This window comes from Haemaphysalis longicornis, unplaced genomic scaffold, assembly GCF_048455015.1.
Source record: "Haemaphysalis longicornis isolate Haplotype H1 unplaced genomic scaffold, Haemaphysalis longicornis Haplotype H1 scaffold_12, whole genome shotgun sequence".
Lineage (NCBI taxonomy): Eukaryota > Metazoa > Arthropoda > Arachnida > Ixodida > Ixodidae > Haemaphysalis > Haemaphysalis longicornis.
The window spans coordinates 35,023,744-35,144,882 of record NW_027526225.1 but is presented as its reverse complement, the minus strand read 5'-3'; the positions used below and the strand labels follow the sequence as shown (position 1 = coordinate 35,144,882).

The following is a 121,139-nucleotide window of genomic DNA, read 5'->3' as shown; positions in this document are numbered from 1 at the left end:
GAGGCAAACATAATAGGAGCGAAAATTTTGAAGGCATCTGTTCCTAAGCACAATGCAAGAATTGCTTAACTGGAAGTCGCATCTACAGTGCGTGTTCTCTTTGTCCTGAGTGGAATAACGGTGAAACATTACATCACCCCTACCATATAATGTTATCTATAAAGTGAGAAACATCTTTAATAGTGCGTCTAAATAGTTTTCTCAGTTAGATATCCAAGACTTTGCGGAGCTTCTTCATATGCACGTATGTGAACAAAACGGTATGACAAACATGAAATGGAATGCCACCAACCGGGGTATCTCACCCGAACTCGGTTACGTGTGCGTGTAACAAAAACGGAACCATACGGATATTTCTTTTTTTACTTAGGCTACTGGAAGGAGAAATGAATTTGAGACTATGCAGCTAAATGTTTGTTATGGTAATGAAAAAGAATTCTCATCTTGACGACCTTGGAAGAATTGTTACTAGCCAACACGTGGTGCGGTGAGCAATTAACCCTTAAAATATGGCGGAGAAAATATCGAATGGAAGAGGAATCAAAACATGCATTGGGCCACCATGGTAAGCGTTTGAATAGGGCGCCCTGTCTGTTCAACTTGGGCAAAGCCTTTTAAACAAAAACTTTTCCCTCCATCTCTACTACGCCTACATACAGAGATATCATAAAAGTCCTTACGCCTGCGAGTCCCGCCGTATTGAAGGATTGAGCATGGCTTCGTATCGGTAATACACATGCACCAATATTTTCAGAATGAATTTTGTGTAGACTCATGAATAATGGCTGTCACTGCTGAAATTTGGAATTCTGTAGGAACAATTTCGACATAAGAAACATGAACTCATGAGGCGCGGTTGAGGAGGCAAAGCGGAGTCTCTTCTTGCCTCATGCCACGAAAGATAGTTTGTGTTTTGGAGCAACAAAAAACACAGAAGGGGACCCCTTGAAGGAGGAGCGGCAGCTCGACTGCTAGGCAGTGCACAAGTTTAACGTTCCCTTCAGACCTCCCCCAGAAAACTTTCGTGCTTGATATTTGTTTCAAAAAGTATGTAAAGAAGTCTAAAGTCAGCGCTTGTATTCTTGAAGTCCGTTATTGTTTTTCTGCGGTCTGAAAGCATAGCTGTTTACGAAATCGCCCATACTTCCTTTTTTTTCGCCATTGCATAGGAGTATCCTGCGCAAGAAAAGTATTTTTATCGCACTAGAATTATGCTGTCTCAGAAAAGAAACCTATGCCTTGCCTCCTCGCAACAATCATACACAAAATCGCTGCATTCCACTGCGCGCCGTTATCTTTGGCTACCAACGTAGACACCAAACGAAGTTGCCAATTCAGCATTGAGTGAATATTTTCAATGTTAAATCATAAATTTTCCAATCGCGGTGGCCGGTTTTCTGATGGAGGCGAATAAGCAAAAAGGCCCGTATGTTCGAGATTTCGGCGCACGTTAAAGATCCTCGGGTAGTCAAAATTAGACCGGAGCCCTCTGCATTGGCGCGGCCTATCACCCTTGTAGCGCGGGCGCGTTTAACCCCATAATCAATCAACCCAACCCAACCGAAGGCTCCAATAGATCGCCCAGACAGCCTACAAGCATCGCTGCTGTGAAATCATGTGCGGCTATACAAGTCGAAAAACTCGTCGTAGTGGGGCCCGGATTTCGCCACTGACCGCGCCGCTGCTAGCTAGCTCCTAACGAACTTGGCGGTGGCGGGAGTATGTTAAGAAATAAAAATTCGCAGGAAGGCGGTGACAGTAGGGGAGTAGAAGGGGAGGAAGAAGAGGATCGGGGGAGCTCACTGTCTCGCTAATCGACTCTATCACCGCATCGGAAGCCAGATGCTTGTCCTCTTTCGCTACAACTACCAAAGTTGTCCGACAGAAAACGCATAAACAAGAAAATGACGGTGCCCATGAACCTACACAGCGTAAACAAATGTCAAGTGATGCGAAGTGACCAATAATCATGGCGGCAGCACGGAACTATTTGAGAAAAGAGTGCCGATACTTCACAACCTTATCTAGTGACACTAGTGTGAACGACTGCTCGTGATACACGACGAAAGCTTCATCGTTCCTGCACGTGCCATCCAAAATTGCAGAAATGGCCCCATAGTTGTTTTTGAGCCGTGAAGACAACATTTACACCATAGCACGTGACAGATTGTGTACATATAGATGACTGCACTGACGCGTTCTGCTTTTTTGATCTTGTAGGCATGTAGGCACATTCCCGGTTCTTTCGTCTGACTAAAGAATGCATGTCGACGATGAAGTGAGTTGCGATGCTACAAAGCAAGCCTGTGCAAGCTTTATCTCACACTTTAAAACGAGGCTTCGTCATGGGAACACGTCGATTGCTTAGTGCGATATTCAGGAACGAGATACCCATGTCATGCTTATAGGGACTCTGCGACAGTGCAGATAAATGCTTTCCTTTTTTCTTTTGCGCCTGGAGCATTTTCAAAGCTGGAGTGGTCAATAACATGGAGCGGCAATACGCGAGTAGCTCGTCGCAGTAAACGTATCCGTGTTCTGTTTCTGGTCTGCTTCGTGCCTTCTTTAAAAGCTTGAGTGTCCTCACTAATGCCGTTGTATGCCAATACATTCTTCAGGAAAACCAAGTTTCTCTGACGATGATGTTGATTGATCGCGGGTGAAGTGAAAAAAAAACCCTTCGCGTGGCTGGAATCGAACCTGGGTCACCCGTGTTACGAAGCGAGCGTCTATCTGATTGCTCCATTGCGACATTGTCGAAGAGAACGCCAAGCACCAGGTACCGATTCGTGCAGTACATTCCAAACCCAAACGTTGGACCTACGAGGAGCACACCACAAAGCTTCTGGGGTTATTCTAGAAAAGTGGTTCGTACCTCCAGAGTAGCACATACCCGCAGTGTGGGTTTGGTTAACCAAAGAATCCATCACGAGAAAGCGCCGCGTTCAACCACGGTCGTCGTACGATGAAGGAATGGGTGACGGAGGGGTTGATAGGTGCCCAGCGCCTCCAAGGCAAAAGAATGCGCATGGCGCTTTCCACAGCCACGGTTGTCGCTCAACTAGCATCCGTCTGTGGCAGGACATGCCGCCAGGCTCTTTCACTCCCGGAAATGGGGAACGAGGCATGACGGCGGGGGGTCCCGCCAGATGGACAAGGGTCAGGGGCCCCTCGCCAGGGTAAAGGCAGCTTTGCAGCCGTGGATTCTCCTTTCAAGGGTCCACCCTCGACCGGAGACGCCTGTACCCGTTAAAGAAACCAGTGGGTGCCCGGCGGTACCAGGAGTCGAACACAGTACCACCGGCATACCCGGCGAGTACTGTACCTCAGAGCCATCGCTGCGGTTATCGCTACGATATATGAGCTATCGCTGCGAGCACATGCTCGCAGGTGGTGACTGCCCAACCAAAAAATCTATCACGAGAAAGCTTCGCGTTAAACCATCGTCGTCGTTAAACGAAGGGGGTGCATTATTTTGTGAAGTAGCTATGGAATTCCTTTATTACTGCAACAAAAGGAAAGCAGCCAATAGGCGCTCCATCGCGCTAATGACCTAATTCGAGCCCTAAAAGAAGGCGAAGGCTCGGTAAAGAGAGAAATTTGTTTTGAGAAGGTTTACAAGTTAGCTGATGGGCATAAAGCAGTAATATTCGGCTGAGGTACTTTGCGATTCCAATTTAAATACTACATATGTTTGTTTACTACGTTCTGAAAGTATCTAGAATTTAGAAAAAGTTGAAAAAAGCGATGTAAATGATTGAAACTTATGTAAATGCCACCTAGGCAGGTATATTACCACCGCGTGAATGAGGGTTATATACATTGAATATCGGGGTATCGAATGTGTAGGGGAATCAAACGAACCGATGGAGATCAACACCTTCTACTACAACCCCTGCCTCAGCAATACAGCGAAACACTCCAGAAACGTAGAGCTCGAAGACACCAGTACGCGCCGCCCGATCAAGAATTGATCAAGTGGCAAGAATTGATCAAGGTGCCGTATTATGGCGACTAATTAGAGTTGAAGCTTATACTGTTATACATACGTAATAATTAATGCATAAGCAATATGAAGACTTGTTCAAATTGCGGGAGTATACAGACATCACACAATATTGCATGCGAAAATGTTAATTCATGGCCTGGAAGGGCAATTCCAAAGGAAACAACGGCTGTTGGAGCAAGGTCTTGCCAGCTCACGCCTGGACCTCCAGGGGAAACTGATTACGCAGTCTTAAGAGGTAGCAAAATGCAATGGCGTTTTTAAATGAGGACCAACCAGGGCTCGTGCAGGAAATCTGTCTCTATTTTCATGAAAGTTACGAGAAATGATTACGATGATCTATTGGTGAAATTTTAGCTAACGGATTCGAAGTGATGCTCAAAATGACGTCACTGAAGCTCGTAAAAAAGGTGACGCTTGAGAGGTGAACGAGCGAAAAGTTCCTGGTTTTGGCGCCAGCGAGCCCTGACACGCGCGCACTTCAGGCTCCAGCGGAAGCGGAAATCAGGAGGAGCGCCGGGGCTACCTCGATTGCAACGGAACTTGCTCGCCTTTAGGAAATCCCGTGTTGGCGCCAGCGAGCCCTGACACGCGCGCACTTCAGGCTCCAGCGGAAGTGGAAATCAGGAGGAGCGCCGGAGCGACCTCGATTGCGACGGAACTTGCTCGCCTTTATGAAACCCCTCGTGACAGCGTGCGCACCCGTTTTCGATTCGTTGGCTTAGCATTACTTTGCTTTTGCTTGACGTTCGAAGGGACCTTATTGAAGGGTCTGTTGAAGGGTTTGTTACACAGATTACTAAGAAAGTGATCAAAAATATCTTTTTAACGATAAGGGCCTTCTGTATTTCTGTATTTCTCGGTATTTCTGTGGTTTTCTTGAGTTATGAATTGTGGTGTTTAACGCACAGACGCTACTTCCTGAGTATGATAGCCACCATGATGACTGCGGAATATTTTTTAACCACCTGGTGATCTTTACGTGTGCGGAAATCTCGACACGCGCGGGCCGTTCCCACGTTTCGTCTCGATCAAAAAAACACCCACCACGGCGAGTTCCAAACCCGTGTCTCTGGTCTCGGCAGCTCGGTGCCGTAGCCACTGAGCCACCGCGGCGGGTTTTTAGTGCTACATTCCGGAAGGCGTCCTTTAACCGGGCTTTATCACCTCCGTCATGTGTGCTAGCGTTATTGGAGAGCTAACAGCAAAAGTGGCTGCCTTGGTAATGAGGATAAGAAGCCGAAAGTAACCTAACTGGTTTACTGTATGGAGAGAGATGGTCAGCGACGATACAGAAACATCACCCTTCAAGGCGAGCTTACAGCATGGCTCGAACAGAGTGACAGCGAAATCTCTTCCTGTTAAAAGACGGCGTTGTCCGCTCGGAGGAACCTCGTATTGATACCCGAAGCGCTAAGTGTCGAATAACTTTCTTAGTTCGTCTGCACGCCGCGAGAAAACAGTAAACAAGTAAAACCCCTCTTTCCATAGTTTGTTAGGCCTGGCAGTAACGGTGATCGTTGAGTCTGAGAGAGGATGGACAGGAGGATTCGGCTGCGGCGCCACCTTCGCCAGTGCAAGTCTCGGCATGTCGAACAGTTTGTTTTGTGTTTTTCAACTGCGGTGCCTGTCTGAACACGTTTTCGAGGAAGGCGGGCTTTCCGCAAGGCACAAGAGCACTACAGAAAACTTGCACCACGCGTCAACAGGGTGGCGGCGATCTCAATCGTAACAGTGGCTTTCTTTGCTGGTACCTTACCGTGAGATTCTCCCCCTGCAACATCACCCGTAATTGTTTTACAGCGAAGCTGTATTAGGCAACTGTCCATTAGATTTTTCATATACGTGGCCCAAAAGTTCCTAAGAAAAAATAAAAGAAAACACCTTTCCATTACAAGTCACATGAACTGTTACAGATATACAGTCAAACCCGTTTATAGCGAATTGCAATATGCACCGCGATTAGTTCGATATATCCAATAGTTCGATATAGCCGAACCCGCCTATAACGAACTTATTGTTACAAGTTCGCAATCCGTGGCAGCGCCCCTCCTTCTCTCCCTCCCCAACTTCACCATCCCCGCATGCAGAAACGAACATAGTGAAGTAGCCATTACCGTACCCAAAATAATCCATTTATTGCAAATAATAAAGCTACTTTCCACCTGAACTGCCTACTTTGCAAAGAAAAAAGCGGTGATTTTTGTTTTCACTTTCCCTTTGGCGTCTTCAACTAGCATAGCATTCTCTACACTGAACATTGTTTGCACCAGTTCGAGTTAGCGTCCTCCAAAATCTAAGAAGCATTGTCGTAGCACATCGACTGCCGAAAGCGCTTCATTATAAGCGTCGGATAGATTTCACTCGCGACATCATCCGGAACGTGGGGGAGCTCTTTCCACAGTTCGCCTATGCTGCTGTGTTGGTCCGGACTCGCTGACTGCGCAGGTTTCATCGTGAGTCCCGCGCGTCAGAAACAGTTACGGAAAGTCAGCGTCACGTCGGTCCATGCAAGGCGCAATGTCTCTGTCGCAACTCTTGTTCCGTGGTCGCGGCCAATCCACATCTCAATCGCCACTCCGACACCATGCATTTCGGCGGCCATTCTAGGCGCGCAGAGTTCGATATATCGGATGTGAACTTCGTTATAAGGAATATGTTTCCCATGTATTTCCGTAACTGAAATATTTTTGTTCGATATACAGCATAATTCGCTCCATCCGGGTTCGTTATAGCCGGGTTTGACTATAATTAATTGGCAATTAAGCTTCAATCAGCGAACTGTCATTTAACAGCCTTTTTTATGGAAGTAAATTAGTAGTTTCAAGTCCTATCCCATTGCAATGGATTTATTATTCCTGGCCCGTTCCTCAATGTGGGATCGGGACGAAAACACTGAGGGCATCATCATCAACATCATCAATCATTATGCACAAAGAGGTCCCGGAGCAAGAGGCTGGAGATGGACCAAGCATGACAGATGGCACATAAAAAGATGGCAACCCATGACGACGCATAGCAACTCACACCAACCTATAGCGACTCATTAGCTATGGTGTGCAGTGTTCATAAAATTGGTACTATTTTTTTTGGCGTGTGCAACTTCTGCGGTACTCTTTGTGATGTGCTCCACTTTCTCCAAGCAGTTCAATGATTGGCCGACAATTTAGAAATTCAGAGCTTGGTGTGACACTTCGGCGGAATGACCAGAATAGCGCAATGATATTGTTGCATTTGCAGACATTCATGTTAGGAATGCATTTGTGTAACAATTTCATTTGAAACCATTTCCACTCTCGAACATGGCAGCTGAGTGCATGAATAAGGCACTCCGTACGGAGCACGAACTCACGGCTTGATTCTTCGTAAGGGCAGCCTTTTTTCCACCAAATGAAAACAAAACAGCAGAACGACAAACGATCACAAGGAAAACCGTGTATGTATCCTGACATTACCGCACGTTAGGCTTCATAAATTATTCCGTAGCACCTCCTGTATTCCTCCCACGACCGTCCGCAAAGTCCAGTTTTAATTGAATTTTAACACTTTGAAAAAGTTTGATTGCCTGCCTCCAATCCCTTCCCGCCTTCAGCTCATGTACAATAACCATGTACAACACTACAACTGTACGATAATGAATAGCTTTACTTGGAACGACCGGGCGAAAGAGTGACAGGCCTGGCTGCCGATCCTGCTCGAATTCAAATATTTATTCCGCTCCCTCTTGACCTGTTTTTGTCTGTGCGTTGATACCCGTCAAGGCTTTTCCTATCAAGCTTACCTTAAAGCAAGTTTTATTTGCGCGCCGTAAAATTCGATAGTATAGCTGATACATTGTGTTCAAAGAACATGAGAAGTGGAAAAAGTTTCCGTTTCTATCCTGCGGGTAATTGTCAAAATTTGGTGATTTTCTGACGCGAATCTTCACATTTATTAGTGATTTAGTGACGTGACAATAACGAAAGTTCTGTTCCTTGAGCTCTCGTGTTTTTTCGCAAGTTTTCCTCTCTACGAACTGCTTTCTCGATACGATATCTTCAGGGATGGGGGATAATTACCCCCCCTCCGAGTCCTCCCGACCCTGCACAGCGGTCGGCATCGCCTCCGGTACCGGGGACCGGCACCTTGGAATTCCCTAGCAGCCACGAATTCATGGAAGGCTCGAAGACTGTGGAAATGGACTTGGACAGCGAATTTACCGCCGTCAGAGGGTATCGTTTGAAGAGGTAACTCCGCCCCTCCTCAACGACAAGTGAGATGATGGCCGGATTGAACACTGGTCCGAAGGTCTTCACAGTTGGTTTTGTGACCGTCAAGGAGACAGATAACCTAAATACGTTGAACGTCAGAGACTGACAGAATACTTTCGCCGGGTCGCGGCTAACCAGGTTCAAATAATCCGGATTAATGCCCGATTGAACGTACTTGCGCTTGATGTGACGACCTACGGCCTCATAGACACGTTGAAGGCCATCACCGGGTTCACTAACATCCACGTGCGCTCGTTCTGGACCCACAAGAAGGAAACAACGATTCGTGTCATCTCTGATGTAGACCTGGAGATCAACGGCAGTGACCTAGCGCAGCGCTTTCGTCAACGGTCCGAATCCTGGACATTCATCGTTTCGGTCGCTTGCGATGCGTGAAGGCAATGTTTCAGTGCGATTCGCTGCAGTGTCAGTGAAGGTAGACTATATGCGACATCGTGTGCGTCCGTATGTGTCACGTCCCCTTCAGTGTCATAAGTTTTGGAAGCTTGGTCGTGTAAGTGCTGCTTGTAAGAATGCCATAGCATTCAAGCGAAGTGGCGATGCTCATGACCATGTGAACTGCAAAGGCACGCTAAAATGTGCAAAGTGTTCGGGTCCTTACGAGGCAACCTCTATGAATGCCCAAAAATGATGCGTGAGCGTCTAGTTCTGCGCACTATGGTCAGAGATAACTCTGCGCAAAGAGAGGCTGTGTGGCGTCGAAGCTCCAGTCGGATACGTCGACAGTCACGCAGTATATCTCGCCCCAGTGATTTGCAAACCACAGCGACGCCACCGTTGGTGCCACCCCCACAAGTTTTGACACTGGAAGAACCACGACCTCCGCAATTTCGTCCTCGTCGTGCAAATATTTCGTCTGGAACTGTATCCGCCGATGACTGGCCTTCCTTCCCGCAGAGGGGTTCTGGTGCAAACAAGTCAGCATTGAAGTGAAAGGCCCACATGAAAAGCACAGCGACGAAGAGAGGCTCGCCGAGGAGAAGGCCTTACGCATGCTTAAGAAGCTGCTAAACACTATGCGAATATGACTCGGTGGTCTTAAAAGTCAATCTGCGAAATTTGTGGTGCAGTTTCTAGACCCGTTAAGCCGCTCATTGGGGCACTACAGTGATTTATAATGACGCAACAAAACGGCACAACTTCACTGGAAGAGAGACCTCACAATTCATTCGTGATGCAGTGGAACGCAATGGGAATACAAGCGTGAATGTCAGATTTTCTGCAGGGCATGTTTAAGTAGAAGTTCCCAGTAGTGGTTGTATGTGAGCCAAACATAGCTGTCCGGCTGCCTCCATCGGATAACGTTGTCTTGTTGTCACAGAAGGAAGTAATATCCAGCAAGGTATTATTATGCATACGAAAGGACATACCGTACCTCAGAAATACGCTTTCTACTCATGCTTTTAATGAATATATTTGTGTGACGATAACGTACAAGCGTTGAATCATTTTGGTCATCGGGGCTTACATACCTCCACTCGCGGACGTTGACTGCACGTACCTGAGCTCTGTGCTGCACACCTGTCCCGGTCCACAGATTATCTACGGTAATTGTAATGCTCACTACCCCCTGTGGGGCAGTGCGGCTACTACCAGCAAAAGAAATTACCTGGAACACTTTAATCATGACGAAGGCTTCGAGGTTATTAACGACGGTTCCTCTTTCTTTGTTTGTGGGCTGATGTACAGTACTTGCTTGGACCTTGCAATCGTATCAAGGAATCGGCCGCGATCTGCAACTTGGTGCTTTGATGTTGAGTCATACGTGAGTAACCACATTCAAAGCTATGTACAACTGCACTGGTTCCACACGTCGGATGTCCGAAGGATCCGTTCTACTGATTGGCGGAAGTTTACGTTGATGATTTTGGAGTCACGCACAACTATTACGTCGGCGTCCGATGCAGAAAGCGTCATATTCTCTGCTATGGAGTGCACCAAGAAGTACGTTAGCACTCCCAAACCCAAACGCCCATAGATGTAGTGTACGAAGGACTCCGTGCCATACGACGTCGCACATAGAGGAGGTATAGAACGACCCAGGCTGCAGAATATCTAAGGGAATGCCGCCGCGTGCAACGGAAAATACGACGCCATTTAGAAAAGCTTGGAAGGGAGCGCGGGAGGCGATTTTGTTCTTCAGTAATACCGCGTAAGCCCCTTTCAAAAATTTGTCAAGTGGTGCCAAATGTCCAGTACCACCCAAAACAACTGTAGCCTTTCGTGCTTTGGCTCTAGGCACCGGAAAAAGCGAAGTAGAGGTAGCCGAAACACACTGAAAAATGTTTGTTGGTGGATCCCATGCCCTGCTTCCCAGTATACAATGCCGTACACCTCAGACAACAGAAGACCGCCTCATCGTCCGTTCTCGATGCATGAGCTGCATGCCACTCTTTCAGCCTCCTGCCGTTCATCTGCTCGAGGATCTGATGGTGTGCGGTACTGCGTGCTGCGAAACGTTGGCCGCGAAGGTCGGAAAGCTCTTCTATTACGATTCAATGCAATTTGGATCTCTAGATCTCTCCCCAACCACTGGAAATGCAGTGGAGTAGTTGCTCTACTGAAGCCAGGAAAATCCCCTTTGGAGCTTTCCTCATACAGACCCATCGCCTTGGCAAGCTGCATCCGAAAGGTTATGGAGAGAATGGTGCCGGCCCGACTCGAATGGTTTCTTGAGAAAAAAATATTCACTTGGATGTCATGACAGGATTCCGAACATGACGATCCTGTATTGACAGGATCATAGATCTGGTGCCTTCAGTATAGCAAGAAAGAAACCGTCGCCGAATCACTGGCGCATTGTTTTTTGACATCAAAGGCGCCTATGACAACGTGCTCCACAATGCGATTATGGATGCTCTAGATATTGTGGGTGCAGGCGGCCAACTCTATGCGTGGATTTTGAGTTACCTTACTGGTCACACAATCTTCATATCACTGTTTCCCGGTGACACAGGACGCCTCCAGGTTATCACGGTATTCCAAAGGGAGGAGTACTCAGCGCCACCTTGTTTAATATTGCCCTATTAAATCTCGTGAACGAAATGCCTGAAGTCGCCAGAGTCACTATGTACACGGACGATATCTGCATGTGGGCTTCTGGTATAACTCGACTGCAGCTGCGAGCCTGTTTAAAGGGAACCGCAACAACGACGTCTCGGTACCTCTGCGCTCAACGTCTGAGTTAGCGCCAGCAATATGAGCAGTTCTTGCATTCACCAGAAAGTCGATGCTCCGATATCCTATCGTTATTGAGGGTACCCTGATGCCTTACTTAACGCACCATAAATTTTTGGGGTTGACTTGTAGACCGCGGTTTGTCGTAGACGAAACACATCGCCTTGCTGAAGGCTAATCTTGCAAGCCTTGTGGATGTTCTTCGCTTCGTGGCGGGAATGAGATGGGTGCATCTGAGAGCGCTCTTCTCCAGTTGTATCGGAGCCTGCTTTTGGGGTATCTTCGTTACAGCCTGCCAGCAATTTCAAACTTGCGAACTTCTGCCCGGCATACTTTCGAGGGTTTGCAAGCGCAAGCCCTCAGAATATGCTTGTGACTGCAATCATGTACCTCTAATGTGGGCACAATTGCCGAGGCACGTGTGTTTCCAATGGATGCAGTTCTTTTGTGCGAACCCCTTCGAGTCTACCTTAGATGTTTCACAAGGCATGAGCGCCATCCAATATCGTCTCTTTTTATACTTACTCGAGAAGTATATTTGCGGAAGCCATTGTGCGACATCAACATAAAATTCCATGAGGTTTCGCCCCAATTGTGGTTTCACAGAATCATCTGTTGGTAGTGGCAAAACCATCAATCCGCCTTCAAACCATCAAACCATCAATCGCAGCTATTGGGAAGAAGTCCTCTTTGCCATCAGTAGCCCTGAGACCGTTGACTCTAGCGTTCTTGACTGGCAAGTACTGCGGAACTGTAAATGTATGTAGTGATGGCTCTGCAAATGAATTCAAGTCTAACGCGCCTGTGGTAATTCCAAGCATATGCGTTACCCGAGGATTAACACTAGACCACAAAACAATTTCTACTGCTACTGAGTTGGTTGCCATACGGGAGGCGATTCGTTTAGTCTCCCGTGAATTACTTGAAGCTTGGACCCTGTTTTTTACTCAAAGCCAACACTGCAGGTCCTATACGAAGTTATGAGGCAAGGACCTAATTATGCCCTTGCTGCAGAAGTACTCGAAATATGCTTCTTGCCACTGCAACATGGACATGTCCTCCTCGTTCAGTGGGTACCAGGCCATTTCGGGCTAGCTGGTAACGATTGGGCTGACGAAGAGGCAAAGAAGGTTTCTGCAAATTTCAGATGTTGCACGTCTGCCCTTCGCAATGACGGACACGACCGCATTTCTATCTACCATTATCTGCCTGGCTTCTGTCAGTCACTGGTCCCACTCTGAAATCGTGATACAAGACTACACTGTCTTGGAAGCCCGTGTAAACCTATAGAAGACTACTACGGCTTCGCATAGCCTATACCCGTCGCTACAAGCACCGCATCGGCGTTGCCAGTGGCTCTGGTTTTTAAACATGTCATGTACCAGAGACTATTTCGCACGTTCTCTACCACTGTCCACGCTACGCGTGTCCTCCAGAAGATTTAGCGAGAACATTGGCCCGTTTGTACTGTCGTGTAGTGTCGGAGGAAGTACTGCTGGGACATTGGGCAGACGCGCAGCATTCCCACAATGCATTTAAAGCTTTGCTGACATTTCTACGCATCAGCGGCCTCTCAGCGATATTGTAGTTGAGGCCCGTCCGCATAAACGTTAAACACATGCACTGTATAAGTATAGGCATCTTCCGTACATAGCCATTTATTCATTTTTCCGCAATATTCACCTGTTTCGTCCTCTATCCACGCTCTTTCCTCCCATTTCCTACCCACACACAGAATACCTAGCCAGATATACTACCAACAGGCCGACCTTTGTGTTTTTTTATGTCCATAAAATTCCTCGCTCTTAGTGATGTGACCAGGTTTCGCGTGAAGAATACAACGGAATAGTACTTCTTCTTCTTCTTCGTTGCATAGACGGGCTTAAACAGCCATGATTTTCGCCGTTTATGCAGTAACAAACAGAATTTAGGTCATAAAGCCAGAAAGAATAAAAATATCACGCGACGGTTGCGGTGGCGGCAATACCTGCCGCAGTGACGCAAAATGTGACGAACTGATCTTCCGATGCGATGAACTATGATCAATATTTACAAGTTCATGCGTACGCCTCTGTGGTGTAAATTACATATGTTTTGAGAAAAAGTTTTATTCATTTGGCCATAGGTACCAGGGACGGAAGGTAGCTATTGTGGTTAATGTTTGAGAGTTTGAACAAGTTTTGGTTTAGACAAAATGCCGATGTCTTACAGCACCATCGGGGATCGCGCACTGGCCGTAGTTCAGGAATCACCGTGACCAGCCAGTCACATGTTGACTGCAGAAATGCACCGGATGAACCTCCAAGCACCGTCTCTAGCGAGTAAATATTGTTTTAATGAGTAGTATTCTTTGCCGCAGTAGTATTATTAACTTCGTGACAGCGCAGCAGTGTGACATAGGTGGCGAGGCAGTGGAAGTGGTACGCCAATATATCTACTTAGGCCAAGTTGTGACCCCGGATCCCTATCATGAGGCCGAAATAATTAGAAGGATAAGAATGGGGTGGAGTGCATATGGCAGGCATTCACAGATAATGAATGGCTGTCTTTCATTGGCCCTGAAGAAGGAAGTGTATGACAGCTGCATCTTACCGTTACTCACCTACGGGATCTAAAATTATATAGGTCACATCCTCATTAGGCACAAAACTTCTTGGCCAATCCCCCGCGTGCGTATGTGCCATGGTGGGAGGCAACCAACCAACCAACCAACTACGGGACAGACACTTGGGGGCTCACTAAGAGGGTTCAACTTAAATTGAGAACAACGCAGCGGTCAATGAAACGGAAGGTGATAGGTGTAACATTAGGAGACAAGAAGAGAGTGGAGGGGATCAAGGAACAAAGGCGTGCTAGGAACTTATTACCAGAAATTAACCAGAACAAATGAACGTGTGCAGGCCACGTTATGCGAAGGCAAGATAGCCGTTGGCCATTAAGGGTGATAGAGTGGATCCCTATAAAAGGAGAGCGTTGCAGGGGCGGCAAAAAGATAGATGGGCAGATGCGATGAAGATGTTTCCGGGGATAAATTGTTCGCAATTAGCACAGGACCGGGGTAATTGGAGATTTATGAGAAAGGTCTTTGCCCTGCAGTGAGCGTAGTTAGACTGGTAATTGATTGACTGATTGATTCATTTTTACCGAGCCCCCACCCCCCTCCCAAAGTGTAAATCCTGCATTTCCACAAAAATGCAGACTTGGCGAAAGTAACACGTTTAGTCGTTATACTAGTGTAAATGGGGATAATGGGTCCGACAGAATTCTGAAGGACCAAAAAACATGAAACATAGCAAAAATTAATGTGCACAAAAATGCTCAGGCAAAAAAAGTGTGCAGCTCATACATCTCCCCCAAAAAAATGAAGCATCAAAAAAACAAGCCCGAGAAGAAACGACGTTCAAAATGCTACTAAAATAGCGAAATGGGCAAACCGCGTTAAGCCCTGCATTTCCGCAAAAGGCATATTTTAGATGCGGAGCATCTCATGCTTGGGGCTGTGTCCCTACCTCCCTTGTCGTTGTCGTTGTTGTCCGCCGTACGCACCCCCACTATCTGCCAGGCACCACTGAGGATGATTGTGGCAGGATGCCTCTAGGGATTGGCCAATCAAAAAATTCATCACGAGATCACTTCGCGTTCAACCACCGTCTGCAACTTCCCGTAGGGGAACCGCTGAAGAAGAAGGAGGAGAAGACAAAGCTGCGAATAGGAGGGTGTGTACGTTGCTCTCAGCTCATGCTCGAGGCTGTGTCCCTCCCTCCCTTGTCGTTGTCGTTGTTGTCCGCCGTCCGCACCCCCACTGCGATGATCAGCAGCGGCCAGGCACCGCTGATGATGATTGTGACAGTCTGCCCCAAGGGATTGGCCAATCAAAGAATCTATCACAAGATAGCTTCTCGATAAACCAACATCGTCGTGTTCCCGTAGGGGAACCGCTGAAGAAAAAGAAGAAGAAAACAAAGCTGCGCACAGGCGGGCGTGTACGTTGCTCTCAGCAGGTGCACCAACGTCAACAACTTTTACCTCAGCAACGCTGACGGAGACTACGATTCTACCACAGAGAAGACAAAATCGACAAGAACGTGATGAACGAGTTTCGGCACCTCGAGACCCACCGTTTACTCACCGTCCCACAACAGTACTTGCGTGCCTGTGGAACCGGGCGCGGAATTCACCCTGGCGCTACTAAACACCAGATCACTCAACATAACGACAACACAATGGAACCACACGGAACCCCCATGATGCTTCGAATCCTCATCAGGGTTTCCCACGGGAAGATGGTATAATTTTTTTCTTAAAGCAAAACATTTATCGTTATTACATAGAAATGTAAATATTTGAACGGATAGCATAAGAAAAAATAAAAAAATGAAAATAATTTTGTTATATCGATGGTGACAAGATCAATGCTATGCATCTATGCTATACTATGCATTCCAAGGCAAGCAACGGGAGATTTCAGCGTCGATTATAAGTCTGTGACAGTTTGTGGAAATGCATTGTGTGTGAGAATAGAAAAAGCAATGTACCCTTTTAAGAGCGTCGTGGACCTAGAATTGTACAAGGCTAACTTAAAGTCGGATTTTTGTCATATCAGTCAGGCTGTAGCGGTGCTTCATTAGCTGTTTGCAAACTTGTATTACCTTGGGCTCAGGCTCGCGTGTAAAAAAACTTTGGGACGTCCTTGTACTTTTACTTTTCAGATTTACGTGAATTATCCTTTAGGGTTCGTTTTGTTTGTTTTGTAACAGCGCTTGGCCGATTCTGGTTTCTTATCTGGCGTTTTAACTGGAGCGCCCATTTGCTCTTTTTGTCGTAAGTCCCGTCGGGCAATATTGTTTGATATGGAAAGGGCGCCACCTTGTCGCTAACTTGATTTTTTTGTTTCTTCGACAATGTTGTCGATCCTATTTCCATGGATTTGAAAGTAATAGCGTTCCGAGAGTAATGCATGCATAGCCAATGCCGCGCAACATACTTTATAGACGTTCATCTGTGCACGTCACACTGCGGACTGATTCTTCGACGTATGTGTTTCATTCTAGTGTTTTGTAGAGCAGGAGCTCGCTAGCTCACTGCGTTCAGAAAAGCTTTGCGTCGTTCTTGGCTACGTGACAATATTCTGTTTCCTCCGTGGGCTGCACATCGCAGCGCGAAAAAATAAATTGTTGTACGCTGGACCACGCTGTCTCATCTCCCTTCGTAACATTGAAATTTCTTGTTGCGTGTGATAAAATAAGTTTTATTGTTCTTTTTTCGCTTCCTGTTCTTGCAAGGATTGCAAAGCGTGAAAGCGTAAAGACACATGGTGCAACACATATGTCTTCGTGTTTTGATCCTTCGCGTTTGTGCAGTGTTTTTAGATGTTCTCAAGTATGTACCCACTCATCGAAACGACAATACTATGGGGCTGTCTCTTTTAGCGTTCTGGGCATCCCAGAGAATCAACGGATTCATTAGGCGTAGTCTGAACGACGCTTACTTGGTTTATTTCAGTTTTTTTATTGTATTATCGATAGGCCCGCAGCAGTTCGTGACTACGCAGCTAACGTATGTGTGGTATTTACAACTTTTGCTTTAAGGAAAGAAGCAATAGTGATTTAAAAATCCGTAAACACGACGGCGCAGCGCTTGTGCCAGAGCACGCAGAAGCCGTTGCCGTTCGCGGTAATTTACTTCGAAAAATAAAACCCTATTGAAGGCAGGTTTATATCCACAATTTCTGGACTATCCATCGCCAGCTACTACGAACAAAAAACACACTTAATCAGAGCGCAGACACCAAAAGCTGGGAGCGTTTGCACGCCAAGAGCTGGTCAATATGTCGCACGTGCGGCGGCTTGATGCCCTTCGTGCGGCTGTGGCGCCTGTAGTGGCGCGCGCGGTCCCTATATGAAACGAGCGCCGAAGTTTCGTGACCATTAAAGCATTGAAGGACTCTGGTACAACGGAGAAAAGACATATCCGTGAGCTCCAAAAGTGCCGGAGAAACGACGCGTGGTTCACTACCTCAGGTCGTCGCGAGCGCCGGCGTTCAGCCACTGCATTCCCCTCGGATCGACCATCTTTATAGCACGAAAGGGTTCTTCCTAGTTAGAAGTGGCGCTTGGTGGTTTGTCCTTCCTCTTTCTGCAGTCACCAAGATGCGAATAGCGGGTCATGACGATTCCTGAAGTGGGGCTAATGCGCGATCAAAGAAAACGCCGGAAGCCATGGACATGTTGCACGGCTGAACCGAAACCGATAACGAAATCGACATCACAGGTGGTCCGCCTATGTTTATGGTCATCGCTGTTATGTATTGTGAATATTCGTGCCCTCCAAAAAAATCTGTTCTGTGTTCCATCGGGGAGCTTGAAAAATTTGGCGGATATTTAACAACCCTCGGCCAACACCATGGCGAACACATTTCTGAAGGTATCACCGTCCGCTAACTCATCGAATACGTGTTCAGACGTTCCACAGACGACATAAAACATATCGGCAGCACTACCACCACAAATATGTGGCTCCGGCTTTTACCAGTAATGGACAAAATGCATCGCTAAACTTCGTCTTGGAGCAGCGATGAAGAACTAGATAGGCTTTCGTAGAGCCGCCGTACAAACAACGTAATGGTCTGTGGCTGAAAAGTTGAGGCCCGAGAGCAACACGTTTGTCTATCGGTGGCATATTTTGACTGCACTGTCACCTTTAAAGTCAATGTCTTGTCCTTATTTAATATCTGTTCCTTTAAAGACTTGAACAGTCATCGAAGACTCAGAGGCTTTATCCATTCACTGTACGGAGACTGCTTTTCGTTAGCCTTGCGCTGGTTCGAAAGGTGGCTCAGTAAAAGCGGAAGATATCTTATATTCTGTTGCGTGGGTCTGACTCGCACGATCCTCCGCACGCGGCTGCCTTGTATACGGGCCGGCGTGAGAGGCATGCAACCGTCCAACATGAAGCAATGGGGGGGGGGTTTATTATCCAAACCCCCGTCCTCCCTTCTTCGTCTTGGTCCGGCGTGGCAACGGCCGGAACCGTTCGGCTCGGAACGGGCTCGTCGGGGTACGTTTGCCTGCAAAGGGAAGAGGAATTACCTGGCAGCCCTTCTTCTCGCTGTTCCCGAACGGACTCTCCCGGACGCGCGCGGCGTCCTTCCTCCCACCCGGCCGTACGGTTCATGACGTCACCGTGTTCTCCCCCGCGCCCCATTGGTCTGTCTGTACTCACGTGGTGCGTGACGTGGAGGTGACGACCTTGCCTCCGGGCGAAGAGCGATTGCCCCTACTTGCCCCGCTCCGGTGGGTGCGGGTTTCCGCTACTACACTTTCCACACTCCTCCTCGCTTAAGACTGTCACCACCCCGGTTTCAAGAGGGCGTCCGAATCCAAGATGGCTTGGTCCGATTCTAACCACCTTAGGCTAAGCGGTTTAGCCTACCTTTCATTCCGCCTCTAGCTCCTCCAAGAGCCTCTGCAGGCGGGCTGCGTGCTCGTCCGAGTCGTCGGGCTCCCCGCACCCCAGGTCCAGCATGCCGTCGTCCCCGTCGCTGGAGGCGTTTGCCCCCTCATGCTGGGCAGGGGCCGGCCGCAGGACGGCCGCTTCGCAGGACGGCGATCCTTACCACAGCCTAAGCGCCTCGGGGTCGGGCCTGGCGGGCGGGGCTTCCGCCACTGGTGAGCGGCCTGGTCGGGCGGCAGGCACCCCTCCCTTCTGGGTAGGCACACCCGGCCCGACGGCGTTGGTGCTGCCCGCCGGAGGGGCCAAAAATGGCGGCCCGGTACTCGGGGTCCTGCTGCATCCTGGCCCGCACGGTGGCCACGCTGGTAGGGTCGCCTCCGTCCTCCAGGTCCGGCTCATGCCCCGTGAGGGCCCGGGGCTTCGCTTCCGACAACAGCAGTACCCCGCAGTCGGGGCAGAAGGTGGCCTTCGGGTCCAGAGCCACAACGCCGTTGGGGAAGCGGGGAAGGTAGCCGCGCGGCGTGTGACCCCGGAAGTCCCCGGGGACGAGCTCCAGGGCCAGGCTCGGCTGAATGCGCAGCTGCGCCCTGCATGGAGCCGAGCTACAGTAGCCACGTGGCGGGCTATTCTATTCTTGGACCACCCACGTGGCCACGTTGCGCTTCTTTCGGGGCTCCCCGCTGCTACCCGGGGCCGACTGCTGCAAAAGGGTGCGGCGGCGGGCCGCGGGAGTCGCTGTCCCGCAGCGGATCGGCCGATGGTTGTCGCGTGGAGGGTGCTCGGACACCGCGGCTCTCCCAGTTCTGCCGCGGTGCGTACGGTGGCGCCCATGGTCGTACTGCCTCGGCCGCACGTGGCACCACGCCGTCCCATGTGGTTGTTGGGACGCTACACCCCTGCCGGGCTGTTCCGGCCTCTGGAACCACGGCCGGTATCGCGGGTCCCGGAGGTGTTGGTTGACGTTCGGCCGCCTCCACCATGGGCCACGTCCGCCCGTGCTGCCGCTGGTGCTGCTGGGCGGTGGTAGCGGCGGGCAGTTTTCCATGCTTCGGTCCGCTCGGCCGCTGCTGTTAGCCTAATTCCTCGAGTTGCTGGCTGGCTGCGTCTTGCCTTGCATGGGAGGCGTTCGCTGCCAGGGGGTCACTTGGCCCGCGAATGGCTGGTGGCTGTCGTTGAAGGCTCCTCCCTTTCTCCCCAGCCGACCGAGTGCCGCTCAACTGCCGCTGGCGATTTTGCCATCCCCGTCGGGTGTTGTAGCGATGACTGGCCGCTGCGTGCCGGGTCCTGCTCCTGCGATTCCTCGGTGTTGCCTGCCGTTTCTTCCCTTTGGAAGTACGGCTCTAGCTCCCCCACATGATTGGGCCGAGTGATCCGCCCGGTTTTGGCCTCTCGAAGCACGTAGTTAAGCTGCGAGACTTTCTTGGCCACGACGGATGGCCCGACTCATTTGGGCGCGAGACTTGCCGCGAAGCCTGCGCTTGCGTCGCTGAGTGCATGGTTCCGTCTCAATACTGTGTCATCCGTTTGGGACTCCACGCTCCGGTGGGCGCGGTCATAGGTGACCTTTTGCACTGCCCCAGCCTTTTCCCTGTTCTGGTTTGCGGTTGTGAAGGCGGTTACCAATCGTTCCCGCAGGCGCCACGCGTAGTCGGTGACTGCCGTCGGCGCTTTCCTGTTATCGAGTCATTTGGCAACACTGTGTCTGTAGGCATCGGTAGCTCGAGCCCGAAAGTGAGGAAGGCTGATGTGAAGTTGGCCGAGTGGTTCTCGCTTGTGCGTAGCGGTCAAAGAGATGGCGTTGAGATGTTTGTCCCAATCGCGGTGGGTGCGCACGTAGACCCCGAGGAGTGGCTTCACATCCCGAGGAGTGGCTTCACATGCGGCGTTCCGTTACGTTGGCCTGTGGGTGGAGCGTGATGTGGTTTGCTACCTGACCCCATGACGGCGCGCGTGTCCCGAAAGACTTCTGATGGGAAGTACGTGGTGTTGTCGGTAATCAGCCGCTTCGGGAATTCGTACCGACAAAACACCTCGGACAGCTTTTGCAGGATTTCTTGCGGTGTCGCTTTGCGCAGCGGGTAGATTTCTGCGATTCCGCTGAAGTGGCATGTCACCATCAGCACGTACTTAAACCCCCGTTTGCTGCGCGGCGGCGGGCCCATCAGATCGCATGATCGGATTTCCCACGCCTTCGTGCTTACTATGGGGTGCAGCAGGCCCGGCGGTTTGCCTCCCCTCGGCTTGCGCTCCTCGCAAACGTGGCACGTACGTACATACTCGGACACCTGGGCCTCCATGCCCGGCCAGGTAGCGTACCGACAAAGCTTTTGCCATGCCTTTGGTGCGCTACCGTGACCGTCTGCGTCGTGATAGTGCTGTAGCGCGGCCCGTCGGAGTGTGCGAGGAATTACGGTCTTAAAACACTCGTCTGAGTCGTCTTTTCCTGGCAAATATTTCAACAGCAGTTCATCGCTATCCAGCAAGAAACTGTACAGCTCGGCTGCGACCATACCGGGTGCGCTCAGGCTCGTCCAGCTTGCGCTGTGGGGTTCTGAGTCTTTGCTGAGGCTGGCGACTGCTTTCCGGCAAACGTCGTCCGCCCTCTGGGCCCGCAGCAGCTCCGTCCGGCTGAATGCTACCCCTAGGGGGACCCTTTTTCCCACCATGTGCGCATGCTCCCCGCTTTCGGGTCGCGTGTGCTCCCGCGCTTCTCCCTTCTCTCGTCGAGAGGGGTCGCTGACCTTCGGCCTCCCCCGCCGGCTGCTCGTCGTGAACTAGTGCCTGTCACAACGCGTCGGCTACCATGTTTGTGGCCCGTTTGCGGTATCGCACCTCGTGTTCGAAGCGCTATAGGGTCAGAGCTCACCGCGCGAGCCTTCCACTCGGCTCCCGGAGGCGAGAGAGCCACGTCAGTGCCATGTGGTCGGTTTTAACCTTAAATGTGGTCCCCTCTACTTATAAACTTTCGCAGTGTGTAGATGATGGCCAGGCACTCTTTCTCCGTTACTGAGTAGTTTCTCTCGGCTGGCGAGCGCCACCGGTGGCAGCTGCTCTCCCTCCGTTTGGAGGAGCACGGCTCTTATAGCCGATGTCGCTCGCGTCCTTCTGTATCACAAAGGGCTTGTTGACGTCCGGCAGCTTTTAGTGATGCCGTGTCGGCAATGCTTTGTGATAGCCGCCAGAATATGCGCTCCTCCCCACTGCCAGGGAGTGTTCTTCCTGAGTAGTTTTGTGAGGGGCTCTTGCAGACGTACGCAGGCGGAAATAAACTGACGGTAGTACCCTACCATTCCGAGGAATCGGCGTACCCCGCTCACGTCCTTCGGCGCGGGGAATTCCAGGATTGCCTGTAACTTCCCTGGGTCCGGGGACACTTTCCCTCGCTCGACCTTGTACCCGAGCAAACTCAGTTGAGAACTGCAGATTTCGGCCTTGGAGGGGTTCATTGTGATTCCCGCCGTCTTCAGTTTCCCCAAAACGTCCCTCAAGTGCCTGAGGTTCTCCTCGAAGGTGCGTGAGTACACGACGATGTCGTCCAGGTAGGCGAGAGCGTTTTGCAACTTGGCCTCTCCAAGCACCCGATCGATCATACGCTATAATGTTCTCGGACTTCCGCAGAAAGCGAAAGGCATGCGGACGAACTGATACTGCCCCCGGTGGCACTAAATGCAGCCTTGCATTCGTCGCCCGGTCGCATCTTGACATGCAGGTGTGCCTTGCTGGCGTCCAAGATGGAGAAGTAGCTAGCACCCCCAAGGTTTGAGACGATTTCGTCCACGTTCAGGAAGGGTTACGCTTCTTTCTGGGTGACTGCATTCAGCCTCCTGTAGTCCACGTACAAACGCCAGCTACCGTCTTTTTTGCGCACCAGCACCACCAGGAATCCCCACGGGCTCGTTGAGCGGCGAATGATCCCCTCTTTGAGCAACTCATCTAACGCGGTGTCAGTCGCCTGCCGCTTGGCGGGACTTACCGGGCGGGGATTGCATTTCCAAGGCTTGGCCTCACCCGTGTCGATGCCGTGCTGTACCAGATTGGTACAGCCCGGCTGCTTGGTGAACATCTCCTTGAACTCACCCAGCAGTGACAGGACGCGATCTTGCTCGGGAGTGGACAGCTGACAAGCGTTTGCGAGGAGCGCGCGTAATTCCGCGATCCGTTCCTCCCCAGCTGGCGGGGGCTCCGACGCCGCTACGAGCGCCCTGGGCGGCCGCCTCGCGGCTGGTTCTTCTCCGGGCGCATTTGCGGGTGTGCCGCCGGCCCGGTGCTCCGGCGCGGTGCTTGTCGGCTCCGCCACCGCCGGTGGCTGTGCGAACGGCACGAGTGACATAAGAGGGGGTTCCCGATAGCCTCCCATGCCGCAGTTCGACCGCGATGCCGATTTTGGACATAAAGTTTCTGCCAAAGATGACCGGGACCGTGAGCCCCGGTAAGTGCACGAACCGCATTCGTCGCTTCTGCCGATTCCACCGAACGGTGATGCGTACGTCGCTGCCCGACCGTGCTTCCCCGCCCGCGAGCTGGAGGGGCTTTCCTCGGTCGCGTAACCGAATGGCGTTTATTCTGATGTGGTGGACGACTTCGTCCCCTATGAGAGAGGTGCTCGCGCCCGTCTCCAAGAGCGCCCTAAAGTCCTGCGGCGCGATTGCGAAGTCGATAAATGGCGCGGGCGGACCCGACGCGATTCCGACTGGGAAGGCTGTCGGAGCTGTGATGACGCCTGCGTTAGCTGGGGCGGCCGCCGGTGCCTTCACCGGCGGCCGGCTCCGTTTCGCTGACCCGACGGGCAAAGGCGAGCCAGGTGACTCCCGGTTGGCCACAGCCGTAACGTCGTATTTCACGGTATGGTGCCCGATGCTGTTCAAGCGCTCGGCGGCCGTTGGGCCCCGCGCCGTCGTCGTTTGGTGCGGTGGTCGGCGGTGCCGGTAGTTGCTGGAGCGGCCTGTTTGAACCTCCGATCAGCGCTCTCGAGAAGTCCGGGCTTCCCGACTCCGCGCTTAGCAGCCCGGATGGGTACGGATGCAGCGCTCGGTCTGAAAGAGAGCCGCGTTCGCTGCTCCCGGATATCCCGATCCGCCTGCCCGAGGAGCGCGCCTCCGTGCCTGGCGCAACTGCCCTGGTGCGGTGGTGCCCGATACGCGCGAGAAGCCGCGATTGCGGCTTGCACTTTGCCCGCTTCCGTGGACAGCTCGTTGAGACTGCAGCAGCTGAAGCCGTGTAGGTATAAAGCGAAGGTGGGGTGGCTCTGACCGACGACGCGCTCGACCCGCTCCGCATTCGAAGCTTCCGGGTGGGCGTACTCATACAGTTCCTGCATTGCGTAACATACTCGAGCAGCGGCTCATCGAGAGCTTGCGTACGCAGTTCCAGCTCCCGGCGCATCCACGGTTGGTAATCGTACCACAGCTATTCTTCACGGAACGCCACCTGCAACTCATCCCACGTGGCCGCTGTGGAGCCGACGAGTCTGTTCCACCGCGCCGCGTCCTCCACCAAGGCCGCGGGCAGAATTCTGCTCAGGGCGTCGCTGCAGCCGGTCGCCTGTCGTTACCGATTCAGCACCACCAAGAACGCGTTGGCGCTCGTTTGGTCGCTGCAGCCGCTGTACGTAGGAACCGGCATGTTGACGCGGGGGCCGGGCGGCCGTACGGCCTGCAGGGCCTGCAGTATCGCGCTGGCGAGTGCCCTTGCGACACCGGCCGTGTTTACTGGCCCTCCCGTGCGCTCACTTACCGTTTGCGGGGGGACTGGATTAGCATGTCCGGCGCGGCGTCGTTCGTCCAGGCGGTACATGTCCGCGGCACAGTGGGGTCTGTCGAGCGCGCCGCCCGTGCAGCTTGGTAAGCCCCCGTGCCGATTGGCGCGGGGTGCTCGCTGCGTTCGGGGAATGGCGCGCGGGGGAATGCGTTTGCCTTGTACGCGAAGGGCGAGCGCGCGGTGCCGGTTAGCGCCAGTTGCTCGCCGTGCCCGGTAAAATGTGCGGGGGCCAACTGTGCGCGCTCGTGACTTGGCCGTTGGGTGGGTGCTCCCGACTCACGTATGCGTTCGCTGGTGGCGTGAGGAACGTCGGCCGGTGAGGGGTTTCCGCGGCCTCGCCGGCCAGCATCATCAGGTTGCACTTCTCGCTGCCGTTGCCTGCCATATTTCCTGGTCGTTCCCTTCAAACAGCATTTGAAGACTAGGCCCCACGTTAAGGGCGCGAAAATGTTGCGTGCGTCTGACTCGGACGATCCTCCGCACGCGGCTGCCGTGTATACGGGCCGGCGTGAGAGGCAGGCAACAGACAAAGACAACCGTCCAACATAAAGCAATGGCGGGGTTTATTCTCCAAACCCCCCGTCCCCCTTCTTCGTCTTGGTCCGGCGTGGCGGCGGCCAGAGCCGTTCGGCTCGCAACGGGCTCGCCCGCGTACGTTCGCCTGCAAAGGGGAGAGGAATCACGTGGCAGCCGTTCCTCTCGCTGTTCCGAACCGGACCGTCCCCGGCGCGCACGGCGTCCTCATCCCACCAGGACGTACTGCTCGTGACGTCACCGCGCCCCATTGGGCCGTCTGGATACACGCGGTGCTTCACGCGGAGGTGACGACCTTGCCTCCGGGCAAGGAGTGATCGCCCCTACGTGCCCCGCGCCGGTGGGTGCGGGTTTCCGCTACTACCCTGTCCACAATTCGTAAATTGTCACGTTCCCACGTAGACGTGAGAATATCTGAAAGGTATAAAGGTGGGTTGAGCTATCCCGTGGTAGCGCCTAAATTTAATTGAACGTATCATTTTATGTTCCTCTAAGGCCTCTAAATAGGAGTATTATATAAGGGGTGGTGTGAGCACAGGAAAAAGTATTTTGGTGGCCACGAAAAATTAACAGAGAAGATGCGTGTTCGGTTGCGAGTGAAGAGGGGCTTGTGATAGTAGCGATGTGGTGAAAAAGGCTGCTGCAGTATTTAGGAGCGCGAAAAAACGAGATAGCGAAGCTGGTGATCCTAGCGCGTAGACCTTAAACTTGAAGTGCAATAACAGTGCGATGAGATATATACGCTGGTGGGGTGGTGTAAGGTGTGCAGTTGAGTGAAGAATAAAAGAGAAAGGGGGTGATGCGACGGCGAAACGAAAGAGGCTCCCGTCTCGACTGTGCTTTTTAAGTCCTATATTGATGTCGTTGGAGAACGAAGAATACATGAATCTAGTGGCGTGGTTTTGAACACATTCAACAGCGTTGATAAGATATATTGGAGTGGATTCCAAAGGTCACATGCGTATGGAAGTTTAGGAAGAACGAGGGATTTGGAGGCGAGTTCCTCGATATGTGGTGGAGTATGGCGGAGGCGAAATTTGGGAAAATGAAGTGATTTTCATCTGACGCAATATTGTTGGTTACGCGATCCTTACACGACGTATCAGGTGACAAAATAACACCGAGGTTTTTGAGACAGAGAAATACAATAATGGTATTCTGTGGTTTATGTGTGCGTGGCGGCCACCGGTTTAACTCTGCGGCGATGGTAGCAAAACTTGTTAGCAGGAATGTTTGGACTTTTAGTTTCGAGCTGTCCAGTGCACGATCCCGCTGCGCATCACTATTTACACTCGAAAATGGATCTTAGGGGCATGCGCACATGGAGTGGGCCAGTTGGGTGGCCCACAAACGAGGCACTACGATGAGGGATACTGAGCCGGGAAGATGGGATGGAGTACCACTCAGAAAGTGAGGGCATTGGCTTGTAGGAAACACCTGAGGAGTTCCTGATGGTTGGTGAGCTTTAGAAGGGAGGGGTGACCATGGCGGCGGGCGAGGCGGTAATGACGACAATGTCGTGAGAGGTTATGCTTTGATCCCTCGCGGATCGGGCACCATGGTAGTAGGTGCTGAGACTAGCTACAGCACGGATAGTAAGTCTGCCACATTATCGGCCGTCTCATTCCCTCCCTGACCTGCGAGCGGCGTAGTACAAAAGTGTTTGACCGGAGAGGTCTGGGATTTAAAAAAAATTGATTTTTGATGCCACGAGGAAAATGCGTCCGTCGGCTAAGTATTGGATAGCCTTTTTCGCATCTGTGAGTATAATTCTTGGATTAGGCTTTGTTATTAACACAAGGGCTATTGCGGCCTCCTTCACTGCCGCTGGGAAGGTGGTACGCATGGTGAGAGAGGTAGGCGGTGGCTAGCAAAGCTGTTTATTGCCGCGAGCGAACTGAAATCGCGATGGCCCTAACCTACCGCGTCAACAGACATGATTTCTGGTCGGATGGGCAATTTCTTCGCCAGTGTTTTCGCTAGCTGCTCCCTGCGAGCTCTGTGGTGCTCGGGGAGAATGTTCCTTCGGAAAAGATGAACGCGCAGACACGAATGTGTGGCCCTTGGGATTGGGACCATCGGTTTGGAAATCTCTGGAGCGCGGAGACCCAAACGTTTCAGAACGTGCTCACCAGTAAAAATAATGGATAGCCGGGGAGCTGATTGATGTGATGTCATTAAATCAGCTCCTGCGCGGTATTGTGCATCCCTGGGCATTCAAATCTGGCCGTGGGTGCACTCTGGGGAATTCTCAGTAGAGTTTTGTATTGAACCTTTTGGTTCATACTTTGAAGAACTTTGAAAACCCAGCCTTGAAGACACCTACACGAGGAGAGAGTAGGACAACGCACACGCTGGGACTAGCAACATTTTTATGATTAAGCTTTGGAAGGAAAAACAAGGTCAGAGTATTGGCGGTGAAAACTATAGTAAAAACACCGACTGAAGACGCAATTCAATATTTTTTTTTTAATATTCAGCTTCTTTGCCTGATACCGTTGGTGAGGTCATTCTCAAGCACTTATCAAAACCGTGCTTTCGCATTTGATAAGCATCAATAAGCTCCCTCTCCAACTTTTTGGCTCCCTACAATAATTTCTGTTTTAGATGCGACGCATCTCTTGCTCTGGGGTCTCTCCTGCGTCGTCGGCGTGCGTACACCACCTGCGCATGTGCAACTCTCCTCGTTCTTCTCTCCGACAGCTGTGTGCAACACCCTCACACCGTCGCATGAGCATAACAACAACAGCTGCAGGCGCGCTTCGCTCCACTCGCGGCTGCTCCGGTGCGCAAGTGCGCGCATGCGCGACTCTCCTTCGTTGTCTCCTCTCCTTCAGGCGCTGTGAATATAAAGCTTGTAGCGCGCTGCGGCGGTTCAGTCAGCGCTCGCTCTCGTTCGACTCTGCGTGACTTTGCTTGACGACTCCGTGCTTGACTTGATTCTTCCGATGAAGACGTGATGGAAGCGACGGTCCCTTCAGCGAGTGGGCTGTCACAATCCAATACCAGCGTCAGCGCAAACGCTCAAGGCAACGTTACGACCAATTGAACCCCTCGATGCGTCGCATCACATCAGGGTTCCCTCGCGGGAAGATGGGCGTAATGTTTTCTTAGAGGGGAGGGGGATAGAAGCGTAGGTGGCGGCCTAAGTTCCGGCCGCCTTCAGGCACTCGAGCAGCCCGCGCCCGTGAGATCAGGTGCTCCTGATCTTCGAGCTGGAAGCTGGACAGCCCATGAGCCCACTGCTCCATTGTAGCTGATGGAACTAGGTTAGGATGTTTGAAGCACTCCCATATGAAGTGATTAGTGGTGTTTGGTTATTGCATATTGTGAAGCTGTAGGGAAAAGGGTTAGTGAAATGTGATCTAAAAAAGTCATGTTGTAGAAAGTCTGCGTTTGGATTCGGCGCCAGATTTGTGGGTCTTGTGTATTAAGGGTCGGGTGAGGAGGGTGGTAACATTGTACGAGCATTCGTGTCAGGCCGTGCTGTTAAAATTCGATTGGGTCCTATACAAAAGGACGACCCAGAGGGAAAAAATGATTCTGCTGTTGTCGAGATGAAAACTTTCAGAAGCGGTTCGCTGAAACTACTCGTTTCACAAAAACTTCTAGGAGCGGGTATAAAATAATTAAACCCCAAGGGAGGGAACGTTGCGGAGAGAATTTTGATATTAGGCGATCCTTGTTATTGCAGCCTGCAGAAAAGCACACACCTCGAAAACCTATGTTTCTGCTCATATTTCCTACTCGTTTGTAAAAAATCAAGCCGCTCTATGCAAAACACTGTCCGCAATATTACGTCCATTTTTGATAGCGGTAAAAGTTGCGACTAGCTGCATCATGTTGAGCCAGATATCAGACGTGCTATGACTTCCGAGAGTGTCATGTATTCTCTACGGGGGGCTGGCACTGCTGAACCGTCTGATCTTTTCGTGATCTGGCTAGGTATAGCCTCTACCGTCCTTATCATCACGCAGTCTTTCCAGGGAGTGTAACCGTCAACTTCGGCTCATATCAGTAATATCCAGCATCCGTATCACACCACGATGATATGATCATCCCGGAACCGGTGTACCAAGGCAGTGGCGTAGCCAGAAATATGTTTCAATGAGTGTTATACGCCGCCAGTAAAAATAGAGAGAGACAGAGAGAGATCTTGCGCCCCAAAAAATTGGAGTGATTTAGGCGGCGCTCAAAAAATTTTGGGGCTTCTTCTCACATCGAAACACCCCCTTGCCACGCCCCCGTTCCCAGTGTCAAGCTTGCCGGTTTGCTAGACAGCGGAAACGATGACATGGTGAGCGTTTATTGGCCCCGAAGTGGTGCTAAATTCCGGGCAAAAAATTCGTCCAGCTTCACTGAATTTACGTCGCAAACTCTGATGTTAGCCGCTCAGCTGCCTGGCGTTGCGTAATCGCTAGGTAAGCTTCATAGAACTTCTCAGACCCAGCAGATCTATTCTTGTTCGCGTCAATTTATTATGGAACATCTATTAAAACATTTTGTTGCTTTGGAACTTGGAACACTGCCCCGACGGTGCACCGCGAGCGGTTTTTGTGTTTTGACTTCGCATTTTTTAAGTCAAACCTCTTTACCTCTTCCAGCCAACGGTTCTTTCCTTGCGTGCGAGAAAAGAAACTATACTCGGTTACAACTCAAGAACGGCACCACCTCATGGAGTGTATCACTCCGCCAATGCGCCGGAGCCGCGACGTCAGTGCGCGCGCGTTTTGAAAGGGGTTTGCTATGAATGCGTGATATCGTCTGCCTTGTCTCGCGCAGTTTGTTTGTCGTGACTGGAGTGGTTTAAAAGCATATTAATCCAGAAAATCACGAGAATGACTCACGCCATGTTCAAAATAATCCCAGTAACGCCCTACTTGCGCCACGCGGTGAAACATCCGGCTACGGTGATAAGGCACAGGGGCAACTTCCGGTTCTTAACTTGTTCTTAACTTGTTCTTAACTTGCCGTTCTTAACTTGTCACCGAGTATACCAACGCGGCTGCGGACAGGGAGGGCGGTTTTTACTCAGTGAGCACAGTGTAGATGGCACGGCGACTTTACTCAGCGTTTTCCGCGCGCTCACGCCAGCGGGTGCATCGGCGCGATCCGGCTCTGTAGTCTGCTTTAGCGATGGTTGTTTTGGGCTTGTTTTGGCGCAGCTTCGCGTCCATTGCGCGCTTTCTTCAAACGGCTTGATTGAATTGTTCAACAGCACCTTCTGGGTAACCCCGCCCCGACGGAATTCAGTGGTCGTGCGGGAAAGATACCATTAAGGATGGGTTTGGAGGTCGTGAAACAAAACGTACATATCACATACAGACATGTGGCCGCTGGACAAGCACTACCTTCTGCGCACTGCTTTCCACGAATGGGACTCCGTTCTCTAAATTGTTAAATGCCAATTCGTGCGCGTTTAACAGGTATTAGAAAAGGCGAAAGGAGCAACTGAATCTGGAAAATGGCTATTATGAGAGTTCCCTCAGCTCTCGCAATTCTCAAACATAATAAACTAAGCAGTCCAGATTGGTGTAAATGGGAATCAATAAGGTCACATGCCGAATTGTTTCCGTGTCTGCGCTTGTGTCACGTGGTGGTGTAACCTCGAGCTAACTCATAGGGCTGGCTGGATTCCGCTGTCTCACCCTTCCGATTACAGTCCTCACCGTCTTCTTTCTGTCGAAGGACGTCCGGGCTTCAGCGGCGGCATCCGCCACTCTAGCCCGGGTGTGTCCGACGCTCTTGCGTTCAGGACGCCACCCCTGCGAATTGTAGGTAACGGCAGGCAGAATCTCTGGTTTTGCTCTTTGTAGAGCTACGTGTGTGAATTCAAGTGAAGTCGCATGCGCAATTGTTGTGGGTGTCGTTTACAGGTTTGCTTTCCAACCACCTGTGGACTGTGGGTAATTTTTATTTGCTATTGCAAATATTAGGCACAGATATATTTTTTTTTTCAAAAAAGCAATGGAATTATAATTATGTATTTATGGCTTGGCTCAAGTAGGCCCAATCATTCCTTTTTGCTCTTCAATTTTGCCACCACATTTAGTAGTTTCACATTTCGTTCCATAAAAGCCTCGACCATTATAGAAAGCAAGTCAAAAAAGATAACGCAGCGGGAGTACTGCCACTGCCCCTAAGGGCTTTAAGGAAGCAATTTATGGCACATGACCCCAAAAGCCGCCGGCGGGCGTCAGCGTCAGTAGCCAAATAGGTCTTGTAATGGTCCACATCGTAAGGAGAATGTGTTCAAAGATGTTGAGTTGTTAAGAAAATTACAAATTTGTGATTGGAGGAGAGAGAAACTTTGGACCCTTAATACTCCCGCCTCTAGATGAATAAGCTTGAACGTTGGGGGTGCGTTGTGGCCTGTGATTTACAGCGCGTGGGCAAGCGGTACGTGGAGCTCGACGTGCCGTAATGTGTGTGTTGGTTGGCACGTTGCTACGCTCAATACGGTTCAATATAATCCAATATTGTCGTAATGGTTGCATTCTACAAATAATACTTGTACTGTATAGTTGTAATATACGATACAGTTGATATAGTGTCGCTGTCATTGACGGTTTCTCTGTTTAGTGCTGCTGACGCTGCTTCTCCTCTGACGGCGCTGCGGATTAGTCAAGCTGTCATGACTGCCTTTTCAGCAGCTCCTCTCTCTCTCTCTCTCTCTCTCTCTCTCTGTATCTTTGAAGGCAGCAATAAACATTACCTTATTATTATTATTATTATATTAGTTTAGGTTCCACAAGCTCACATGTTTATAAGGAAAGATAAGGGAAAAGTAAGGGAAAAACATTAGCCAACCACCCTTTAATGCTGCATGCGGGCAAAAACTCTCCTACTCAAATGAAATCACCCGAGACGAGGACCACAGACGTAAGAAGGTCGCAGCAGGTTCGAATAATTTATTGATTTATTTATTGATTGTGGGCTTTTAACGCGCCGACGCTACACAGGCGCGTGAGGCACGTGGTGGTGAAGCACACTGGATTATTTTTTCTCACCTTGGAATCTTTACCTGCACACAAAGCTCGAACACACGGGTGTTTTCGCTTTTAGCTTCTATCAGAAAGGGTCACTGCAGGTTCCCCCCTTGCCATCTTGGCGGCTATGTCAACATACCTACCCACAATTCTGACATACCGGGTACATTGAAAGCGATTGGCCAGCTGTGATAGCGGCTGCCTCAACCAGGTAACGGCCCATTTACTACTTATTATTTCCCCGCGACGCCACCATATCCAACCAATATGTCATCCATCCAGTCAGCGGGATTGATCAGTGAATATGGCATCATCTGAAGACGCTCTCGGTTAAGCTGACCTATCTACAAAAAGTAAAGCCCTTCAAGTCAACGTGAAAGCTGTCAGAATTTCAGAGCAGTGATTCGCCATACTGGGCTGTGGCGCCACTATCCCCTCACTGGTAGCACCAGTCACGCTCTTCGCCACACTATCACACTCCTCCCCTGATGAAGTGAAAGGAGGTTTGTCCAACGCATTTTAAATTTCCCGCCTTCGCAGGGCTCCCGCGCACCCTGCCTAAAACAGCGTGAGCTGGAGTTATCTACTTAGGACGTTTATCTCGCTGCGGGCCTGATTTCGACAGTCGCCGGACGTACTTGCTCTTCATTCCGCTTGTGCCGGCGCCGTACAGCGCACTTTGAAACGCACCATTTTTTTCTGGCACTGGCACTTTTCGCTAACTATCGTAAAAACAACACATCAAGCGTTCCTAACTAAATGAACGCGGGCGCTGCCGGTTAATTGCATATATTGTGCCTAAAATGTACCTGCATTTTTTTTGCGCTAAACAACGCGGATATGTAAAACGCCCGCGGTTCACGAGTTTCAATGGTTATGACTATACAAAGCGCATGTGTTTCGAAGACTTTCTGTTACGTACGTCCGCTACTACATCGGGGTTAACTCTCGCTCGTACTCCCTCTCCGCAGCCTAATTCCGGCAGTCGCTCTGACGGCAAGGCGAGTCCCCAAAGTGCTCTGCCCTTAAAATCCCGATGTGCATACAGGTGAACTCTTAGGGACACTGTGCGGAGTGCTTTGGAGACCAAAGCTTTCACATTCCCTACGTCTAAATGCTTTCGGCCCTCGCAATGTTTTGTTCTTCATGAACGCCTTCTTTTTGACGCTGCTTTAATCCAGTTTTTCAATCCGTTTTCTTAAGAACAACCTTATAACTCTTATTTTCGAATAGAAGAAAGCTATAGTTTACTTGGTTATGACGTCAATATTTGCCTCAAACAGGCCTAAGGTTTGGTTTAGGTTGATCAATGTCGAAAGATACGAGCCGTGAAACCAGTGCCGCTTATGCGGAAATTTCTTCCCTGCATATGTTTCTTTTCATGCTCTTTCCCACGGCGGAAATGTTTGCACCCATATAAGGTTCACCTTGAAAGGAAAACCCCTGAAAAAACTATACAAAATTTCCAAATGTGCGTTTTAAAAAAACGTGCTGACGTTTGCTAATATGAACTGCGTGTGTAAAAAAGCGATGAAGAATACCTTGAGGACGTTGCCGGATCATATACAGAACATCATTTTTAAAATCCGGATTACATTCCAACTAGTCAGGTGTTGGTTTAGTATCGTCATGCCCTCACACCTAAGTAGTGTATGAGCGCAGTGACCTTACTTCACGCAGTTTCAAAGTTTACGTGTTTACTAACCGTTCATTTGGGGACTGAATACGCAGCCACTCTACGGCGAGTCTCAAAGGCGATATCTAGTTTTATCGAGTCAAACAGGTAGTTGTATTTCCAATTGACCATGGCATTTGTGTAAGATCTCAGGCATCGATGCAGGGTACTATGCACGATATACGACGCTCTAAAGGCCCGACGCAGAGCGTATACTGCTGGAAGCGGTTCTATGAAACCAAGTTAATGGTAACTTTTTTTAGTTCTGCAGGATATTTGGAAATTGGTTTATGGTCTCATCGAAAAGACGACACTTCTTGCTTTAGAAGGGGCATGAACAGAATATACAGGTTTGGTTCAGTTGAAAGATCACTGCCCCGATAAGAGTGCTACCATGTTTAAAGAAACTTCTAGAAAATATTGGAGATAGTAGCGAAAACAGGTGAGGAAGTGGTGACGGCCCCACCACTTTCCGCTGACTTCTCTGTGACATCGCGGAATTTTGGTGCGATTGACTGCCGCCAACGAAACCCGCCAACAAAAAATACCACTAATCGATTGCAGTGAAGCATCTATATAGTTTCTTTTGGTCGTGTCACTCGAATGCGAGCGTGCCGTTAAAATACGGATTACTGCGTTTTAGTGCTGGCTTCTATTTCGTAAGTCCTGTTCTTATACGTCCTGTATCGTGCAATTTCAAAGTTTGTTTCTCAATTCTTGCGTTCTTTTGGTCTACGAAACGTATTTCTTCGTTGGAACGGAGCTGATTGAGTTACGAAAGGCAAGTTATTTCGAACTGAACGAAGCTTTACGTTCCTTTCAAGGCCCTTTTAAGTTCAGTAGAGCCCCTAGTCACAGAAAGTGCTGCGACTGATGTAGAGAGGACTACCGTTAAGACGATCTCGAATGGAACGTGAAAATGTGTTCGCATTATTCCAAATCCACCTTTAGCGGGTTTTTTTCCATTTTCGATGTTACAAGAGATCAAAAGTGTTGTTAGTCTTTACCATAGAGATCTTGTTAGCCGCGTTCCTCGCAACCGGAGTCTTCTGTACATTTACAACATCTCAAGCCTAACGACGTGTCTCTGACGTAATTCAGCCCACGCTCGCAGGAAGCCTCGGGAAGACGTTGATTTCTTCGATGAGAACTGTGCTCCGATCGGCTACACACACACTTTGCAGCCAGCGGTTCCTCGGGCAGCTGCCTGTATGGCGTCTGGCCGCCATTCGCAATTACTGCACTGCGGCGAAGAACGTTTCCAGAAATAGTTCTAACAGTCCACCCTTTGGGCTTCCTGCTGCGTGTCCAGCGTTGGCGCTCCGTTATGGATCGTTGTCTCCATGGGGATCCGCATATACAAACACAAGAGCAACCACTGTTGAAAATACCACCAGAAAATTGTTGGTCAAATGGCACAACGCATCACATTTCTGATAGGAACCGCTAAACGAGTTACTAATCTTCTCCTTCATATAAAGTGTAAACGTGATAACGCTGCGTTACACTAGTTTTTAGTGCGTAAACGCTTTTTGCGTCAACAACAACAAATTTCGGCCAGCACTGTGTCGCCTTTGGGTGTCATTGCGTTCCCCTTACGATATAGAAATGAAAATACCTGGGTTCCCCGTTACATCAACCGCAGAGAAGCGGTCCCTCGTGCAATGCAAATCAATAATTAAGCACGTTAATAAGCTGCAAACTGCGCCTCAAGCAATCAAAAGCACATCGAACCGGAGTAACGACCTAATAGGTAGAAGTATTGATTTCGCGGTGACACCATCATGATCGTCTTCATCAGCGCCATCGTCATCAGCAGTATTACCTAGTTCGCGCTTAGAACGCACTCGGCGACTTTCTCGAGCGGCACGTCTTCCTTCGCTGCTCGCGCTTGCTATGCAGAGCCGCTGCAACCTCAATAAACATGGGCTCGGCCACGCCACCTCATCGGCCGTCTACAATTTTAAGCATTTCCACCCGAAAATACATCGGCTTGAAAAAACACGTACTACTTTGCGGGCTCGAACCAAGATAACTACGATAGGAACCAAAGAATACCTCGCAGACACATGGATTGACAAACAGGCAGACGACCTATCCCCTGGAACTTCACCAGGGTTTGGTGAGACACGGTGTGAGACATCTACACTTCACCTTAAAAGCTCATTGCTAAAGTTTGTCATACCGTAGTAATTGTGTTGGTGCTCGGGGTCTTAGGCGGTGCCACTAGACGTCACCATGAATTCTGGAGGTGATATATGCCGAAGTGATGTGTTACGGAGGTGTTTCTTCGCTTGTGTAATGCTTTTGAAGCATCAACATCGTTTCTTTTTGTTCTCCATCTACGTCGCCAGCGTCAGAAATATGCTTGAAAGAAGAGCTATGCGAATGGAATGTGCTGTGCGCCACGTCGCAGGAGGAGATGCCCGATACGCATATATTTTGTTGTGGCGCAAAATGTGTGTGGCGAAAGGGAGACATTGGCGAAGAGCTAAATTGTGGAGCCTCCTTTATTTCCAAGTTCTTAGCTTACATGCCCAAAAAGGTTAATGCTCTTTATAGGGAGGTTGCGAGGAGGGCATGCTGTTTCTCGACGGTAGGACTAACGTCACACTCTAAACTTTTTTTCCTCCCATATACTCCCTAGAGGTTCTTTTTCGCCTGTCCTTTAGTGGTCCTCCTTGTAGGAGTTTTTTTAGTACATGGAACAGGGAGGTTTTGTTTACCTCCTCAAAATCGGGCGTTTTTAGGTTATAGAAAGGAGGTATTTAGGAAGTGTTAAGAAATGTTCGGGAGAATTTAAGGAGGTCAAAATGGAGTATTCTTTACTTCCTGAAGGGCGTTTTTAAGTGATGTTTATGGAATTTTTAGGCGGTTGAATAGGAGCCTATTATGGCTCCCTTTGGAAGTACTTATGTTACTTTAGGGGCGTTTTTAGGAGGTTCAAGGGAAGCATTTACTTCTTTTGAATGGAGTTTGACGAAAGCTTGGGGAGTTTTGTAGGCCTTCCGAAAGGAGGTTTTCAAGGCCACAAGGGAGAATTTCTAGTTCCCTGCAGGAGTACTGATTTCACACGGTTTTTCTCGATTTCAGGTTTATTTAAAACTAACTTTCGCAGACAAGTTTACATGGTACATGGTGTACACAAGGAGGTTCCGAAATAAATACTTATGGCGACCTCATATTAGAAATCACAAATGGTACATTGCTAACTAACACGCCAGTTAGGAATTGAAGACAGCAATACGATGCTAGTTGAACAAACCGTACAAACAATATTACTACAATAACTGGAAATACGCGAAAAACAAAGATAGGCATAAACACAACCGCATGGTAAGTGAAATCATTATAGGATACTAGCGGATCGAGAACGCGTCAGTACTTATCAGAACTTATCAGTACGCATCAGCGCTCAGTACACAGTGAAAACAAAATGGCTGCAGTGGTTTACAAAAAAAAATCAGTACGTGGTGAAATGAGCGAGAGCTGTCTGCTAGTTGAACAAATTGTAGAAACAATAATAATACAATAACTAGAAATACTTGAAAAACAGATAGGCACAAACACAACCGCATGGTAAGTGAAATCATTATATAATACTAGAGGATCGAGAACGCGCCAGTATTTATCAGAACTTATCAGTACGCATCAGTACTAAGTACACAAAGTGAAGAAAAAATGGTTGCAGTGGTTTACAGCAACAAAACAATTTTTCAATTTGTGGTAAAATGGGCGAGAGCTGTGCAACGATTTGATATTGAAAGGTAACAAGCATTTTGTAGGTGGTAAAGGCACAAGAGATAAATGATGTAGGAGACAGACTGCAGTGAGATGGCTATGGATGAATGAGTAATATAAAGAACGAAAAATATGCTGCGGAAAATACCAGTGCGTTTTGATAAAGACACAAATGCGCCAAGAAAAGTGACCGAGTCTGACGGGTTAATTGCCATGATATAGAACAGAATGGGTGGTATCGCGACAGCTTCTTTAGAGTCAGTACAAAAAGCCATGAAATTCGTGTTTTTCGGATAATTTTTAGTTGATTCATTTCGCACCAGTTGCCAATATTATTTAGATAATTGTTTCAAGTTAAATTAAATTGTTAATATTATTGCTTCACTGAAAGATAGCTGTATTATCAGCGCCCATCAATAATCCCCTTTTTCAGTAAAAAAAGAAAAAAATAAAAAGTCAGAAATATAATACGGTATTGTTCTCTTTCTTTCAATCCTGTAATCCAATGATTACAGGATTGAAAACAAATATTAGTGAGCGATAGTGATGCGATAAAAGTTAATTAGTTCTAAATCCTTCACACGTGTTTTGGTGCAGGCAAGGTCCAAAATGCCATGTTCCACAAACGTTAGAGCTCTGTGTGCCTTCTTGGGATATTGAATGTTGAAAACCCAGAACGATGCAAACAGACTACACAGTCCTCCCAGTAAAGATGATGCAGTCAAGACATGCTGGCCATCCAGGTGGAGGCTAATTTCCCCGTTCACGGAATGCAGGCAGGGAATCAGAGAAGCATCTGCCTGAAAAAGCAAAAAAAAAAATAAATAAATAATAAAAAAGCCCCACACGTAAAATTCAAAACAGACACTATGGTTAAATGAACCTAATAATTCGGTACAGTAATAAAATTGTATGGCCAGGTTCCCTGCGAATTCCAGTACCTAAATTAGGAATGCAAAGGCTTCATAAAACCAAGTGCCAGTACACAAACCGTCGTGGCTTTTGCAGCAATAAAAAAGATATTACTTCCGCACAATATACTCGAGCACAACTTTAAATGACAGTGAAGATAAAATGCAAGTCTCTGTAGGTTGATAGATTAGTTTTTGTTTTTGACTGAAAAACACTTTGGTATTGCATGATTTTGTTAACTGCTGTTTCTTGCTTTAAGATGCCAGCTTGCATCTATTCAAGTGAGTGGGCACACAGTTAAAGATGCAAACCTTTACACTGCCTCTCCCCTACCATGGTGGCTCACTTTCATAGAAAAAGTGCAGCTTTTGCGAGCTGGACGGCTGCTGCAAGCCGTGGCAATACTCACTTCTGCTGGAGGGGCCAACTTGGTTTCCGAATGCAGCCTTGCCTTGTACAGCACACCTATCCTGCCTTAAGATCTATGAAGTCATTCAACTCGATCATGTATCAGGATCTGCAGAAGAAAATCGTGTCAGCAAATAAGGAATTCATGCCGGACAGGCACCCACTGTTTCAGTTATACTTGCAGATACCTCCACCTATTTCCCTCCTGGTGTTACATCCAAAGCTAATTTGTTACCGCTTGTCTCATCAAGTATGGTCATCTGTCATAACACAGCTAGTCATACAGGAAAGTCCTTCACTGGGTCAGAAAACACTTTCTTTTTTTTACAGTAGTAATAAACTAGGCGACACAGTCATCCGTATTCTGACAACTTAATATTCTGTGTCACCGAGCTGACAAGCATGATTGGTGCATAAGGTCATTTGTAGCCGGAACCGTTACTACAGCCTTGTTAGCTAACGTAAACCTCGTTTATGGCCCCAAATTACTTGTGGTTGCATAGCAAAAAAAAAAAACCAGCTGAAACGGAAACGCTATTCTCGCAAACTTACCAACGCTGCATGCCACACACACCTGCCTTAGTTAATTTACCGGGATTGTAGAAGTTTCCGTCACGCAAAACCACAGTGCACTTTTTGGAGCTGCAAGCTCCGTGTCAAAATCGAGTGTCAGATGAATCGAGTAATTTTTGTGTATGGTCTTACTATTGATTATGACAAAGTTATTACCAACAAAAGAAGAGTGTGTGCATTGTTCTTCTAAAAAAATGATATCCTTTTTATGCCCGGCAGATTTGTGTCATGCTACGGCAAACTCGCTTCTCTTCCATAAGGGCATGAATTTGTGTTTTTAATTACATGGCCTTAGCTGGCGACTGACGGGCCCCGATTGTATACAGACCCCTCATTATCATCCGAAAGGGAATAAAAACATTTCGGTTTCGAACGACGTCGCCGTCGTGGTCCACACTATATGCATTTAATCGTTCGATAGGCTCATAGCATCTTTTACGCATGTCACCGTTTCCTTAATAGGGTACGCTGTTAGATGTGAAGAGTCGACTCAAGCGAGCAAACAACCCCAACGAATCTACAGGGCACAGTTTTCGAAGGGGGTGGCCGTCTGATCTGCGCCTTTCGCCGACCAGAGCGCTAAGAATGAGTCATAGCCTTGAACTAAAACAACACAAAGTCTTATATTTGGACAGACAAGCCATCAGGAGCGTTAACAAATAGATATTACAAAGAAGAGCAGTTAACTAAAAAGAACACGAGCAGTTCGATACATATGAGAGACAGAGTCTCACAATATTCACCGACCGGGTCCGACGATGCACCGCTGTCGGAGGCGATTCGGCTACCTGAGTAACCGTCACGTTGCTTAGAAACGACGCCGCGCGCGACAAACGATTCCATCTCGAATACCCTGTTACAAACCAGCCTACAAAAGAATGCGATTGCATACCCCAAAAGCCACAAACAAGTACAATAAAACAAGTGTGCGCTTTTTTCTTTGCTTGTGCGTGAACGTGCTGTGTGCGGCACGGGTACTTCGCAGTTAACCCTATCCAAACGTTTGACAAACGCATCGACTGATGACAGACCACTTACCAGTGAGCTGTCCACAGCTGTCGCCGTATCCATATGTTGTTAGCGGCGGTTCGTCGTGTGACAGGGGCACATAAAAATCTTTCCACCAAATGGCACTACTAGTCCTTCTCAAATAAGACAAAATGATGGCCCAAGGCGAGGCGCTTGAAGCTCCGGCCGCAACAAGTCACCGGCCGCGCTGCATTGATAGCACGGAGGTTGTTTACATCCGGCAGCAAGTCGTGCCGCCAGGGCAAGTTGAGTCGCTGCAGTCGGGTGCGTTGGCGCGCTGGCACGAGAATTTAAATTGTCTATATATGCGCAAGCAAGCGAAGCAGATGAACATTGCAATTGTTTGCAACGGCGAGAACTGTCTCTTTGTTAGCAGCAGAGTTTGACAACACCTATCGCCAAAATAAACAGATTGAAACAACACGGCCGCGCTGTCTCCTTGTGATCGCGCTGGCTGAAGCATCTATACGGGTACACGTACGGTATCGGTTTTGTAGCTGCATGCAACCGTCGCGTCCTGCTTTCTCGTTCTAATTAGCATTAGTCCACGGTTGAAGTGCTGACACACGGAAACAACACAAGACTAACATGGCGACCGCCCGCTTGAGATCATTACCCCAGATGGGGAGTTTATTGTGGACGTGGTTGTATACAAGGAACCGAACGCCATCTCACAGATGGTGTTAAGTGGTTCTAAATCCTCCCTTTTGCTACACGGCTGGGTAACGGTACTACCGTGGAGGTTCGTCCACTTTTTTAGATTATGCCTAGGGAGTACATTTTTTGCTATAAGTACTTTTCAGGGCACATTACTTGATTAAAACTCCATTTCCGGCTAATTTGCGTTTACAGTGCACGCTCTCTGATCAGCCTCTTCAAGTGGTACCTTCCGCATGACGTACACTGGGCTTGACGTCGCATTGCGAGTTCTGAGGCTCACCTCGACTGGTAGGTAAGATTAAGCACACGCGCGTCATATTGAACCTTATGTCAAACTAGTTCAGCGTAGGACGTGACACAATTCAGTTCAAAAACTATTCGCACGTTGCAGCCTCCATCGCCGAATATTGAACACTTCGTCTTCTTGCTTCCTTTTCATCTCCGTTTTTCATTCTCCATCCCTACTTTTCTGTTTTCATTTATTCTCCCTTCTTCCTTCGCATTTCTTCTTTCTTCACCCTATTTCTTCCGTCTTTCTTCGTTCCTGCTCTGTATTTTTTCCACTGCCTTTGGATTCCGTTGTTCCTCTTTCCGGGTACCTCTTCTTTCTTCGTCCTTTTTCTTTCGTGCAATTAGTTCTCAGTATTGCGTAAAATGAATCGTATTTTTGTTCCTCCCCCTCTTTTTTTCTCTTTTAAATACCTAGAAGAACGGTCCGAATTACTTCTTCTATTCACAAGAACCTAAATATACGTCGTTGCGCAAAACACAGGGCAGAAGCGTCTCTAGCAGCACACCATGACAAAACGTATTTTGCATTTCTTTTCGCAGCGTGAACATTCAACACGAGCTTCATATCCGTTAAGAAATGAGCTTCGTAAATTGGGACCGGTTTGATGCCGGACCCGGAAGCTGTTTATATATAGCTGGGAAAAAGTTTCTTTGAAACACAGTCGGAATCCAAGCCTGCGTGGCAGTAGTGTTCGTCATAATTAGTAACGTCGATAGAGTTACTCAGAGCCCTTACGATGGCATTGAATACAGTGTAAGCGCCCCGCAAACGTCTTGGACAAGAACTGAAACGCGGCAGCAGTACGGAGAAAGAAATTTGAGAATTACCGCAACTTGCACTGCTATACTAAACGCATGCGACCGTAATCCCTAACACCTCCAAACCTACCCGGACATTATCGACACCCTGACGGAACTTCGCTGCCTTCTGGACCTCCTGTGAGGCCATTTGCGTTCGTTTCAGGAAAAAAAATATGCGAAGGATTGCGCTAATCGCTTCCTAACTCACTGATTTCCGACAGTGTTTGGTGCAATGTTGCTGTCACGTCCCGTTGCACCCCCATAAGCTGTGTCAAGGTCAGTTATGTTATGCGTAGCTGCGACCCATTTTACTTGTTCGGGGATGTATGAACCAGAGGCGAAGTCAACAACTGGCGCTAAAGTGACGGACCACCGATTTTTGAGGAGTATAGGCTCTCCATCCCAAATGAAACGGCATCCCTTAGACACTCTAAATACCGAAACGTGTTTGCTTGTAGGGCCTTAGAAAGTTTTAATACGGAATTTTGATCAATTAGCTTTGCGTAGGCTACGAAAACGAATTCCGGTAACCATGACAGAAAGCCGGGCGCTAACATATTTTTAACTGTACGTGGGATTGAAAAAGGCATTTGCACTTTTGCAAACTTGTTCCCATCCTAAATAATAGCAAAATGCTGCCTTTGGTTTTCCTTTAAGCGGTTTTTGAATTACGCATTCAAACCGATTGAGGTGTTGGTATATCTACGGTAGTGTTGCGTGGAGACAATAAATGGCGACATATTTCCAAATTGAGAGAGTGTAGTTCCAATTTTAAAGACTTTCCGGAAATTAACTCACAATTGTTTTCAGGTCAACCTACTATACAAAACGCTGCATTTCATATCAGCTTGAAGACATGCATTTGTCAAAAATCGGTTGCGTGTCCTTTAGGAAGTGGAGAGCAGCACTCAAATAAAATACTTGACCTGGACGAGAGCCGTATTTCAAAAAAATCCTGTCTACTGAACAAGGCAGCGTCATTGCAAGCAAGGGCATACCGCGGGTGGGAATCATATGAAAGCGCGAGGAGAGCAATCATCTCCAGAGGTGAACTTGCGGTTATCGCTCCGACAACGTGTACTGTCAGAGTACAATATATGAATTATTGGCTCATGTAGCAATAGTACGTCACGTAGTGGCAGCTGTGATTTGTGTTTTATTTGCAAATGTGAGCTAAGACAAGAAAGTGTTTGCCCTATCGAGGTGTTTGAAGGGCTAATTTCTATGCAATAGCAGGCTGTCTTCCGTTATACGAAGGGAGACATCACAAAATGTGAAACAATGCAATGTTTGGATGCAATGAGTCCAATTCCTTGTCGATTTCGCCACCTTTTTTCCCCATTTATGAGGCTTGTCATTGCGAAGATTAAATTGTAATCGAGTGAGTGAGACGCACAGACTGAATTACGACTTCGCTTGCTAGTAGTACAGAGCAAAGGTTGGGGGGCTATCAAGTTTTCCGGTGTCGTATATTTGAACGCGTAACCCTCGGCTAAACACACGTGATCGTGCGTTGATATATCTTATGCAATATTTATTTCTATAACAGCAAGCAAAATCAAGAGGACACCAAATAACTACTTATGAGAGGTTCAGCATGAAAGATCAATTTATAATTTTCAAAATATTACAGAAGTCTGAAAGCTGCTTTGCACTTATAAACTGTTGTGATTACAGAAGAAATGTATCTTCTCGGTGAGAGCTCATCATGTGCTACGAATAAAATGGAGACCTATAGATGCAGCACACGCAAAAGGCAATTCGCTTCATTCTCCCTGAGCGTTAAACCAGGTCGTTCCCTATTGTCCCGTCTATCACAGCAGAAAATGTCTTGTTTGAGGGAGGGGTGCATCCAGCGGTGTCACTCGAGGTTACCGTACGTGTGTAAAGAGTCCACACAGGCGAGCGCAACCTCATAGCAGAAGGCATATTGCTCCTGCAAAAAATCACAAAACGAAAATGAGAATGGGCCGGTATTGATGGATAAACTAGAGAAAAAACTTCTTTTATTCATTTTGAGCTATTTTTGGAGACATTTAGAGGGATGGCTGCCTGAGGGTGGAGCACACCAGACATTATTAATGTATTTTTTCCTAAGCATTCGCATTGCTTGGTAGACGGGAGGCTTAATGGCAAGGTTGGAGAGAGTGAGGACTATGAGCAGAGAATGTTCGGTACGCCGTTCAGAAAGCGGGAGTCATGTCTGTCACTAATGTGGAAAGACCTGGCCAAGAAAGACCCAAGTACGTTGAACAGTATCGCAAACAAAATGGTTGTAAAAAATGGCAACTCTAGGTAAAAAGAATACCAAAACCTTTCATGTCGACAATACAAACAAGAAACTACCCCAGCTTCACTTTCCTAGTGTGGCGAACTTGTCAGGCTAAGCTTCATAGAAATTCTTGAAGCCAGAAGATTGATTTGCGCGAGCTAAAACGGGGTGCGTGGTAATCTGTCCATGCCACGCCCTCTCTTTTGATGCGCGCACTACTCAAACATGACAGGTGATATTTGAAATGCAGTCTATCACCTACTTCACAACTGTTCCCAAATTACATGTCAACGAGCTCACGCTTAAACCATGCGTGAGAACCGCTAGTAGAGCCTCGCTGACGGTCCTGAAAGAATTCGAGTAATGGTATACCCAGGTTCGCGTTCCGTCGTCGTGGTTTAGATTGAATCCTCGAAACTCGACTTCGCTCTCGGCTTTGGCTTCTCCCGCTTTGAAATTTGGATTTTCTGCCCTCTCGTGTGCATGCTAAAGTACCCCTCGTGGGGGCTTCTGGATTCGCCTAACGACACCGTGCCCGTTCGTATCCTAACTCTAGCTGGCACTCCCAACGGGCGGCTTCTTCATCCGGAGAGCATGCCACTTTGCCTATTTTCCAAGTACTCCAGAAACGTCCCCAAGCGCAATTATCTATACCCCGTTTCATACATAACGTACAATGTTTGCGAGGTTAGAGAGGGCGATTGGGCCCTTCCTGCGACTGGGAACGTACGGCGCAAGGCTGCTCAATGCAGTGTACTTCCAAATACTGTGAATGTAGTTAGTATAATTAGTACTTTAGAGCGTTATTTGGACAGACGTAGTTCACGTACGTTTATTGTAAAATGACTTCGCGAATGGCGCCATGTGTTTAGCCAGAAATCTCCGAGACGAGCGCATGTTGACTTTGAGCGGCCGCTGCGGACGGTTTCGCCTTTCGTTTCACCCAAGTAGATGCTATTCCCCGGAGTGCGCATCTGAGCCACGGCGCGAGGCGGAGTGGTACGATGTGCTTGTGTTTTGCCGGGAAATATTTGTGTAGGTTGAACTGCCTTAGAGTACTTTGCGCTTGCTTTTTCCCTCACTAGGCTATGCCCTCCCCACACCTTTGCGCCCACGTTACCACAACTCGTCCCGACCAATCACAGCCTTGCTCTTAAAAAGGGGGAACTATAAATTTTTTTCTTGTACAACCTAGTGCGAGCAATCAATTGTTTTGTCTCAATAGACTTCATTATTAAAAGTTTTCAGAAGAGATATAATACAAGCACAAGCACTCGACTAAAAATCATGAATGACCTATATTTCTAACGAAGTCATCGACTTTGACAGCATGATTACAGCAATCTGCTCTTGTGGTCTCGCTTACCGAGCCAACGATGAATTCAGCATGACTGGAACGCACGTTCTGAACAGCACGGAAGACGTCAAGCTCGTTCTCCAGTTTGAGTTGATCGTAGATTGCCGCCGAGACGCAGTAGAGCCCAGACTCTTGGCATCCGTCACTGTATCACAAAAAAGTAACAAGAAGCTAGCGACTTCCAAATTACAATAATACTGTAACCACCAACGAGAACGCTTCGAGTAAACGTGAATGCATGCATACCGCCTCGGCTGTAAATGTTTTATGAAACATGATTACATGAGATTTTCCACTCTAGACTCCTTGCCCCCGTTTAACGCGCCTGGCCGGCTTTATGGATAGCGACCTCCACATACTTAGAGATTCCGCGTGCCGAATTTGCTATTTCTTGTTTGGCTTCTTTGGTTCTTTTCTATGCCACTGCACCGGCTTCCGCTGCATTTATTCTCCATTTCTCCTCTACGTGCTCGTTTGCTCCGTCTGGTGTCGTCGTAATTTCGTCGTTCTCGGTGTTCATTGCGGTCACACCTTGCCGATTCACCACGAGGGAAGTGAAAAGTTCTCTGGGCTCGACGGTATGCGTAAATAAGTTTTTTTACGCGAAATAGTTACTTGGCTAGGATAGTGCAAGCACGCGCACGGCTGAAGTCCACGCAACACCCACCCACCCGGATGTCGTTCGCAAAAATGTTTAAACCTGCTAACGCGTTCCTAACGCGTTTCATTGCATTTCACGCGCTTAATAGCGGGGGTACGTAATAAATATTAAAATATAAGCAATTGTTCACCTTAATTTGTTCATATCAAGGGACATGAAAAAAAGATACACAAGTATACTTGGCACGCATGGGTTCACGGAAGAAACACTCTACTCGCGGTACATTTCAATTACTAGGCAGTTTATAGACCGAGTATAACAATTAAAAACACAAAACGAGGGTGCATGAGAAATTTGTCTTGCGGTCTTGCTTGGAATTGCAGCTTCTGTGGAGGCAGTGACGCCGAAGCATGGATACGGAATCGGGAAAACGTAGGTGCAGTGAGTCTGACTTCGTGTTTGCACGTTATAGTCAACATCGGCAGAAAGCATGGCGACAAACCCAGCCAAGAGAAACACTTCCTCGAAATAAGAGGCTGAAAGTTCTAGTACCGCGTCTTTGCATCGTAATTTCGCTGAAAATATCGTAAGAAATGGTATTTGCTGCGTACATCTTGGAACGGCCGGCAGCGGCCGCATAAAGGAAATTTCTTTTTACCACGTTTCCATAGATTGTTTACGGGGGCAGTGGATCAAAGAGACCACCGGAATATAACTGCGGTTTTCCCAGCAGGCATATACGGGGGTAGCTATTAAGCCAACTTTGCCAGTTCTTGGGCTTGTAAGCCACCCCGAGGAAGCTCCTACAAGCGTGGCTCCAGTTATGGTGAAAACGCCACAGCCACTGAGGAAGTATGCGTCGATTAGTGCTCAGTTCGCCGGAAAGCATTGCTTTCCCGAAAGAACGAGGGCGCTACCGCGCCCACAATGGCTCAAGTAAAACTCCTTTATGCAAAATCAGGCGTTCACTGTACGTTTTGCGCGTGGATAAACATGCTCTACGTAAAAAGAAAATTCTGCGGCGTAAAGACAACGTCGATTAGGTGGCCGAATGTTTTAATGAATGGAAATGCTCGAAAATAAGGACTCCTAGTCGGACAGGCAGGTATGGTAGCAGTGTGATTTGCTTTTGTACGCCGAATTTTGCACAGCCAACAAGCGCGTCTCGAATGAAGCATAAATTTTCTGTACTGTCTCGCGTTATAGGTACTTATTGATAGAATCGGTATTGATTGGTAGGACAGCTTCACCTTATTCGAGCAGACGCAGGGCTCAATGCGAATGAAGCGAAGCTGGCGAGGTTTGGAAAAAAATTTAAAGCCACCTCACGGTGCGCGATGTCTCTACAAAGCAATTTTCAGCATGAGGGTGCCCATTATCGCCGGCTGTTATGAGCCGGTCGATATCTATGGACGTTTTTATTTCCTTCTTCCTGGGAGCTTCCAGTTTATCAGTGTACTCTGCTAGTGACGGTACATTGGCGCAGTCGACAGGAAGTTGTAACTGCGCATGCGCAACACAGTCTAAAGCAGGCTTTGACCTTAATAAAGATTAACGAATCAAAAGGTTTATAAGGCCGGTCGTCGTCCGGTGCACTTATAAAGCGATTCGATGCGGGTTGGAGCTTTTCTGCATTAATATTGCCTTCCACCCACGCAAGAAACTCTAAGCGTTATTTAAAAGTCGCCATGGTTTCTTGCAAGAAGAGTGGTGGACCATTCTAATGTAACACCCTCGGAAACTCTGCAGAGCGAAAATACGAGTTCGTGTTGACGAAGGTGTTTACAAAGTGTCTGGCGGCACCAAGAGCGTAAATATAAGCCGACCGACGGGCGCTTCGAAAAATGCTCCTGTAAACAAAGTCAAATATTCAGTATTGAATAATTATTTGATTGTTCAAAAAAGTTTTTTGAGAAAAGGGAAGAATAAAGTTTGATGTGCCGTTGACAAAACCTATTAGGTCAATAACAAATGCGAAGGTGATGATGCAGTGTCCCCCCAAAAACGCCAATTGATCCTGGTGGCAGATAGACCCCGCCCCATCGCTCCCCGCCCCCCCCCCCCCCCCGGGTGGAATTTTTGTAGACGGGGACAGACAGACAAACCGAAAAACTTTTTTCAGGTTAATTCCATCATCGTCAGTGACCTCCTCCACCAGCGACTTCCTCAGCACTGTCGATTAACCCGACCTGAGGGTCCGGATCGGAGCTGCGGAGCGCGGCCTCCCAGTGCTACTCAGTGGTGATTAGTGGGAACGGTTGCTGGGGCATGCCCATATATTTCGAGATAGGGTGGCGTGTTCACCGCACAGGTGGCAGGCTGCGGTTGGGTAGAGACTTGGGTGTACGTGGATAAGACGGGCTGGGTTGGGGAAAGTGTTCGCTTGAAGTAAACGTCAAATGTGAGCTTTGCTGTTATGTTATTGCTGGTCCGCCGGTGGGCATATTATGCCGCAGAGGTGGTAGTGTGGGATGATATCATTAAATGTGACCACCCGTTCCCTCGCAGACCGCGCTCCGTGATAGGGATAAAGATTTCGCCCTGCCCGGATTGTGAGCCCCCGGCCGTGTTCGTGGGCCATCTCGTTTCCCTCGGCGCCGGAGTGTGCGGGTTTTCAGATGAAGTGAATTGTCTGGCCTGGCAATATGGGTGGACATTTTTCCAGAATTTTGAGTGCCACTTGTCATAATCGGCAAGTAGCGAAGTTTTGAATTGCAGTCTTTGAAACAGAAATGATTGTACGTTGGCTGAGATTCCGTATTATGGCTAGGCTATGGCCGCCTCTTCCGCCGTTTCTGGGCGGGTGGCTGTATAGTTGCCGAGTTTATAAGTATTTTAGAGAGGCGCGTTATAGCGGTTATAGCGACTGCGTATGCATCGTGGTGCCTGCATTTTGTATTCAAGACTTGATGTAAATGTTTTCAGAGGTAACCAAACGGATGATTTTCTGTCTGGTGTGTCATTATGTTCAGCTCTTGTTTCTCTGAAGGGTTCCAATGCAAGCTATGGTGCCCCATATATCATGCTACCAAAGAGTAGACCTTTGATAGTGTGCCTTCCGCTCGATTCTTATACCCCGTGCTGCCGCTAGGATATTCGGGTTACCTGAAATAATGACGTGTTTCTCTCAATTTCACTGTAGTTTGGGTAACCGATCCTTCTGTTTGGGTGTTTTGGTGACAGACTTGCGGAACTGGCTTGCCGTCACTGAATACTTCTGGGTCCAGAATTTTTTGAGCATTCTATAAAGAAAGCCATTTGAAGAATGTCAGTGGGTTGGATTTCTCAATAGGATATAGAACAACGTGGGTTTATAGGCAATTTAGTGCTATTAGAAATGCTTCTTCAAGGATGTGCTGTCGCTCCCTTGTGGACTGGGTCGGTACCCACAGGGAGAAATTACCGACGCATACTGCAAGTTTTGGACGTGGAATCTGCTGCAGCAGGGGTAGTGTGTCTTGGATTTGAACATTAAATCGTAGTGGGGAGATAACCGAGCCTTGCACTGTTCATTTGATTTTCATCCAGAATGTACTGGAGATGACGTGTCCAATGGCGGTTCTTGCATTGCGATCGATAAGAAAGCCGGCCGCATGTGGAGACATGCACGCTGTAAAGGATTACTTCGGGACATTACCTAAAGTCCTCTTGGTCCATACGCGCTAGGAGCAAGGGTTCGCTAAGGTTAATAAAGCTATCAGGTAATTCATCTGTCCCCGATTATCCTCTATTTAAAAGGAAATGTCCAAAAACTAATGAATTAGTAATAATTATTGAAACTGGTGTTTTTGGACACGTGAGTCAAGGCGATTTCGAGCCATGCAATCAAGACGTTTTCGAGATGTGGTGGTGAAGCAAATATGAAGCAGATTTGTAGAGGTCAATAGTTTGCCCGGGTTTAGGTGTAAGGAGTCCACCGTGTGCTTCCAATGTGTAGGAAGGTAAAGTCACGTTCTGCCAGTGGAGATTAATGTAAGTCAGAAGACATAAGTTTTATGCGTCAAGGCTTCTGATGTAAGCCAGAAAGCTTTCAAATTGTATGCTAGCGGAGTTTCCCAGGTTTCCCTTAGTATCAGTGGGTATTGTGGCGTGGAAATTATGCGAACTAGTTATCCACCGAGTACCGGCATTTCGCTTCTGTGGCTGCTGCCGGGAGATTTTGAAATGATTGATCAAGTGATCCGTTCGGAGTGTTTCTCAAAACGTGTGCACTTGACATTCCTCATATTTTACGTTACTGTGATGTCATGTTCTGTCTGGTCACGCTGTTGCCGTTTCTTGAGGAACTTTTTTACAGTTCCTTGAAGATGTATTTGATTTAGGTTGAAAGAGAATTCGCTGAGTTGGCGTGTTCGAAGGCCGTGAAACCAACAGCATCCAGAATACGATATCAGTAGAAATAAGCAAACGCAATGATGCCTCCATTGCTTCAGGCGAAAAAAGTTTGGCCTAGTGAATGCGTTGTGGCGTTTGACGTAGAATCATGACATAGCTAAGAAAAAGGAGTTATAAGAATGGCAACGTAGTGGCATCCCTTCCTAAAGAATATCGAGAAGAGCGCGAAAGCTAAACGCGCCTACAACCTTTGCGGAACGGGCGTCCCAGTCATCTTTACACCTTCAAAAACACAAATCGCAAACAAAGAACAAACCAATCCAACGATTCTTCCTGCACAGGGGAAACGCATCCACCAACAATCTAAATGTATAGCGACAAATGGTTTGTGACATAAAGGTACACCATGGTACTCCTTCGTCATCGATGCATCGATTGTCTTGTCTAGAAGCCTTGCTTTTTCGCGATTTTCAACTATCGTTTTCACAAAATGGAAGCCGGGTTTCACTCACACGCTGTGTGTGCACAGATCTTATCAGAGCTTTTCGATCGACCAACTTGTCTATGGGGCGAAGCATTAGTTTTTCGATTGGATGTCACCAGCCCCACTAATCCCAAAAAACGTTTTCGTTTAATAGAAGGGAGAAGCGCTCGCACGAACCGCGTGGCCCGTAGTACAAGAAAGTTAATTGAGCGTTATGTCTGAGCAGTTGTCCCTTCTAGTTATGATTCTTTCTCCCTCATGCCTGCCTCGTTTTAGAGTAAACTTTGAGCGAAATTGCGGTCCAAGCCTTCTAGGTAGGCTAGGAGTTTTCTCGCACTCAATAGGAATAAAGTATGTACAAAATTAAAATTCTAACAAATGTTTACGCTACAACAAAGTAGCGCACCACCGCTCGGTCCGTGCAGGTGAAGATGATGATGATGATCAGCGTCGTCTGTTATGTAGAAAGAGGAAGAAGTTCCCACATTCTCCCACGCCGACAGATGACGTTAGTTGGCTTCCAAGGGGTATAAGAGTTGAACGGGCCGATCGACTGTCTTTCCACAAGGCAAGTGTAAGGAGCAGGAACGGACTTTGCCATCACACCCGCGATGAAGTTCTTGAATTCTTGCAAGAGTACACATATGCCTTGGACGTTGATTTTCGCAGACGAGAATCACGTTTCCTTCCTTCAATGAATCTACCCCCTTGTCCTGGTTGACGGAAACGTTTTTGAGCTCACTCAACTATTCCTTAGACCAGCTGGTCCAAAACACTTTTAGGTCATCTTCTCTCTTCCGCCGAAGGATTCGCAGCTGGTCAGCCGATTTGTTGGGGTTCTCCACGGCTTCGTGCGGTGGCAACGCCTTAAACCTCCTCCCCACAAGAAAGCTTGACGGAGATAGTGGGCACGGCTCGTTTACGTTATTAAATATGTAGGTCAGGGGCTGAGAGTTCAATACAGCCTCCACTTCGGTTAAAAGTGTCTCCAACTCCGTGTAACATACTAGGCGCCTGCCCAACATTTTCTTGAAGCACATCTTGATAGATCGTATCAGTCTCTCGTAGAAACCACCCCACCAAAGAGAACTTGGGCAGATAAATTTTCACTGTATTCTAAACGTCGTAAAAAATTAAGAACATCGTGGTGTGTGATAGCTTTCCATAACCTTTGAAGCTCTTTCGAAGCCCGCACAAAAGTTCGTGCGTTGTCGCTGTAGAGGGTTTTACACAACCCCCGTCGGGACACGAACCTCCGCAAGGCGCAGATGAAATTTTCTGTTGTTAGGTCTTCCACGAGCTCTAGATGAATAGCCCTTGTCACGGCACAAGTGAACAGAACAATATATGCTCGTCCTTGAGCTCTGCTTTTGATGTACAAAGGCCCAGCAAAATCAACCCCGCTTACGGAGAAAGGAAACGCTTCGGTTTTTCTGTCTTTGGGCAGCGGAGGTGTGTCTTGCACTATGGGCTTGGACTGCAGCCGTTGACAGACGAAACATCGTGCGATAGTCTTTTTTACTAGTTGTCGGGCGCGTGGAATCCAGAACCTCTCGCGAACTTGGGTTAGGGTGTCTCGTACTTCTCCATATAGGACTTGCACATGGGCGTGCTGGATCATGAGATGTGTAAAGTGCGTGTCCTTCGGTAGGAGTATGGGGACCTGGGCTCCGTATGTGTCGCTGGTGAGCACCATTCCTCGAACTCGCAACAAACCGTCGTCATTGACTAAGAGTCGCAACTCCTTGATTTTACTGTGCGACGGAGGAGGTTTCGTGGTTGCGATGCATTTCGCCTCGACATCAAAGTGAAGCTGCGGTTCCACGCGAATGCGGTTCCGCATGCTTTAGTTCTTCGGTGGTTAGAGGCCCGGTCACTTTATCCTCTTGTTTCAGGTTCTTCACGTAACGAAGTACCCATGCTGTGACGCGGAGTAACTTGGACAACGGGCTGAAGCGTTCAGTGTCGATCACCTGTGGCCCCAAAATAGTCGTATTCACGGCGTGAGCACCAGTCGTTGCCACCTGCTCGGGTGCGTCTAGTTGTCCACCTTCTGGAATTATTATTTCCGGCCACAGATCTGAGTCAGTGAGCCAGTCTGGACCGTGCCACCACAGGTGCGATCGCTTTAGCATGTCAGCCGAGATGCCTCTTGTCAGTAGGTCGGCTGGGTGTTCTCTTCCTGGACATTAATAACATTAATAAGACTGCAGAAACAAGCGTTACGCATCAGTAGATTTTCCCATCGACAAGCAGAATCTTCCCCGCTGTTCTATCAGCTCCGTGTTTTGCCCGTTCATCATCTGTATAGGTACAGCATTGGTATTTTCTTTTTTAAAATTTTGCACGATCACCTTGCTGTAGATATTCTCCCTCAACGCATCACTTATAATCTCAATTCAACGCGCTTTGCTTCACGCCAGAGTCTGTTACTTCCGTGTATACACACTAACTACGGCAGACAAACGATTCAATTCTCCGCCATTTCGCTCTGGAATTCACTAACCTCTGATATTAAATCTTGTAATTCACTTTGCGTTTTTAAATCCAAATTAAACACTTTCTTGTTTGGCCCTTCTGTTTGATTGAATTGTAAGTGTAGTATCATGTGTTGTTGTTTATGTGGTATTCATATATCCTTTTTGAATAGATAGGAGTTGTACTCTTTGTTTTTTAGTGTTCCTGCTTCTTAGTGTAATATTTTTTCTTTGGTTGTCTTTCGCTTTTGTATTCATCTTTCTCTGCTTTATGCTGAGTGTTTATTTGCTGACATGGTATTCTAGTGTTGCTTGATGATTGCTCTTTTTTTACAATCATCTTTGGAGGTCCCACCTGCGGTTCTCACCTTGGGACCTCCCAGTGCATCTGTACCCATTCACGTTTCATGTTCATGCTCGGTCAATAAAATTCAATTCAATTCAAAAATTCAATTCAAGAAGCGCCAACGTGTGTAATACATCAGGTTCCGGATCTCTTGCACTCTGTTCCGCACGAATGTTTTCCATGTCCGCGGATCTTTTCTGATCCAGCAGAGGGCAATCTGCGAGTCTGACCAAAACGTAACTTCTTCGATGTCGAGTTCACAGTTCGTCGTAATGTAGCTGTAGATACGTGCCGCTACTAACGCCGACATCAATTCAAGTCGTGCTAGCGTAACTATTTTCAGTGGTACAACTCTCGTCTTTGCAAAGAGAAGGACTGTCCGAGCACTGCCGCTGGCTTCGTGGATGGTTAGGTAGACCATGGCTCCATAAGCCGACTCGCTTGCGTCTGTAAAGACGTGAAGGTTGGATGTGCGGTTCTGGCCATCCCTTCGGGCACCTAAAAATCTTGGGATGACTAAATCGTGCAGTAGGGCTACTTCTTCGTCCCACTTAAGCCATATGCTTCGCAGTCAATATGGTAGGGGTCTTCCCAGTCAAGGTTTTCTCGCCAGATGTCTTGCAGCAGGATCTTGGCTTTGATAAGGAAGGGCGATAGAAAACCCAGCGGGTCATACACCATTGCGATAGCTTGAAAAGCGAATCGTTTTGTCACTTCGTGTTGCTGTGTGAAGTGCAGAAGGCTGTTGTTCTTGAAGGAGAACGTGTCCATTTCAGGGTCCCATGAAATCCCTAGAACTTTCGTCGTCCTTGACGGAGGACAAAGCACCTTTTCCTGGGGAGTTATTTTCTCTTCAAAACAAGCAACAACATACAGATCGCTGCTCTCCCACCTGGGGATATTTATGGACGCAGCACGAAAAATTTCAACGATCTCCTCATGAATTTTGATGGCTTCTGCACTGTTATCAGCTTCAATGAGAAGGTCATCCATGTACATGGATTCCTGAAGCAGACGGGCTGTCGACGGATTTTTCGTTTCGCATTGCCAAAAATGGTGCTTCAATGTAGCTGTCAACAAAAAAGGACTTGAAGTGGCCCCGAAAGGAACGCGAGTCATTCTCCAGATTTCCTGCTCTGGTAACGGTCGACCCACTTGAGTCAATGTCTTAAACCCGACAAATCTCAGAGCATCTCTGTCTTCTTCACGTAGGAGAATCTGCAGAAATGCTTTCTCGACGTCAGCAGTCATTTCTACTTTGTACCTTCGGAAACGCAGTAGAAGGGTCACGACGTCGGGGTTCAGGTTCGGGCCAGCTTCCAAGTTCTCGTTAAGCGACTTCGCACCACTTTCATGGGATGATGCGTCGAACACGATTCGCACTTTCGTCGTAGAACGGTCTTCGCGGATCACTGCTCGGTGGGGCATGTAATACAAGCGCCCGCGAGGGACGTTTTCCGTCGGTGGTACCCTTTCAGTGAATCCTTCTTCCAGGTACGTTCGAATGGTATCGTCATACCTCTCCATGAGGCTGGCATCTTTTCCTAGTTTTTTCATTAGGATGTGGAGCCGCTTCGCTGCCACAGCAAGGTTATGCGCTAAGTCAACCCTTGGCTTCCACGTAAGCGCAACCTCATACCGTTCGTTCGTCTTTTTGATTGTTTCCTCAAACTTGGTACTGACCAGAACGTTTTCGGAACATTCGTCCTCGCACTTGACGCCGATGCTTTCAAAGTCCCAGAAACGGTTAAGGACTTCCGAGACCTCATTGGCTTCTACGAACGCTCGTAGCACGACAACGTTAGAACAGTGCGTGACATTAGCTCCTAATGGCAGCGGGCCTTGAACAGTCCAGCCTAGCAACGTTTCCACTGCCTTGAGCTTCGTAGGCACTGGCTTCACGTTGCCGGTTACCAGATCCCTGTAGGGTTCCGAGCCAATCAGGATCGTTACTTTGGTTTCTTCGAAACGTCGTGCGCAGAGTGCCTGTGTGTCTAAACGCATTGCTTCCATCGTCTTGATTACTTGGTCATCTGGCACGGTGATATGCTGGTTGCATATAGTATCTATTTCAAGTGCCTCGATGTGCACGGGCCTTTCTGTGCTTTCGGAAATGATGAGGAGACGTACTTTTCTAATTATTTTTGCCGTTTTCTGGCCTCCAAATACACCCACAGTTAAAGTCTCCTCTTCCAGGAATTCGCAGCCTAGTTTCTGTGACGCATCGGCAGTAATAAAACTGCGTTGGCTTCCGCCGTCAAAGAGGATCCTGTAGCGTCCCGATGACACAGAGCCTTTGACTGTCGCGGTCAAAGTCTGAAGCAGGACCATGGGGCCAGTTTGACGAGAAACTAGGCTAACGGGCGTAGAGGTCGCTTCATGTCTGCTCGAGGCGTCTGGCGCGCACATGGTAGTGGCATGCCTTCGGGGGCACTTGTCGCAGCGCAGTCGGCCTCGGCAGTCTTTCACCATGTGCCATTTCTTGAGGCACCGGAAGCATCGACCTTCGTTGATGAGCAGCTGCTTCTTCTGTTTTAGGCTCCATTCGTCGCTGTCGCAAACTTCGGAACAATGCTTCACGGACTGGCAGAACAAGCACCGTTGAGAGTTGTTCGCCGAGTTGTGCAGAGCCGATACGGTGTGTAAGTTTCGGAGTCTCTGTTGTCTAGGTGGCTCTTGTGGTGTCACGGCGACGTCCGGCGTTGTCACAGCTGTTTGACGCTTCACAGCTTCTCGACACCGAACTTGATGGTCGAAAAAGCCGAGAAGCTGCTGGAGTTCTTGTTCGGGTTGTGCCGTCTCGTTCTGTTTGCAGACTACGGCTTGAGTCGAGCTGGATGTCAAAGTATACGTCGGTGACTTGAAGAGTTCGTGGTACCTCGAGACCATGGCGGACGGTAGCGTTCTAAAGAGAACCTCCCGTAGCATCAAGCAGTAATTAGCGGGACTGGTGCCAAGGGCCTTCAGACTTCGTACATGCACCTGTATCTGATCGTAGAGACGTCGAAGTTGCTGTGTGTTGTTCGACGACGAAACCGGTTTCAGGTCCAGAAGGCTTCTGAGATGATCTTGGACGATGATTCTTTCGTCTCCGAAGCGCTTCGTTAGGCTGTCGACTGCGTTCTTGTAGCACTCCTCGCTGGCCTGAAGCCCAGAGATGGCTGACGCGTCTGCTCCGGTCACGAGGGTGTTCAAATAGGTAAATTTGTCCGCAGTGCTCAGTTCGCTGTTGTTGTGCACAGCCGATGAAAACTGCATCCAGAAACGCTGCCAGTTCTTCCGGTTCCCGTCAACCTTGATTAAGTCAAGCTGAGGCAGCTTAGACTTGCTGGTGGCCGGAGTCAGGCAGCTCATCGGTCGTGTGGGCAGTCTGGATGCAAGGGCGTTCTGCAGCTCGAAAAGCATGGTCGCTGTCGTGTTCACGACCTTATCGCCGTATCTCCCAGCGTCCGACGTCTCATTATCCGGTAGGTCGTCTGGCGTCTCGTCGAAAATACGGTCGTCGAGCTTCCTTATCTGCTGGTGGAGCGCTTCGATTCGTTCAAGCAGAACGCTCACCTCGGACGCCGAAACTCCAGGCTGCCCTTGCAGCGCTGCTTCCGCTTCGACAATTACGCCGTACAGCTGAGAGCGGAGGCTCCGGCGACGTCGGAGTAGCCGTTCCATGGCGGTAAGCTGGCGGACGGGGATTCTGGGGCCAAGGTCGCCGTCGCCGCGTCGGTTCAAAGGGCTTGCGCGGCTCCGGGCGTCGATGAGGTAGGTCTTGGCGCGAGATCCCGGGTTTCCGGCTCGCGACAAGGCCTACCTTTCCGGGTTTCCGGCACCAGGTCCTCCGGCTGCCAAGCGGTCGAGAGAGAGCGGAGAGCGCACGTCAGATGATCATGAGGGCTTTAATCGAACTGGGTCGCGTGGAGCGCGAGCGCGTGCCACCGATCGGTCCGTGCTGGGGAAGATGATGATGATGATCAGCGTCGTCTGTTATGTAGGAAGAGGAAGAAGTTCCTACATAAAGTATTTTTGAAAGTACTGAGGCACTTATCTAAAGTAAATGCCGATGTGCACCCCGCATTTTTGTTCCCTATCCCTTTCCTGCCCAAAAAAAAAGATTTTAGAAAAACAGGCTACAAGTAAATAAATTTTGTATATTTACCCCTTCCTAATCATGCTTCGACAAGTGAAAATAGAAAGCGCAGATTATTTCACACAGAAAACAAACCCACACATATGTGTGGGCTGGGCTTCTAGTCGTATGATCTGCGGGTAGTAAGAATACCTTAAAAATGGCACCAGGCGCAGAAAACCTGCATTTTTACGTTTTATTTACGAGATTCACATTATTTTCAGGAGTACTAATATTATAAATGGGATTTTCGGAAAATTATTAATAGTGAACTTTTATTGATTATAATTAATAATTATAATTATATTTTTCGCAAGTAATTACGGAACCAGTTCAAGGTTAAGGCGCGAGAAAACATTACCAACGAGCCAGCACAAAACCGCGAATAAATGAGACACGAAGAAAGGGAGAAAAAAATTTTATCTCTAGCGCTGCAGTGCATGAGCCCGCCACCCTGTAGTGCCCAGTGTAGCAGCCGGGAATGTCGGCTGCCGGATGAAGCGAGAAAGGAGACGTGCGGGTGGTTTGGAGTTGCAAGACAAAACTGTTTATTTTCCTTACGTCCGAGTGCAGAGAGTTCCCCCCGACGAGGGAGAGAAGGAGGCACCCCCGCGTCCTTCTAAAAGAGAAAGAGAAAAGGGGGGCCCCCGAGCGAGCAGACGTAGCATGCCGCCAGGGCTAATCCCGGGAGCCGGCCCCGACAACAAGTTGTTCCCCCTACACGGAGGGCGAGGCGCTGGCGCCACGAGTAGGCGCGCTGTCTACGGCCGGCTGCTGACGGGATAGAAAAGAATGCGGTGGTGCTGAGCAGCTTCCGCTACAAAGGCTCCCCCCCTAGATTGCGGAGCTTTTAAAGAAGGACAGCAGTTACGGGCTGAATAGCGAAAGGTCAGAGTCCAATGGTTAGCAGTGAAATCGTACGTGAGAGGCTGCTTGAATGGAAACCTCAATATGAGCAGGCTTGGCGCGGTCAACGGCGACGACTTCTCGTTTCCCCCGCACGTCGATTGTGATGGTTTTGTTAGTACGTCCCAAAACTTTGAATGGGCCATCGTACGGCGGAGTAAGGGGCGGCTTCGTTGCGTCGTGTCGCACGAACACATGGGTAGCGGAGTCCATGTCAGGAAAAGTGAAAACTTTCCTGTTGCGGGCGATGCGAGGTGCTGTAGGCGTGAGTTGCGCAAGCCATGCGCGCAGCTTCTCGATGTGATCGGAGGCTGTTGGGGCGGAAGGTGTCTGGTCGGAGAAGAATTCTCCCGGGAGGCGCACTGTTGAGCCGTAGACCATTTCCGCTGCGCTGAAGCCGAGGTCTTCCTTCACCGTTGAGCGTAGGCCAAGAAGAACGAGCGGGAGCTTCTCCACCCAGTGCTGGCGGTCAAGTTTCGCTGCCAGTGCGGCTTTGAGTTGCCGGTGGAAGCGCTCAACCATTCCGTTGCTGGCGGGGTGGTAGGCGGTAGTATGCTGCAGCTTCGTGCCGAGGAGCGTTGAAAGTGCGGAAAAAAGGTTGCTCTGGAATTGCCGTCCCCGGTCAGTTGTTATGCGGGCGGGGCAGCCAAAGCGCGACACCCATGTTTGAATGAAGGCCTGCGCGACGGTCTCAGCTGATATGTCCGCAATTGGTATAGCTTCGGGCCACCGGCTGTACCTGTCGATGCATGTGAGCAGGTACCTAAATCCTTGGCAGGGCGGTAGTGGTCCCACGAGGTCGAGGTGAACGTGGTCAAACCGCGACTCAGGAGTCCGAAATTCCTGTAGTGCAGCCCGATTGTGGCGAGTCACCTTCACTTGCTGACACGTTTCACATGTCCGAGCCCAACGTCGCACGTCCGCGTTGACTCCGGGCCAAACGAAGCGTTGCGTTATCAGCCGCTGGGTGGCGCGGACACCTGGGTGGCTGATGGAGTGGAAAGTGTTGAATACCACTCGGCGAAAATTCAGTGGGACGAAAGGTCGTGCTGCTGCCTGGGAGGTATCGCAGGTTATCGTGCTCTGGACGTAGGGAAGTGCAACCTCCGAGAGCCCGAGTGAAGGTCCCCCTCCCTTCAGTCTTGTCAACTCGGGGTCGTCCCGCTGAGCTGCGGCCATAGCTTCGAAGTCCAGGACTTCTGTGCCGGAAGCGTTGACGCGAGACAAGGCGTCAGCTGCTTCGTTTTCGACCCCGGGAACGTGGCGGATGTCTGTAGAAAACTCGGAGATGAATGAGAGCTGACGGATTTCTCGTTCTGAGTAGGAGGAACTGTTGTTGTTGAATACGTAGGTGAGGGGCTTGTGGTCTGTCAAGATGTAGAACTCACGGCCTTCGAGGAAGTAGCGGAAATGCTTAATGGAACAATAGATTGCGAGCATCTCCCTTCCAAAAGTGCTGTACCGTGCTTCTGCAGGCTTCAGACGTTTCGAAAAGAAGCCCAGTGACTTCCACTGGGCGCCCTCCTGTTGCTGCAGCACTGCTCCGACCGATGTGGAGGAAGCGTCCACCATGAGGCGTGTAGGAGCTTCAGGCCGTGGATGAATGAGGAGGGTAGCCGCGGCTAGCTCGTCCTTAGCTTTCTGGAAAGCGTTCTGGTGTTCGTCAGACCAACAAAATTCTGGTGCCTTTTGGTCGTCTCGGCGCAGCAGGTCGGTCAATGGCTGGAGCACTCGAGCACAAGACGGAATGAACCGCCGGTGGAAGTTTAAGAGCCCGAGGAACTCTCTCAGCTTGCGAAAAGATGTTGGAGCTGGAAACTTCTTGACGGATTCCACCCTCGATTCCAATGGCATAATGCCTTCAGCAGTGATGTGGTGGCCGAGGAAGTTGAGCGCCTCTACTCCAAACACGCACTTTTGAGGTTTCAACACCAGACCGTGCTCATCCAGACGCTGAAAGAGCTTGCGGAGGTGCTCTTCGTGCTCCGCAGGCGTTCTGCTGGCCACCAAAATGTCATCCAGGTAGACAAAGATGAAAGGAAGACCCCGGGTGACCTCATCCATGAACCTTTGAAAGGTCTGTGCGGCATTTTTCAAGCCGTAGGGCATGCGGACAAACTCAAACAGGCCGAACGGAGTTGTTATGGCTGTTTTCGGTATGTCCTGCGGTTCGACGGGGATTTGGTGGTATGCCGCTACGAGGTCGATCTTGCTGTATATTTTCGTACCTGCCAGCCGCGCGCTGAAATCGTGAATGTGTGGCAGAGGATACTGGTCCGGCGTTGTCGATGCGTTCAAGGCTCTGTAATCACCACACGGGCGCCAATCGTCGTCCTTAGGCACCATGTGTAGCGGCGATGAATGGTTGCTAGACGAAGGGCGAACAATTCCCAGCTGCAGCATATGCTCGAACTCCCTGCGTGCCGCTTGAAGCCTTTTGCTGGACAGCCGTCGTGGCCGGGCGGTGACTGGCGGCCCGGTGGTGACGATGTGGTGAGTCACGTTATGTTTCACCGGCTGTTCCGTGTTGCGGGGCTTGGTGAGCGAGGGGAATTCGGCCAGGACGTGGTGGTAGGCTGATACTGGCTGGAAGGCGCAGATGCCAGATGAGCAGATGTTTGACTCCAAACCACGTACTTTGAGGGATGTGTTGTTATCCTTGAGGCAACGGTCACGTACGCTCACATCCAGGTTGAAGTGGCTGAGAAAGTCTGCTCCGAGTATGGCGAAATTAACATCCGCCACCACGAAGACCCAGCGAAACAGGCGCCTGAGTCCGACGTCTATTGTCAGCGAGCGGAAGCCGTACGTAGCGATGGCAGTGTTGTTCACTGCCTGCAGCGACGATGTGTTCTTGCTACGTCGGCGATCCTCGGGGGTTGCCGGGACAATAGAGATTTCGGCTCCCGTGTCGACTAGCAGGCGCGAGTTGCTTACGCGGTCGACTACGAAGAACAGGCGGCTGGGTGGAGGGCCGATGTCGTAAGCCGCCGTTAACGACTGGCCGGAGCGTTTCCCGGAAACGAGCAAGGTTGAGTGCAGCGGCTAGCACCCGTGCCGAAACGACGGTGGTACCAGCAAACTCCGTCCTGTCTATCTCGTGCCTGGCTTCTCTGAGAAGAGCTTGGGTGTCTTGAAGGGGATCGGTTGCGTCGTTGCTCGTCCTGTTGGGGAGCGCCAGATAGCACAAGTTTCTGCATGGTCTCGGTAAGGTGTTGCAGTTTCTCCTCAAGGCGCGACAGTCGATCTGGTTGCTCATGTGTTCTTGCAGCAGCTATGGGCGCAAAGGTTGGAGTTGAGTATTCCGTGATGCGATCGGCAAGTTGCGCTAGTCGATCAAGGGACGTCTCATTTGAACCCGCGAGAACCACGCGCACCGACTGGGGCAGCCGTTGCAGGAAAAGTTCACGAAGAAGTGGGAGCTGGCCGTCCTGACGCGCGTGCACACCGAGTAGTTGCCGCATACGGTGCAGCAGTTGGGAAGGTCGTTGGTCGCCCAGCTCTTCGCGACACAAGAGCTGCTGCAATCTGCTTTCTTCAGGCGCCTCGAGGCGGTCCAGCACCGTCTTTTTGAGGGTGTCGTATTCTTCTTGCGCGGGGGGTGAAACCAAAATGTCGTCGATAGCGTCGGCGATTTCGGGGGGCAGGGCTGCGACGACGTGAAGGTATTTTGTTGACTGGGAGGTGATGTGCCGGAGCTGAAAACGGGCCTCCACTTGGCTGAACCAAACTCTTGGATTTTTCGGCCAAAAATTTGGTAGCTTCAGTTCTGTGGCGATGACCGCAGGCGTGGAGGCAGCAGCGTTGTCGTCGGAGCTCATCGCGGCGTGTTCGTTGAAGCGTTCGGGTCACCAATTTTGTAGCAGCCGGGAATGTCGGCTGCCGGATGAAGCGAGAAAGGAGACGTGCGGGTGGTTTGGAGTTGCAAGACAAAACTGTTTATTTTCCTTACGTCCGAGTGCAGAGAGTTCCCCCCGACGAGGGAGAGAAGGAGGCACCCCCGCGTCCTTCTAAAAGAGAAAGAGAAAAGGGGGGCCCCCGAGCGAGCAGACGTAGCATGCCGCCAGGGCTAATCCCGGGAGCCGGCCCCGACAACAAGTTGTTCCCCCTACACGGAGGGCGAGGCGCTGGCGCCACGAGTAGGCGCGCTGTCTACGGCCGGCTGCTGACGGGATAGAAAAGAATGCGGTGGTGCTGAGCAGCTTCCGCTACACCAGCAAAATTTACGTGACGACAAAACCCCAGCCCACACATATGTGTGGGTGCATTTTTCAAGCGTGATGACGGAACGAAGACGAAGGGAACGGGTGTATTTTTTATCCAATCGCGTTTTTCCAAGTCCTGCAAGTCGTGTCTTACACTTGTCATTCAGAAAATACGAGAATAGCAAGAGGAAATATCAGTTTTCATCTTGAAGGCGGTAGCGTGATCGCGCTGGCTTGAGCGCCGTTTTTAAAGTGCGATTTCTCGCCCCCTGGTGGCGAAATGAGTGAAATAACGAAACCAACAAAGTTTCGGAAGCGTTCGCAGCGACTACCAATGGCTGTGAAACTGAAACCGAAACAGGTGCCACTTAGTAAACGATTTGTTGACCCACACGTTTGTGTGGGCTGGGCCGTAAAGGGCTATGCAGCCCTTAAACGTAGGTCTTGAAACCAGTTTGGACACTCACAGGCACTGAACTACGACTGGTGTTCCTTCCGCCTGCGTCTGCCAGCGCTGCACATGCTCCAGGATGTCCAAGATGATGCTCGGGGAGCTGGGTACGCGCCGGTGCCTCTGCCAGGACTTGCAGTGAAACTGCTTTACAATACGGGGCGGCCCCTAGAAGAGAAGAATGAAATAAAACGTCCGCGTAATGGCAAATTTATTAATTACGCCCCGTCCAATAAGGAAGCAGCCAGCCAGCCAGAAAATGGGGCTGCAACACTAGCACGGCATTGCTAACATTTTGCTTGAAGCAACAAGAAACCAGTAGCAGCCCCGTTGTAGATGAAGCTGACAGGGAAGTATTTTAGCACACGGCGTAGAAGTGACACAAAATATAGGCGAAAGATGATATGAGCGAAGTTCATTCTAATGGCATGCACCCTTAACCCTTTGTTCCAGTCCCCTTATCCACGCTTCCTTAACAAGAACCAGCGACGAGACGCTTTCACCGCGAAAACGTAGACGGTGCTGCCTTGACCTGGCAGAGCTGGCCCTTACTGTTTCCCTTATTGCGTACTGCACACCTGTCCCCTTCAAACAAAGGAGTGATGAGACGCTTCTGCGGCGCAAACATAAGAATCGAAGGCCTGAACATTCCGCAGCTGACCCTTTCTATTTCTTTTATCCCCCTCTTCGCACCATTTGTTAGAACGAACCAGCGATTAGAAGTTTCCGCTGCGCTAGCGCACGACGCGCTGTCTTCATCTCGGCGTAAGTTTAATGTCACAGGAATGCAACGAGGCACTCTGAAGGTTTGACCTGAAGTTAAAAGCTATGCATTGAGTTTGAAATGACATATATAAAGTTTTTTGTTCACTTTACTAAATAAATATTGCAACGTGAAGGAAGTCTGCAGAAGTGTCCTGTGCCATGCACACTCGACACCGAAGAAGACCTGGCTTTTGTGAAGTCATAACCCTGACTTTCGTGAAGTCATAGCTTCCAATTAAATCATCGTTCCCATCTTCCATGGCTCATATTTTGAGCCCCGCAGCTGCGTAACATGTTTGGATTCTTGCCCTCCAGCTCCGCACCGCCTTGGTATCTGCGGAGGCAACGTGGACCGTGTCAGGCAGCTGCCAACCCCATAATGAGGGAATCCCGCACGGTGATGCACCCATCCGAGTGTCCTCAGCCTGTCATCGAGAATATGAAGACGTGTTGAGGCGTGACCAGATCAGACCATTTTCACGTAACCCCCCGCCCTTTCGTTTGGCCTGGCTTCAAGTTCTTAGGTTCTCTTTTCGGCCCCTGTGGAAGTCACTGTTCTGGAGCCGCAAGGACCTAGTGAATCATTGTTCTTATCGTGCCTTTTATATTTCCTGCCCCTGTCCGTTCACTGTGGGTTCGAACAGGACGGTCACCTTCGAACGGGGGATGTGCTACGAAAAAAAAGAAGGCAGTGACCCACTGCACCAGGCATGCTGGAATCCGGAAAAGATGAACCACATGTGGCATAACCCCAGTGTTTGCGCAGTCATGGCTGCTAATAAATATTCGTTTGTTTCTTCCATGGTTCATGTAATGCGACGCGCCACAGCGTAACAATATTTCAAGACGCTTACCATTATGGACCACTGCAAAGAAGTAACAGCTGGCGGTTTAAGGAGCAGCTGGTAGTTAAGGTACTTTCCTTACCAACTACCGAAGAGTTCCCAACTTGAAACAATGAAGGAGGTACAAATGAATAACTTTTAGAAGTTATTGTGTAGTGATTGTAATGCTTGCGGCACGGAAAGGCCACCTGGGAGCGGTAAGGAAAACATACAGATTTGGTGCGAAAAAAGATTGCTTTTGTCTAATAACGGGCAAATACTTCTGTCGAAGGCGGCCAAGAAACTGAGCTTGATAAAAGGTAAAACAGGTTAGCAGCGGCTACTCACCACCGATTCTCGGGCTAGATATTTATGACGACACCGCAGTTTGTTTGCGAATGGCAGCTGCCCAGCAAAACCCTTAGCAATGAACGTGACTACGATGGCTTCTCACAAGCCACCTTTGGGCCAGATATTTATCACGTCACCGGATTTTATTTGTGTTTTGTAGGTGCCCAGAAAAACCCCTAGCAAAGAACGTGACTACGATGGCGACTCACAAGCCACCTTCGGGACAGATATTTATAACGTCACAGGATTTTTTTTCGGAACGAGTTTCGGAACGCAAAAAGCAAACTTTCGCACCGATCTCCGCAACAACAAGAAGGTTCGGACGACAAGGCTTTGGAAGTCTTCTCTGTCGTCCTGCTCCACAGTCACGTCCCCATACGTCCTCGTGCACTTGAGATCAGGCCAGAATATTGGTGTGACCGTCTGTGGGAGAAAACAGTTGAGATGAAATTGTAGGAGCAAAAAACGCAGCGAATTCAAAGCAGTCATCTTCGACACGCACCCCTCCGTCATCTGTGGGTGAGCGTATGTATGTATGTATGTATGTATGTATGTATGTATGTATGTATGTATGTATGTTTGTATGTATGTATGTATGTATGTATGTATGTATGTATGTATGTAGGTGTTAATGCATGCACGGATTGATGTATGTATGCATGTATGTATATATGCATGCATGCATGCATGTATGTGCGTATGCCTGTGTTAATACATGCACGTATGTATGTATGTATGTATGTATGTATGTATGTATGTATGTATGTATGTATGTATGTATGTATGTATGTATGTATGTATGCATGTATGTATGTATGTATGTGCGTATGTATGTATGTGTTAATGCATGTATGGATATATGTATGTATGTACACACATTTATGTATGTAGACATCGTCGGAATTCGATTCAGTCATAACATCCGAGAGGACGGCAGCTTGAGGATTATTCCTTTTAGTAGCTGTCGTCAGAGGTAGCGATAGGTTTTGCACTTGTGTCGTGAGATATCAGTTCATCTGTGAGCGCAGCACAGAACGCCCTCGCGCCCAGATCGACGTATTACGAATACTTCATCCAAAACTTCAGCCATGTTGGATTAAAATTTGTTTAGCCAATACAACTTCTTTCTCCGGCCTTTCCCCTTTCCGTACGTGACGCGGTCACGTGTGAAGGCAACAGGTGCGTTTCTCTGGTTGTTTACCAGGCGCCAAGACGCCGGTGCGGTGGCTCGTAAATCGATTTACGCGTTGTGGAACCCCTTCACGTTAAAAACGAGATTTGTTATTCATAAACTTCTAAGAGCTTAGTCGCCCCAAATGTAGCAGTTAAAATTGCACACAAATTCGAGGTATTCTTTTTCAAATTGGCCAGTTCTCACCGAATAGCTGTGTTCGTAGGGTGCATACCTCGTCTTCGAGAGTCCCAAGGGTGACGACGATGACGGCTCCGCTGCCTGCCAACATCTCCCAGAAGTAGCAGATGGTTTCTGGCCGTGGCATTTGAGTAACCAAGTATGCGTTACTCCTCTTGAATCCCTGCGGGAAAATGCAACACCCATCTCAAACAAAAAAGTATAAGAAATAGCGTGGTAAATAAGTCGGGAGGGTGCTTTGATTGAAATCAGCTGTCACAACATACGATGAGTGAGAGGTATACATAAAAAAATTACGTACAGTCATAGGCAATTGAAAGGAGATTAGGACACTACGAACCAGAACACACAACTGTCGCCATTCCCTTCATTTATCTCAATGAATGCGTGGCTTAAACGCAGTAACTAGGTTCGAAAATTCCAGTTTCCAAATATTCCAATAGCACTCTTTTATTGGACCTCCGCGAACTGTATTGCTCATTTCTGTGTTCAGGTTCATATCTTAGTGTTCGTGTTTTAATTGTCAATGACGCTGCATTCAGCTTCGGCCTTCCGCAAAATACGCTATCTTAGGCGCATTGACATCTTTTATAAGGTGTCACAATTGAGAGATTATTTTTTAGGCAGTTCTCCAAAATTGCGACGACACGACATAGGAAGCAATGCAGCGAAGTTCTGTTTTGCTCCAACGCTCCCTAAGTCGTACTCGTTTTCAAAGTTTTTTTCTGATACTGAAAATGTTTGCTGGGTAGAATTTTAGTTGTTGTGTTTATTTACAAAAAAAAAGATAAATCATACCGGTATTTTAAACGACCAGAGTTGGGTAAAATCTTTAAGGTCGAGTAAGTTTCTCTGAAGGAAAATTTGACATCCACCCCAATGCAGCCGCATCGCTACAAAGGAAAGCTATCAGCATCCATAGAAACTTCGCAGTTGAAGATTTGTCCTTGTCCAGGAATTGAACCCGGGACCAACGCCTATGTAGGGCAGTCGCTCTACCAACTCAACTAACCAGGGGGCTGGTCTTGTGAAGCGTGAGAGCTCATTGATCCACAACTGGAAGTAAAGGACAGGACGAAACTTTCTTTAACTGCAAAATTTTTAAAGAAGTTGTACAGCTTTCGTTTGTTTGTCCCCGCATGGGGCACCTTGAGCAATCTTGGTGACGGTACTGGCGATACCGCGGACCCCGAGCCCCCAAACATAAGCTGGATCCAACCGTGGCGATGTGTTTATAGGTGGAGGGTTAGAAACCACGAACGGTGGCCGTCGGAGCCCAGGTGAAGCTCCGGCGGATGGGCTCCCTGTCTGTTTATCAGGCAGGGAGCTCCGGGACCTCCTCAGCTATCAGGGTAAGGTTGTGGAAGAAAGTACCCCCGTCCCCTGCTTCTATACATACTGTATGGCATTTTCAAAAACCCCCCCCAAACGTGATCGGTCCCTGAAAAGGGGCCGCACCGAAGTATCTTTTCCCCAATTGCCATCTTTGACATTTCCTGAACCAGATCATTACTCTCGATTTCTTGTCATGGAGTCCCTCAATCCAACCCACCCTCTTGCATCTCAGTCAGTGTTCTTGATCGCAAAATATCTTGAAGCCATAATAGGAAAATCATATAAGTGCAAAAAACAAAGGTCTGGTGAACTACTAATCGAGGTAAATGACAAGCAGCAGTCCACGAAGCTTCTAGCTCAGACTAGACTGGCTGATCTATACATCAGGGTCACACCCCATCGGAGCCTCAACAGCTCGCAAGGTGTGATATCCGAGACTGATCTCTTGAACGAAACGGATGCGGATCTCCTTTCCGGCTTGAAGGATCAGGGCGTCACTGCCGTGAGACGCATCACCATCCGCAGAGACGACAAGGAGATTCCCACCAAACACATTATCTTGACTTTCGACCGCGCAGTTCTTCCACAACACATCAATGCAGGTTTTATCCGTTGCTCCATCCGTCCCTACATCCCGAACCCGCGGCGCTGTTTTAAGTGCCAGCGGTTCGGGCACGGTACAAACTCCTTCCGTGGCCGAACGACGTGTGCAAAATGCGCGTCGCATGACCATCCGAGTGACAACTGTACATCCGACACCCTCTCTTGTGTGAACTACGGGGGGGCGCATGCAGCCTACTCCCGCAAGTGTGAAAAATTTCAAATGGAAAAGAAGATAATTAACATCAAGGTCACGGAGAACATCACCTTCCCAGAGGCGCGAAAGAGGTTCGCCTCTTTCCCTCTGGGGAGGTACGCAGACGCGGCTCGCCGGGGGGCGGAGCGGCGTCTGGTTTCCACAGGGACCCAGTTCAGCGAGTCTGACCTGGTCCCACCCCCGCCCCCCGCTGGGTTGCCTCACGCAGCCCAACCCGGCACTACGCCGCTTGCTGAGGCAGGCAGCGGTTGTGGTGCAAAACACTCCTGTCGGGACCGGTGCCGCTCCCGCCTCTGTCTCCCCGTCCTCCAGTCCGTTGGAGGGTACCGAGGTGATGGACACCACGGGCCCCGCACCGGCTCCCACCGTCACTGCACCGCCCGTGCCACCTCTGGCGCCCCCGACGGTGGCGGCTCAAACGAAGGGCTCCCGAAGAGGGGCCAAGTCCGGGGGGCCCGGTCCGTCGGGCACCCCTCGGACATCCGACGACGAAATGGACGTCGGGCCGTTCCTGCCTGCAACGCAGCGCAAGGAGCGGCCACCGACTTCCAAGCCTACAGAAAGGACCAAAAAGCCCAATCCAAGAGTAACAGCCCCGAAAGACGACACATGAACACACACGAACACACACATTCCAGTCATTCTTAAATTTAAATAATGGGAACAGAAAATATTATCCAATGAACTGCAGAGGCCTCCTTAAAAATCTTGACGATGTGTATGAGATTCTGCATGCCAGTCAGCCAAGTATTATGTGTCTCCAGGAAACCCACCTCAACTCTAAACAAACAAATTTCTTAAATAGGTACATGGTATTCAGAAAGGACAGGGTTGGCTGCACCCACTCTTCAGGAGGTGTGGCCATTATCGCCCGGAAATCATTAGCATGCCACCCTGTCACTTTAAACACTGTCCTCGAGGCTGTAGCGATCCGTACCATAATATTTAATAGGTTGATAACGGTATGCTCTATTTACATCTCTCCTGATTTTGCACTTCTGAGCTCTGATTTCGAGGCACTGGTTGACCAGCTGCCCGAACCATACATACTAACAGGCGACCTTAATGCGCACAACTCTCTTTGGGGCTCCTCCAGAACGGATGCCCGAGGTCGCCTGTTAGAGAAGTTTCTTACATCCTCCGGAGCATGCCTTTTCAACAAAAAACAGCCTACATACCATAACTTAGGACACAATACATACTCTCATCTTGACTTGGCTATTGGTTCCGCAGTTCTCTTTCCATGTCTTGAGTGGGGTGTGGGCTCGGACCCATATGGTAGTGACCATTTCCCCACTTCATTAACGTATATAGGTATAGGCCCGAGCAGTCCATCTTCCCATAAAAGGTTTAATGAATCAAAAGCAAACTGGAGCACATTCACACAAACATCTCAACTACACCACACATCCATAAAACACCTACACGTGGAGGAAGCCGCCCAACTCGTCACGGCGCACATCCTCGACGCCGCCGAAAAGTCCATTCCCCAGGCCTCCAGTGGGTCCCGCACCCCAAGGAGGCCCTGGTGGAACGAGGACTGCAGGCGGGCGCGAGAGGCCCAGAACAAGGCGTGGGGTGTCCTTCGGCGGTACCCCACGTCAGATAACCTCATTTCTTTTAAACGGGCAAAGGCTTTTGGAAAGCGAGTGCGTCGTGAGGCGAAAAGGGAGAGTTGGCACACCTTCCTTACTTCCATCAACTCATACACTGACACACACAAAGTCTGGACACGAATACGAAAACTAAAAGGACAACAGACACACAGCCTGCCCCTGGTTAGTACAACAGGGGACACACTGGAAGACCAGGCTAACACACTTGCACAACACTTCGAACACGTGTCCAGTTCAGCACACTACACAAACACTTTCATGAAACACAAAACATCTGTAGAAAAGAAGTCCCTGCGTGATAACAACAAGTCGCACACTTCTTACAATTCTCCTTTTTCAATTCATGAGCTGAAGGTTGCTCTGAGCACATGTAAGCCTTCAGCTCCAGGTGCAGACAAAATCACATACACCATGATACAACACCTACACCCAGACACTCTTGAAACACTCCTACATCTATACAACAACATATGGCTTTCGGGGCACATTCCTCGCTCTTGGAGGGAGGCCATAGTAGTGGCTTTCCTGAAGGAAGGAAAGGACCCTTCCTCTCCAGCTAGCTACCGGCCCATCGCCCTCACAAGCTGCCTGTGCAAGCTCCTCGAGAAGATGATAAACAGGAGACTCGTGTACTTCTTAGAGTACAACGGTCTTCTCGAGAGCTGCCAGGCGGGCTTTAGGGCGGGGCGATCTACGAACGATCAACTCGTTGCGTTAGAGTCATACATTAAAGATGCTTACCTCCATAAGCAGTACTGTATGACAGTATTCTTTGATCTTGAAAAGGCGTACGACACTGCTTGGCGGTACGGCATCCTCAGCGATTTGAAGTCCTTTGGTATGTCGGGTAGCATGTGGAACACGCTTGCCAGTTACCTCTCTGAAAGAACGTTTCGCGTGCGAGTTGGAACTGCACTCTCTAGAGTTCATGTGCAGGAAAACGGTGTTCCGCAAGGTGGAGTTTTGAGTTGCACGTTGTTTATTGTAAAAATGAACTCTCTTCGGAAGGCTCTGCCACCAACCATTTCCTGCTCAATCTATGTAGACGACGTGCAATTATCCTTTAAGTCTTGTAACCTGTCTATCTGCGAGCGCCAAGTCCAGCTTGGTGTTAACAAGCTAGCTGGCTGGGCAGATAGCAACGGTTTTAAATTTAATCCAGTGAAGTGTACTTGTGTTCTGTTTTCGAAAAGGCGCGGCATTCGGCCGGATCCAGACATCAAACTCAATGGTGTCTCAATTCCAGTCACAAATGAACACAAGTTTTTAGGTGTAGTCCTTGACGAAAAGCTCTCGTTCATTCCACACATAAAACAACTTAAACATAAATGCTTAAAGGCCATGAATATACTCAAGGTTCTCTCCCACTCTTCATATGGGGCTGACAAACAACTTCTTTTACGTGTCTTTACCAGCCTGATAGGTTCACGATTAGACTATGGAAGCGTTGTTTATGGGTCAGCAAGTAAGACATCCCTCAAAATGCTGGACCCAGTGCTTCATCTGGGGCTCCGGTTGGCATGTGGTGCCTTCCGGACTAGCCCAGTCGAAAGCCTCTATGTGGAGTGTAATAAGTGGAACCTACAACGTCAGCGAGCATACACAGATCTCCTTTTTGCTTTTAAAATGTCATCTATGCCACACCATCCTTTTAAATCGGCTTTTTATGATACGTCTATGACTGCACTACTCCTAAACCGACCATCGTTCTCTGCGCCCTTCTCTTACAGAGTTAGAGAGGAAGCGTCAGAGCTTTCTGTCTCCTTTTTAGACACCATACAAAGTTCTCAAACAGATGTTATAGCACCATGGCATCTCCGCCCTGTATCATGCGACACATCCTTTATACATGTAGATAAAAACCGAGCTCCCACATGTGCAATTCTGCAGCACTTCCTGTATTTGCAGCAGAAGTATCAATTTTCTGAATTTTATACGGACGCCTCTAAAACTTCCACCTCTGTGTCCTGCGCGGCGCATGGGCCCGGCCTTAATGTCACTAGAACTCTTAACAGTAATACCAGTATCTTTACGGCAGAGGCTTATGGTGTACTTCTTGTTGTTAATCATATCCTTCAAAGTCACATCCCACAATCCATTATATATACAGACTCCCTCAGTGTCGTGCGGGCGTTGTCGTCAACAAAGTCTTCAAAAAATCACGTTGTAAATCTAATAGTCAAGGGTATTATGTCTGTGTATGTCCACAAATTTAAACTAGTCCTTTGCTGGGTCCCTGGCCACTGTGGTATAGCCGGGAACGAAGCAGCGGATCGAATGGCCGCTGCTGCTACACTCTCGAATACAGTAGACATAACCACATTACCCTACACCGACGTGAAACCACACATCAGACAACAACTTCGCAAAACATGGCAAACACACTGGAGCGAACAAACCGACAACAAGTTACACGTAATAAAAGCACACTTGGGACCATACACCACCGACACACGCAATAGATACACTGAAGTCGCCTTGGCTAGATTACGGATAGGGCACACTCACCCAACGCACTCGCACCTGCTCACTGGATCTCCAAGACCTCTGTGCAGCAGGTGCGGAGAGGCCCTATCCGTGATCCACATCCTCATAGAATGTAAGGCACTCGACACTACACGACGCAAACACTTCCCTCAACTACACACACGACATATTCCACCACACCCATCATACTTCGTAGGAGATGATGCCATGTTTTCTGTTCAGCGCACGTTTAAGTTCCTATCAGAAGTTCACTTTTTACAACTCATCTCATACCACCCATAGCTTTACCCCTGGTCCTATACACCAGCCACCTTATTTATTTTTTAACCACTCTTGTTCTTCACCCTGGCCCTTTACACCAGCCGTACTCATAGTTTTTAACTGATTTTATTTCGTGTTGTCTCCTCATCAAATAACTTTCTGTTTGGCGCTCTTTGCCCGTGTCGGCCTTGCGCCAATAAAATCAAACCATCATCATCATCAGCTTTCGTTTGTAGCAGTATGGCTGCATTGAGGTGGGTGTCAAATTTTCGCGCACCGGCATTTAGTAATGCTTTTTCACTACCTTCTCACGTACACAGAGGTGATCATGAGCATATCGCCAGTGTGTGTTTTCTAGGAACATTTGAATACTTTTCTCGATTCCAAACCAAGGTGGGAGAGCAAAGTTAAGTATAAAATTTAAATCATTTTTAATAGTGTTGATTCGAACGTTTATCAGCAGTGTACGAATTTAATGCGACGGTTCATTCGCAAATGTTTCGGCGCCCAAATAACAAGATATCACACCTCGCGCATCTCCCACGTGATTGTAAGGAGGACCATGATACAAACACTAGGCAAAACAAAGTTCCCCGAAAGAAGTTCGCGCAAAACATAAAACACTCAGTTGTGGTGATTTGAGTACATTTATATGGACTCTCCAATTTTCGGCGTTGGGACGCGATACACAAACACTACATGCAAATGGTTTGTCTCGAACGTGTTTCACAACTTCAAATCACGATTATCAAGCTATAGTGTTATGCTTTTAGAAAACATTTAAAACTAAAATAAAGCCATGGCCCCACAGAAACACGGCAGCCAATTTCGCATCGCAATAGAAGTCTTTTTGTAGGAAGCAATGGCTGCTTACATCAACGTATACTGCGTTGATGTAGTCCGCTGTTAAAGCATCAGATGGTGCCTTCAAAAGGGGCCTCCTAGTGTCGCCTGAAAAGATGGATGCACAATGTTGTAATGACAGGAAATAAACAGTTTACTACGCCACAACGTACAAGAATGTCCCGTTTTGTGCGACGTACCAGCTAGGATTCTTACCCGAGAGATTCTTGGAAGTGTTTTTACCGTCGCGAGCGCTTTTAAAGTGCACCGGTCCTGAACCAAGACACAAGTGGCCAAGTTCCTGCGGAAATGAAGAATGTGACCAGAAAATTACTTCAGAGCTTCAGCTAACTTTTGACAGTGGCTGAGAAGAAGTAGGCATAATTCAGGGCAGCGGTTTATGGAATAATTGGAAGGACAGCCTTAAAGGGACACTGAAGTGATATGTAAACATTGCGGGATTACTAGCGCAAATTGTAGTCCGGAGTCCCCAGGCCATGTTTCGACCACTCTAGCCGCGTTTACGCGATTTTATTTAGTAGAAAAACTAATTCGAAAATGCTGTCCTCCTCTCTTTACGCTCGCCCATTTTCTTTGGCGTTTTCGTGTGACGTCAGGAGGGGATGAGCTGGCAATTGGCTGCGCCACGGCTGCGCTACTGCACGGCTCCCCGGCCGACAGAGTCAGTCGGCCCAGCGTTTCGTCCGCCGGCCGCCGGCGGGTCGTCGCAATCAAGGAGGTTAAAAAAAAATTGCTTGGTCGCAATTCGTTCGCTTAGTTGAAACGAAGCCAGGACACGTTTGTGAATGGAAGAATGTGCCTTTCTTTACTTGGTTTGTTTGTACACTGTATCTAGCTCCAAGTCAAGTTCGCTTCACACAAGTGCTGCACAAGCGCACATGCGACGCTTCGCTGACTGGTACGCCAGTAGGAAAATATAAGGCCTCTTGAAGGCAGGAGAAGAGTCAGCGAAGTCAATATAGGTACTAAGGAAATAAAATCAACTGATAATTTTACCGTACAGCGTAAAACTAGGGCACGGGAAGCACTTTTTTGCGCTGGGCGAACAAGCACAGCGGTCAGCAGCACGACTACGCATCTGCGAACGCTTTTCCGTCTACGAAATGCAATTGCTAGACGTGAGCTACTGTGGAAACTCGGGCGACGCTTACTGCACGATCGCAGTACAACAAATAGTCATCTAAGCGGCTTGAAATGCCAAAACTAAATAAAAGTGTAAACCGGTTGTACAATATATACCCTATATTAGCAAGGCCTTCGCGTCCCGCTCCGTGGCTCAGTAGTCGGGGGCGCCGGGTATGTCACCGCAAATGTTTTGCAAGTCACGAGTTCGAATCCCCGCGGGTACGTGCTTTTTTTTTTGTAAGTTAACTTTTTTGTTTTCCGCCTATGTTTTCTATATTGAGTTCACCTTTTTTGGGGCCGCAACGTTGATGGCTACACGAACTAGTTCACAAAACGCGCGCAGGCTGGCACATGCATGGCGCGCTAGCGAGTTCTCGTTGGCGTGATGTTGCCATAAGCACCGACTGCTTGCAGGCAGTGGGCACAGACCAGAATGAACAGACCCTTGGCCTGGTGCGAACACGCTTTTTACGATACAGGCATGGGGGAGGCAAGCTCCAATTATGGGGGAAAAGCGCATGACATTTGGGCGTCTACGGGTACGCGGAGGGCGTTCATGCACTGCGTAGGTTTCGGCTAGTGAATGCTACTATTCCAAGCCGTCCTAGGAGGCTTATCTTTATGCATTTTTACAGCTGACAACATGGCAGAAGCGCGGTACGATGATTACTGAGTCATTGAGAATGCCCATCCAACAACGCCACCGGTTGTGTTTTACAGAACCGAAACCGAAACCGAAACTTGTTTGGTTGCTCACCTTGGGCATCGTCCAATCACGGTGCCCGCTCCTCCTAACGTCACAGCTTTAGTTGGTGCGGCCGCCGCAAACCGCGCATGGTAGTTTTTCTTCTTTCACGCTTTGTAAAATAATTACCGATTTGTCAATCGTAAAAACGATGAAAAGTGTACTAATTTGAGCCAGTCTACACAGTGCAAGCAAAAACGGGAGCTTGACAAATTCACTTCAGTGTCCCTTTAAAAGGCCTTGGGCTTGTCGGAAAAACAGGCCTTTATTAGAGCTACCTGAAGGCACATGGAATAATACATGAAGGCAAATAATATATTATATATATTATAATATAATAATATAGGATAGAATAAGATATTATATTTTATTATAATATATGGAAGCAAAACGAATAATATAAACAAACCCACTACGACTCGGTAAGCTATGCTGTCAAAACCTAATTTATGGACTGAGCTTAGCGCCACCGGCGCGATTTCACGCAGGACTAGTTTCTTTTACCAACTATCTAAAAAACAGGTTAACGTAGAAGGAATACTGGTAATTGAAACGGCACGCAGGAACACTTGTTTTAATCTTTTAGGAATGTTAAATGCCTTCAAGACGTAGACAACAATCCAGTTCACCATTTCTATGAGGCAGTCACAAAACATCGAAGCAAATTGTGAGTCTCCATCCTTACTGAAAACCTACATGCTCAATCAAAAAATTTATTCCACTCTACCAGTTTTGGTCTTGTGCTGTTTGTGGGCATGGATAGAGTCACTGAAGCCATACCATGGTAACGGGCCAACTTTCTACCAGTTTTAGCAATAGATGCTTTGATGGTTATTAAAATTGCAACGCAATTAAGCCAAGGGAAACTAGAAGACATACCTGCTGAGGCAAGCAAATGATAGTGTACCGCTCTGTGCTGGTGGTAAATAAACTTTAGAACTACTTGGAGGTCTGAGGCAAAGCTTCACAGCAATAATCGGCCGTGTGGCAGAAAACCTTTAAAACACATCGTATTGTCTCAGCCAATTTTATCCCTTAAGGCACAAAGTTTGGCTAGTTTGTTATTTACTGACTGCCTTTTTCAAGGGGAAAAAGGGACTAGAACGAAGCTGAAGCACACAGGAGCCTGGCTAGACCTCAACTGGTTGAAATCTAGTAGTTGGAGTCTAGCGAGGGTCCTAGGTGCTTCCTCTTCTTCGTCCTTGTTCCTTTTTTTCCCAGTGAGAGGCAGTTAGTAAATATTAGCACAGCTTTCACGCGTGCAAACAAAGAAATCTGCAGAAATTGATAGAATTATCTACTAATGCGTAGCTTTCTTACACCACTTGTCCTGAGTGTGAGTTGTTAGTCATATTTTCTGGTTTTGCAAAATCCTGACCGACCAATTATCTCCAATGGCGCTCCTATAACGATTCAAAGTGGAACACTCGCGAAATCTGCATTATTGTGGAAATGCAGGGCTCTATACAGCTTGCCACTTTAAGTAATTGCTTTATATTTTCCTTACTTTACAGTTCTTCAAAGTTTTGTTCGACCAGTTATCTTGATTTACGCTGTTATAACGATTACATTCGGAACTTTCGAGAAATCTGCATTATTCGGAAAATGCAGGGAATTACATGGTACGGCAGTTTCTGTAATTTTATTTATATCTTTTTTCTAATTTTGCAAGCGTTCCAAATTTTTTTCTACTAATTACCCCATCTACGATAATATAACGATTATAGATCGAACTTCCCCAAAATCTGCATCATTGTGTAAATGCAGGTCATTATATAATTTGTTATTTACCGTAAGTTTTTATATTTATGTTATTTATTGTATTTATAGGTTTCCTTAAAACATTTATCTTCATTTACGCTTTTAAAACGACTACAGGGGAAACTTTCCCGAAATATGCATTATTGTGAAAATACAAGCGTTACACTGTTCAGCATTTTCCGCAACATTTTAGTATTTTTTATATTTTTGCATTTCAAAATTTCGTCAGAACAATTGTCTCATTTTACGTTATTATAATGATTACATTTGAAACTTTCGCCATATCTCCATTATTGTGGAAACACAAGGCGTTACAGGGTTCGCCATTATCTGTAATATTTTAAAAATTCAGATTTCTGTTACTTGTTAAATATTTCGCTCCACCAAATATGCCATTTATGCCATTATAACGATTACAGGTGGAACATTTGCGAGGTTTGTATTATTGTGCAAAGGACATGCGTTATACGCCCTGTATTTTCTGTAAATTTTAAATGAGTTCTTCATTTTTAGATTTTTAAATGTCGCCCGACTAGTTACCTTGATTTGCGTTATTGAAACGATTACATTTACACTTTCGCAAAGTCTGAGTTTTTTTGGAAATGCAGGGCGTTACATGGTTCGCCATTTTCGGTAATTATTTTATATATTTCTTATTTTCTGGTTTTTCAAAATTTCGTTCGACCAATTATCTGCATTTACGCTGTTAACACGATTACAGGTGGACCTTTTGAGAAATCTGTATTATTGTGGAAATGCCATGCGTTTTACGTCTCGCCATTTTCCGTATTTCTTCGTATTTTTTCCCTTTTTTCAGTTTTTTATATTTTCGTGGGACCAGCTGTCTCTACTTACGCTATTACAGCGATCACAGGTGCGAATTCCACGATATCTGCATTTTCGTATCAGGGCAGGGCGTTACACAGTCCTGACTGAGTAACGGGGGGGGTGGGGTGTACTCGTAAAAAAATGTTAAGCCCTAAAAACGGCGCGGCTTGCACTAGTGGTCCAAAGCTGACGAAACAGCAGAGCTGGTGGCCCCTGCCCCTTCATCGGACACCCGGGTGTGCATGTCACATAGATTTCGGCCGCTGAAAGTTGCGTTGAAAGTTCTTCATGACTGGCAGGTGTGACTACTTTTGTCCGCAGAATTTCCCATCTCTCCCAAAATGCACGGCGTCAGCACGCGTTAGAACCCACGGGGCCCGATTTGCGAACCCGGCGTCTTAGCGCCAATTCGGCATTCTTGCTCTATCGTTCAAGGATGAATGCACGCGAAATTGCGAGAAGAACAGCAGGCGATCGATCGCGCCATGAACACTGAGAGGTTTCTGGAAGCTCCGGCTGGCCGACACGAGGCACTCCTCACGAGGCGCATGCTCACGTGCACTCGCTATTTTTTTTTATTTTCCCGTGAGCTCCTCACGTGGCGCAATCAATCGCACGAGCGTTGACGACGCACGCCCAGAAGGCGCACGCCCACGTGCGCTGGGTATTTTTTTCGTGGTATTTTTGTCTGGTAACTCTGGACGGCGGAAATACAAGTTTCACTGCTTTTCCGTTAAAATAAATTCCTTTTTGTACAAAAAGATGGGGGGGGGTGCATGTAGCTGTAAAGACGTAACGCTGCTTTTGCTCTTCCCTGAGGTCAGGGAACTACTCTTCCCTGAGGTCATGTTATTTCTCAACGAAAAACTATGATAAGACTAGCAAATGTTTTTCTTATGGTAATGTTATTTCTCAATGAGAAATTGAAATTACGGTAGCAAAAGGTTTCATTTTTCATTGCAAACATCCACCGGCGCAGATAAGACAACATAGAATGATCGAGTAACTCTTAGGTGATTCCTTTTCTCGGATCAGAAATAAAAGCAACGTTGTTATTGTCTTGTGTTTAATGGCACATCAGCAACTAAGGCCATCATGCGCCAAAAAGAAGGTTCTATTTTTACTCTTTGTTTTTAGTGCAGCGCACTTTAGGGGCCGGGCTTGTCGTCTTGCTCGTCCACAGTCACGTGACCTCATACATGCAGAGTCGCGCACCGAGAGTCCCGAGGCGCCAAGCACCCAAACAGCGGCTTCCAAAAAAACACGCGCTTGTCTCTCTATTGCGCATTTTGGCCAAAAGTGAAGAGGATGCTTGAACAAGAGGTTTATATATGCAGAACCATTCAAAACTCCCCCTACCGCTGGAACTTTTCGTACATTTCCTCACTCTATAAAGCAAAGAAAACTGCAGGTGCATTTTAGGAAAAATATATTAATTAACCGGTAGTATCCGCGTTCATTTAGTAACAAATGCTAATGGGGCTGGTTTTTACGATAGTAGCAACATCTAGTGGCTGCAGAAGACAAAAAAAACGCGCTAGGAATGATGCAAATGGCTCAAGCACGTGCAACATGAAAGAATGCATCAAAAGAACACAATTCCCAATAGATCTGCTCAAGGAAGAAAAGATGACGCAAGCCGTCTAGGAGAAGGCCGCGAACAGAGAGAGGGCGAGGAAGATTATTTGCATTGAACAAACGTCTGTTCAATTCATCAAGGTAGGAGTGAGACAGAGACGGGGATAGCGTGAGGGGTGTCAGCAAAGTGTGGAGGATGGAGGTGCCATTCCTGTGGCGAATCATTGCTCTGCACTTCCGACAGCTTTTACGTTGACTGGAACTGCTTATTTTCTAGGATATTGAGAGCCTGTTTGGAGCGTTGCTTCTGTCAGAATACGTGAAACTAAAGAAATTTTAACACAGGCATCGTCTCCTAGGAGTAAACTGTGGTGGAAGTGGATGTGTTGATTTAAAGCTGGCTAAGATGTTTTAACAAGAACTGCGAGTTGGGCTTGTTAGTGGTCCTTTTTTGTCCGAGTTTTGTTTTTGTGCTGTTTCCCATCATAAAATAATTTAGCCCGCAAGCGCCCTGGCGGCCGCTACTAGGGTTTGGCAGCGGCCATTGCGACAGCCTCGGCATGGACCGTATAACCGAGCGAGCGAAGGCATGAAGAAAGCGGTGGAATAAAATGGGGCGAAAGTGTGCGGGGGACGGTGTATGTGGAGCCCGCTAGAGATGCTCATCAGATCATCTGGCAAAATTGTGAGGGGGAGGATGGCACGCACTGCTGTAGCGCCCTCTCTGTCAGTGTCCGTCTCCCACACTCGGCGTGGCTCATCCGAACCACGTGAGATTTGCGCCTGAGCTTCAAATACGATTAGTGACAACATGGTCACCGGCGATCCACTAAGAGATAACAGCCCATTATCGCGCGCCGACGTGCGTTACCACTGCGTCAGACTGCAGTTAGCGCTAATAACAAATTTCCCTTTAAGGACTACAGTAATTGTCAGGGAGTTTTTTTTCAGGACCGCAGATTTCACATATGAGAGTGTGGTGTTGTTTACGGTTAGCTCCTGGTCACTTTCATCACATCCCGATTTATCTGTAGCTTCAGGAGAAAGTGAAGTGTCAGGAGTGTATGTCCTCTGGTGAGGCTACACAGTATAACTTCTGTGAGGTGTTATTCATGTCTGCATGATTCCTATTCTGCTATGACGTATTTCGCCGTGTGAAGTTTGTTGTTAGTTTGGGTATCCCGTGAGGGCTGCCTTGTGGCTGAGAGTTTACTGCTTCGGGAATGTCCGAGAAGACATGAATTAGCGTTGCTAACAAATTTTGTACTCTGCAGCATAGTAATCGTCAGTGATGTTTTTTTATCAGGACCTCAGATGTCGCACATGACAGTAAGGTGTTGTTTAGGGTTAGCTCTGGGTCTAATTCTTAACGTCCCGTTTTATCTTGTTTCAGGAGGAGGAACTTATGTGTCAAATGTGAATGTCCTATAAAGAGACGGTATAGCATAATTTCTCTGACTCGTTATTCGTGTGCGCTTGATTCCCACTCTTCTTTGGTGAATTTAACCGCGTGAGGATTGTTGTTATGTTAGGTATCACATGAGGACTGCCATTTGGCTGCGAGTTTACTCCATAGAAATGTCATACCACCACTACATCGAATCCTTGTTTTATTGTTCCATTACTGGCTTATGCGGCACATGTATACCTTTTTCGTTTCCATAATTCGCCATGTGGCTTGAAACCCAGCAGAATGCAGGTATGTGTTCTTGATCTTCAGCAAATAATACATTGTGTATTATGCCTCCCACTATAGGCTGGCCTCCATTGTTGGAATGCAGTGCTGTGAAGGAAGGAAGGAAGGAAGGAAGAAAGAATGTAGAAGAAAGGAAGGAAAGGTAACCTGGCTAGAGCTTAGTTTGCTATCCTGCACGTGAGTGCTGTGATAGTACTGAGAGAGTCTGTGTAGATACCGCTGCTTGAAAGCAAAGTTTTCTACCTCTATCAGCCAACGGTTCTTTCGTGGCGTGTGGGACAATAGACTCCAAACGCGGCTACGGAGGCAAGGGCGGTTTTCACTCGCCGATAACGTTGTAGATGGCGCGGCGAATTTACCCAGCGTTCCCGGCGCGCCCAAGCCCTCGGGCGTATTGGCAAGACCCGGCTTTGTCGTCTGCTTTAGCGACGGTTTGTTTGGGCTGTTTAGGCCCAGCTTCACGTCCATTGCACGCTTCCTTCGCACGGCTTGGTTAAATTGTTCGAGAGCACCTCGTGGGTGACCCATTACACGACGGAATGAAGCGGTTGTACCATAAAGACACGTTAAAGAATGGTTTGCGGGGCACAAATACGGGATGCAGAGACCACATGCACGCACCTTTCCTTTAAACAAACACTACGTTCTCCGCACTGCTTGCTACGAATGGGACTCCGTTTGAATTGCTGAATACCAATTCAGTTCTGTTTTAACAGGGATCACAAAAGGTGAAAGGCGCCAGCTGGTTTAGATAAATAATGATCATAAAAGTTCCGCCAGCGTTTTCACAATTCTCAAACTTACTTACCTATAAATCGGTATAAATTGGAATCAACAAGCTCACATTCCTAATTGTTTCGGTGTCCGCGCTTTTGTCGCGCGGTGATATAGCGCCCAGCAAGCACATCGGGATGGCTATGTTCTGCTGTCTCACCCTTCGAATGAGGCTCCTCAATGTTTTCTTTCTGCTGACGCGCGTCCGGGCTACAGCGGCGGCATCCGTCGCTGTAGCCCGGAAGCACCCAAGTTTTTTGTTGAATACATACTGCCAGAGCGGTGTGTTGGGCGAGTGTGTCTTTGACATAATTTAAGCTCAGTAAAAGTCTCCGGCAGTTCCGTGGACTGTGAATGGTATCGCGTCTTTTTCGTTTTGTTCTTCCAGCATTAAAATGGATGGTCTCCCGTCTTTGAACGTTTGCGAAGCCGATGAGGCCGGCATCACCTCCATCTCTTCACTTTATGGCAAATGAGTAGCTGACAGATCAGGCTCCTTCGGTCGTGCACGCCTAAGAATGCCGGCTGCGCCTTGCAAAGGTGGCTGCAGCAGCGCAGTGGTGATGAGGGAGAACCGACGACTCCGACATCCCTACCCATCGTGCCTTCAGTAGTCATTGGAACAGGAGTGGGGAGTGCAGGCTGTCTCCCAACAGTGGTGCTAGATGCCAGTTTAACAGGTGTTTCTCCCGACAGCAGAGAAACATCCTGGGCTACTTTCGACAACCGAGAGGGGGGCGGGGGCAAGACCGCATCTGCACTGCACTACTGGGTCGCTGCTGAGACCAAACGCCACTCCGCCCCCGGGCGAGCTGGGTCGGCATATGCTCTGCAGGAAAACATAGCAAGCTTTTTGAATGCTTCGAGAAGAGTGATGTCTTCGGCGGCTTTCAAGTGTACGATTTTCTTTTCAGTTTTAAAAACGTCAGAAGACCTGAAATGGGCTGGGCGGGTGTTTACTCCTTTCGAGAATTTGAATGTGTTGCTTGTGCAGTTCGCAGTGGGGCGGTCATGCTGTACACATTTTTTACATGTAAGCCTCTTTCTGAATTTGCCTGTATCATTCCCATAACGCTGGCACTTGAAGCACTAATTCTAATATATGGCTGAAGCTAACAGCGAATGAAGGCAGATTTAATGGTACGAGGAACGGTGGTTCTGTCAACGTCCTTGACAATATGCCTGGTTTTGATCTTCTTGCCATCGCGTCTCGTGGTATTTCGCTTCATAGCGGTTACACCCTAGTCACGGAAGTCTTCAAAAGGTCTTGTTCCGTTTCGTTCAATATTTATATTTTAAGAATGACCCCCTCTGCTCAATGACCGTTTCTTAGACTTATAAATCCTACCATCAATAAATTCCAGGAATCATGCTACTTTGAACACGGTCATGGTTACGAGTGCAATTTCAGCTTCTAGGGAGTGAATCACAAGTTATCTGGAGAAAGTTTGTGCTGCACAAAATATTTGGTTCTTGAAAAGGGGCTTCGTTGCTTCGGTGCGGAACCTCTCCAGGGCTGAACGGTTTGAAAACTGGTTTTGAGAATACCATGTGCCATAGTATAAACCAGGCAAACGAGCTACTTTATTTATTTTTGCTACTCTGATTGGCAAAGAGGTCCTGCAGCTCCCTTTCTCGTAGACAGACATCGAGGCCATCAGGCGGAGTTTGGCTAATGATCCGACGGCCAACGTGGAGGCTTGTACCCTCACCCCTCAACACCTCGCCACGGTTGGCCACAGCTTATGCGTCGTAGCTTGGGGTCCGCGGTTTCGCCAGTCACCGCCATCATGAATACTCATGAATGACTACTCAACGTGCCCCGTGTAAGAAGAAACAAGAAAAAAATAAGATTACAAAGATAGATTTTTATAGGACTTAAGGCAGCCGCGGGCTGATTTTTCACAAAATGTGAAACAACCCGAATATGAATTTGACGCAATGGAGCAGGAATATCGTACAATGCGACTTGCTGTAGCGGAAACTTAAGAACATTTGACGCGCCCTTATAACAACCGGTGATAACCATTTCTAGTTATTATTACTTGAACCAAATACAGCAAAAATAAGCATTTCGCACAACCTTGCTTCATCCGCTCAACGCTCGTTAAATACTGAAAATGAATGATATAAAGTTTGTTTTGAAGGTTCTATGAATGACTCAAAATGGGAAACAAAGGTAGAAACAATCAAGTGCCAGGTGATCGTGAAACTATGTAAAAAAGCCCACCGGGGTTTCATTACGCGTTTCAACGTGACTACCGCTTCATTTTATTCAATAGGACTGGTTAAATTTTCAGTGTAACCCTATATTTATTAGGGTAGCTCTAACGAAGGCCCAATGAAAGCCTTCATGCGCGTTTAGCGAAAAACATTCTGAAAAACAATTTATGCAAGCGTCTCATAATATGTGCCATCTGCCGCTTCGGTGGCGCTAAGGATACGGTGGACAATGCCTACTACCTGCACGGGTATTCCGGAATTAAAATGCGGGAGCTCTTACTCTCTTTCTCTTTATGCCTCTTTGATGGCGGGTAATTACTAAAGCGGCAATGTGTACAACTGTACATTCAGACAAAAAGTATACCTCCTTTCAAATCGGGCAACTATCCCACTATGGCGCGCATTACAAAAATTGAATATTGTGGGGTGGGGAAATTACAGACTTAGAGGTTGTTCTGTTTTGCGCCACTTTTGCTTAGTTTGTAGAAATTTTATCTTTTATTAAATTTCCTGCTTCCTGTATCCAGTAAATTGTTAAATCCCCTGGTGAAAGCAATAAATCCTGACCCCCACCTACTCCCCTGGTTTTCCAAATTAAGGTGTCTCCCTCCACCTAATATTAAGCTCATTCCTTTATATATAATCCTGAGTATGCACAGAAGCCCTGCACAATGCATAAAGGCACTGTCAATAGCGTAAACTGTCAACAGACGGTCATCACCTAACCATAAAGACGCTTTAGTAAAGAAAAAAGGTTTTCATTCTTGCGTGATGGCTCAAAACATGTGAACGGTTTCATACCATTGTTCTGGGTACTGAAAAAAGAAAGGCCCACCTAGTCTCAGGCTGTTCCGGCGTACTACGCCAGCTAGGCACACACGAAAGAAAGTTTTGCAGAGGTTATACAGCAAAAGCTTACCTCGAACTCGAGGTCAATGGCACTCTTGCCAGTTGCAGGAAGCTTGGTTTTGAGCTTCGGGTAGAGCCTGACAAAATCTCCGATAGAGAGCTGGTGTTTTTTAGAGCAAAGCATCTCCACAAGTACCTTGTAGACAAAGATGTATTGTTCCTGCAAGGTCAGATAATGACAACAAAAGAATTACAATGAATTCAGTATCGACCGCGTAACTGGTACCGCTACAGTTATCACTACATTTACTGCTCTCGAGGTAGCTGAAATATAACAGCTGCTTCAAGGAGTTCCTGTAAATGGTGCGGCACTTTTATAATGCTGGTGAAGCCAAGCTTGCGGGGGTGGAATGGAGGGTTGCCTTTCCAGCAAACTTTGTGTGCTTTCTAAGGTGGTTTAAAAATGGTTGCAAGTGCAAGTGAACAATATTGCTAATATAAATCATTCATTGTCTAATTATTATCAATAGTTGTTCTTTAGGAAACCTTCCACCTTATGCACACATTCATAGATGGTTTTGTTTCCGGCATGTACCCTTGTAAAGTTCTATCATGGCTGCTTCGAAGGGACATTTGTCATTACAAACACTAGTTGTAGCGTGGATTCTTCGCGCCTTTCGGTCAACGGGTAAAACGTTTAGGGACAGCAGGACGGCACAACACAAGAGCGACGAACGACAGTTTCCTTATTCCTTTTTCTACGAGCGCGTGCATGTTCGTCGAAGGTGTCTCCATATTTCAGATCGATGTACACCAGCACTGTACGCTATTACACGGTACCATATTTATCTCATTGCCACTGATGTAGAAAGAAGTCCAAATGATCTTACCGGAGACTCAACAAGGTCCACCCTGTTCTGCCGCATGGCATGCAGATGAGCCACAAGGTTGACTTCGCCCTCAGCCTCGGCCTGGGAAAGCATGCTGTCCACGAGGATGAAGGTTCCTGTGCGGCCGATACCATCGCTGAAAAGAACGTTGAAAGCTCGGAGAGTCAGCGAAAACCCAAAGGCTTAAAAAAACTTCAAAAGGTGAGCTCGGGGGGACTCGTTGCTGAAACGTGCAATTTGGCCCTTCACGTATTCCAAATAATAAAAACTCCTTTAAAATATGCTATATTTTTAAAAGAAATACTAAACTGTGTGTTAGTGAATGTGGACCACATATAGATTAGTCGTTGGTTTACAAGTTCGAACTATAGTGTTTACTGGCAGGAACACGGGTATAAGTTTGATTGAAGATGAGGTTTAACCAGCCCACGCTAGAGAGGCGATGAGGCGCGCCACAGTGGAGGGCTCCAGCATACTTATGAGCACCTGGCAATCTTTAACATGTGCGAAATCTTTTATTTTTGAACTCTTGTTAGGACTTTAGGTTGTATTCGTGTTGCGCATGTTTTCAGTGTGATTGTAGTTTGTGTCCTTAGGTTCCGAGACAGTGTCGTCAGCATCAGAATGAATGCGTTGAGAATTGTTCCGAATCCAAGGCGTCACTTCTCGTTGATCATCTTCGCGCGGGTTACACGCCCGCCGCTTAACGCGCGGCCTCACAGCTGTGGAGAAATAAAAGTAAGCTGAAAAGGAAATTAGGCGTACAGTTTTGCCGCAGTGGAATAGAAATTGATTGAAGGAGCAGCGGAACAGAAATATTGAGATAATGAATAACAGAAATATGACAAAACAATACTAAGAAACAACAAAGAGGTGAGGGGGGTAAAAAAAGAGTCAATTTGAGGAACCTACAGATTGCAATAATGTCATTTTATCAACTCTTTGAATTCAGATTTTTACTCAATTTCAACTGGTAACTTGCGGTTTGCTCCTCAAAAAAGGCCGGAAAACGAAATTCACATACTCTGCGTCTTGACACCAATGTCCATTGCAAAAAATTCACCAGTGGCTTAGCTCGGATCTGCCAGGATATAGGTAGCGTGAGCTAAAGTTCACCTGGTTGTTCTTCGCTTTCCTGGTTGGCTAAGATAGATTGATTATGCTTAATGCTGCATCAATGACACACACATGGTATACGCATTATGTGACACATGTATATTTAACAGGTGGCTCTGCGCACCATCTCGAATCGCCCTAGAGCTAAGCTGGTTGCACAGGCACACGCCAGTGTTGCTGCTACGCACGAGCCATGGGTTCCCCACCTGGCCAACCCTAGCATGATCATCAAGTGGACCGAGCCGCCCCGTTCCAAGGGAGGTCGGCGAAGACGCTAGCCGCGTAGGGTGTGTGTGAGACGCCGGGCAACGAGCAACGTTCTGCGCAACGTGTGACGTAACTGCTCCTTGCGCATGCGCAGCACGGCTCTCCAGGAGCAACACGAAGCTGCTCAACCTCGGCCAGTGTACCTCACGCTACAAAAATGTTTTAAAAATCGCAAGGATAGCTTATGTGGTATATAACCGAAATGTTTTTCAAACTCTGCACTGGTGGCGTGGTTCGTAAATTTATCGGTTACTAGCGCCGAAAAAATGTGAGGCACTTCTCAGGCCATACATACCCGGGAATTGAGAAAACGTTTCAGTACAAATACGTGTACAATATTAAAAATATTGTTTAAAATTATCGCATTTTCCTCAAATTTTCTCCAGAATACGCGATATTTTCTGGAAATTGTGAGCCGCTGTGAGCATCAGTGCAAATATCGGCGTTTTTTTATTTTACCGTTTAAATCCGGTCAACGGTGGAGGCATATACAGATTCGCCCGACATTTACCGGATCACAATTAAATATCACATTAACTGCGTTCCTGACATAGCACAAACCAGTAAAACAGCCTTTCCTCTTTTTTGTTCAGATGAAAAGAATGATGTCTAATGCTCTGTCGAGGTCCTGTCGCGGAACGGGTATCTTGGTATTATGGGACCACCGCGCTGATAGGCGCTGAGGGCAGCACAAGCGGACACGTCGCCTGGTGTTAGTTCAACTGCACGTTGCGCAGAGCGCCCTGGTTAACTGGTGAATGCTGAGCCACTGGGTGAGTCCAGCGCCCGCCCGTGATCCCTACTCCCAAGCTCGCACAATTGGAATTCGGAGTTTCTCCTTGTAAGCGATGACGCCGCTTCTATGAAGCCACATTACGCATCACATTCTTTTGGGACGTTAGTTCGGAGCACGCACACGATTGAAACTGCAAAGAGAGTTGAAGCGAACGGATGCGTTGTTTTGGTGTATGCCAGCGTTGAGAGCCACTCAGAATGTTGGTGCCATTTTAATGCTACAGGCTACATGGCCGGGAAATTGTCATCGGATTTCCAGCTCGATCGACCAGTTATTGCGTTCGAATTAGGAAAGAGTAGTTTGTGCATTACGTACGCTATCAGCTCAGGTGGGACGCTTTTTAAATTGACTAAGCAACGTAAAGCGACCATTAGGCTCTAGTCACATTTTCGTGCGTTGTTTTCTTTTCTTGCCCATGCATCCTTTATCTTATTCCAAGGTTTTCTCCTTCTAACTTGGGGAAATTTAGAACAGTTTCGTAACTTCAAACCTCCTCCAAGATTAGCTAGGGCATAAACGTTTACCGCCCTCAGCCCACCTATGCTTCTCCTTTTGGGCAGGACTCTCGAACGTAATTCTCACAATTGTTTTTCCAATGCAGGGCTAACCTAATAATTGGAAATGATAGAAATAAAACATTACAATATAATAGCTTGGTGCGGAAGAATTTGTTTTCGCCCCTGTCGAAAAATGTAGCGATTTCTGTCCATTTTCTGAGAGCACTCCACGCTTCGTTCCTACCTCAAGGGCGATACTCAGTGTTAAAGATTTAGGTATTATTGGCAGAACCACACAAAACGTTTATTGAATACAGTTGTCTGCAATGTTATCTCAGGAGTTGAAGGGCTGGTGCACGAATGCACAACTCATATTGGTTTAAAGCCTTGACGCTCAGCTTCTAACACACCAGTTTTATAGTTTTAGAGCAAGGCTGTTTACGCCTATGTTCCGTACGTTTTTGGTCTGCCTGAACAGCCCTGGGTCAATAAAAACTTGCTTGCACAGTTTCCTCCAGCTCCACCAGGAAGGGGGGGAATAGCAGTCGTCGCGCTATCGCACTATCCCGACGCCCCAAGCTACTTGGAAGCCTCAGGCATTCCTCGGCGCGGTGGATTGGTGTGTGTGTTCGATTGCCTTCTCAGACGCGTCCGCCGTTGCCAGACATGGTGTCCGCACCGGCCGAAACTAACTGTTCCGGCTCTGCAGGCGTCAGTAGCACCGCCACACTGGTGTTGCAGCACCGCTAAATTTTCGCAGCTGTACAGCCGCAGACCCGCCAATGTGACTCATAGGCCAAGGCGCTGTGCTGGTGAGCACGAAGTCGCGGGTTCGATTCCCGGCCGCGGCGGCGGCTCTTCTGATGGAGGCGAAAAGCAAAAACGCGCCTGTGTACGAGATTTCGGCGCACTGCCTGCGTTACTTCGGCGCGTTAAATCAATCAATCAATCAATCAATCAATCAATCAATCAATCAATCAATCAATCAATCAATCAATCAATCAATCAATCAATCAAGCAATCAACCAATCGATCGATAAATCAATCAATCAATATTTCATTCAATCAACCAATTAATAAATAAATATTTATTTAAGTATTCATTCAATCAATCAATGAAATCACCAGTAACTGTACTTTCAATAATAATTAAATAGTTATTCAATCAATCGATAAATCAATCAATGTACGGAAGTGGGCTGGGGTGAAAGCAGGCATTGCTCCAGGGTGGCCACTTATGTAGCAGAAAAAAAAACCTATCGTCACCTCGGGTTCCTACGTTTGTATAAAATTTGTTTTCCGTCTTACTCGCTGGCCGTCAACTTCAAGGAGTTAGTGGGCTTATGTTTTTTGTAAAGGAGTCGCCGCTGTACCATAGTTTTAAAAGATTGCTGCTATTTTCACTTTAAATATTGCTTAAAAATTATGGCAAATGACTGTGCAGAATGGTACTTGTAATTCGGCACTCCATGTGTATATCATGCGGTTTCATTTGTTGAGACGTAGCTGATGTATTGGACCAAACATAGCGCAGGTATAACAAGGGTTATTAAAATTAGCGTCATCGCTTATCTTGAAGAATACATACAAGAAGCAAATACTATTTTTTCACTTTTCTCTTATAATCGGGATTTAAGCGCTGCTAACTATTGTTCGGGTAAATAAAATTGTGACATACGGACGAATATGCAATATTATCTTGCTTTATACAAATGATGGAGTGTTGTTTTAAATGGCGCTTTGGTACCTGCAATGGACGATTACAGGATGGTAGTCCTCAGGTAGGGGATCCCGTATTCTTTTCAGAAAAAGGCGCAAAGCATCTGGGTACCGGGGAACTCCATGGTCCGGCCACGTGGTAAAATGAAACTGAAGCACTCTTCGAGTCTCGCCGCCCTGGTGGGAAAGAATCGAAAGTTAATACCAAAAATCTGCTGTTGCTTGTTGTGTCAGTAAACAAATCGTCATGACCTTGTGAATAAAGGATATACAGCTCCCCACAGCTACGTTAATAATAATTCTTTAATGTTCCAACCTTCGGGATGACGGAGCATTAGGGAGAAAAAGCTGTACGGGCAGCGTTACTAGCTGCCCTACCCCCCTCCAATGTTAAGTACAATACGACAAGTTCAAGATTTGGGCAGCGTACAGGAAAAACATAAAGCAACACAAGCAAGAGAATCATTACAAATAAGAGGCAAACTAACAACGCGCACTAAGGAACCCTACGTGCTTCCATATGTTTGACATTTGTTATTGAGAAATGGGGTAATGATGCAGTGAAGGATATCCTGAAGGACGTGCATCTGGCAGACGCGACAAAAGTCCGACTAAGACTAAACCACTATATGGATATTAGTGTTTTTAAGCGCGTATAGACTTTAATGCCACTAATATTTAGACTTTGAGATGTGATACTGTCAAAGCCCGTTCCATCATAGAGCTCCATCAGAATGCTCTGCATGGACCGATCCATGCATTCAAATACGAAACTTTCTTGAAGTACAATGTGTTAAAAACGTTTTAAGGTCTGCTTGTAGAATCAAGCAACCTAACAATGGCTTACTGCACTGCCGAGTGCCACAGCGCAGATCCAACTTTAAAGCGAAAACTTTCTTAATGGCACCGAAGGTATCATGTCAACAAACTAGTATTCCTTTTACAATACACCGATTGGTCGACGAAAAGGCTCCGATAAGATCTGCGGTCACACGGCACGTACCTACAACCGGGCTGACATTGTGTTTAAACGGTTACATGAAAATCGCGATGAAGAAATGGTTCTAGATAGGGCAATACACGCATCGGTGATGAAGAATGAGTGCAATAGTTTCCTTTTATATTATCAACGCCGCCTGCATATACCTTGCCTAACGCGTGTGCGAAAAATGGCCAAACAGCCACTCTCCTGCTGCTCTATGCTACCCTTTCCCTCGCCGTAGCCTTCGTACGTACTTTCATGTCCGCAAGCCAGCGCCGCTTCTCGGAAACTATGCAAAATAGTTGACAGCTTCAATAGCGTTCCGCAGGCGGCGCTCCGACGCTTTAGAGGCAAGCTGACAGACACACGCTGTAGAAGTGGGTGCAGTGTTCGCGATTCGCGAGCAGTGACGTAAGGCGGGACGTCCGCCGGCGCGTGCCACATACCGGATGAGTACCTGAACAAGCGTCCCTACCGCTCTAATTGGGAAGCGAGCGACGCGTTAGGCAATCTTTACACAGGCGGTGTTCATCGTATAAACCACGTATGGGTACACATGCAGATCGTTCATAGATGCGTTTTCGTGATGCGTGAAAAGTCGTCACTTGGGTTCGGTCTCCCTTATCGATTTCAGATATGAAGGTTTATCGATTGATTGGACGCACGTCCCGGGAAGTTTGGACGCACTCTTACCTTTCGCGCTTGTCTCAACTTTTTTTTAAAAAATGGATGGCAATCTTTTTGTGTCGTATAGTATGTCTAGTGCAGGAATGTCCCAAGTTTGCGTTGTTGGCTGCACTTACGTGTGTAGTAGCGAAGTTAAACCACTTAATTCTTGTAGTGGGTGTACATATGCCTCGCTAACTCGTTTCAAATAACACGCCTATTATGGCTGCATTTTTGTTATCCAAGGTACGGTTTAATTAATTACAGCAGGGAAAAAATCTGCATAAATTGAGATAATTATCCGCTAATGCGTAGCACTTTTATGCCGCTTGTCTAGAGAGTGAGTTCTCTACAGGCTAAAATGGGTATGGGCAGGGAAAGACGTTGGATTGTTTTGTTCTTATGTGATGTTTTGTTTCGCTCACCGACGCTTTAAATATGTACCATTATAGCGATGAAGTGCCCTTACTGTTCTAATTATGCAATTTTTGCGAAGAAGCAAGGCGCACTGGAGAGTGTTGTGTTATTTTTATAGGTATTTTCAGCGTTCTTTTGCGTACCTTTCTTTCGTTTATTCTTCTGTTTTTGGGGAGATGTATAAGTTGCACATTTTTTATTTTGTCAGTTATATTTTGAGTGAATTGGTCTTTTTATCTTTTTTCTATTTTTGAGTTTTTCAATATTCTGTTTGACCAACCATCTCCATTTCGGCTATTATAACGGTTACAGGTGGTACTCTCACCCAATATGCATTTTCTGAAAGTGAACGGAGTTACACGTTTTGTCATTTTCGCATTTGTTTTGGTATTTTGAGTAGTTCTGCAGACTTTGTTGTTATTCTTGTATTTTGGGGGCAGATGTCTAATATGCATAATTTGAATTTTATCAGAATATTTTTGTGAAATTTTTTTTTAATTTTGTTTTTGGCTCTTCAAACCTAATTCGACGAATTATTTATATTTACACCATTTTAACGATTGAAGATGTCACTAACGCCAAATGTGCACTTTTTTGTGAAAATGCAGCGCGTTACACGGTCCTGGCTCTGGGAGCAGTTGGTAAAGAACGCTATGCAGCAAAGAAGTTACAAATGACCATAACGTTCTGAACCTGGATATATATGGTAGTGAACACAATGTCTTGGATGAGGTATGCGGAAAATTATGGAGAAATAAATTAACATTGCTTTTTATCACAGCGCCGCCAGTTGATAGGTGTCACGCATAGATCAACGTATTGAATTAGGACAATGCCCCTGGCAATTTAATATTTTTGTTGTGTTGAATACTGGTTCTCAGAATATTTGTTTGGTACTTTGCATGTGAAAACACTTCCCTGTCCTCTGCGTAAATCCTATCTTCTTTGATTGAATTGCACTTGCCTATGTGCACCAACTATTGTCGCACTAGTAACTGAAGCTTCATTGCATTTTTTTCTGCTTTAGTACAATAGGTGGAGGCTGCAGGTAAATAGGTTGCATGCCCTCCATTAAAATGTATCGTTAACGCACTCGCGAGTACTACAGGGTGTAATTACCAAGGCGAGCTCGAAATCTCGTACGACAAAGTCCACTCGCGTTTCCGTCTTCATCAAGGTGACAGTAAAATTGCCGTACTTCTGCGAAGTCTCTGGCCAGTACTGCGCACACATTGTCTGCAAATAAACAAAAAATCACAACAAATTCCACATTGGGCAAAGTAAGGCGAAGCAATCTGCAATCTTTTTCATTGTTTAAGCTGCACCATAAATAGAGCTAAAATGCCGGAAATAACCAACATATCCAATGAAAGCGGTGCACAGTGATTGACGGTATTGGTGTTTCCTTACATTTTTCGGGAATAATAACTGTTCAAGACAATAGTCTTAAGCAACTAGCTACAGGATATTATGGTTTATCTTTGTTTTTCGGTCCCTCGATTCAGCCGCCCGGCGAAAGTTAACGCAGATGCTGAAAAAGACATTTATATACGAAAGCCATTTCTAAACATTTAAATCTGGTTGCAATGTCCAAACTTGCTAACATTGTTGAGCAACAAACAAAACATGATGCATATCTGCTGCAAACATCAAGAACTGGGTGATATTTGCAGTTTCTTTATTAAAAAAACGCAAGAATGCTTGATGTTTGTCAAGAAACTGTGGTTGATTTCTTTGTCACAGGAATCGGTAAAACACGAAAGTGAAATTTCCAGTGAAACATGCAGTGAAAGGAGCATCATTTGCGGGTAGGCGGCTGTGTTGTGGCTACACCTGGCGAGCGACGTCCTGCTAGCGGGTCAGTTCGGGAAACGTGCGACCACTTCGCTCCTGTTCCATGGCGTGTACACTAGACAACTTCGTTGCGACGAGTTCAGCTTGTGGAACGCGAGTAGTAGAGTTCGTAGCTTGAACGGTGAACGCCCGAAAGTGTTCTGTTTCTGTTCGCACCAAATCAGTAACGTTCGCGCCATTCGCTCATCGGCGTCGCTACGACACAGCTTACGCCAACTGTTGGCGCTCGTTAAAGCAATGATGCACTAGTTCGCATCACCTCTCCTAGACGGCAGCATCATTCTACTCAATGAAATGTTTTTTTCTGGCGTTTCGCCTGTGTTCGTTGTCCTGGCATCATTTCCGTGACGATATAACGTCAGTGAAACCTTGGTATGTCTCGTCATGAAACAATGCCGTGTTAAAATACTACAGCCCCGAAACACACCTACGTGGCGTCACCTGGCGGTAGCCCTGGATGCGGACCTTCGTTTTTCATAGACTTACTGCCAGCTGCCGCCAGCTGTGACGCTAGAATTCTGGAAGTATGTTCGAGCTGAGGAGGACATTGCAGCAGAAAAGTGCCGTCGTGTCGACTCCCGTCATCTCACTCATGCCCATGCGCTTCCGAGCAACGTGCCTCGCGTCTACCGAAAAGCCGCGAAGCGAGGAGCAACCGAAGGCCACACGATGAGCACCAGGCAGGTGACGTGAAAAGTGTCCGTTTGACACACTTCAGCCACCATGACACTAGTCATGAAGTGCCACGTCGAGACGCGAACACATGTCCAGAAAACGCGAGGTCATTTTGGTCTGTCTGTACCGGAGGCTATCCTCTTTCGAAGACATTTGCAGCAAAGTAAGCAGATACACGGATAATATTTTAGCATTACTTTTTTAACGGACAAAAGAATAATATCCAATTACTATTTCGCCTGGAAAACTGTCCTGAGGATAACGCATATACTGTAATTTGCTCCATGATTTTCTCCCGGCTAACATAGTGTGAGAAAAAGACAATCATCGCTGCTATTTGAAAATCGCCATAAATACTGACAAGCCTTATGAAGCCGCGCAAAATTTGGACAGCGCCAAATTAGGTGCTTAAGACCGGGGTGTGCAGGGGATACCCAGTAGGGTATCTTAAGCTTGAGTTTGAGTTCTGCTCAAGCATTTAAAGGTCTCCCTCGCTCTCGTCCTCTTAAGGCAAGTCATTGCGTATCCTGTAAAGCTACGCCTTCTCAGGCGATTGTAAGGAGGGAGATGTTAGAATATTAAAACTTTCCCCAGCTAATATTTTGCGTTTGACTTTCTTTTCCAACAACCAAGCGTTCTACTTTTTTGTTTTTTTTTCTAGCGGGCCTATGCTTTCGCACACGCCTAAAACTTGCGTTTATGCTGCAAAATACAGAAATTTTCGAAAAAATTGGGCCGATGCCTTCTTCAGTACGGGCGTCGGGAATTAGGGCATATAAAATACCCCGCTCTAATTACACCTGTTGAGGCTAGTCGACAGGCGGATGACCTTCTTTACCCAGTGTGAAGGTTTTGCCACTGCATGTAATTGCAGGAAGAGCAGAATAACAAAGACGCAACCAAATTTTCTCGTGGTTCTACTATTGTGAACTGCGAATAGAGCTTGTATATATTGCGCGTTTTGTTTCTATGCCCGGAGGAAACTTAGCGAATGCGGACTTAACTGTCAGTAACATTTGACCACCCGCGAAACTAAACAAATAACAAAAACAGTCCTGTATTAATTAGTGTCGAATCACGGGCTCACTACTTTTATTTGACGAGGTGCCGCAACAAAATATATGACGAGGCCTCCGCTTCCCGTCACCGCCAAACTTGGAACGTTATGATAATGCCACAGGTATAAGTGAGCCTGACGAGTCAGCCGCCTTCCAATTGTAGCAAAAGGGACGCCAGAGGCGTGTCCGCAGGAGAGCTCCAAATCTAGGATCTGCGGAGAAACTGCGAGTCCTGGGGCCCTAAGACAACGGTGAGGACCACCATTTTTCGAAGGCTGCACAAACCCTGTAAGTAGTTTTGTACAGTTTCCGCAAAATCGCGCTGGGCAACGTTCCCAACAAGGGGAAGTAGCGTACGGAAAGGCTAGCGAATGGAAGAGGGAAGGAAAGAGCAACAAAAAATCCTGTTTCGCCATTTTCTGCTCAGGCTACAGGAAATGTTATACATGCGGCGTTATTTTTTGATATCTTCTGCAACCGTTCAGTGTAGCACAGTACTTAAATGCTTCAAAGCATTCAGTGACTCTTACTGCACAAAAAGGTGGGAAGGTACTAAAAAGTGCAAAGCAGGAAGACACACAGTCAAACAGCTACGAAGATTACGTGCGCAGAAGAGAACAAACGCAAGAACGACAGGACAAAGTGCTTTGTCCTGCTGTTTTTTTTTGGTCCTCGTCTGCGTGCGCTGGCAAACCTTTTAACATGCATCACCAACAATCCCGCCATGCCGTCCTCGTGACGTACGAACACTTCATTTGGTAGTGGCATTTGTACTGTAAACTCATCTACAAATACTCGCGTTTAGTCGAGACAACCAGTCTTTTTGAAATGTCGTATTTCGAAGGAAGATTTTGTCATACGTCATCCTGCATCGACATTACCCAAGAGCGTTGGAAATGACAAAATTTTGCTCCTGCGTTCCGGCTTTGGAAATGGCTAATTTGTGCTCACGGGTTCCTGAATTGGCGTGCTGTTAACCGAGGGCAAGTGGCTGCAGAAGCATTCCTTGAAGCTGATACGCTCACGCCTTGACACCGGTGCATCCCAGCACGGCCGACGAATAATGAAAAAATTTAGTGCCGTGCATAACCATCAATTTCTATATCTTTTTGCTAACTTCTATAGATTGTAGAATTGATTTGTTAAATCTCCTAGATCGTACTTTTTAACCCGACGCTTGTGTCTGTATTATTTAGAATTGCCTCTCGCATATCTCTGTATTTGTGCATGCACTAAGCCTCGTTTCGAACTACCAAAAACACTCTCTTCGTTGTATTTTTGGATATAAGGCTCTGTCTTGCTCTGTAGGCTGCGTCCGGCAAAACCCCCGCACCAGGCGGCCACGCCCTACTCACTAGTGAGTTATGAAGCTTAATAATACGAAATCTCGCAGCAACCCTTCAATTTAACACACCCTGTTGGCGGAGATGAATCCTTATTCTTTCCAACGGGCACCCTCGAAGCGGTGGTAACCGGAAATACGAAATACCGATTTTGGTTTTTCGGCAGCCTATGTGCCCCTCTGCAATAACGGGTGGGATCCCGATCACATTGATTATGAAAACCCACTTTCCAATGCAAAACAGGCTGCTATTCTCGCTGAGAAAAAGACGAATTCGAGGTAGAGACACACAGAAATAGTGAAATCTTTATAATACCCCCAGAAGTGGCGTGCCCATGTGCCACAAAGTTTTGTCTTCTCGAAAGCTACATGGTAAATTTCATCATCTATTATCCCCTGGAAACGTGGCATGCAAGGTGAATAGAAGAATACGTGCGCCATACATAGCGCACCTCCATTTGGAGACAGACACGATATATTTGAAATATAAGGCATGCCAGTATACCTTCTCATGCTGTAGAAAAGAACGATGTACCAACTGAAGCTCAAATAAGCAAAAAAATAAAAAAATCAAGTATTCAAAATAATTTCATTCTGGGTGAAGCACTCTATACAGCTTGTGCAGCCAGATGTCAATATTATACAATGTTGGAGGCAAATATTGAACGATATGGGCCTGTCAAGACAACCCATGTATAGGAAATATCCAAGCTCCGACGCCCGAGAAGTGGGAATATGCGTTATCCAGCTCCATGCTACAACACAAACGATACGGTTTATGGCGATAGCATATGTGACAGCGGTGTCCAATACCATCCCTTCCTGGAGAGCCCACATATGAACTCGTTTTCTAAGGCAGTTTTCAAAGCTTATAAAAACGTCTCTCAAGCAAACATATAAGAACTGTGGGTGAACAGGAATCAGTGGGGGAACAGAGCGAGCGGGAAACTTGGTTTTGCTAGTGAAGCCTGCGTACTCTTATGGCGACAGTCAATAGTATAGATGTCAAACTTTAAAAGTACATCCGAACCGTAATGGACAGCCACTGTTTCTGTTGGACTCCCTCCTGAAACTTTTCAAAGTAGTGCTAAAGGTATCAAAATATCGGTAGAAAACAGTACCCCAATATAGCCGCTTTTGATTTGTTTATTTCTAAAAAACTAAAGTAATGTTTAATGTTGAACCAAACACCGACAGAGAGATGACACATCAGTGCTACCTGTTTAACGGTATCCTCTCTGCTGAGACCATACTTTGTTTTTGCGCAAACTCTGGTTTATGCGTATAGCCAACAGGGTCCCTTTTGTTTCGATGAGTCTTACAAATTTATACTGTCATATCGCCAATAGAAGTGAAAGCCAAGCAAAACATAAGCCACTGACTGCACCCTGCCATTGGAGCGTTGTAGAAATAATGAGTGAGTAGCTGCGAAAAGATTTCACTCGCCATTTTCGCGAAAAACCTGGCGCAACAGATAAGAGAAATAGTGTACTTCTGAGGAGGAACGAACGATGTTTTTTTCCATACACCTTATTTATGTTACCGAACTTGACATTGTTCTACACTGCATTTAGTTATGGCTGTAAGAAGTTTCGGCAAATACTACAAATTTCCAATGGCAGATTAGTTTCAGTTAGTAAAGGAGATAAAAGTCATAAACCCACCACTTCTTGTTCAGTCAGGTTGGTAAGCATTACCACCTTCCAGGAACCTTCCTGCCAAACCATGTGCCAAAAGTCTGCAATTGTGGACTCCTTCGGACCTGGAAGCAGAAAATATAATGCAGCATTGTTGAAATACTTGCGAAAAAAGTAATAATTTTAATGTAAAACAAACATTTATTCGCATTTATTTATGCCATGTCAATTTCTTTATCAGTTTACGCTGCTTGTATGAGGTAACGTCTCTGTCGGTATGCAGCAATCACTCACTCCTCTGACATTTCTTACGCAGTGCCTCGCTTCTGCTTGCCGAATAAGCCCGACTGACACATCAAGATGACTCCTGTATCGACCACTTAGAAGTGCTTTTTTAAAATTGTAGAGGCCCACTATGATATAAATCACTCGCTCGGCTGAGTGTTAACACAGAGCCCTTTGCTCCATGTGCTACTCCATGGGTTAGGCGGATATGCCAGTATGCTAGATTTCCTCGTGTCCTTTGCATTTATCGCTCAAGTACGTTCACTCGACTTTTTTAAAGCAACAAAAACTAGAAACGTTTGCTGCATCAGTGGTATACCAAAATTACCCTGATGTTTGGCTCTGGCCTTCGGCTGGTATTTTTGAAATATCGCATTTATCAAGAGATAGAGAAGAGAATGTCGGTCGTAGCTCGCGTATCACAAGCTGCCTAACGAACCCTACACTTATGTACTACTAACAAATGTCAAGGCAAGTCTGGCGCAAATACTTTTTTAAGCAAAAGCAATGCCTATGTTATTACCGAACACTAAAATGACCAACAATCGTGTTGCTCACACCCCAAACACACAGAACTTCTGCTTGCTTATGTAGACTTGGAATCCGTTCTATCATGGACTCGAGAAATAGCCCACTTTCAGAATAAAGCAGCTCTCCCGCATGTGAAGCGGGCTATGTGAATCAGAAGTTGGACCTCGTCGCTGTAACCTTCTCCTTAATAGTATTGCTAAAAAGCAATGCGAGGTGTTATAACTAAGCCAAAAAAACAATAAACGAGATTCCTAAGAATAAAATTAAAAATTACGAGACCACGTACGCGCACTGTTATAATATATTGAATGCGATGGCATTATTGCGAAATTGTCGGAAATATGTGTCCGCATTTCAGGCATAACCATAGTTCCCTGCTTTTCAGTATTAGCATTATCGCTGAATATTACGGTGGAGTGAGCGGGAAGCTCGGTAGGACGATTGATAAAATTAGACGTAGAGATTGATCAACCTCACTGCTATTTTCCCTTCGCGTCTTTTTATCTCTGCAAGTATGCCCTTCGCAATATACTACCATCTGGAAAAATCTAGAACCATTCAAAACGCACAAACTGAGGTCGCCTGTTTTTCTCAACACCAACATGCAATGCGCATAGCTGTAAAGTGAAAAAATATACATCATAATACAATGATCTCATTTGGGTATCGGCATATTAACATACAAGCGGCCTCAAACTGGTTTCAAATATAGTGACGTTTTTCGTAACGTTTTTACAGTTTTGAAATTTCAAATTTCCAGACATCACTAAGCAACATTCATTGACCGGCAAAAATTTTCAAGGAATGTTTTCTCATTGCCTATGCAGGTAGCTTATTACAATAACTAGATGTGCACTTGCTAATAGATTGTACTGGCTATTATCCCCAATAATGTTTGCACCCAACACTGCATTGTTCACTACCCAGTAGTCCTTAGAACTTGATGCCTAGAGAACTCTATGTTTTCAGAATTTTTGTTGTTATGCTCAACTTGATTTATATCCTACCAAAATACTTATTTTTTACATGTCAAAGACTCAAAAGGACTATTCTGCAAAAACCATTGTGTTGGTTGTATGTAGTGTCCGGTCACGACTTTTTGCCACCGATAAAAATGCTTATTTAATAATAAATACGAACGTATTCCGCAGCAGTACTGTGGAGTTTGTCCGTTTCGAAAACGTGTGTTTCGCATCCGCTTCATCGTTGCGTGCGTCCGGTTGTGGGCTGCTCAGGGTTGACTTTTGCGCCACTGTTTTTTGCAAACAAATGTCAAAAAATAAAACCTATTTTAAACTATATTTTATGTGTTATTTGGACAGATTTTTAAAACCTGTACATAACATTGTTTCTATGACGAAGTTGAAAGTTTTTTTTGCAAGGGGACGAATGTCGAAAGATGGCAGCTGCAGCCAGCTGTAAACAATGCTACGCTTGCCCAAGTTTTTTGTGCTTGTGCCGCAATATTTACGCCGGTGATAATGACGTGTATCAATGTAATACCCCCTGTTACGTATTTCAGCGTCAACGCCCTTGTGGCACGATTACGGGATTGGTTCGTTACGGTGTCGGCATCTCTGTGGTAGTCTCCTAGTAACATCTGCAAGAGGTCAGTATTTTCGTTTCTCAACTAGTGTCTGCTTCGCGTCATGTCTATGATCGTAAAGGTAGCACTATGTCTATTGGTGAAGTACCAATAAATGCTTATAAATGTCAAGCCGAGCGCTTGTGTAATTTCGGTCGTCTGACGGCAGGTATAAGGCTAGCAAGCAATGGTTTATTTCGTTTTGCAATGGCGACGGCATGGATGCAACGGCTCATGGAAGGCCTTGACAGCGATATCGTATTTTCGCTACGGATCTCTGACGGAAGGCCGCTGTTACCGAAGAAACAAAATCCTCATGTCGCTTGGTCATCGACGCTGTGCGCGCGCGGCCACCGGCCAACTTCGTCTCGCAGCTCGTCGCACAGCAACCACAGAGTCCTCTTCGGGAGACGACAATGCCGGTGGAATTTCGAATGGGCATTTCTTATAGGCTAACATTGCTTGTTGGCCCCCTGTTCATTCGGCGAGCCAAGAACCAGGCGATGACTGGTACGTCCATGTCAGAATTTCCAGGATCGTCGGCTCCGGGAAGCCGTAGTTCAACGCAGTAGCTTCGCCGTGCCTCGCGTGGTCACATCAGGTTGCTCGCTTTACACCAGTGAGGGCTCGCTCAAAACGGACACTAGAACAAGGGGTACCTACTCTTCAATGAAGGAAGTCGAGACGGGTTGGGGGAGATAGCGTACACTAACACAGGAATGCAACATAATCAATTTTCTTTTTTGCGATATCTTCCAGACAGTGTATTATTTCTTTATTGTTTCGGCCTTTCGAAGTTTTACTTCAGCTGGCTACATGCTGCTCGCAACACTTACTCTTGCTGTTGCCGCACTTGCGGCAGTTCAGCTTCACCTGGAGCTCTGCCTGGACAGGGGCGTGCTAACTTCGTGTTCCGTAGCGTGACGCGACTTAGTGTGTGTGGGATCTCGCAAAATGATCTAAATGGACGGTTAGGAACAAATTTAGGACATATAGTTGTCTCGACCGGGACGGCGTGGGACTCGGGACGTTGTATGAAAAGTAGGGGCAGTTCCGTCGCACCCGGCACGGTTGGTAACCCTAACTATGAAGCGGACACAAAGCACACAAAACCTGCCCAACGGCTCCTGGTGGAATTTAAACCAGAGTCTGCACTATCAGCTGGCTGCCCTGTCAGTATGCTAACACCGGATGTTTTTTGTGCATGGAAGGCTGGATATTACCATGAAATAAAAAAGTGAATGTATACGAAAGAGAACTACAGTAATAGCTTTGTTGGACCCTTGCTAATGTTTGAGTGTAGCCCAATTGACCGGCCGGGGGTTCGTCGTGGCAGGCCTGCAAAACGTCTTCTCGCAGGGGAGTTGGAACTATAAGCAAGTTGCTTCTGCCGTTTGGAGTCAATTTTTCTTGTATAATACATTATTAATCAAGCAGAAGGAGGACAGCCCTCTGGAGAATGGCCTAAATGCAGTCGAAGTGTGTAACTGCATCAAATTTGCAGCGTAATAAAATTCTTTGTTGGACACGCTAGTTCATGTTTTTCAAAAAATTATAACGGCGCCAGGGGCATGGACAAAGAAACACAACTAGACTGAACGAGCGCTCGTACAGTATACTTTTGTGTTTTTGTACACGTCCTCTGCTTGATTTTTATTGTTTGAATTTTATTTTTTTGAGTTGCCAGCGGCACAACAAAAGTTGTTTTTTCTGCATATCTTGGTGGCCCAGTATCTCTTAGGGGATTGGCCAGGAAACAGGAGCCGGATGTTTAATGTGCCGGTTTCACAATACTATGGGCTGGGAGCAAAATGTTCCCGACACTACAAGACGCACTACACCAGGACATGACGAGACGTGTGTAGAACAGCTGCATAACGGTTGCGCAGTCCCTTGATGCTATTAAGCGCACAGGGTAAGCCCTATGCATGCATTTTTGGCCATATTGAGGTATATTTCTCTCGGCATCTGTGAAACGTATCTGCATAATGCATACATAATTTTATTGCAAATTGTAGGCTGTTTTAACTGTACCAGTATTTTTAAGATCCCGCGAAAAAAAATCTTTATGTATTTTTTCCGCATCTACCTAAATATTGGCTCTCTCTGCATGTTCAAAATAACCTAACAGCAAACCTGCGGCGGGCATATTTCCCATTCTGGAACAGTAGATGTAACAATAAATGTAGGTAACACACAAAAAATATCAGCTGGTTATCTTAAAAGATATGCGAAATAACCTGTGTGTTACAAAACCTTGCTTTGAGATTCAGAAAGGGGTGTAAAACAATGCCTTTTTGCCGCAAGCAGCAATTGAGTCATTTATTAATTTGGCGCAAGCCTCGTAATCACTGTCGAAACCATTTTTTTTGCTTTTCAGCCTGTCGTCTTCCCTGCGTTGCCTATTTTGAGAACTGTCATGCAGCTCTGTTCGCAAACTATCTTTGATTGTGGTCACCCTCTTCCAGCCACTTATGGTGGTGTTGCGCCCAGCGTTCTATCCAAATGATTTCAAAATGCATATTAACATAGGAATGTTACTACCATTGAATGAAAGAATCGTGACAGTGTGCAGGCCAACAAAGACGTTTATTGGAGCGGGGCTCCGAAGCCCAAATGTGGAAAAAAACGTGCACAGCGTCTGTGGATTGCCTTGCCTGAAAAATCAACTATGCAAAGTCTGACAAACGATTTCTTAATACAGCTCGTTCCAAGCTAGCGTTATGATGTGGAGCTTGGAGTATCCTGATGAAAAAATTGTTAATAAACACTGAGCACATTCTAAAATGGAACGTGGTCATTTACTACTTGCCTACGGAAAGACTGTTTTTAAGCCAGAAATACAGCCTATATATGATATGTCAGATTATGAATATGTAAGGATGTGAGCTTCTATAACTGCGATGAAAACAGTCACGTCTTTTTTTCAAATTTCGCCCTACCCTGTGCCCTTGAGCGGTGACGTGCGCCCGTCAGCTTACTCAGATTTTTCGCGCCATAAGTCGCAAGAACGAAATTCAACAAAGAGACACGATGTAGAAGAAAAGAAACTGGTCGAAGAAGGACGCAGCGAGTTACAGCGAACCGCAAGGATAAAGGATAAAAATACTATTGAACAATTGCAAAAGCTATAAAAAAGATGCCAAGAAGATCTTCCAGGCTTTCGGCTTCAAGGCACGTGGCAGACTGAAGTGTACCGGCAAATTTTTGTTGCGCCCGCATTTGATGATATTGGATATCCCCACCCGTCATGTTTTTTTTCCTTTTCTTAGGGGCCCTTCATCAAACTAAATATCAAAAACAAAGACAAGTGCAAGAGTATGGAGATCTTTGCGGTCAGTAATTGTTACCTTGGGTGGCAATGTACTTCCGCGGAAACTTGTACCCCTGCAAGCGAAAGTTGAAATGGGAGCGAGATAAAGAATTTCACATTTTCACAGGCAATCCAAAGGGAGAAGGGCCGACATAAATAGTTACTTCTTTTTTGTAATTTGTTTCTGATAAAAGCATTAAAAACAGTCCAGACAATATTGTGTGCAGCGGATACAGACCGCGCATATTGTGAGGCGTTAGAAATATATGCAAGTGCTGAGTGATTGCTGGATGATCCATGGCATCAAACGGACAAAAAAGGTATAAAGTTTAGTTGAGACCTACATAAAAAGGACAGTGAATTTAAAAGTGATCCTCAGTGGTGAACTAAAGAAAGCGTACAAACATTTCTTAATTAAATAACTTCATATCTATATGCTAAAATGTCTATTCCAGGTTTGTTCATTTGATTTAAAGTAATATTTTTTTCTATGAAAAGTGCCTCGTGAACAATTTTACCCGCCGATATTGTTTTTTCGCTTCTGAAGACATATCAAGCTTACGTTGGCAGGTGGTTAACAATATGTGAGCATGCTTTACCAGGGTACGCTGTCCGCGAAAAATTACTTGTCATACTAGGATTGAGTGAGCATCAAATATAAGAATGTATTGCTAAGAAAAAAAAGCCACATTTAAACTCAATTTGATGCTACTGCAGTTGTTCCTGTAGCATATATTAATGGCGCATTGCCGTTTGGCTTTGAAAGTCTGCTCGTAAATTTTTTGAACGTACGCTAAATAATGATGTAAAAAGATCTATGGTCCACAGCGCAGTAAAGAGGCAGTATTAGCAAGTTATACCCTGTCTTATTTTGCATACACAAAAACGGAACGAATAATTAAGTTCGTATTAGCCGCCATAGAACCTCGCGTCCTGGAGATAAAAGCCGCCTACCACACGTGACGTTCAGGAAAGGTGGAGGAGCCCTAATGCGCATGCGCCAACTAAGCATCAAAAAAACAAACAAAGCGGCTATTTTTTCCCTCGGATGTGACGTCATGGTTTAGAAAGCAGGCTGTTTTGGTCCGGTTTCTCTGCTGGGCTTCTAGAGGTTGTTATTCTCTGTGGTTGCAGTGGTGACCGCGGGCTTTGTGCGTAGGTGTTTGGTTTGCGACTGTGAAGGGGGCGCTCCTGATCAACTTCGGGAGCGTGCTTCCGGCGATGTGGAACATGATTCGAATGCCGCGTGTGTGTGGCCTCCTAAATTGCGCCTAGTACGTTAGGACGGTGCCGGATTACACACTACGCACACGTTCGGACTACACAGTAGGCACTAAATTTAAGCCAGCGGAGAGCATTTTTTGGTGAGCTTTCTACCTTTAAAGGGGCATCTCCCGGAAGAGGCGAATTCTGTGCCCAGAAAAGAGCAAATTAGCAACCAGTCAGGAATGCAACGAAACTATAATTGATTTTTTTATTCCAGCACGCCAAGATCTCGCTGCAATGATTTAACGAGACCATGGCCTCATGAATGTAATGTTCAGGAGGTTATGATAGCATGCAGTGAGCACAAGACACAAGGTTGGACGAACCAAAGTGAGGCGCAGGATTCACGTTTCTAGGTAGCAACCGTCGTGTCTTATTATTTCTGCGTCAACGACCATGTGCTGTGGCATGCGACATGGGTTTCATTCGAACGACCGTTCGCAGTTCGCTAACCTGACCCGAATAGCAGCGCAATTTGACGTCGAAGGCCCACGCGGACTTGCACGTAGGCGAAGAAATGCCAAGCGGCAGCGCAGCGCAGTGCAGCAGTTCGTCGAGAGCGCACTCATCACTCTCGCAAACCAAAGCGGCCGCACAAACGCGGCGTTCCAACCATACGTTGCACACCACCGTAAGTATTCTCCAGAAGTTCTTGGGAAAAGCCCTCATCAGATTCGCAAACCAAACACCTACACACAAAACCCATGGTCACCGCTGCAACCCTAGACAAAATTTACGACGAAAAGCGCCACGAGAAAAGCGTACCACAGCAGCCACCTTTCTGAAGCCATGACGTAACATCCGGCAAAATGTCGCGTTATTTCTTTTTCGGTGTCTAGTTGCCGCATGCGCAGTATGCTTTGTCAACCGTTTGTGGATGGCATGTGTGTGCCACGCACATCCAAAGATGTGCAGCACTGGCTTAGCAATGCAGCGTGATTCAACGAATCTGGTTGGATGCACGTTTTACGAATTCTGGACTCTTGATAAGTTATGGAGTTTGTGAATTTTTTACGACCAGGGACGAGCGCTCACCTGCACGTAACTCGCGTTGATGTAGTCGGTGCCGACACCTGCTGACAATGGAGCCAGTATCACTCTTGAGTGGTCATCTGTAAATTACAGAAGGAAACGTTTTTGGTGTGTCATCGTGGTATGCATCCGTAATTTATTTTATATCTTAGGGGTCTATCACGTAGAAGCTACATATTGGCTACGAGGCGCTATGTAGTTAAGGGTTTCGGATTAATGTTGACCACTTGGGGATATTTAATGTGTGCCCAAATCGACGCACGCAAGCGTTTTAGTCCGTCGTGTTTGAGATAGAACCCGCGTCCCTGGGTTCGGCAGCACAACGCCTTAGGCACTGAGCCACCGGGGTTGGTAGGTATTCAACCCAAGAACGTTTCTTTGCCCGCACAAAAAGTGTATAGGAGCAGCTGTACAATGATGTCACGAATACAAATAACTATTTCTATTGTTGCTCAGTCAATGCCCAGGCACCCTACTGTTTGACATGGCCTCGGCAAGTAAAACACAGGGTTTTAACAGGCACGATAGGTGTGATCGGTAGAAGCCACATAAAACCTTCAGTAAATGGCACTTTATCGCACACTAGAAGTAAGCGCTGCATAAATGTCATTTACAGAGCTCACACTTGAAACACCTCAATTGCTATTCGGTGCTCGAATCCATTATGCAGAACTTGATGCTCAGTGGATGACTCCAGTTCTCAACGAAATAGTTGATAAATACAATTTATTCAATAAACATAATGTATTTAGAATAATTTTTACATAAACATTTTTTCTGTACAAAGGTCACCTTCACCAAGGAAGTTTGAAGTAAAATTTACTGAAGTGATGTCCTGACAAGCTGCGTTATAAAACTAGAAAACATGAAATAAAGCCATATGCTGTCATTGCTCTGTTTTAAATAAGTGATGATTTTACTGTGCGGGAGGAGCCTTTTTCACCTTGGAGCTGATAGGTGTGAACGTCTTTCTTTCTTTACGTTAACCAAAGTCGTAGGCCAAAACAATTACACTACAGATTTATTTAAAGTGAGGACAGGCCACAACAAAAACAAAGCTGTTTTAATGCTCTATGCAACCAATAGCAATAGGATACATAAAGGCGACCTTACATGGAAGCACATACTCTTCACGATTCTTCGGTTTGTTTTGTAGTTCCGTGGCGACGTTCCAGGAATGCCGTTGTCCTTTGGGCATAGACTGAAATTATAAAGGGGCGCTTAACAAAAAATGCACAACTAACACAAATCCGCCAACAACGACTCACAGTACACACCGAAACGATAATTTGTTAAAACATATCACACAAGACATTGGGTGATGCCAATAGGTAAATTTAACACAGTGAGCGCCGGTAGCAGTGATGTAACGAGCCATTTTGCTTCGTTCGAAGTAATCTTTTTAGACTGTGAATGATGCTGACATAGACAAAGAGATGTGTTTGCATGGGCACATGTTATTACCCGCAGCTTTCACAATGATTTGAAATAAAACTAAAGTGCACACCTAAGGTTATGTGAAAGTCGTGCTACACTGAAAAAAACTCAATTAGTGCGGTCAAGGAAAACAACCAACAAATACCACCAGCAAAAGGCGTAGCCAGGGTGGCGAGGGGGTGGGGTGTGGCTGTTCAGTGCCAAACACCCTCCTCCCCCCGAAATATTGTCACGGCAAGAAGACGATGAGAGCTATCGTCCCAGCCTATGATGAAGAAGAAGACCCAGCTGCGCGGGCTCCCTCATGGCCGACATGGTGTAAATAGTGTAAATACATCACTCGCATCTTCCATGGCTTATTTCCTGTGTCCTGCTGCCACGTAACAAGTTTTGGTGTAGGCTGCGGAGATCATCACCATCCTGGCCCCAGCGCTTGGCTTCGTCTCAGCTGCTGCACATCGCTCAAACGGTCTTGGATCGCGCCGGCCCGCCCCAGCCCCGGTGAGCTATGGACGCACCATTCCCCAGCCCCGTGTCCACAGCCTGTGACTTGCCGAGACCAAATGACGTGACCAGCCGCGACCTGCTCAGAAGACGACACCATTCTCCTGCCCTTAACTCCCGAGCCAATCCGAGGCCTTTGGACGTTGCTCCACTGCGTCGGCGCACATTGCTGTTTCAGGGCCAGTGCTCACCACGACGAATCATCCTCATCCGTGGCGGCGAGGACGCCCTTTTTCCTCTCATCGCGCATCGTCTCCGCATCTGTACATTTACTAAGGCCTCGACCGGACGGTCGCTTTCGACGAGGGGGATGTGTCACGGGAAGAAGACGACGAGAGCTATCGTCCCAGCCTCTGATGAAGAAGAAGACCCAGCTGCGCGGGCTCCCTCATGGTCGACATGGTGTAAATAGTGTAAATACATCACTCGCATCTTCTATGGCTTATTTCCTGTGTCCTGCTGCCACGTAACAATATTATAAGTGGGGCATCCCCCGCCATTTCGGTCTTTTTTTGGTCCATAGTTTAAACACTTCGTATCTAAATTTAAATGTAAAAAGAACACAGAAAAAGGATATTGTTTGTGCGCACAGGATCTTTTGTAATGTTTTCACGGGCGTAGTATAACCCCTCTCCCAAATGCCTCTAGCTACGCCAGTGCCGCCAGCGCTTCAACACTACAGTAATGAGTACAGACAATTTCGCGTTTTGAGCAACCATTGGTCGTAGTGTTGCTGCAATAGATAACAATTCTCCAGCTTTTGTTTGGCTGGAAGGGGACAGCTTTAGCCGAAGGGAACGCCCACTTCTTGTGCGACTGCAGGAGTTCCCCACGTACAGCAGTGATGAAGAATACGGTGAACTCAAACCACAAAACCAACGTCAAGTGATCGCCGAGCTACAGGTCTTCTAGCACGTGTTAGGTTGTCTGGTGTGCTATTGTTTATTGTAAATATTTTTCCATTTTTTTGTCCGATAATAAAGTGTCGTTATGGCATAGAGTGAGAAGTGCTATTTCGGATATAAATATTATACTAGTTTTCTGATTTTAAGGGCAGTTGACAGCGCGTACATGCCGGTCCTGATAATGCCAAAAGGGAAAATCAAGAAAAAACTCAGGCGTGGAGTTTTATTGCTTGTAAATAAGAATTAGGCGCCAAAAAAATTCCAAAGTTTATAGTTTGTTGTTTTGAGAGGCGATATTATTTACCTTAAGAATAAAGCTAAGTTACGCGAAGCTTTATATCCATTGACACTGGTGATTAATATAGCTTCAAACCATAGAAAAGTGTTGATGGTCGTGGGCGTACGATAAATATCGCAGCCACAGTTACGAAATATCGCGCCATGAGGCAGCTAGGTACAAACCATAAATTAGTGTGAATAAAAATACGGATTTCTCAGTCGGACTCTTGAACCGCTATATTGCAGGAATTGAAAAAGGAATGTTTTGGGTGCGCGATTATTAATTGGAGAAGTTTAAAAGTTGTGGTTGGGGAAAATTATCGCATCACTCATAAGATTGGCTCTGATCGCAACGCCCCCTAACTGCATCTGCAAAGAAAAACTTAGAGCACTGTTAACGCAGCATACTGACGCTTCCAAGAAGTTCTTTGCAATAAATCACGGATCGACGGATGTTTCGATTACCTTAGTGGTTCCCCTATGAATCATCTGATATTTAAGCTTGCAAACGAAATTCCCTAGGGCAGACATCGGATTTCATTGCTGGGGTGCGTTATTTGTTAACAAAAACAGAACTGTAAGGTTGCTTTGGCTTTAATTTAACTAGATAGTACACTTTCACAGATTGCAAACAAAGGAAGTTTGTTGCTAAGCCTGCTTGTGGCCAAGTGTTGTTTTTAGAGCAGTACCTGTGCGCCCCGACGAGTGAATTGATTCAGATTGTAGAAACGATGTCATCTACATACCAACATTTCTCGGGGATTATGACAGTATAGATTAAGATTTCTAGGTGCGAGCGCCAATATTCTTCAGATCGTGCGGGGCTTTGCGCAGAGGGTGATGCTATTTTGCGGGAAGGCACTCACGAGGCGTTGTAACGCACTGGTGTTAAGTGGTTTTTAAATAGCTAAAAACAGTAAGATTTTCGTAGCTTTTAAAAGGCTTAAAAACAGCGAAAGACTTTCGTAGCTTTTCAACCCATGCTTTAAAAAAAACCTGGCTAAAACCTACGCAGAAGGGCTCGTTCTGCAGTTGTCTTAGCACTGCTAAGTTTGAAGATAAGGGGCCACAAAGGAAACAAAAAACCACACGTGGGTGAAATTTTGAAACAGCTGAAGCCGTTTAAAAGAGTGCCGATTTCTAAGGACAATCCTAATGATTCAACAAGTTTCCTTGTGAGATTACTTGTAAAGGCTTCTGTAATGCTTGTACTCTTGCTTTACAAAAGCAGGATAGAACGCCGTAGCGACCATTTACCCACAGGCAGCCGTAACAATGCTCAATTGGAATATGCGGGGCCTTAAAATCTAGAACACCTGAAAAGAGTGCGCACGATGTTTAACAATATACTTTGGTTAAAAATCTTAGGAACCATTGCATGATGTCAATGAAACAGGTAAAGAATATTGTATAGCAGGAAGAGTTCTTCATCCTTACCAGCTGTAGGTACAACATGTACCCATGAGAAGGATAGTTATTCAATGACAATACGGGAGGCTTTAACGTACTAAGCTACAAGAAAACTTAAGTGTGACCGTATTTTGCAAAGTTCTACATCTTATTAGACTCGGTCAGGTTTTTAAACTCCGGACAAGGTACAGTGCAATCATTATAAAAACGACCGTGGTGAAGACCGTACTGACCATGAATTCTTCTTGGAGAAAGCCTTCTGTCTGCCCCTGCATTACGTGTTGTTCAAGGCGCTTTACGTTCACTGGCACGGATGGGAGCCATAGGTTGGGAATCGAAGCCATGTCTACATATTCGCTGCTCTCCACGGAAAGTGCACTAGATGAACGCGTAAGGCTGGTTTCCATGACTGAAAAATGAAGAAAATTGATTTCTTGTCAGTTTATCCAGGAACACATTGAGTAGGTATGCTGCCCTAGGCTACCTGAACAAAGAGTTGTGGTTGAATCGTAATATCGAATTTGTAGTATTATTAAAGTATTTCTTTCGCTGACAAATGAATCAAATTGGTTTCTTGTCAGTTTACCTATGAAAACATACAGTACGTGCGCTGCACTAAGCTGATTGATTGATTCTGGGGTTTAACGCGCCGACGCAACGCAGGCGATGAGGCGCGCCGTAGTGGAGGGCTCCGGATTAATTTTGACCACCTGGGGATCTTTATCGTGCGCCGAAATCTCGTACACACGGGCGTTTTTGCTTTTCGCCTCCATCAGAAAAGCGGCCGCCGCGGTCGGGAATCGAACCCGCGACCTCGTGCTCAGCAGCGCAACGCCTTAGCCACTGAGCCACCGCGGCGGGTCGCTGCACTAAGCTACCTGTATAAAAAGTTGTGAGTTAGTACTTATATATATTTGTATACTGATTACCGTAAAAACCTATGTGTAGAGTTCTGAAGAGGAATTCGTTTTACGGTGTGCGGGGAACTCTACAATCGAACTTTAAGTACTCGGTAAAGTTTGGTTGCGGTATAGGCATGATTGAAAACTGAGCAAAAGATTTTTTGTATTCGGCAGAACTATGCTGCAGTCAAATAATATTTATGGGTTCTTGAAACGCGATCAAAGCTGCGTGTTTTGAGAAATCTATTTATCTGGATTTCTTCATAATACTGAGCTTGAGAAAAAGCTAAAATGAACCATAGGAACCGTTACAAGGTGTCATAAAAGACAGCACTGAAAGGAAAATGTACAAAATACGCCACATAAAATGTCCTAAAAATACTTCATGACGTAAGCAACCTATAAGTCCTTGAAATGCGGGGCACAGCTAATTAAACCTAAACAGCTACGTTGGGATTTTAAGAATAAAATATTTAGGAAAACGTTCAGCATCAAAATTTAAAAAAAGACCCGAAGCGACAATTGCAGTCAGCACTAATACCAAAATAAGAAAAGACACTGAGTGAAAAGGAACGCTTCCATTTATATGCAATCTTTTAGTATAGCAATTATTTTCAGGTACAGACCCAACCGAATAAGGTTTCTTTATATGCGCATTTTTTAAACGGATCTTATAATGTTGCTTAGGGTAAGTACAACAAAGGTAAGTTTTAATGCACGGAAATACAACCGCAAAGGGCAAAGTTGCACTCAGTCACCACTGGAGAGGATGCAGAATTTTATAGCTGCATAAATATCACCCAGAAATTTGTTGAAGCTGCTATTGTAGAAAATAATTTGATTATTTTCGTTGGGTATCCGAAACCACTGCCCGAACTCCAAATTTAATTTGTGCTTCAGAAATTGCGTTAACAGAAAAACCAGGGTTCTCCCGTAACCTGCAGAGGGCCTCTGTGTGATGTAGAACTAGTTTGGTAAACGCAATTTTACCACACACTGCACCATATTCTCCCGGAAGACGCTAAAATCGATGCACTTTTCTGAAAACCAGCAAACATTTTGTTCTGCATGTAGCATAGTGTTGAATAAAGTGTTATTGGAGAGCTTATCAGATACATCCAGACATTATCGCTGTAAGAAACCAGATCAAAGTACGTTGCATCAATACTAGGTTGTAATTATGTTTTTTTTTCGTTTTACAAAACTTTGATCACAACCTGGACGAGGTACGTTTTCCTGTATCGTGTAAATTGGCTGCTACTGAACTGGCTTAACCTAAGCTCTAGGCTTATTAGAAACTAGTTTTCACGTATCTTGTTTCTGTAGTTACTATTTTAAGTGTATGATTGCTTCGTATGACAATTTTTACACGGTGCTGTTCTACAGTGATGCATCTGCAATGGCACGTGTTTGTTTCAATCAAGGGAAAGACAGACCATAGCAACACTTGAAACAAGTACTTACAATGAAAAATCTTTGGTAGGTTCACTTTCAAGCTTTTAAATGTGGGAGCATTCGACCCGTCGTTTACAGCTTCCTTTTTGCTGGAATGAAGAGGAGTTGTATTACAGAGATTATAGTTCTTAAGGGGTAATTTAAATATGCCATGATGTGTGGCAACGAGTTTATACATATAAAATGTGATGCACGGTTCATCGAAAGCAGCATCTAGTTTTTGTGTCGCGTTGTCGATACACTCTAGGATGACGCCGCGCTTAATGTATCACTTTTTTCAACAAGCCCGCTTAAATGGCATTTGCATCTTGGACAACAAAAAGATCCATAAACATACTTGTCAGATGGTTTTTTTTCTATATGATAAGCTGTAAAATTGCTAAAATCGTGATAGTGCATACAAGAGGCTAAAAACTTTAGTAACAAAGTGCTGGGCACTCACCCGTGAGGAGAATATGTTAACAAGCCAGCCAGGGTGATAACAATCAGAACGACTACTACACCTCCAAAGATGGCACCACCAACCTCTGTGTTGTCGCTAGTGTTCACTGCGAAAGACGTTCAGACAGACTCATCACAAAGCATGGACATATTAGCATTGTTTCTCTACTTTTAAAAAGTGTGTGCTTCTTCAAGCTGGCGTATTCACTCACCTACAACCGGAGAAGTAAGGCGATACCCGTACACCACGTTCTGTGAAATGAAGCCAAGGAATCATGTTGTAGTAGTAGTGTGTTATGCACTGCCTTCTTTTTCAGACAACCGAGCACGTTTCCAAATCATATACACATTATGTTTGTCCTTTTGATATATATATATATATATATATATATATATATATATATATATATATATATATATATATATATATATATATATATATATATAGTAAGGAAATGAGGGACTCGTTGAGGAAATACAGAAAGATAGGTCAGCAGTCTACAACGCCAAAGGAGGCATAGGGGTGTGGTTAGGCTCTTTTTCTTTTTCACTGCGGTTAATTAAGTAAACATTTTTTTTAATCATACAGAAGAAAGAAAGAAAGAAAAACACGCGCCCAGAGTGGGGACCGAACCCACGCCTTTCGATTACATGTCGAATGCCTTACCAATTCGGCAATCTGGGCGACTGTGTTCTCCTTCACTTTCTGGGCTATTTATATTTACTAGAAGTGTATCTGACGCTTGAGGTGGTAGCCAGCGCCACTCTGACTACACGGGGAGAAGGGGACCTTCTTTTTAACCCCCGGGGCGTGACTCGAACGTCTACAGCCTGTCATGAGCGGGTTACTGGCGGGAAGCCCTCTTATGCTACCTAGGCATCAAGGCTGCCAGAACCGAGACCCTCGCAGAACCGAGACCCTCGAATTGGTAAGGCATTCGACATGTAATCGAAAGGCGTGGGTTCGGTCCCCACTCTGGGCGCGTGTTTTTCTTTCTTTCTTTCTTCTGTATGATTAAAAAAAATGTTTACTTAATTAACCGCAGTGAAAAAGAAAAAGAGCCTAACCACACCCCTATGCCTCCTTTGGCGTTGTAGACTGCTGACCTATCTTTCTGTATATATATATATATATATATATATATATAGATATATATATATATATATATATATATATATATATATATATATATATATATATATATATATATATATAGAGATAGATAGATAGATAGATAGATAGATAGATAGATAGATAGATAGATAGATAGATAGATAGATAGGTCGGCAGTCTACAATGCCAAAGGAGGCATAGGGGTGTTAGGCTGTTTTTTTACTATGGTTAGTGAAGCGAACATTTTTCAATATAATTAAGCAAGAAAGAAAGAAAGAAAAACACGCGCCCAGAGTCGGGACGAAACCCACTCTTTTCAATGGGTTTTATAATTTAGAGCTCTATGATACGACCTTCAAGCGCCAAATATTTAGACAGGGGGTAAATGACAAAGACATGCACTCAAATACCGTAATGAAGAGAGCATGTCTCCGGCTTTTTTGTCCGCTGCCTAAATATTTGGCGCTTGAAATATTTGTCATTGATTACCAACTAAATCGAACTCACTCGTTGTCAAGTTACAGCTCCGGGTTCAGCCACAATCGCAGGCCACAATGACCTTCAATTCGGTTTGAACAACTTTGACCGACGCTGTTGTTACTTTTGATCATGAGAAACCTTTTTAGTCGCAGCGTTGGTGAAGCTCCTGAGTCATCATTTTACTTGAGAGGAAAGCTGATTGACCCCGGATAGTTTGAAACCCATTTCTTCGCACCTCATCATCGTGGAGTGGCTTATGATGGCCATGACCTAGGGAATGGCACGACGTAGGTTCTCACACAAGTACAAACTCACAACATTTCTTCTGGACACAATCATACATAGCAATACCTGACAACGACGCATCACGCACTCACCCCTGAAAAGTTGCTCTCAGCGACAAGAGCGAAGCGATAGGGCGTTGTGTCCGTGAGAGGCGGATTCTCATAGTGGTCTGTCACGTCACCACCGCCAACCACAAAGTAGACTGAGCCTCTCGCCAGCTTGTCGGGAGTCAAGTGAGCCGCCACGTAGTATCCTTGTCGCATGTCCTGGGCACTGCTGAAGTTGACAAGCTTCAGCGGCTCGTCGATGCTCGCCCCTTCTCGCACCACCAGCACATAGTATCCGCTGTTTCATTGGGAGTAATCAAGAAAAATTACATTTTCTGTGAAGCTCTATACGAAGCCCATTACGCAAGCCTTAACGGTTCTATTTCGCGTTTGTTACTAATCGCTCCCGCATTATTAATGCGAAACTTCCTTTGCCTTCCCTGGGGAATGTTCCTGCATTCCTGCTTTGGTTATGCGGGGACGCGCCACTGCATTTACTATACTATTACTATATAATGCTCGTATGGTTTTTGTATATTTATGCACTAGTGCAGCATAGTTGCGCGTCCATCCGCCATCTTGAGTTAGAAACTCGTGTGGGAAAGCCACTTGTCACGTAGTTAAGAGACGCCGCACCGGTTCCAGCAGCGAGTGAAGTCAGCGCCTGCGTGTGCGGCACACAAAGGCGGCGGCTGCACGGGGAAGCCGCTACCACTGACCTGTGCACAACTGCAAAAGGAGTTTGGTACGTATCACTGAAAGGCGAGTTTCTTCGCCACGATAAAAATATTCCCGTATCTCCACGATGTGAGTCATGACGAGTGGGCGAAGCACTGGGGATCGTTCATATCGTAAATCACCCGTGGCATTGCGCACTCGCGCATGTCAATGAGTGACAACGCGTGTGTAGAATAAATACAATTCGAGTCCGATCCAAACCGATACAATTCAATTTACTACTATCCAATCCAAATTTAATCCAGTCAAATCCAATTCAATGGTCCTCGCGCATGCGCAACTCTGTGTACACGGACGCCAAGCGGCAAGCCACGGACAAAGCGACGTCCTAAGGTGCTTCGCCCCTAAAAGGGAAACGCGGTGGCTCCTGAAAATAAGGTGCGCAATTCTGTAAAGCAAGCACCCAAACCCTACGCATCTTCGGCTCTCGATGGTGATGCCGCGTTCCAAACAGATTGCGACGCGTCTTGCAATCGGTCCGGTTATGTCGTCGCCGCTAGCAAAAGGCAGGATGTGGTCAAGTACCGCGAGTGAATTGCGGGGACAAGGGAATAGCTTCGGATAGCATTTACTTGTCTCTTTTGCTATAGAGACGGCTGATCAAAACGTGAATCGCGACATCTTTTGGTGATGCGGCCGCCAAGCCGTGACACCCATTGTTATTCGTGCGCGTTGTAAAAAGAGTGTGTACTGATTGCCATCGGGCAAAACGACGACGAATTGGAATGACGGTGGTCCTAACGCCGTATCTGGTGCACAGTAAAAGGAGTGTCAGGTCGACGGTCTTAAAGCGAGAAAAGTGACCGGTCAGAATCTCGGAGCGCAAAGCGTGGTTAGAACGGTGCACGAGGGCTGTTCCTGAAGCGGCGTAGTGAGGGCTTTTAAAGACGAAGCAAGGCGTGCTTATTGAATCAAGTCGCAAGTTTGCTAGAGAGAGAGAGAGAGAGAGTACTCTTCAATTTAAATCAATAAATTTTAAAGCGGAGTCCGTCACAGGCATCCTCGTTGCAATCAAGATAACGAAGAAAACACCAAAGATAGAGCGACGGAACTGACCGAACCTAGAGACTGCACTTCAGGCTGCGCTGAAATTTCGCATGAAGCGCTGTGGTGATCCTAAGCCAAGTTTATGTAATTTTTCTCGCAATTTCTCCCTCGTGTACGTAAGACTGCCGCAAAATCGTGGTTTTGTCACACTAATTTTGCTCCTATCGCCACTGCTATTTAGCGTTGAGTGCTTTTTGACTACTTAGTCATGCGCTTCTGCAATAAATGCTTCCGCTGTTATAGGAATTTCACCACTTTCTTTTTATAGGTAACCAGTAAAAAGCACAAAGGCTCATGTGTACAATGTCTGCTGCGGCGGAGCTCCACCACGTCCGGTTCGAGCGCTTTTCGAGCTCCCGTACGTCGGCGGCATTCTTGCGCGCGTGTTCTTGATACTTTCCACCTAGAAGAAAAAACGCTCATGTATCGCGCATTCAATGAATAACACCGATGAATCCTACTAGGGGCTCCTTTGAAAGGTAAGCACTCCGTGACAAATAAACAACACGCATACACGCGTCTGGAAGCCGCCGGCGTACGGGAGGCAAGGCGAGATCTCGAACCGGAAGTGTCAGGAGTAGACGACGTACCCATGAGCCTTTGCGTTTTTTTTCGGTCACCTATCCAACAGCCACTGGTAACTCTGTTGGTATAGTAGCAAGGATCCCATTCGCTACATCTAGGCTAAATATCTATCACTCCATTATTCTGCCGGCCAGCACACCGGTATCGGTCAAAAAATTATACGACTTTTGTGAAAACCAGTTTTGAACAACTGAATCTTTTCTACGGCATTTCGCCGTAGAACTTCTTTTGCTAACTGTAGGTTTTAACAGAAGGAATAGGAAGTTCTTTAAACCATGAACAGTTATGAACGAACTAAACGGCAACACGACATGTGCAGCAAAACACGCAAGATCAGAAAATATAGATTGCGGAGAATAAATAAAGGGCCGCTATTGATATATTTGGAAACATTTTCAAACTTTCTTAGTACAATAACCTCACAATGTGACTTGAGTGGAAAGAAATCGCGCCATTTGTGTGATCCTGTAAATATTGTGGCGTTCCCCTATAGTTTGTGTGCTTTCACATCTACGCAACTTTTCATCTTGAGCTAAGCATTCTTAAATGATTTCATTCGTTAGCGATATTGCTTTGGTCCTTCTAATTATTGTTGCGACGCTTGTTGTTGACTGGTTTAATTTTCCCTGCCATTGACATGTATTTCCATTTGTTTAATGGTTGAGCAGAAAATCTTGTAATGAAAGCAGGAACCTGTTGTGAAACACAATAAACCTTTCTCTATTCTTTTTGATTGATGGTCGTTGTTCTTCTTATAAAACTTCTAATACCCTTTCGTGTCATTGTGTGTGTGTAATGTCATTCCTAACTGTCTACTATTTACTGCTATTTGGCATCCACTATTGCGTTAAAATATAAATCAACAAATTAGAAGAATACTTCTATGAATACACCTCAATGTGTCGTCCAAACACCTGGATTAGTGCATGATTCCAAAAAGAAGCATTCCACCAGCTTCAACTGAGCCAGGAAGCAAACGTAAGTTTTATGATAAAAAATGTTGTGTCACATACAAATGAGAGACAAATACTGACAGAGTAAAACCAAATCATACTATGGCCATTATATGCAGAAATACGTACGTTATGGGGCCTTTGACGAAGTCGACCGGCGTCAGGAGAAGCCTCACTGTGTTGTTGACTATCTTACCAACAATGGGTTGCATTTCAACCTTTGACACTGGAACAATGGAAAAACGCCAACATGCCTTTATTCTAACATGTGACTAAACAGGTCAGATACAGTGAAGCATTGTAATTGCTGATTTAATTATTAGATATTAGGCTTCTCTATTCTAACCTTACAATAAAACACGATTGTAATAATTTGATGGGTCCGCAGGACAAAAGTGATAAGAATCTTGCTTGAGATTGATGAGTGATTTATTCACGCTATGTACATCACCGTCATAAGAGATCCCACACAAGGCACGCTCCAGCCACTTCGTCGTTCTCGTGGTGTTCTTGGGTCATGACGCTTTA

The 121,139-nt window shown here is 46.9% G+C and overlaps 1 protein-coding gene across 1 annotated transcript; it reads right to left on the bottom strand.

Annotated features, from left to right (window-relative positions):
• Positions 1-43,977: 43,977 nt before the first annotated feature.
• Positions 43,978-117,690, bottom strand: LOC144162560 (receptor-type tyrosine-protein phosphatase T-like). Its single transcript, XM_077693150.1, has 20 exons — positions 117,334-117,690; positions 115,575-115,614; positions 115,364-115,469; positions 114,931-115,010; positions 112,798-112,973; positions 109,143-109,230; positions 108,033-108,109; positions 105,769-105,805; positions 100,045-100,142; positions 94,571-94,687; positions 91,415-91,563; positions 86,992-87,127; positions 86,172-86,321; positions 74,718-74,802; positions 74,533-74,609; positions 67,177-67,305; positions 66,065-66,193; positions 63,847-63,998; positions 45,915-46,050; positions 43,978-44,212 (listed from the first exon to the last, which is right to left on the bottom strand). The coding sequence occupies exons 1-20, from the start codon at positions 117,502-117,504 to the stop codon at positions 44,138-44,140; spliced, it is 2,208 nt and encodes a 735-aa protein (XP_077549276.1). The 5' UTR covers positions 117,505-117,690; the 3' UTR covers positions 43,978-44,137.
• Between the last annotated feature and the right edge of the window lie 3,449 nt (positions 117,691-121,139).

Bases quoted from the DNA above. Each gene is read 5' to 3' on its own strand.
- LOC144162560 (XM_077693150.1), bottom strand. From the start codon at position 117,504: ATGCGACAAGGATACTACGTGGCGGCTCACTTGACTCCCGACAAGCTG. The intron at 115,470-115,574 runs GTGAGTGAATAC...CGTCTTTCGCAG, and splicing joins CCTTACTTCTCCGGTTGTAG to TGAACACTAGCGACAACACA. The intron at 44,213-45,914 runs GTAAGCGAGACC...GATTTTTTGCAG, and splicing joins CTGAATTCATCGTTGGCTCG to GAGCAATATGCCTTCTGCTA.